General features: G+C 39.8%; 6 protein-coding genes across 7 annotated transcripts in view; 5 read left to right on the forward strand and 1 right to left on the reverse strand.

The window, feature by feature from the left end:
• Positions 1-6,004: 6,004 nt before the first annotated feature.
• On the forward strand, positions 6,005-19,378 carry LOC124257154. Its single transcript, XM_046691149.1, has 11 exons — positions 6,005-6,137; positions 7,899-8,089; positions 8,573-8,703; positions 10,312-10,375; positions 11,102-11,358; positions 12,262-12,442; positions 13,501-13,653; positions 14,006-14,241; positions 14,787-14,990; positions 15,343-15,403; positions 15,918-19,378. The coding sequence occupies exons 3-11, from the start codon at positions 8,596-8,598 to the stop codon at positions 17,960-17,962; spliced, it is 3,309 nt and encodes a 1,102-aa protein (XP_046547105.1). The 5' UTR covers positions 6,005-6,137; positions 7,899-8,089; positions 8,573-8,595; the 3' UTR covers positions 17,963-19,378.
• LOC124257113 (zinc finger protein OZF-like) lies at positions 18,128-19,261 on the forward strand. Its single transcript, XM_046691103.1, has one exon. The coding sequence runs from the start codon at positions 18,128-18,130 to the stop codon at positions 19,259-19,261; it is 1,134 nt and encodes a 377-aa protein (XP_046547059.1).
• Positions 19,379-30,087: 10,709 nt separating the features above from the next.
• On the reverse strand, positions 30,088-68,670 carry LOC124257095 (F-box protein At1g78280-like). 2 transcript variants are annotated; one of them, XM_046691082.1, is made up of 10 exons: positions 68,625-68,670; positions 64,131-64,260; positions 43,613-43,952; positions 42,380-42,488; positions 40,442-40,591; positions 38,914-39,075; positions 37,571-37,656; positions 32,734-32,857; positions 31,367-31,516; positions 30,088-30,942 (listed from the first exon to the last, which is right to left on the reverse strand). In XM_046691082.1, exons 2-10 carry the CDS (start codon positions 64,177-64,179, stop codon positions 30,841-30,843), a joined length of 1,272 nt encoding a protein of 423 aa, XP_046547038.1. In that variant the 5' UTR covers positions 64,180-64,260; positions 68,625-68,670; the 3' UTR covers positions 30,088-30,840. The 2 variants fall into 2 exon arrangements, with proteins under 2 accessions (XP_046547038.1, XP_046547039.1); XM_046691083.1 differs by lacking the exons at positions 64,131-64,260; positions 68,625-68,670 and adding an exon at positions 58,944-59,200.
• Positions 68,671-70,081: 1,411 nt separating this feature from the next.
• Positions 70,082-115,710, forward strand: LOC124257114 (GRB10-interacting GYF protein 2-like). The gene is given in 32 exon segments (XM_046691104.1): positions 70,082-70,162; positions 72,980-73,030; positions 76,037-76,259; positions 76,629-76,737; positions 78,094-78,205; positions 79,194-79,369; positions 79,978-80,133; positions 84,236-84,327; positions 84,892-85,008; positions 88,516-88,851; positions 90,717-90,831; positions 92,167-92,268; positions 92,418-92,441; positions 92,444-92,481; positions 92,789-92,946; positions 93,415-93,609; positions 94,746-94,849; positions 95,366-95,466; positions 96,396-96,575; positions 97,045-97,287; positions 97,897-97,995; positions 99,035-99,124; positions 99,480-99,590; positions 100,541-100,635; positions 103,778-103,901; positions 105,176-105,354; positions 105,671-105,803; positions 106,694-106,717; positions 106,719-106,791; positions 107,642-107,688; positions 108,638-108,760; positions 110,557-115,710. Coding segments are annotated over 31 exon segments (3,912 nt in total). The 5' UTR covers positions 70,082-70,162; positions 72,980-72,998; the 3' UTR covers positions 110,758-115,710.
• Positions 115,711-119,845: 4,135 nt separating this feature from the next.
• Positions 119,846-134,645, forward strand: LOC124257093 (cdc42 homolog). Its single transcript, XM_046691080.1, is given in 6 exon segments — positions 119,846-119,957; positions 130,496-130,620; positions 132,150-132,332; positions 133,439-133,636; positions 134,334-134,351; positions 134,353-134,645. Coding segments are annotated over 5 exon segments (585 nt in total). The 5' UTR covers positions 119,846-119,957; positions 130,496-130,509; the 3' UTR covers positions 134,428-134,645.
• Positions 134,646-139,690: 5,045 nt separating this feature from the next.
• LOC124257094 (cdc42 homolog) overlaps positions 139,691-144,179 on the forward strand; it is a 6,028-nt gene continuing 1,539 nt past the window's right edge. Inside the window, exons 1-3 of the mRNA XM_046691081.1 lie at positions 139,691-139,805; positions 141,868-141,994; positions 143,192-143,377. Of these exons, the coding sequence (XP_046547037.1) occupies positions 141,899-141,994; positions 143,192-143,377 (282 nt within the window). The 5' untranslated portion in view covers positions 139,691-139,805; positions 141,868-141,898. The remainder of the gene's footprint in view (positions 139,806-141,867; positions 141,995-143,191; positions 143,378-144,179) is intronic.

Genomic DNA, 144,179 nt, shown 5'->3' on the forward strand with positions numbered 1-144,179 from the left:
CCCTCATCTCTGGAACAATCTTCCATCTCACCTCAGAACACAACCAGATTTAGCTGTTTTTTAAATCAAAGCTAAAGACGTGTCTCTTTGCTGAAGCACTTGAACTCTATGTGATATCTAGACCATCTTAGAGCCAAAGCGCCTTTGAGCGGTTTACGGATATTGGCGCTATACAAGTATTTGTATGTATGTATGTATGTACTTAAAAGAAAAGCTCTGACATTTTCAGGAAACCAATTTTTCAAAACTAGTTATGTCAAAAGAACATAAATCTGAGTAAATCTTCGACCATTACAATTTGTAAGTTGATATTTAAAACCACATCAAAAACTAAACATTTTACTGGTTATAAATATTACCTTCACCACAAAGCAAATGGTCTGAAACGTGTATTGGAAAACATGTATATGTGCCTGTTCAAATAGACATGTAGTGTTTAAAGCTCTTAGAGCATTTCATAAGTGACTTGAAAGTGCATTATAATCAACTCTGATATGTTGTTATTAAACAATTTATGTTGTCTTAACTTGCAAAATGCTGAATTAAGTGTTCATACATGCCATATACAATGTAAACAAATACATTTATACAAACTACAACACTTTTCATCTATGTCAAAACAATTTTCCAACCCTCTGTTTAAGAAAATACAGTGGTGAAATGAATATGATGCATTATTAAATAGATATGACAACATTGACATAAATACATTTATCACACGTTTTCACAATATTTAGATGAGAAGTTGATATACACCACGAAGTATACCATTGTTTGCTTGTTTTCTTTGTATCTGATACATTATCAAATAGATATGACATAATACATTTATACCACATAACACTTTCACAATATTTAGATGAGAAGTTGATATACACCACGAATTATACCATTGTTTGCTTGTTTTCTTTTGTTTATTTTATGTGTTTTTTTCATATTAGGGTTATACTACTTATTGATATTAATTTACCTGTTACATTTCTTTTCCAATTATTTCATTATCCAATATGCAACAAAGCCCTTAAAAATAACATAAGTAGGGCAAGTTAGTACTGTGTTATTGTATATCAGCTAGTCATTTAGATACAGTTGACATTACAAGACGCCAATCCCCAAAATCAGCACACCCAGTTAGATTTGGCCTCTGCACAAGAAAACGCATAACCTCAGACTGATTCATTTCCTTATCGGTGGCGACAGACTGTCGCCAACCCGGATACACACAAGTAGTCGTACAACTACTAGTTTCACATTTGGAAAGCGACAGTATTCTAATCCCAATGTGTCTTCGAAAATAAATCTCCCCTGCTCAGGAAAACGAGAAAACAAACGTGAAAATTAAATATGTTATTTTACCTTTTTGGAACTTTGTAATATCCAAGATATTTTAGAAAATTCTGTCTTCCAAACCGATCATACCGGCGTCATTGTGAGTCACTGACTCTCCGTCCACCACTGCTTCAGGTGCGACCGTCTGTCACTGTTCAACACTAGGGGGCGCTGTGTTCAGCTAGCAAGGCACTTCCGCATTCTGCATCGAGATGCTAAATTTGCATATTTCTTGGTGGAGATAGCTGTTAATTTGGTTTCAAATTAAGCACGAAGATGTTTGTGTTCACAATATTGAAATAAAACATAAATTAGAACTAAAATGAATAAAATATATTTCTTTGCATCCGTCATTTGCAGATCTGTCTTTGCCTTATTCGTGCTTTAATACCACATATATTCAATGATTAGTCCCGTGTTATAATGTTTTCATTAATTTCATTTCATCAGATATAAAAATCACATGAAAACGAAACCTGATTTGCGAAAATATTTTTTCTTCCTTTCCTGTAATAATGAATTATGCTTAAATTTCACAATTTCAACTTGTTAAAAGAACAACGTATTTTTTGGCTACAGAATTGCCCAACGCCATCCCTGGAAGTGGACAGGTATCACATATTCTACCATGACTTCAGTAAACACTGGATTGTGATTGGTTAATTAAAGTCATTCAGAGGTATATAATCACGTTATACAGGTCTCTGTTTTCCGTGCGCAATCATACATGGTTTACGGTAATGCACTATTTTTGTCTGCCCACTAACATGGCGGACACCAAACAACCTACCGATGCATCGATAAATTACGGCGATTTTACTGTCGGAAATTACACATATGTCTTTAAAGATGGATTTAGCGATGACGGGCTCGACTCACTACTTGCGTAAATCACAGCAATAGGTGTTTATACATACAAAAGTACTTCGAAAGCATGGAAACAAATATTCAGTCGAACAAAATCAAAACATCGTCTGCTTTCCGAATAAAAATTCAGCAAAAACAAATTTGTTTACGGTGATTCTATGTTATGTCAGAATAGATCCAGCAATAGACTGCTACAAAATTTCCGTGTTAAATTTATTATCAGCTTTCGTCAACGATATCGCCACTGATCTTGATCCGGTAACAGAGGATGCATTAACATCCAACGCCGAAAAAATTTTAATGCCTTCCGTCCACATAAATAAACAGTTGGGTTATCAATCAAACAAAATGATATTTTGAAATTTGTACTGTTTCAAATTTAGCGGTTGTAAAACACAATTAGATCTACAGAATCTGCAAACCGTTCTGTTTAGCCCAACATATTTTTTTTCTAAATGTATAATATCGTTGAAAAAGTTATTTAGCTTAGTCATGATCCCTCTTATCCATTACACTGCTTGATCTAATGTAGTCTATTAAAGTATAATTAATTACCTTACCGTGTTTATGCCAGAGGCACACCCTCGTGTCCTGATCCATCCTTTCGGAAATATCACCACAAATCTGGCTCTTTGTCAACAGACTCGCGAACATGCCAGCGAATCCGATTCAATTTGAATTCACTACACTTTGAAGCCACTAGGTCACAAAACACTTTCCAAAATGTAGAAAATAATATCCGTAGAATCGAATTTGAGCACAAAGTACACACATGAGTGTGTAAGAGTCACCACAGCTGTCGCACGCAGACGTAGAGGTGCGTGAAATCGTCAAGTTGACAGGGCGCAAAATTCAACAGCTCTAAATTCGGTACAACACGGACTTCTCGTTACAGCAAAAGCGCCCCTACTCTTAAATTTTGTACCAGTACCAGTAATTAGATATCAAAGACTATCTCAGTCATACAATCAGGTTAACCTTGCACAAACTGTCAGAGGCTCTCCTGTCGCATCTTTCCAAATTTGCACGTAAATGTAAACAATGACTTCGAGAAAAGGTCAAGGCCATGAGGTTGCTACCACTTTTCTGGTGGGGAAAGGGTCTACGGTGGAATTTTCAAATGTGAACCAAGCTTTTTAAACTTATTTGATATATGTTTTCCAACTTATCAGTTAATGATTGGTGATTGATGCATTGAAAAACAAAACGTGATTTGTTATTACTGAATCTGTAGTTTGTTAGTCATTGACGGTTTGCCACCAAACACCCCGTTTCGGGCGATACCACTTGAGATTGAATGCGAGGCCGCTTCACGTATTGACTCGTTACCAAAGAAAGAGCTCCACCTGAAATTGTTCATAAAATTGTCATGGTAGAATGGAGATAAACCTACTGTGTGGGAAAATCAGAGGTATATAACGGAATTATAATAGCTCTAAATTTAATTTAAAACCGAACGCGTAGCGTGAGGTTTTAAATGAACAATTTAGAGCTATTATAATTCCGTTATATACCTCTGATTTTCCCACACACAGTAGGTTTATCTCCTAAGTAGTCCTTCGCGGGCTCAAAAAGAAAACATCTTGTATTATATTAGTATTAACTGTGTATTTGGTTGTTGATGATGACTGACTGACTGAGTTTGATTTCACGCCGCTTTTAGCAATGTTCCAGCAATATCACGGCAGGGGACACCAGAAATTGGCTTCACACATTCTACCAATGTGGGGATTCGAACCTGGGTCTCGATCGGCGTGACGAGCCAACACTTTAACCACTAGGCCTCCCCACCACCCCTTGATGATGATGATGGTGGTGGCGGTGGCGATTTCTAGGTAATCGAGTCCGGACCAGTGATTGATATGATGAACAACTACCCTCGTCATCAGGTGCCCCGCCATGCCATCAACTAGGTCACGGAAATCCGGCCACTATATGTTCAGTATATATGTATATATAAATAAAAAACTCTGCGAGTCAATCCACACATTGGTACAATGTGTGAAGCCCATTTCTGGTGTCCCCCCGCCATGATATTGCTAGACCAGCAATATTGCTAAAAGCGGCGTAAAACCATACTCACTCTGTGAGTCAATCAATTTATTTGAAATTTTAATTACGCTTTGTAGTATTTACTCATGGAATTGCATGTCACATTTACGGAGTTGGGTTTTGGGGACTGGATTATTTTTTGACAATATATAAACATCAATGGCCGCCTTCAACACTCCCACAAAACAATTCCACTTGTTCAATATATCACCCATCATTAAAACAATTAAAATGAAAAAGAGCCCTAAGAGTTTCTTCATTTTCTAGACTTGCCACATATTCTAGACTTGCATGGGCTTTCTTGGATATATTTGTTTCAGGGTCTGTATGACATAGTACAATTCCTCGTGTTTCCCCGTAAATCAGGCCACAATCACGGATCTCGTTTTTTCATATCCTGTTGTCGAACTGGAGTTGGAGATAGACCTATATCTGTGATCGTGTAGTCAATTTGACAGGTTTTAGTTTGAAATGTATTGTTTACAAGTTCCGTGTAACTGTATAACTTGATAAAATCACAATATGGGTGAAATACTGCTGACGTGACTTAAATTGAACTCACTCACCCACTCGCTGCAATGCGAAAGCCCTAAAAGAAGCTAGTCTTGATTCCTTCAGGTTCTGAATATCCCTTCACATGGGCTCCATTTCAATTAAACTGAAATTATTTGTTGCTATCAAAAGTTCATACATTAAGAGACTTTGTGTTAGTATATGTTATCACGGGTCACGGTTACTCGGTAGATGAATTATCGGAATGGAAAATACGGCTTATAGTGCACATCTACCAGCAGCAATACCCATTCAGGTTGTGCATTCTTCTCCATAAAAATCATCGTCAATTCCACCCCACCCCACCCCACTCCCTAACCATAATGTATGATCAGGTCCCTAAATTCGCACACTCAAATTAGTCAGTTTGATAAGTGTACTCTCAACAGTACGAGTCGAATCTGTTTGAATTGATGGTCCGTGATCAACGACTGCAATATAGGTCTTACGCGGTATCCCATTCATCGGAATAGACTTTATCCGACCAAACACACTTTGGCTACCGTTAATACCCGACCGACTTCGTGGGATTGACCTTGAAAGGGTTACTGTACACCTATGGCTTAGGTGAGTGTTGATTTTAGTTTTACGCCGCTTTTAGCAATGTTCCAGCAATTTGACTGCGTGACACCAGAAATGAGCTTCACATTGTATCAATGTGGATAATCGAACCCGGATCTTAGGCGTGACAAGCGAACGCTTTAACCACAAGGCTACCCCCTTTGCCCCTTAGCTATAGGGGTAGAGAGCTAATGACTAATGCCTTCAGCGTTCTACTGTAGTTGTTTTTCTCTTTCGTTTTCCGGTGTGAAAACATCTCTACTTCCACAAGTGAAAGTTCAAGTATTTACAAGTATTTATTGCTGTGCGGGGGCGGTGGGGTAGTCTAGTGGTTAAAGCGTTGGCTCGTCACGCCGAAGACCCGGGTTCGAATCCCCACATGGGTACAATGAGTGAGGCCCATTTCTGGTGTCCCCCGCCGTGATATTGCTGGAATATTGCTAAAAGCGGCGTAACACCAAACTCAGTCAGTCAGTCAGTATTGCTGTGCGGTAAAACCAACACAAAGGCAAATGAAAGCGAAGAAATATGTTTTATTAATTCTTTTACAACCGACTCGATGAATCGGACCTAAAATGACGAATTTCGCATTTATTCAATGGTAGTTATCTGCCCTTGTAAACCCGTGAAGATGGCGCTGTGATCCGCCATTTTTCGACAGACGAACATCGGCTGGAAATGCATGTGACCTAACTCGCATTGTGACACATTTCCGAGAAATAATGCCAAGAAAGAACAGCATACCTACAAATCACCCCACAGAAGTTGAATCACTGGTAGATTTGATTATGTTTTAACTTCCCATTTTTGTAAGACGCCCTCAAGGGTGATTAGGCTAACATTACACACCGACTTCTGTTGGCCTTGTTACGCCTGTGTTTGAGGGGAAAAACTCCCAAATGTGATTATATACGCTCAGGCTATTGACAATATTGTGCTACTCTATGGGAAGTTCTTTTTACCTGTCCTAAGATGACTTGCTATGTATTGTTATGGACAAACACGTGTAAAAACTGTTTTTATATCGTAATATCCTTTGAACAGCGGAATTTCAACCTTTCTTTTTTAAGACCCTAGCCTTTGCATGTAGATGTCCAGCACCGGCTTCAGACTTAGAACATGCAATATTTGTAATGAACTATGTTTTTCAGATTTGTCAAAAACATTACATCAGAGAAAGTCATGATATTGTTATATCAAAACCAATGAATATTTGTTATTGTAGTCAATAACTTGAATAAGAACCCATGAAAGTATCAGGATTTGACAAAAGTACTTCTTTTGCACACAAATAGCACAGTAAAATACTATCAAAGTTGTTGGTAGGGCTGGGATGGGTCCATATTTTCTACACGGGTACCCCACCCCAATTACCCTACCCTACCCGGATACCCATTATGTTGATATGTTCTTCAGCTCAGTTTTTCAATATCTTAACCATGTATTATATTCAAAAGAAGTGACTGTAATTATGTGTAAGTCTTCAAAGACAATACAGCCTTTTAATCATGAAAGAATAACATATTTACATTGTTTAATCTATTAGTCACATGATCATAACGGGTCCAGGTATTGAGATGGGTACCCGGGTCCAACTCATTACCCACCTGTCCCGGGTACCCGGGTTACCCGTCCCAGCCCTAGTTGTCGGTGTATAATAACTCTGTACACATTGACAAAATTTACAATATTAAATAAGTTGGTTTGTCATGTTCAGTTGTAATAAAAGAAAAAAAAATCACTGGCAAGAACTGTTTGTCGGTCAGTAACATTTGAAGACAAAAACCTTGTATGTTTTTTTGTTGAGAATGTTGTGGTTGGATAATAGTGATGTAAACACAGACTGGTTGACAGCAACAGTTTCTTGTTCAGCTGGACCTGCACAGCATGCACGATTTCACCCAGACAAATCTCAATTTGAGTTTCACAATACATATGGTATGTTGACGAGTATTGCCCTATTAATTGATACTCAGTCAAAGAGCAGCAGCATGTGATACCATTTTAGGAAACACCATGGCACTAAGAATACCCCTTAACAGTGAGTGAGTGAGTGGCTTTGGTTGAACGACGCTTATAGCAATATTCCAGCAATATCACGGAGGGGGTCACCAGAAATGGGCTTCACACATTGTACCCATGTAGGGAATTGAATCCGGGTCTTCGGCATGACGAGCAAACGCTTTAAGTTTAACCACTAGTTATCTGATTTATTCCAGAAGATATTTTTCCATAAATTACGAACCCGTGAAGGTCCAGGTTAGAATATTGATCTTCAGTAACCCATGCTTGTCGTATGAGGCGACTAACAGGATCAGGTGGTCAGGCTGGCTGACTTGGTTGACACATGTCATCGGTTCCCGATTGCGCAGATCGATGCTCATGCTGTTTATCACTGGATTGTCTGGTCCAGACTCAATTATTTACAGACCGCTGCCATATAGCTGGAATATTGCTGAGTGTGGCATAAAACTAAACTCACTCACCAATAAATTACGACTGATTTCAAACAAAACAAATTGTTTTCTTGTTTCCAGACATTCACTAACCATGTGACGTATGTGAAGTTCGGGTCGCAGCTTGAGTTGTCGCTGTGAGAACCAAAGCTGTGGCTGTTCAAGGGTCCACTGTCCCTTCTGTAGGGTCCAAAATTTCAAGCCCTCACGTCCGGCCAGGGTCAGGGATCACCTCAACCAGACTCACTTCAAGCATGCTGTGCTGTATAGAGGTTTGTTCCCACTTTACATTAAATCTGGTTATCTGATTGCTGGTGATTGGACACCATTTTATGGCTGCATCATGATTCATTCTGGTTTGGTGTCAGCACAGTACTTTCCTCCATAAGATTTCAACCAATGTACAAATATATAATGACTTCAGCAGTAGTGATGAATTCCAATCACAAGTATGAAAATTAAACAATGAAAACTTGCTTAATTAAATGTCTGTAACACATGTAATTGAATGTGTGTTATTAACTAAATGATAAAACTGATTGAATGGTCAGGCTCTGTCACAGCATAGATTGCTTGTCATCATATCCAGATGATGTAACACTTTGCTCTTGCAGTAATCACTGGATTGTATGGTCCATACTCAATCATGTTCAGGCTATCATCATACAACAAGAGTACTGATGAGTGTTGCAAGAGACAAGATACTGATAATCAAATTGTGTCGTGAGCTTGTTTTTGTTTTTTTGTGTTTGCAGGTAGAAACCTGGTCAAATGCTACATGCAGTGCGATGCCGCCCCCGGGCACTTCCACTGTCCCCACTGCCCCAAACAACTCCTCAAGAAGGCTGGCTTCCTCTACCACCTGCGCAATCACCTGCGGAAGGCGGTCGTCATAGGTTGCAGCCAGGGAACTAGATATGTAGGTGTGGGGGTGTATTCTGGTACAGCCAAAGAGGATCACAATGAGATCATAACATCATGTTCTATTCAATATGAATCAATGAAAGTATGGTTCAGATGCACATTGAAATCAGTTGTCATGCCAACACTTGTGCATGAAAGTAACACATGCTATCATCCCCCGCAACGTGTTTTGCGGGGGGGTATTAAAATGGACTCCGTCCGTGCGTGGGTGCGTCCGTCCGTCCGTTCGTCCGTGCACATTTGTCTTTTCCAGAGCAGAACTCTAAAACCGTAGATAGATTTGGTGGTGTACTGGTGCCTTTTGGTAGTTTTGGAATTCTGAATAAAATATTTTTGGCATTTCCAAGGCAACAAGTTTGACATAGACTGAAATTGGTGATAGTGCTCCTTTCTGGAGCAGAACTTTAAAAACCTTTCAATACTCTCCTTCCACACACCTAAATATTTGACATAATCATAACTCGTAGACATAATCATGAAGAGTATTTTGCCATTGAGGGGGGATATTGATGACTTTGTCTTCTTGTTTTATATCTCGGTTCCACAGTTAACCTATAAATCTGCATAAATACAACAAAATCTGCCTTAAAATAACAGTGGAAGAAATTCCAATATTCAACTCGTGATCTGTGTTCCTTTAATCATCCTTATGTACTTACTGAATACAGGCATCGCCTGTACATGTACTCTATATACGTAAGTCCCAAAACATTCAAGGTAAATTTAAACTTTCCTTTGTTTTAATCATAGAATATGTGTAATTTTAATGTATGGCTAGATGTATCTTAATTGCTGACAGCTGAAGGAATGATGTAAATCCAGCTAGGGCCCATGCAGGAAGCAAACGTACTGTAAGTCCCCATGGTCCCTAGTATGGTGATCTACCTTCAGTTGTTGGCAATCTAAAGCCGTTTTTTATATTGTATTGTCATTTATACGTAATATATTTTAGATTTAATTACTAGTCTTAAATTTATTCCTGTGATAATCTAGTTGTTTTACTGTCCTTCGTCGACAAGTGTTTTATAATGTAATTGTGTTTATTGTTAATTTATAACTTTTTAAGTCACAATATGGCTGAAATATTGCCGATGTGACTATACATTCTAACTCAGTCACTCACATGTACTCTATAATACTGTGAGGTGAGGTGAGGTGAAATTTGGTTTAACGTCGTGCTTGAGAATATTTCTCTCATATGATGACGTGCTTGCGTGTGTATGTGTATGTGCGGCTGCTTGTTCTAGCCCAGACTTAAGCTGGTTTTATAGGGCCATTGACTAAATTGACTCACTCATTCTTGTCCAAGCCCAAAGCCGAATAAAATTCTGTTGGTCAAGTTAGATCAGCTAATAAAATGCCATATACCTTGCATTGACGAGTACTAAAACTGAAGCTAAAAACCAAAGTTCAGTCTAGTGGACTCAAAATTCAAAACATTTCATCACAGACTGACATTCCAATCATAAGACACCCAAACAACATTTGAAGTTTAACTATTTGAGACAAAACATCAACACTGGTGTAAGACAGGCTGTCATTTTCATGTCGTTTTCTTCCTGTGTTGTAGGGTAAGCCAGAGTCCTTGGTCCAGGCCCCCAACTTCAAACATCCTCAGAAGGTTCTGTTTGATGGTGAGTAAAACACAATGGACACACAATGGGAGGAGTTCAGGGAAGTAGGTGTCCTGAATCACTTATTCTGTATGTATTACTGTAAGGTCAAACACCTGATTCTTTCATATTACTCAGGGTTTTACACAGACGTTTAAAAGTGGGAGTCAATGGTGACTCACAATACATCATGTATTTATTTTTGGGAGTCATTTTCAATACTTGGGAGTCATGAAATCTTTATGTTAATCATTCTCAGTATGTAAATGTATGTCACACCACCAAGTGAAACTATGGCATTGTTCAATTCACACAGCCAGGATTACTGTCTCCTCTGAGTTCTCTGGAACAATCTGACAGCTCTGTAAAACTCAAACTATCATCGAACAATATCTTTTTTTGTTTATCAAATCGATTTTATTAAACTGAATTGTAAGGGCCACCCATAAAACTTGCGTCAAGCTTGACTTGTATGATAATATTTTGAGTGTCGTTTACAAAATTGTTGCATCAAATGCACAGGAATCACGCGCTATGTAAAATCCCGATTACTATTGTAGATCTTTCATAGTAAGGAATCAGGTGTTTTGTAAATTGTTTCGGTAGTTTACTACTGAGGAACGTGAAGAATAACAATCACTTTGGGCTATTCTCCCCCATTAAGATCATACAGTCATATAAGTGGTATTTAAAACAGCATAAAATCCCACTCACTCACTCACTCACTCATTAATATGTATGATGCAGGTCATGTGATCCAGCTCTGCTCCAATCAGTGTGAAGGAACCCTTGGCAAACATTACCACTGTCCTTTGTGTGAGGAGAAGAAGTTTGAAGAGATGGGGTCCTTGTCAAGTCACTTGTGGAGATGCTGGGAGATCAGCAGCTTGAAAGAGAACACAACTGTGGACTTGCCAGAAAGGAAGAATGTGGATGAATTGTGGACGGCCAATATGGCTTTTAACACTACTGTTCCTCCTCCCATGGAGAGATTTGGGAGTAAGGTACGTCTGAGCAAAGTGAAGTTTCCGGTCTTTGAATGGCATTTAGAAGTGATACAAAAAAAAGGAAGAGAATTTTTATGGATGTCCACTTCTTTATTATGAACGTTTCATTATCATACTCTTGGCTCTGATATGATACCTCTCTGTGTGAAGATCCCTCATGTAAACTTTCTAAAGCACAAAAAAGCATGGAGACTACTCAAGTATGATATTCAGACCAGCATTTCTGGTTTTTTGAATCTCGAAAAGAAACTTAAAAGACCAGCAACAACCCATGCTTGTCACAATGTCAAAAGATGGCAGATATTTAACATTTAATCATGTGAACTTGACAACATGTTGAAATGATGCCTTCAATTCTACTCATGCTAAAGTAATTAAAGTTGTGGATGCAGTTCAAACTAAACTCACTCACTCCATCAGAATAAGGAGCTCAATTGTGTGTTACAGAATATTGACATCATAGTTGAAATGGTTCAGTGTCATGTTGTGTGATTTCAAAGTTAAATCGACCGCCTCCATAGTGTAGTGGTAAGAGCGTCCGCCCGGAGAGCGGAAGGTCGCGGGTTCGATCCCCGACCGCGTCATACCAAAAGACGTTAAAATATGGTACTTGTTGGTCCCTGTCTGGCGCTTGGCATTAATGGGTATAACCAGGACTAGTCAGCTCGGAGTATACTGTGTCTGAGTGGGGTATTCATGCTTAACTGTGGCATGGTATCTCAGTGGGCTAGCACTATAAAACCAGCTTCAGTGTGGGCTAGTACAAGCAGCCACACATACACATACACACGCGCATGCACATCATCATACGAGCGAAATATTCTCAAGCACGACGTTAAACCCAATTTCACCTCACCTCAAAGTTAAATCCTTTCTGAGTTTACATTTCCCGTGTTTCAGTGTCACGTGTCAGTAGTGAGAAACTTGGGTGACCTCCCCTTTGAGAGATGCCAAGACCAAGGCTGCTGTCGACATCGTTTTCACTGTGCTCTTTGTCCTTCAACAAAATTCAAGCCAGCGTTCGTCAGCCATCTCCAAGAACACTACCTCAGTCACTGGAACAGCCGTGCAGTTTGTGGATGTGAGAAATATATATAACTAATGTCTGTTTGAGGGGTCACAGATTTGAAAACAATTCGGTGTCATTGAATCATGGTTTTTAGTTTGAAAAGCCTTGAAAATAGAGTTTTTAAATACAATTTGAACTGAAAATGATTGATTGACCAGGATTAAGAAATTCCATGCGCAGTTATTTTCTCTCAGTAGCATTTTATAGTATGAGCATTTGATACTGTGGGATTTTTGGTCAGAATACATCCCCAAGAAGAGTTGATTAAAACAAGGATCAGGTGCTTGTTTGTGTAAAGCCTTGAGTATTTTCTTTGATTGGTTTACAATATTTTTGGCATAAAATTAAGTGAAAGGTGGTCAGTTCCTGGGTAATACTGCTTTTTGTTAAGGAAAGATACCTAAATGTATTTGATTGTATTTATTTTTATCTACATTTTCATATATACATATATCTATTATTTAACATTTCTTCGAACAGAGGTGGTTTCTTGTGGTATCTATTTTTATTCATGTCAAGTAATCATTTGAAGTCATTTTCTATTTCTAATTTTATTTATATTTTTGTCATCATTTTCACAAACCAACTGAAAATGTATATGTATATATCACCAATGACAGGAATTGTAGCTTGTACTGTAAATCACTGATCCGCCAGGCCCAGATTCAGTTACTGACAGGCTGCTATGACCAAGTTAACATGGAGATTATTCACTCGCTCTCAATGATAACACCCCTGAAGAACTACATTCATAAACTCCAAGCAAAGGGGGACTACTTGATGCTCTTGCACAAAGTATACCACCGACCCCTGCCACAGAGGCATATCTGTTTAATTACCCCAGACGACAGGGGAAGTTTCTCATATAACATGTGGTGCATTGAAGGTCAAGGTCAGTGTAAGAATGAGGCATCAAAGATTGAGCGTTCTGTATTGGAGTGGGACAAATAATCAATATAAATCATCTCTAGGAGGGGTTCTGATATCCACATCACTTTTTGCATGCGTCTGGAGGTCAAGGTCATCTGGAGATCAAGGTCACCTGTATCAGGTCACACTTTTTGCTGCAGCTTACAGCTACCTGGTGTGCTATCAGCCTTGTCTCCCTCGGTACGGTTTCTCTGTGTATCACTACCACTGTCCAGTCTGTGGGCAGTCACGCAGAAGGAAGATGCAGTTCATTAACCACCTCCGGGAATGTCTGGATCCAAGCATCAAGACAGGTATGTTTCAGATGTAAGAAGGGAACAGATATTATTAGGTGACTGTGGTTCCATATCACAAACATTATATGTAGCAGGACCGTGGGGTAGTCTAGTGGTTAAAGTGTTCACATGTCACGTCTAAGACCTGGGTTCGAGTCCCCACATGTGGAACAATGTGTAAAGTCCATTTCTGGTGTCCCCCGCCATGATATTGCTGGAATATTGCTAAAAGCGGTGTAAAACTAAATTCACTCACTCAAACATCGTTTTATGGCACATGGACCCAAGGTGATTATAAGTATATGTATATAGTGGAGATAAAACACCATGGCTAAGCAAGGATGTCTTATTACATCATGTGTTATTTCAGAATCTACTGAGACTGACATCCACGGAGCTGAGGAGGAAGATACCGAAGAACCTCACCAAGATCTGGAAGTTCCTTGTGAAACTGATTATGGGGAAGGGGAAGATAACTCTGTACTGGAGAAAACTGTTTCAAATTCAGCAGAAGAGATAGCTGTAATAGGGGATGCTGGGAATGAGGATGTTTCCATGGAAATGAGTGAGCAGAGGAGAAATGATGTTCAGAAGAAAGCCATGGAGGTATGCTTCCATTGTTCCAGATGATGTTTGATGAGGTGTTGAGGGAGTTCACACAGCATTCAAGATTATTGCTTACGAGACCTAGAATGACAATAGACACAAGACAATCGAGCACAGCCCCTCTCTAAAATACCTTGTAACCAAGGCATACCCCACATTCATGTGTGGTCCAGGGCCTAGATTTTCGAAGCTCTCTTAGAGCTAAGAGAGTCGTAACTTAATGTTAATGTATGGCACTTACGTAACATATGTTTTATTTGGGATTACACCTTCTTAGTAAAGAACAGATTTTAGTACTTTTTACGTTGAGCCCCATCCGGAATTCGAACCCACACCCTCAGAATCAGGCACCTAATCGCCAGCACACAAAGTCAGATGCCTAGACCGCTCAGCCACGGTGGCTTCCACACTTACGACTATCTTAGCGCGCTAAGAGAGCTTCGAAAATCTAGGCCCAGATCACCACGATGATAAGTGGGAATATTGCCTAAAGCAGCACAAAACCTCATTCACTCACTCACTGTCCCACTGGTTATATTTTTCAGGTCTTCAACACAGTGCTGGCCATCTTATCACCAGAGTTTATCTCCTCCCTGGCCTATGACGGGCCTGTGGAGGACTTGCTGAGGGCGGTTACTGTGGAGACTGGCGTTGAATGGCTGTCATCTCCAGGTGTCAACAGTAACCCTGTCTACTCCATCAGCGGAGAAGTAGACAGCATCGTCAGAGCCAAGCAGATGTTGAGACAGGTTTGAACACAATTTGTGTTGATCAGTCTGTGATCATATGTCTGTGATGACTTGTAGTACACAGACTAGTCTAAAATCAGATGGGATCATATGTCCGTGATGACTTGTACACAGATTAGTCTAGAATCAGACTTGATCATAAGTATGTGATGACTTGTACACAAATTAATCAACACATGGTAAATGCAGAATAACTGTAATATCTGATTTGGGGCATTAGACGCCAGAAATGTTTTCTCAAAATGTAATGAAATTAGGTAAGTTACACCCTGAAATGAAAATAATAAGATAATGATAATAAGAATTGCCATCATTTAGAAATTTGATGAATGCTGTGTGATGTTTTTTACAGAGTCTCCCAATGTCTCTGCAGAAGTCTCACCAAGAGAGCCTTACACCCAGCAATGCTAATGGTAAGAGGGGTATAGGTGGCACAGTGATTTAAGCCACTGAAGTTTTCTGTGCAGAGTTGTGTCCCTTGTCATACCAGGCTCTGCTGAATATGGACGTCTGCTCTGTGGGGATTGCAGTTTAGAACTGGTACCCAAGAAACAATGCTTGTCATGATTAGAATCCATGAATTAACAATGTTTGAAAATGAACCCAAGCCTTTGGTGTGATGCGTGAATTGTCATCCGAATTCCTTTTTCCTGAAGAAGCAGACATCTACATGAAATTATTTGATTTAAATGTCATAAATATATATATATGGTTTAACATTACAGCCTTGTGATTTGATAATGTTAAGATGTTACAGTTTTATATGGGTTGTATGTGGGGAAAACAAGTCCTAATATTCTGGCTTATACATATGTGTGTGTGTGCGTGCAGACGTGTGTGCGTGTGTGGAAATGGATGGATCTAATACCATGGAGTTAGCTGTTTCATAGGCTGATCTAAAACAAATTAAATCCTTTTCTTTTTCAGATGCGTCTGCCAACATTCCGGAAACACCTCGATGCATTTCTGATACAGTCTCACCCCCAAGTGACACAGCAAGTAAACAAGGAGCCCATCTAATGTCCAATGGTATCCAGGACACCAGATCTAACGAGCTACAATACACTGATGATGTGTGGCCGGCCTCCAGTCTTCCTGCAGAACATACATCAGCTGCTCCTACAAGTGTCACTCGAACCATCTCAAGCTTTGCTACAAATCACCATAACAGATCATCACAGAGGAACACTCAGGCTAACATTGAAGATAATATTTCAAGTAGCTTAGGGGAACAAGTCATGGTGAAGCAAGAGACACCCAGTAAGGAGATGCTGATTAATGCTTTGGAAATGTTGTCTTCAGCTGTTGAGATTGTGAAGAAGAAAGAAGAGAGTCAGTTGGCTAGAGAAGAAGATGATCAGACAGCACAAGTGGATTTTCCGATGATGAAGGCAACGTCATCAGTTAGCAGTCAGGATGTTTTTGAAACTCGGAGGACAAGGAAGAGAGGAAATGTGGATGTTTCTCCTCCAGAATCAGTGACCAGAAAAAGTAAGAGAAAACTCTCCTCTTCTGCTCGACAAAACAGGCGAAAAATGAGAAAAAAATCTTCTCCCCCTTCTGCTGAAGATCTCAACAAACCAGGCTCAGACATACAAATATGTCCTGGATCAAATCTGAAACCTTTGAGTACTGAGGAGAAATCTGGGAAATCTAGTGGAAGACCGAGGGGACGACCCAGAGGAAGTTCAGGCAAGACTGCCCAGAAACAGGATAATGTCAGCCAACCAACTGTAAAAAGATATTCTACCCGAGGAAATAAAGTAGATTTCTCCTTCCTGGCAACAGGAAAGAAAAGGAAGGAGGTGCAGGCAAAGCCTGAAAAAAAGCTGTTACACGAAAAGATTCCACCATCAGGCAGTCCTTGTTCCCAGACACCGATGATGAAAAAGAAAGGAATTCCAGAACCTCAAGAAATAGTGGATGAAGAGCAAGACTCCCACGTGAGTTCATCAAAGTCAAGAATAAAGGGGAGAGACAGAAAACAAGATCTGAATCAGTCTAGAGTGGAATATGAGACTTCTCTTTCCATGTGTTCATCAGAGACCTCGTCTACCGTTTCTTCCTCAAAATCTAGGGTCCAGGAGAAAGAGAACAGAAAGGAGAAAGATCTGAGAGAGGGTATTCAGCAGCCAAGGCTTGAACAAGAGACAGGAGACAGAGAGGAAGAAAGCGAGGATATTCTTCAGGCTAGGCTCAAACATAACACCTCCCCTTCAGTCTGTTCTTTACAGTCCTGGACACAGACAGAGATGGAAGTATCTGATGAAATGGAATCTGCCTTTGAAAATTCTGATGACGAGGAAGTGACTTCAAGTCGAGCTTCTTATAGACTAGTGTACAGCAACATGGCAGTCGTGCCAGTGGTCACCTTCAACATGCAATCCCAGAGCATGTCCAGGCAGCTCATTGGAAGCAGTGTGAAGAAGAACCCGTGTAATACAGAGCCTGGAGCCATTAGGGAGAAGAGTAAGGACTTGAAACGATTTGACTGTCCTGTGTGTCAGTTTCAGTCCGATTCCTTCCTCAATGTTGTCAGCCATTGTTCCGAAGAGCATGAGACAGATGACAGTCTTCACTGTGATAACTGCATGGTCATATGTCTGGATGAGGAGTCCAAGTCAGCTCATAGGAAGTATTGCAATAAGTGGAGGCTGGATGATTCCGAGAGCAAGCACCACACATGTCCACATTGTATTTTCACATCTGAGGACTTTGCGGAAGTCTCGGACCACTTAATTTCCGAGCATGATGTTGAGCGTCTCCGATGTGATGTCTGTGAGAGAGTGTTCAGCCAGCACAAATCAATGGACATACACCTGTCCATGAAACATGGCCCTAAGCAAAAGGCAAGTTCTCAGTTTGAAAAGCCTTCAACCAAGTGTCCTCTTTGTTCAGTTGTTGAAGATGACTTCCAGGCACTGTCTTCTCATCTGATATCGGAACATGATGTAACCAGTCCATTACGTTGAGACATCTGTGAAGGAGTCTTTGACAGCGACTCCCATCTTGAGGCTCATCTGAACAATCACCATGGGCCATTTGAAGAAGGGTTAATTTCCAACAGATGCTCTGAATGTGGGATGGTGTGTAAATCTAAGACGTCATTAATTCAACACCAAGTGTACATCCACAAAATGAAGTTCAAAAAGGACAAAAAAACAGCCAGTTTGGAGTGTAAAACTTGTTACTTCCAAGCTAAGACTGTGCATGAAATCAGAAAACACCGCTTGCAGCACAAGTTAGGTGTCCATGAGTGTAAAGACTGTAATATGACCTTCAACTCGACCCCTAACCTTCAGTTCCACATTCAGCTTCACCATAAGAAGTCACACACTGCCAAGTGTGATATTTGTGGAAAAGTGTTCAAACATAAACGATACGTCATTGGTCACCGGAAACGTCATTTTGGAACCAAGAAATTTAAGTGCAACATATGTGGGAAAGCATTTTATGAGAAATGCACCCTCAAGGCTCATGAGCAGATTCACATGGAGCCTAGTGAGAGGGAGTACAGATTTGTATGCCCATTTTGTGGCAATCGTTACACAAGCAAAAGCAATTTCAATGATCATTTAAACAAACACACTGGGGAAAGGCCTTATAAGTGCACCCATTGTGATAAATCCTTCGGGTTCCGTAGCCAGCTTGCCCAGCATAGGATCTTTGCCCATTCCACAGACCGGCCTTTCAAGTGTAAAGAATGCAACAAAGGTTTTAAGCTGGCGTCAAAGTTGCAGCAGCATATGATTGGCCACACGGGAACCAGCAAACACATGTGCGATAGATGCAATCAGGCGTACTGCTCATCTGCGTCGTTAAGGATCCATCAACAAAAATGTCGAGGAACAGTTGTGAAGAAACGGCCGTTGACTTCACAAGTTTCATTTGAGCCCAATCCCAATGTCATTGCAGTGTCGGAATCAGAAGTTCACATGGCAGTGATGAATTCGTATGTTGTGATGAACAACTCTGGCATTGACCTTGACCCTCAGTTGGACTGTAACAGCCAGGAGCAGCAGACGGAGATCTATCTGTGTAGCGTGTGTGAGGTTGGGTTTACAAGGTATGAGGATGCAAAACATCATATCAACACCGAGCACGAGGAAATGGGAGTGGAAGAAGAGAGTGTTGTCATGGTGGAGGAAGAGTGTATGCCAGAGGAATCAGATGTCGTGGTGGACCCAACGATACAACTGACGGAGATCAGCATGGCTGAAGCAGACACAATGTCGGAAACAAACACAAGACATGTTGTCTATCACACTTAGCATTGGATCAGCAGATCTGTAAAGCCTTAATTAGGCCAGACCAATTTTATTTCTTGTTTTATGGAATTTTGTCCTCTGAAAATCTAAAGGCAGGAGGGAACAAAAAAGTAATATTCCTTCTAAATACTAAAAGTATTTTACTTTTGGCAGTTTATGAAGTGTATATGGGTAAAAAAAACAATCTAAAAGAAATGTTCTTGTAAGTTTACATTTTTGGCCAATACAAACATTAGGATTTTATTTTTTGAGGGGGGGGGCGGGAAATTAATTTTAGGTTTTTTTATTTTTGTTCTTGAAAACAATACAAAATACCGGCACATCCGTAAAACAAGAAATAAAACTGGTCTGGCCTTAAATACTAACTACCGATGTTCATGGATGTGAAAGGTGATGACATGTCCAACATTCCCAATAATCTATGCACATTATATATAACAGAAAATTCTCAGGCAAGTGCATAGATCATTTTAAAAAGGAGAGGGACAAATCCTTTTTTTCTGGATTTGCCCGTTTGAGGTGAATGACTCCTGCTGATCTGAAGCCTCTCAGATCAGTGTATTCAACCTGTGGTGTATGCAGACGACTACATTTAAGAAAAGTAAGGAGGAGATAGCTAAACCAAAGCCGAAGATGGATCAAGAGGATGTGCTCAGTCCCAGGCACAGATGTTGAAAAACAGACTCCATAAGACATTGGTAAAACAAAATGGAAAACACTGGTTCGTGGGACTTGAATAATTTGTCTGTGTGTGGTCTTCCTATTTATTTATATATTGGATCTTGATACCAAGTTTGTCAAACTGGATATGCATTGCATCAATAAGACTAGCTGTTGTGTAATAAATTCCTGATTTAAGCTTTATTTTATGAGGTACGAAACCGAAACTCTCTACATCCTAGTATACTGAAGGGGTCAAACAAAATCTTTGAGTCTGCTCTTGCTGGCCTTTGATCCACAGTTACCGAAGTCCTTCATTGTGCTCCTGTATTAACAGCCAGACTGCTTGTCAGGTTGCTGACGCAACATTACTGGCCTTTCCCTGTACAGATAAAGTCACGTGAAGATGATCCTCGTACATTTCAATAGACCCAGCTGCATTGCAGTGTGAACTGCATTCACAACATTAAGTAGTTGAGCATGAAAACCTTTGATTCTATCTGAAGGCATTCTGTATTAACTGCAGGCTGTTTGATCAGATTGCTGACTCCGCAACATTATGAGCAAATCACACATCAAGCAAAGACTCGATTGAAATTGATCCCAGTGCATGAGTGTATTTCAATACAGCGTGAACAGCATCCACATGAATGAGTTCAGCATGAAAATAAATTGATTCTTTCTGATAACATCATTTCAACATGTTGGATAATTTTGTCAAGTTCACATGATATATTGTTAATATCTGCCATCTTTTGAAATTGTGAAATAATGTTCCTTGTTGATATTTATTGTTGAAAGGTTTACCTTGATATCAAGCAGATCATCTCTGGTGAAAAATGTCTGACTGCTTGTTACAGATTATATTTCTTGTTCAATAAACCTGTTACCAATGAAATTGTTAATTCTGGTTTGAGGCATCCATCCATCTTAGCCAATTAACAACTGAGTGAGTGAGTGAGTTTAGTTTTACGCTGCACTCAGCAATATTCCAGCTGTATGGCGGCGGTCTGTAAATAATCAAGTCTGGACCAGACAATCAAGTGATCAACAGCATGAGCATCAATCTACACAATTGGGATATGAATACATGTGTCAACCAAGTCACCAAGCTTGACCACCCGATCCCGTTAGTCGCCTCTTACGACAAGCATTGGTTGCCAATGACCAGTTCTAAACGGATCTTCACAGGTCCCAATCCACAAATGACACCAAAACTATGACTTGTAAATTGTCCATCACATTATTAATTATTTTTTTAAACTCCACACTCATTAATTTTGCAGGGACATGAAGGTGGCATGTTAGTGTTCTAATCTGGACCTGACAATCCAGTGATTGATGTAGTGAGCTACTACCCAAGCCATCAGAGTAGGATAACACACCATCAACCATGTCACTTGGCCTCACCGCCCGAGTGGCATGTTATGGGGCAGTGGGGTAGCCTAGTGGTTAAAGTGTTCATGCCAAAGACCCGGGTTCAATTCCCCACATGGGTACAGTGTCTGAAGCTTATTTTATGGAGTCCCCCCACCGTGATGTTGCTAAAAGCAGGGTAAAACAAAACTCCCTCACTCACTAGTAGCATGTTACAAATGGCATGGTTCCTGAGGACCAATTATAACCAGATTCAATTTGTATTTTGTGCAGTGTTTACCGAGACATTAACTTTTGGTCCATACAATGAGGGTAATCACTTGTTGCCGGATTTGACAACAAGGACATCATGAACTGGTCAAATCTAGAGATGTGAGCTGAAATAAAATGAGGTTTCATGTTTCATGCAAGATGTTAGGGGTGGGTATTGCCAAAAAAATTTATGTTGCGATATATTGCAATGCGAAAACATATATAGCGATATGTATTGCAATATATGCAAGAATTCTTTTTTTAAAAACTACTTATAATCGAGTTAATGCTTGATTTACAAAGCAAAAACACAACAGAATCACTATGCTTGATTAGGCTTTAATAAAAACTTTAAATCATGACAAATAAAAATGCAAATAATGTTTGGAACAAATGAAACAAGGAAAGGAACAAATTAAAAAAACGGAAATATCCAAAGATTTTCAAGTGTTATGAAGGTTTTCCGAATGCATGTCAAAATACCGTTTTTTGATCAGCGTATCGCAATACCTATTGTTCTCATGCCTGAACTGGTATATACCGGTAAACTGGTTATATTGCGCAGCCCTACAAGATGTGTGCTTGAGTGTGTGTAGGGGTTCTTGCAATGGCTCTGACAAATATTACAGTGATAGCCCACTGAGATACCATGCTGCAGTGTAACATTGACAACCACTAAGAGAACACTGACTGAGCAGACTAGTCCTGGCTGTATTCCTTTGATATCAAGTGAGAGGCAGGGCAACAACAAGTACCATCTTTAAATGTCTTCAGGTATGACATGCATCCAGAAACTTGCTGCTGGAGATAGGGCTGCAACGAATGCACAATGTGGTGAATATGATACGTATCATGAATATTGGGTAACGAATATGAATAATTATTCACGAATACAATATTGTAGTTAAGTGATTGATGTACAATATGGAACGCCTATGCTGACAGTGTTAATTTGTCACAGCAATAACCAGTGATCTCATGACACTCAAATGTTCGTATGTAATAGTTATAATCGACCGTACCATGTGAGATCTTGGCAAACTAGCATAACTTGCACTACTGCAATGCTAGTACATGTTCCATTCTTGCATATCTCACTTTGGAAAAGGACATACGGGTTCAAGTAAAACATGCTCCCTTAAAAAAATCGTAAATATTCGTTAATATTCGGTTCTGGTGACCACCAATAACGAATTGAATTCATGAAGGGTTACGGTTCGATTCACCGAATATGCGAGTGAATAGTTACAGCCTTACTCTCCAGGCATATGCTCTTTATTCTAGGCCATGGAGGCAATATCAAATCCTAATTGAGTTCATCACAAGTCAGCTTGGTGGAAGGAAGTTCAAAATGAATGCTAGAGATGCTACGATGAAACAAAGGATATGGTGTGGACATACCAAGGATCATAAGCATGGTTCATGTCAACCCTGTCATCGGTTCCCAATTGCGCAGATCAATGCTCATGCTGTTGATCACTGGATTGTCTGGTCCAGACTCGATTATTTACAGACCGCCGCAATATAGCTGGAATATTGCTGAGTGCGGCGTAAAACTAAAGTCACTGATGTCAACCCAGGAGGACACTGCCTGCTAAGGGACACAACTCTGCACAGTGAGCTGCAACGTCTTGAAGGTTACACAAAAACGAATGTTTTGCCATAAACTTCTATAGTAACGTTACATTTTTAAAAAATAGATAAGCTCTCAAGAGCCAGTACATGTATATGTGTACATGTATAGCAGCAAATAAACCAACACAAACGACGAGCTTGACCAGTTCCTGAGTATAGCAAGCTAAACACACTTCCTCAGTTCCGCACCAAATGTATCCTGCTTCAAAATATCTGTGATCACATATAGCAAGAATCATCATGTTAAAGAAGATAGCGCTACAAATGGTCAGTTTTAAATACTCAATGGAAGATTCATCCACCATTTCACGATAAGTCAAAACAACTGAACACAACCTTGTTTTCAAGAGTTTATTAGAAATCCCTGAAAATTAAAGGGATACATTAAGGTTTCTACAGGAATGTTGTCAAGACAGATTAAGAAAAGTAGCAAAGTTACATGTCACGTACTCATCTGACATGTCGCATAATCACTTTAATAGAAAATGACCACATACATAAGATAAATATAATTCTGAAATAACAAACACAACAATAACAATTTCAAACATCTTAATAAATCAAACATGTATTGATCATCAAATGTTCAAACTGATATCTGCATAATCATTTGCATAACAAAATAATGACTACATGATACTTGTTTTAAAATCAGTGTTCATTGCTGAAAATGGTTTTAACCAGGAAGGCAATACAGAAAAAATTTGATTAATTTTTGCTGGCTTCATTCTATGACAAACTACATCAACAACTTAAAGAATCAATTCTTGCATTAAAATTAATCACCACCCATGCCTGAACATTTACCTTGTGAAACTAAAAAAGTCTGTAGAACAGCCATAATTCATCATACACAGACTATATCTCCAAGGCTGTTCAGATAAACAGCATGGAAAACATGAAGGCACAAATAGGTGATTACAAGGGGAGATCACTGTTGTTATGAAAGTCAAATGAGTCAATGAAGAGTTGTCTCCCCTAGATAGCTGATAATATCAGAAGAAGGTACAAATATATATGCAGATTTTACCATCAACTTGATTTGTGATGTACACAAAATTTCTTATGTTATGAGTTTCTTATTAAAATATGTTCATTGTATTTATAGGATTATATTACTTTCAATGTGACTATGACTATTGGTATTATGTACTACAGTGACAGACCCGCAAACATTTTCAATCTAATCTTGGATTGGAAACCGTGATATAGTTTCTGGCATGCCTAGGGGACACAACACACAGGATTAAATCCCAGCACTCTGTGCCAACAGGATACACCATTAATGATTAGGGCAGCATTTTTGTTTCTCACTGCCCGACAGACCCTTTTAATTTTATTGCAGAACCACCACCCCACCCCCACCAAAGAAAACTTTTTTTTTTCATTCCAAAACCGCTGACTCAAACCTAAAACGTACCACCTCGTCACATAAAATGTATATCTAACCAAAATCTTTTAATCAGTTGCTGCCGCAAGTGCAAAGAACGCGATAAATTTTAATAAGAATTTCATTAATTGAGAATCAAGAACATTATTCGGATAATTTTGTCCTTATTAAAAAATTTTGTGTTTTTTTTTTCTTAATTTTTTGTCCGACCGACCAACCCATGTTCAGAATTTGGTGGCTACGTGAAACACATAAAAAATATGATGCCATTACTAATACAGACCTTTCTGCAAACTGATGGTCAGCCTAACATTCGATGTAATGGTTTATCACATAGTGACAAGTACGAGAGTGATTATCACAGATTATCACAGTATTTCAATTGTTTTATGATACAGGCAAAAACGGCCATGCCAGGAACATGACTACTCTGCTGACACACTGAGATTCACCATTGGGACAGCTTGGATTTAAAGCCATTGAATAGCAGATCCTGGCACACCTAAGGGACATGACTGCATGGCAACCCTCAAATCACCAGCTCAGTGAATCTCTCTAAAACCAATCGGCACTTGGGCATTCATTTCATTTGGTGGAAAATATACATATCAACACAAACTGCACTATTCCAAACAGTCCACAAAATATAAGTTGACACACATTTACAGCTCTCATGTGAATGTTTTCAAACACGATCCTTTACTGTGCTACAGAGGTACAATCAATTATTAATAAGATTTTTGTCCAAAGAAACGCAAGGGTCAAGGCTAATTATCTCATATCTTATTTTTAAAAATATACTGCTTATGGCATCTATGCTGATTAACAGTCAACAAGTGATTCATAATTATCTATCTGGAAATGTTCATTCAAAGTCTTAAGAAATGCAAATGCCAAGGCTTATTATTCATATGTTTATCACCATACTTTCTAAATAATCCCTTCAAGGCAGTAGGGCTGTTTAACTTTCTATACATGATTCACGATAAAATTATTCAGAATATTTAGAAACACAAGATCACCGACTCTGGCCTGTATCCAAGATATGTTTTTTAGTTGATTTCTATTACTCTTATTCATGAGTATTGGTTAACCTCAAAGTAAGAAAGCTTGTGCCATTGTATCATTGTCATTATATCATTTGGATATTTTCTTTGGCCTATTGTTTGTGAGTGCCATGCCATTTTCACACAAACAGGGGTTTTCATCAAAAGGAATAGTTGAGAATGGGGTGTTTTATATTAGCTATAAGGATATCTTTTTTCTTTTAGTTGCAATGAAGTGAAGGCAGTAAAAATATTAATCATTAATATTTTAGAACTTTAACATTGTATTGTTAACAATATTATTTATTTAGCTTTCATTTCCAAGTACCATTGGAGATCTCCCTATTGCATGTGTATTATTGCAATCTGAATTGTAACCTGTAAATTGGCCTCTGGCCTATTCAGAAATAAATTCAAATTCAAGTTAACATTGTATTGGTTCGGAAATTTTGGGTTGTTTCACCTGATGTGACCTTCATTGAAGACATCATTATATTTTAACACACAGAGGTATTGTATTATATATAATTTCTGATATTAATGAGTTTAAGTTATTGTATGGAATCAATACATGACTCCAAGACACCAAATATATCCCCAGTACATTTGTTGTTATGTGACAATAGACTATACACTGGTGAATAATGCTACTGGATCAGTGTACCATGTCATATATATTCCCACAGAAAATAGATAATAACAATTAGGGCTGCAACGATTCACCCAGACCTTGATTCGATTCGATTTTTTATATGGGGCCCTTGATTCGATCATTTTTTTTTATTTGATTCTTTATACAAGTAAAAACATCAGATTTCATTTAACTCTCAGAGTCGGTTTTTTTAGTGTGAAATCCATCGTCAACTTGGCGATGTCTACTAACAACAATTCTCACTGGACAATTAGCCCAGCATCAACCAATCACATTTCGCCTTTATTTCAGCACTCAAAACTGCTCAAGTTGGAGTCAAAATTTTGTTCTGGCTGTGTGGAAATAATTTAAATAGTTATTCAAATATCGAATCGAAATAGTGATAATGGTCATTGTAAATGTAAACTATGGTGTCAGATTCGATTTTCGATGAATCAAACTGAATCGTTGCATCCCTAACAACAATGGTAATATATGAGAAAATTGATATGTAGAACAATAGTAAAATGTGAAATGATTTGATTTCTTCCTATAACTGTAACTTTATTAGTCAGTCCACACATCACAGAGACACAAACAAATGAAGTTATCAGAAAAAGAAATATGACAATATCTATTAAGTATGTTTTCAAATCAAGTCTTGTTCTTGAACATATAAGCTATGTTATTTGAGTGAGGGAGTGAGTGGGTATGGTTTTACGCTGTTTTTAGCAATATTCAAGCAATATCACGGCGGGGGAGACCAGAAATGGGCTTCACATATTGTATCCATGTGGGTAATCGAACCCAGGTCTTCAGCATGACAAGCGAACACTTTAACCACTAGGCTACCCCACCACTCCCTGTGTGAGGGACCAACATCTACTAACTACAGTCAAGTCAACAATCACACCCTCATTGACAGTGATTCTAGTTGTCCACATATTTTACTGACCAAATCTGCTGACTACAAACACTCAGTATCCTCCAAGTCAACCTTTTTGTTTCTTTTAATAATAAAGCAGGTTAATCTTGAAATCCATTTTCTCGATACTTTTCTTTTAACTTGCTACAGTGAATTAAGGGTCTAACATTTTGCAAACAGTTTAAGAGAACTTAAAATCCCTGATATGTTCCATATATATATCAAAAGTCTGAGCACAACAAATCATCAAAGAACTGGCACTTGAAAAAGACAACCAATTCAGTTTCTTAATGATTTGATTTTCTTCATGATTTGACTAAGTTTCTTGCCAATAAATTGTTAGCATTGTTTTAAACAATAACAATCCAGTCAAATCCCGATGAGTCGAATGCCGGTGTCTCGAATATTATGCATAACTCGAAGTACCTGTCGGCCCCGACCATTCCCTGTTATAGTTGTCATCATTTGAATCCCGGTTACACGAATTCGTCTCATACATACTGTATTATGGCAGTGGGACATCTAAAATGTGATTCATTCATTGCCCCCATGTCGGAACTGAACCTGTACCCTCCACATGACGAGAGAATACAGTAACCACAAGGCTATTCCACCTTCCATTTGAAACTACTCACAGCGGACACTTTTACATCAAGTAAATTACACCTGAAAAGACACCTGACATTTTGTTTTGAAAAATATTAATATTTTTTTTAATTTGAGCAGGGTGCTGAACACATGTCATCTGGTATTCAATATTCACCTAAAATCTTCACATCAAATTGAGGGCATGGTAAAACCAGTAACAATTCAAACTACATATTAACGACTAACAAGTAATTGCCATACATAGCAACCACATATGTAACAACAGATACCCTTGTCTGCTAGGGGTATTCGATGGCCAAACAAACAAACATCACTGATGAACAATTCCAGCATAAGATTGTGTGTTCATATACATGTACAATATCAGTAAAACCGGATATTGTGAGGTTTGTATTGTACAATCATATTGCAGGATGCTATGACAGCCATGGTCACCAAGAATTGGATCCACACTATAGCTTTGTTGGGAGCGAAACCAAGTCTTTGTGGCAAAATCTCCCCCCTTAAGACCTGACACCCATGAAAAACCCTGCACACTATATATAGCCATTTTTTGATGTTCTGGTACTGGCAATGACTAGGGTCCCATTCTACAAAGATCATGAGTCTATGTTAAACAATGGGAGTTACTGTCATCTCAGCCCTGAAATAGCTTTGTGGAGTGGAGTCCAGGGCTCTGATCCATGAAGTGATAGCTTATTAAAATCACTGTAACTCTCTTTAACATTACCCTCACAATAGTCATAGTTTTAAGGCAGCTTTGTAGGAAACGACCAAGGTTCCTAGAAGCAATATTAGCACTAAGGCGTAATTCCAACACTCCAACATTAGGCTTATGGTAGTCATAGTGCTAACATAGCTTTGTAGAGCAGCTCCATTCCATGACCTAACTCCTTGTCTGTTATACAGACCTGGAAACAAATATATCCAAGAAAGCCCATGCAAGTCTAGAATGTGTGGCAAGTCTAGATTTCTGAAAATGAAGAGAGTCTCTGGGCTCCTATTTATTATATTCTATGATTACTTTTTATGAACATTTTTTTTCTGTAAAATATGTTTATTTCGGAGACTAGATGTTAGTCTACCTGACTCCAACATTAGGTTTATGAAGCATGTAGTCATAGCAGTAAGATATCTTTGTGGAACAGGACTAAGGGCACCATTCCATGACTGACTGACTGACTGAGTTTGGTTTTTACGCTGCTTTTAGCAATATTCCAGCAACATCACGGCGGGGGACACCAGAAATGGGCTTCACACATTGTGCCCATGTGGGGATTCGAACACGGGTCATTGGCATGATGAGCCAACGCTTTAACCATTAGGCTACCCCACCGTTCCATGAAGTGAATGTAGCACTGTGACTTTCATAAGCCTAAGATTAATGATTGGAGTTACGACCATTGTAGTGCCAACATAACTTTGTGATAAAGGACCCAGAACATTTTCCATGTGTGGATGGGAAGGGATGCTGGGATTTTTGTTTTAGAGAAAATATTTTTCATTCGATGCATCAAAACATGGTTTGTATTGTTAAAATAAATAACGTAACAACTTTGTTCGGACCCACAGCAAAAGATTTTTCAAGACCATCCAGCATGTACGATGACTGATTCAATTTGTTTGGAGGTTGGTGGGGGGTGTTTCAAGTTTCTAATCTGCCCATAAACCTCAACTGGTAGGATACTAAGTCAATCAATATTGAAATATTGCTCATTGGGGAATAAACATCCCTGCAGACCTCTATTCACAGTGATTGTTTACTGTAAAGATGATTGAGATGGCCAATAATCAATAACAACTGACCAATATAATACACAAAAAATACACAATTAAATCACACATAACAAATTCATACAACAAATGGAATGTCAGATTCATTCACTGGTGAGTGAGTTGGGGTTTATGTCACTTTTAGCAATATTCCGGCAATATTTACGGTGTGGAACACCAGAAATGGGCTTCACACTTTGTAACCATGTGGGAAATCGAACCCGGGCCTTCGGTGTGACAAGAGATGTTCTAGCCACTAGGCTACCCCACACCCACTGGTATCTTATCTTGTATTGCCAATAATAACTTGTGTTTGTAACAATGAAGAGGTATAGGGTAAAACAATATAACATGTCTAAATGACTATACATCACAAGTTTAAGGGAGTGATTTTGGTTGGACGTTTGTTTAAAAGAATTACAGTATGTTGTATCATGATGACTGACTGACTGACTGAGTTAAGTTTTATGCCGCTTTTAGCAATATTCCAGCAATATTACGGCTGGGGACACCAGAAATTGGCTTCACACATTGAGCCCATGTGGGGAATCGAACCCGGTCTTTGGCGTGACGAGCCAACGCTTTAATCACTAGGCTAGCCCACCCCCTGTTTCATGATGAGGCAGGTAAGCTCAAAACAACACAAGCTCAGAAATCATGTACATGGTGAAACCAGAACAAACCATGGATTATAATTGTGGCATGTCTTGGATGTAGAATCCTGGACTCGCAGATCCTGGGGTTGCTGTATTGTGACAAATTTGCATATTAGGTGAAAGATGAGCATTTTATCAAAAACACAAATATGTTATCATCCAAAATAGGCTTCCACACGAGATATTGCTTTGCTAAATCTCTCTTGAAAGTGATATCACAACAATGAAATTGCATCACAATACTTGGCAGGTCATTGTGATGTCATTGGTTACCATGGCATCATAAGCCACTGACATCATTAATCTCTCTGCTGATTAAGCTGTTCAGCTGAACTTTTCGTTCCAACACACTGAAAAAAACTGATTATTACTGGGCTGTTGGGATGGTAAAAATATTCTCACCCTCAAACTTTCCTTGATTTATGTCACAGAATATACTGATTTGTCACATACACACAATCGATCTGCAGCATTAGATCTGAACACCCAGACAACAAACTCCAGAACACAAATACAGTAACATTCAAATGTGGCAAGATGAAAAAAGGAAAGAAGATATGTCCAAACATGGATAAACAGAACAGAATGAAGGAGGCACATGTCAGGGGTAGAACAGTGCCCCTAGTGTCTACTGCTTGCGGACAGTCTCCACTTGCTTGATGACCTGTGAGGTGACCTCCCTTCCATGAGCCAGGATCTTCTGAGGCAGCAGGGACATGAACACTTTCACCTAGAGACAGATACATACAAATAAGACATACAAATAAGGCATTGTTTTCTTTATAAAACTATCTCTCGAAATTCAGTGTGTGTGTGTGTGTGTGTGTGTGTGTGTGTGTGTGTGTGTGTGTGTGTGTGTGTGTGTGTGTGTGTGTGTGTGTGTGTGTGTGTGTGTGTGTGTGTGTGTGTGTGTGTGTGTGTGTGTGTGTGTGTGTGTGTGAGGGAGTGTAGTATTTGAGAGCAGTATTTAAATCACACCTTATGGTTCAGTTACCTAGGGCTCAGTAGGGAGGGAGGGAGAGGGAATATATGCAGAGAAAGGGAGGAGAGAGAGAGAGAGGGAGGGAGGAGAGAGAGAGAGGAGAGAGAGGAAGATGAGAGGGCAAGAGGGAGAGAAAAGGGATTATAGATAAGGGGAGATAATTCCCACTGACCTGGTCAGGTGGCAGCAGGGTGTGGAAGTGGGCTGGCAGACGTGAACGCTTCAGGTTATCAGCCTTGAGGATTTCCTCCAGGATCACCAGGTAGTTGTTCCTGTTCATGAACTGACCTGACACAGCGATGGTCTCCTCTACATTGTAGGCCTGCAATACAGACAGACTGAGTGAGTGACTGACTGACTGAGTGAGTGAGTGGGTGGGTGAGTTAGGAGATAAACATCATGTGTTGGCCAATTTCCGGTTGTTATTGAGTATTTAAAGCACAGGAATTCATTTGGAACCGACGGCGTCAGCCGGAGGTTTCAAATGGAATATTCCAGTGCTTCAAATACTCAATAACACCCGGAAACTGGCCAACACATGATGTTTATCGACATTGTAAACACAAAAGTAAACCAAAAGGTCCACACACGTTTATGTGTCTGCACTCATTGACATAGAGTACGGGTACATGAGTGCAATGTAATCAGCCGGCCGTTTCGGCTGTCTCTCATGGTAGCATCTAGAACTGCTCATTTGTGACGTCATTCAGACTTTACGTCACAATATGATTTGAAAGACGTCATCTCAGCTGACGACGTAACAATACAATGGTGTGAGCGATGTTTGTATGTATTAATACGCAGCGAATTTCCAGGAATCGAATACCATTTGATCACGTTTTTCAACCAATCAGATTAAAGAAAACAGTGACTTTTGGTTTACAATTTAGTTTTACACCACACTCAACAATATTCCAGCTATATAGCGGCAGTCTGTAAATAATCGAGTCTGGACCAGACAATCCAGTGATCAACAGCATGAGCAACTGGGATACGATGACTTGTGTCAACCACGAGCCTGACCATCCGATCCCGTTAGTTGCCACTACAAGCATGGGTTACTGAAGATCAATTCTAACCCAGACCTTCACGGGTCTTGAGGGAGAGAGGGAGGTACAAATACAACAATAACCACATAAAGGAAATGGTCTCCTTGACTGACGAACATGAAGGCGAGCTAGCAGACAAAGTAGGAGACCTATAGGAACAGGCTCCAAACAGTCAAATTACAAATACACCCTCCAAAAGATATGATAATTTACACACCATACTCCAGTGTAGGAAGCTGAACTAAAACTACTCAAATTAATAAAACAATTGAAAGTACTGACTGACTGACTGAGTTTAGTTTTACGCTGCCTTTAGCAATATTCCAGCAATATCACGTCGGGGGACACCAGAAATGGGCTTAACACATTGTGCCCATGTGGGGAATCGAACCCGGGTCTTCGGCGTGACGAGCCAACGCTTTAACCACTAGGCTACCCCATCGCCCCCAATTGAAAGTAACTCAGTGTTTAAGACCTAAACGTGACGTACCTGGTGGAACCAGCCGGAGGGGATGACCAGGAACTCTCCAGGGTTCTGATCAAACTCTATATAGTGTGCCTTCTTGTACTGAGGGTACTTGGTGTATTCCTCACTGTCAAATGTGTCAATCGGGCTGAAACATGTACACATCACAATTAGAGAATGTATCAAACACACTTTATTTCAGAGCCTTAATGTTAAGTCTAGCCTGTGGCATGTACACTGAATAAATGTCTTTATGTAAGTGAGGGAGACAGTTTGGGCTTGTTCGACTTTCCAAAACACAAATATCCAGGAGGGGGTACCAGAAAGGGCTTCACACATTGGCCCCATGTTGGGAACCAAACACAGGGTTTGGGACGACACTAAACCACTGGGCTACTTACAGTCTCATTACTCCTTGAGCTTTTCACATGTTTCAGATCTCGTGTTTGTGTGATCTATTCTCTCAATATTGAGACATATCTTTTCACTGATAAATTGCAGGGTAAATTTCATATCTAAATAGTTAACAAATGAGGTTTCCAGCATGGAAAGGATTTATATTGAGGGGTGAAAATTCTCATAAAACATTTCCATTTATGATATAATACAATAATCAATAAATCACACCCCGCATCATGGTAATTCTTTCTTCCCTTCAGTTCAATCGTCTTTAACAACCGAATTCATAATTTTCATATACCGGTATAATACTCAAGAAAACCAGTTTTCTTCACATGACAAGCTTATCCTCGATGTCGCAAACATGCAAGAAAGAGACTGTTTATTGTTTATTTTATGATATTTTATGATATTACAACATCTTTTTTGTTGACACTTTTATTCTTATTTTTTGCAAAAGTTGAAAACCTCAAATTAATATAAATTAATTAATTAATTAATTTCCTTATTTCATTTTTTCATATTCCTTTCATTATAATGACCAATAAAATTTACAAAATTGAAGTAGATTGGCATGGCCTTAGTTGTAAAACATCCAGTAAATATAAATCCTGAAGATAGAAATACGAAAACATGCATTCAGCAATAGAAACAGATGAGATCACATTGTGACACGAGGAAATACAGTGTTGTGAAAGTTTCCATAGTCAGTGCTAGACGTGCCGGTGGTGTATTCATTCACTGCATGCAGAGGAGTCTGTGCAATACATGCAATTATCTCTGAAAACAACATAAACAACACAAAGAAAGCAACACTGCTTGACCAGTCGTTTCACAACAATATCTTCGCCCCCTACTTTTCTCAGTAGTGAAAACGTATGATTCATTGTATAAACTCTACCCTTGCTTTGTTTCTTGTTACCTTCAATATAGCAAAATTCAGCTATGAAAATTAAATACTGACACCATCCTCCTAAATTACAATTAATGTCAGGGTAAATAATAACTCTCATGTATTAAAATTTAGTCCTGATTGATTAATGTTTTTGTAAATTGGTATATTATTCATGTGAATAAAGAAAGGAATTATACCTTCATATTTTGTTGCAAATTCATAATAAATACAAAGAAAGATTGGGGGACATTGTATGGTTGATAACATGATAAATATCTCTGTGTGACACCACAGGGTCTGACCAATATCCCTGTGGGACACCACAGGGTCCGACCAATATCCCTGGTCTGACATATCCCTGTGGGGACACCGGGATCTGACCAATATCCCTGTGAGACACCACAGGGTCCCACAAAGAATATCCTGTGGGACACCACAGGGTCCGATCAATATCACCCCTGTGGGACACCACAGGGTCCGACCAATATCCCTGTATCCCTGTGGGACACCACAGGTCCTCACCATCCCTGTGGGACACCACAGGGTCTGACCTAATATCCCTGTGGAGACACCACAGGGTCTGACCAATATCCCTGTGGGACACCACAGGGTCTGACCAATATCCCTGTGGACACCACACACAGGCGAGACACCACAGGGTCTGACCAATATCCCTGTGGGACACCACAGGGTCCGACCAATATCCCTGTGGGACACCACAGGGTCCGACCAATATCCCTGTGGGACACCACAGGGTCCGACCAATATCCCTGTGGGACACCACAGGGTCCGACCAATATCCCTGTGGGACACCCTCCCACCTAATATCCCCCTGACACCACAGGGTCCAAACCAATATCCCTGTGGGACACCACAGGGTCCGACCAATATCCCTGTGGGACACCACAGGGTCCGACCAATATCCCTGTGGGACACCACAGGGTCCGACCAATATCCCTGTGGGACACCACAGGGTCCGACCAATATCCCTGTGGGACACCACAGGGTCTGACCACAAGATCACTCAGCTTGGGCCTACAGCTTGGGATCTACTGAGTATGGTTTTCTGCAATATTCCAGCACACGGTGGGGACACCAGAAATGTGCTTCACAAGTTGTACCCATGGGGAATCGAACCCAGGCCTTCGGAAGCTTAACGCTTTTAACCACTGAGGCTACCACACGCACTTAAATTACATTTAACAACATCACAGTATGACAGGAAGAAACATGTAGAATGTTTCATCAGCTGTATCCTTGAAGGTTCAAATGTTAATCATTCACCCAAAGTAACATTCCCATATTTCATGACAACCTTTAGACAAGCAGAAATTACTTTGGTATTCTAGACAGTTATATTATCGTCTGGGCAAGGGCAGCATAAATGAGTAAATTGTACTCACTGGGAACCAACAGTGGTTTAACATACAGTCTAACTCAAATAACAAAAATAACAAGATTGCATTTCTAAACGAAAAATATACAAACACTTATCTGATAATGCAAATGAAATGATTAAATAAAAAATGTAGATCCCATAGAGGAAATACCAAGAGAATACAAAAGATGGATGGATAATACATCGATAATATACATTCCCTTCCAAAGAAGTTGAGCAGGAAAAGAGAGAAATATATGGCCAATGCATTCACAACACCAAACACACCCTGCACAAAACGTAACCTAATATACTCACAATACTAAATGATAAACCAATGTAAATACAAAATGTTGATCTATTTGTACTAAACATCAGAGTGTTGATAGTATTGAAGTTATATGACAGTAACCTGCATGAATCCGAGTTTGGACCAGAAAAACCAACGGCCGATATTGTCAGTTTGAGAACATCAACCAGGACTGGTTCAAGAGGGCGACCTTTAAGTGTGATATAGCTAAACCCAGCAAACCCCAGTGGAATCATAGTTTATTGATTACTGGAAACTAAGAGATGTCCCTTGAAACAGCAAACATCCTGAAACAAGCACCCAGTTCCACAAAGCAAATGCAGTGTTACGGTGATCGTAAGTCAAATACTATAACAAAGATTTACAATTGTCGTAACACTATGGTTATAGTCTATTTGCAGTGAAAAAGTACCGATGAATTTCACTTTAAACAAAAAGGTAAATCAAATAAAGTGAAATTAAGCCTACTTAAGAACACTACCTTGCCAACTGAACATTAAAATATCAGAATTTTATTCAACTTAGGATAAAAGTTGTTTAAGCAACTATCATAGTTTCAAATCGCTATTATTGGTTTGTATTACAAGGGCGTATGCACATTAAATGAAACCCCGAGAAGGGTTGGTTTCTACGGTTGTCTAAGTTAACGCTGATCATGCACCACATGTGCATTTGTGTCACTGTTCCAACTACTTCGCGTACCCCCTTGTAATACAAACCAATAATAACTACTTGAAACTATGATCGTTTGTTAAACAACTTTTATCCTAAGTTGAAACAAATTCTGAAATTTAAATGTTCAATTGGCAAGGTAAAATTGTGAGGATTCGCAATCTTAATTCCACTTTGTTTGACATTTTTTTTGGTTTAAAGTGAAATTCATTGGTACGTTTTCACTGCAAACAGACTATAGTTTGTGGAATTTGGGCCTTGTTTCTTGACTAAAATGTCCAGTGCTCCTCTTTATATAAACGCTTTGACTATCATTAGAGGATCGGAAGTCATTCCAACTCGGTTATTATTGTGCAGAGTACGTACATAGGCACCAAGGAAGTGGCCCATCAGTTGCAAGTCATGTTCTTCATATACATATATATTTGTGTATATATACATACCACAACACATTCCACTCTTATCCGATTAAAAGAAACAAAATGGGGTCAGGCATCTCAAACACCTGTGACATTAATTTAGAATCTAGATGAATCATACTGTTGTCAGCTAGAGACAATTATCCACATGTCCATCCTGTTGGTCTTATCTTACATGCAAATACTTCTGAGCAAATAGCTAGATGAATCATACCTGTTGGATATTCCCAAACCAAACAAATACTTTTGCAACCCTACCCTCTAAACGTAGGCAACTCCCACTAGCCAAGTATTATATCCTGATTGGTTGATGACATAGTGGGCAGGGCATTTTGGGATTTCTTGAGCTGAACAATTTCACTGATTTCTTATTGTTGTCTACTGAATTGTTGAGTTACTGACTAAACAGCAGTCTGTAAAGTTACTGTTACCTTTTACTGATTCATGAGAATTTACTTCAATATATTTTCAGATAAACATAAAAACTGGTAAATGTATTTGCAAAAATCAGCTATACATGTACACTGGTTGGACACTGTTGACACCATCTTTTGTACATTTACCTTTACTTATATCCATAAGTGTTAAGCAACCCTAAATACAGAATAACCAATTGTACTAACATTCCAATTTTTGTACAAAAGGAAAACTAAAATAATAAAGAGAACTGTAGGTGGAAGTGTTGTGATACTTGACAAGAAAGTAGTACAACAGTCATGCCACAACACCGTGCTCACCTCTAGCCACAACACATGCACAACGCGATTCACAACACCAAGTCAAGGTACCTATTATATTTCCTACACTCTAGCGGAAACCCACACATTTTGTTGGGTTTTACCGACAAAAGATGGTCCTGTCCTGGAGGAAACAGCTTGAAAAATAGAACAAAACCAGTTTGCATTAAAAACTTGTTGTGAATTCCAGCAACCAAGTGAGATGTGTTTAATGCTGCTGTCCAAAGTATTTCAGTTATATCATGGCACGTCAGCTTCATGTTGATGTCCTATATGTGTCATCATTTGCTAAAGGCAACGATAATGGTTATGGTGCTGACAAACCTAAATACATCAGCAAATCAGATGAGTGAATGAGTTTTATGCTGCTTTTAGCAATATTCCAGCAATATCATGTTGGGGGACACCAGAAATGGGCTTCACACATTGTACCCATGTAGGAATCGAACTCAGATCTTAAGTATGATGAGCGAACGCTTTAACCAGTATGCTACCCCACCGCCCCTAACAAATCAGGGATATGAATCAACTATGGTAGGTTTCTGGTGTGTTCTAGAGACAAGAAATATGGAGTAGGGAGCTAAAACTATATTATTAAATAAATCCATGCTTATGGTACCACTATTCATCACCAAACTATCATCTATAATAGCAGTGTATGAAATAAGCCGAAAACCCAGCCAGACATCAGGGCTGGTAACTCCAAAATGTTACCAGCCCAAAATGGATTTAACCAGACCAGACACCAAGATAAAGTGAATTTTCTCAGGTGTATGGAACATGTAAAATTTCTACCAGACCATCGGGCTGGCAAGCTGTGAATTTAGACTGTCCATCAGAAATCTTGCCCGTCTCGAGCGGTCGGACGGGCCTTATTTCATACACTGATCATAGTAAGCAACACTAAATCCATGCAGATAGTACCATGATTCATCACCTAACTATCACCTGTAATAAACACTTTTACTTGAGGTGCCCTTTCAGAATATATTCCTTTCTTTTTTTAATTATTTGGTATGACCATAAGATACACCATATTTCCACCACAGGCGTCATTGCTTGAAACTATTTGGTCTCAATATGACTCAAGTATCATAACATCCTTTTATCAAGTAATAATAAAATTAATTATTCTGTATAAGTACATATAAATTGCTAAAAGAAACTAAAAAATCATCAATCTAACGCTTAACATGAAGTCGGCAGACAATATATTGGCTAAAAACGGAATTATCTGAGTTTTCAATTTCCCTCTTAACCATTGTTATCAAAAAATACGAAAATGTTTAAGAGGCAGTGAATAAAATATTCAGCATCACAATTCATAAATTTCGGATAGATACTGCTCTGACATTTAAACACTGCTGATGTTTCAACACAGCTGCTCCTCCTACCTTCCATCGTTTCTTGCCCTTGATGACTGCATTGGTTCCGGTCCAGTTGTAGGGGTCTATATGGAGGGAGGAGCGTGAGTAGGCTGTTCCCCACAACAGCATACAGTCCCATGGGCGAATCTCTTGTGGGAACAAGCTGAAAAAGTTCTCTGTTGTGTATGTCTGCAAAAACAAATTGATAAAACTAAAAACATTTGACGAAAGTGAACGAATTGTTTTGATAAAATTGAACAAAAAATTGATAAAACTGAAAAAATATATCCCTCGACCCTTGTGTTTCTTAAAACATAAGACATGCTGACTTGGACGATCTATAGTCAAAGATTTGAACACACCATGCACAACACTTGAGAAATGAGCTGCCTTCTATACCAAAGATTGCTCAGACCAAGCTTCAGATAGCTTACGTGTGCTTGGAATAGCAGAGATATGAGGAAAAAGAGCAATGGTTTTCATTTGGTGTAGACGAGAACATTCTCAACATTTGTTTACGCATTATTCAGCGATTGAATCCGAATCTTTCAACATCTTAATAATTAGTCAAATCTTAGTCCAGCAAACTAGAGGTTAACAGCAGGAGAAGTGATTCCTGTCTTTCCAAACACTATTTATTCAATATTATATATTGAATCATGTTGGTTGAGTGAGAGAGCGAGTTGTGTGAAATACCACATTGAACAGTATTTTTGCTTGATTACATCAAGTCAATTTGAGATGGAAAACAGAGGTGATTCTGGTGTTAGATGTTTATCACTTCAGTAGAACAACAACTGCCGTACGAAGTTGAGAAACTAAGAAATATAACCATAATCTGGAATTTGAACCAATGATCACAGGCGTCTGTCACTCCAAAGGGAGATAACTATGCACAGCAATCTTCTGGCACAATAGACAATGGGGCAACCCCAGCCCCTGGTTACATCATTAACTCAATTATAAGTCGGGTCTGATTTTTAGCTCCTTTTTCTGGTATCAAATTTCCGACTTATAGTCGGTCATATACGGTAATTACATATAAAAATATCATAGACTGTTTCCTCACACTTGTCTGGACTAGTTTATACAGAAGTGATTCATGTCTTTCCAAACACTATTTATTCAATATTTGGTTATATATTGAATCATGTTGGTTGAGTGAGAGAGCGAGTTGTGTGAAATACCTCATTGAACAGTATTTTTGCTTGATTACATCATGTCAGTTTGAGATGGAAAACAGAGGTGATTCTGGTGTTAGATGTTTATCACTTCAGTAGAACAACAACTGCCGTATGAAGTTGAGAAACCAAGAAATATAACCATAATCTGGACTTTGAACCAATGATCACAGGCGTCTGTCACTCCAAAGGGAGATAACTATGCACAGCAATCTTCTTGCACAATAAACAACGGAGCAAGCCCCTGGTTACATCATTAGGTCAATTATAAGTCGGGTCTGATTTTTAGCTCCTTTTTCTGGTATCAAATTTCCGACTTATAGTCGGTCATATACGGTAATTTCATATAAAAATATCATAGACTGTTTCCTCACACTTGTCTGGACTTGCTTATACAGGTCAGGTCGCAGAGGAAGGAACAGTTCGTCCTCTAAGTACGTCCAGGTGGTCGGAGAACTCTCCTCGATATGTTGTAGAAATAACTTCAGTGGCAAGGCAAGACTAGAAGCCTGGTTCAGTTTGCCCTGGAAAGAAATCATATTTATTGAGACAGTGAGACATGCAGTCAACAATACTCTCCCTGTGACATCAGGAAATTGTACTCAGGAGAAGAAATGTGGGCAAATTGAGTCATGTGCAATTATTCCCCACAGACATAAAGCAGTTTTTGGGTCAATGAAGATTCCATTGTTTAGTGTCATAGATAGTTTAACACTTAGTCTCTGAATATATATAATTTTTACAGAAACAGATAATTCCATTTAATTTGGAGCCCCAGTGATTGAGAGATTCATATCTGAACAGCTGAACTGAGAAAATCTAGACTTGTTTCATTAAAGGTTTTAGTATTGCAAAAAGGGTTGGGCAGAAGGGGTTGTGTGACTTTGAGGAAGTCATAGCCTGCATTATTACAAATGCTAAATATTAGGGGTGGGTATTGCAGAGAATTTTCATATTGCGAGATATTGCGATGCGAAAGCTTATATTGCGATATGTATTGCAATATATTGCAAGAAGTATTTTTTAACAATAAACTACTAATGATCAAGTTAACGCTTTATTTATAAAGCAAAAACACAACAAAATCACTATGCTTCATTAAGCTTTAATAAAAACTTTTAATCATGACAAAATAAGAATATAGATAATATTTAAATGTAATTTTCACCACGATCATTCCCACCACCATTACCACAATTGCCACAATCATCAAGGTTTCCAAGTTTTATGAAGTTTTCCGAATACAAGTCAAAATACTGGTTTTCTATCAGCGTATCGCAATACTGATCGTTTCACGTATCGTTTTCATGTCTGAACCGGTTATAGCGCAGCCCTACTAAATATGCTGTTAGACATCTGTACAAACAGGTAATTAACACAACAGTGTGCTCATTAAAACTCACCAGTTAAATTTGTTAAAATAGATTGTGTGATAGATAACAGTTCAAACATCCATGAAACCAGAAACTATTTGGTGATAGTTATTTTGTAGTTACATACACTTCATACATGGCTGTAATATGCAGATCGAAATTTATACTGTCACACCAATTTTAATGCCTATTAACAGGTGTTTAAACTTATTGCCAGGTTGTATAATCCACCACAGGAAACATTGGAAAGATATTGACCATATCCCATTTAAATTGATGACTATGATGCCAATCACTTGATTGTCTGGTCTAGACTATACATATAGTCACACACATATAGCATACATATTGCTGAATGTGACATTCAACAACAAACAAGAATATTGACTGAATATCATCTACATCCGATGGTCAAAGGGGGTGGTGGGTTAGCCTTGTGTTCACTTGTCATGCTGAAGGGTTTAAGTCCCCACATAGGTACAATGTGTAAAGCTCATTTCTGGTGTCCCCAGCCGTGATATTGCTAAAAGCAGAATAAAACCCAGGAACTTTAATATTGCTAGTGTACTCCGATACAGAGGCACATGTAAAATCACTTGCCCTGATAATTCTTCCACTATACCGGCCGACGTTCTTGTTTATATTTTTAAATAAACAACATAATTAACATTGGAAAGTCAACTGGACACCAGTACAGAGTGACATACAAATTTGCTAGCCCGACAGAAAAAAACACTGGACCGGGACGTCGGGCAATGGGTTATTTCCACCCCTGAAAACCATACTCACTCACTCACTCCAATGGTCAAAGAATACTTTAATACCATTGCAACTGTCTGAATAGTCTAAATAATTTCTCCATGCCCAACAAGGTAAGGCAGTACACCTGAGCATTAAGCTTGTATGTAAGGTTTCAGAAGATTCATCCTCTTTACTTACATGGACGGCTTTCATGACAACTCTTTCCTCGCCATAATTGTTCACAAAGTAGTCCCTGGTCCAGTTGACTGCCTCCCATTTCTGTATGATGTCAGTGATAAGTACTGGCCTAGAGAAACAAACAGAAGACGTGAGGATACATTTATGTTCCAGGCTTCAGTACATGTAGTCACTTTCAGCGTTTGTCTACACTATGTCCTCCATCACCCATGAACACATACCAACCCTTGTCATGTAGTCAGTCCTGTCACTAACCAAATCAAACGCCAGTCTAGTTTCAGCGAGAAGAAAACCAGGAACTTCTCAGATAATTCAGATTAGGCAAGAGAGTTTGTTCAAAATTGCCTCTGTTCACCCAGCAGAAAATGGGTACCTGGTGGGATAAGTCATGTGACTATAACTTCTTTGAGTCGCATTTTAGAAGTTGGGAAATACAATATAGAACAAACTTTATGGATAACAACTTCTTTTTATTCGTGAGTGCGACGTTTCGATACAGATTCTTGTACTGTTGTCAAGCATCTGTATCGAAATGTCGCACTCATGAATAAAAAGAAGTTGTTATCCATAAAATTTGTTCTATAACATGTGACTATAACCTTCTAGCGCCTCACAGGCAGCTTGGGTTAACCGGGGTAATAATGAACTGTCTGTTTGTATGCGCATCGAGCATGCACTTGGTGTATGGAATTTAGCGCTATAGATGTATACATTATATCATTATCATATACATACCACAAACATTCACGCAACATGTGCCCTTGCCTTGCAATCATCTTCTTCTTTATACATTGCTTCAATATCAGACATCATTTGATATCTGTGTTGGCTTAAACAATGACTTATACAAGATATCACAGAAAGCCCACAAAGTGACGGAGGAACGTAATGGATACAAAACCTGTCAATTATTGATGAATGTTGTCTGATGTAACTTACTCAGCCACTGGCTTTCACGAAAATGGAAGTCGGACAACTGGTAATCAAGATCACACACTTTGTTTACTCCTATGACTGACTGACTGAGTTTGGTTTTACGCCGCTTTTAGCAATATTCCAGCAACATCACGGCGGGGGACACAAGAAATGGGCTACGCACATTGCACCCATGTGGGGATTCGAACCCGGGTCTTCGGCGTGACGAGCCAACGCTTTAACCACTAGGCTACCCCACCGCCCCTTACCCCTATGACAAGTGTCATAGAGGTTCTATAGAACAAGACAAGAACCTACCATTTTCCATCATACACATCCCAGAATTCCTCCAACTTCAGGCCTGATCGACGGTCAATACCAGCGTCATTGTATTTAAAATCATACTTTTGCATATTTTCATCACGAGTAGCAAACGCTTCCTGGAAGTCAAACACATAGGGACTTGTGGACAGATTCACGGGTGTGTCGATCTGTTTCTCCTGAAGCAGTTCCGGCCACTGTATGTGCAGACAGATTCCCATAACGGTTGCCAGGATACCACAGAACGGGCCCCAAGTCTGAACAGAACTCTTGGTGGAACTGTTCAGTTTCCCTGGCGGCATGCCTGCTCTTTTTGTTCTACTCATTTTGTTTGAACCTGAAACATAAAGACAAAAAATTTAACATTTTTGGTCAAAGCATGCCGGTTACCATACTCACCATATTTAGCACACTGCTAAACACTTCTCGTTCAATCTCTTAGTATATTGAAAAGTGTTCCCTACAATAACAAGAAATAAACCTGACAGTATTAATACAGGTTATTAAAATATTAGGATGCTTGTGTTACAATAATTGATGGCAAAACCATACAATGTTACACTACACATGATTACCAATCTAACATTAAAATTGTATTTATTAGTTGGTTCAAAAACAAGATCAATATTAGGTGGTGGCATAAATAATCAGTGCAAAGCGCTAAATGTTCCACCCAAGTGACTTGACATAAGAGACAACATACATTTTAATCAGAACTAAAGGATGGAAGTTACCTTATTAACTATTAACACAATTTATTATTCATTCAGTGTCAAGATCCAGGTTAGCAGACGACTGCAACTACCAACCATTAAGCAGTGTGCTTAGTGAGTCAGTTGCACCAAGTGCTACCATTACTGGGCGTGATCTAAATAATGGAGGAGAAAGAGCAACAGCATTTGTTTGACAAATGCTTTACACTGAGTGAGTGAGTGAGTGAGTGAGTGAGTGAGTGAGTGAGTGAGTGAGTGAGTGAGTGAGTGAGTGAGTGAGTGAGTGAGTGAGTGAGTGAGTGAGTGAGTGAGTGAGTGAGTGAGTGAGTGAGTTTAGTTTTACGCCACACTCAGCAATATTCCTGCTATATGGCGGCGGCCTGTAAATAATCGAGTCTGGTACAGACAATCCAGTGATCCACAGCATGAGCATCAATTCTGATACAATGACATGTGTCAACCAAGTCAGCAAGCCTGACCACCCGATCCCGTTAGTTGCCTCTTACGACAAGCATGGGTTACTGAAGATCAGTTCTAACCCGGTCCTTCACGGGTCGCTTTACACTAAGTAGCAAGTGTACATGCAGTCAAGAAAGACAAGAATCGTTCAAATTGGTGTCCAGAGACTGCAGTAATTCCAATGATGCCACAGACAACTTGTGACTGCTGTGGTACACTGACACGGTATTTTGAATGTTTAGCGAAGCAGTGTAAGAGATTGGTGACATTCTGTTGCCAGATTTCTTCCCTGGTAATAATATTCAATTATTAAACAGGTTAAAAGAAACAACTTTCCCAATCGATATTTGATGAGGATGTCTTGCAAGACGGGACTGATTCCATTATGTTACCATGGCTATGTTAGATCACAGGTAAGGTAAGTAGAACATGATGCCTTGATAACACAAGAGGTATACTTCATTGCAGGGTAAAGAACAGGTGGCATCTTTAAAGGTCACATGCAACCAAAAATTCAAACATAATTAAAACACAATTATCACTTATTCATGACAGCATAGCTGTTGAAACCACTTTTCCCTCAAGAGCTGGGGGAAAATTAGTGAATCGTTTGAACTCCAATTTCGAGTGTTTTTTATCATCGTGTTATTTTTCAACTTTATTAGTTGAATTTGCATTTTTGATGATTTGTTTCGGTAAGTCCATACCGAAAGGTATCGGAATCTGCAAAGTTGTGTTTTACGTTGCATGTGACCTTTAAGCTTTTAGCAAAGCATCTTAGAATACTGTTTAGAAACTGCAAAACTGGAAAACTGATTGTAAATGATAAAAAAATCACATTCTTGTGTCTTAAAATATCAAACATATCAACAATAGTCAATCAATAATTTAAATCTACTCATCAAACCTTGAATGTCTGATGTACATGGCTGATATATTCGAAATAATAACTATAACAATCACAGGAGTGAGTCCATGACACTCATGCACCCTCCACAAGTGTGAGTGAGTTTAGGTTTACGCCACACTCAACAATATTCCAGCTATATGGCAGTGGTCTGTAAATATTCGTGTCTGGACCAGACAATCTAGTGATCAACAGCATGAGCATCGATCTGTGCACTTGCGATACGATGACGTGTCAACCAATTCAGCGAGCCTGACCACCCGATCCTGTTAGTCGCCTCTTACAACAAGCATGGGTAACTGAAGGCTCATTCTAACCCGCATCTTCACGGGTCTCAACAAGTGTAAGATCTTCACGGGTCTCAACAAGTGTAAGATCTTCACGGGTCTCAACAAGTGTAAGATCTTCACGGGTCTCAACAAGTGTAAGATCTTCACGGGTCTCAACAAGTGTAAGATCTTCACGGGTCTCAACAAGTGTAAGATCTTCACGGGTCACAACAAGTGTAAGATCTTCACGGGTCTCAGCAAGTGTAAGATCTTCACGGGTCACAACAAGTGTAAGATCACCTCTGTTAAATATATGATAAAGGACAGGCAAACAGTTTCAGTTACATCAGAAACTGACAAAAACTAAAGGATCTTGACAACATACGTTTCTTTTCTTTCTTTGCCATATTCCAGCCAAGGGATCAGATATTCACAATATGTCCTGCTCACCAACACGTGATTTGCGACTTCTCGAGGTTGTAACTTGTATTCAGACTGACACAATTAAACTGTCTGCACTGTGAGGGACAAAGAGTTGCCTCCCCTGGTGACAGCAGCCTGTCACAGGTGTCATAGACAGAAACCAGGATTCCCACAGTTCTCTATGATTAACTCTGGTCAGTGTGATTACCATCTGTTACGAATCTAATTTTGGATCGTCAGCTTCTGATTTAGGGATCAGGTTTGTCCTAACACTGCCTTGAACATTACTTCGGTCATATCATCGGACAGCTTCATGTGGGAGGTAAACCTAATGTTGAGCTGACTATCGAGTGAGTGAGTGAGTTTAGTTTTACGCTGCTTTTACCAATACATATTCCAGCAATATCACGGCTGGGGACACCTGAAATGGGCTTCACACATTGTACCCATGTAGGGAATCGAATTTGGGTCTTCGGCATGACGAGCGATCACTTTAACCACTAGGCCACCCACCGCCCCTGATTATCGATACAGATCATAACGATCGATCAACGTTAACAATATATCGATCGATCATCGATAAATATCAGAGACGTAACTTAGAGCAAAAATGCCAAAGATGTCTGAAAGAAAGGAATATATTTCACATCACTGAAGAGTGGCGACATGTTTTATATGGGTTATTAACAAAACAGCATCCTTAACATAATTTAGTAGCAGATCATAAATAAAATTTTATGTTTGTATATTGTGTGAGAAAGATTTTATCAGAAAAGTTATTGTACAATATTATCAGTAACATAATTTTCATATCGATAATTGTTAATAATATTTCCTATCGGCGATATTATACAATTACAGACTGGTGATGAGGTCAATACCTGTTTTTATGACCGAATTCATCTGTCCATAATTGTTTTATTGTGTAATGACCAAAACAAAATAAAGCTTGTAAAATCCAAAACATGTCCATTTAGTCAAGAAAAGTAATTTTATTTTCGCTACATTAATCAATTATGTCAACAATACTGTGACATGTAAACAATAGAATGACGTCATAGCTTGACGTCAAAATCTAATTTTAGTAACTCATGTCAATATGACTTTTGGTCGGACCTGGGTTGGAGTCAATATGCTTTTCTGTCGACGGTCACGTGACCGCCTCTAGACCAATCAGGTAGCCGGAAAAATATGCTAACATAATAATCGACATTTTAGACAGCCCTCAAGAGATGCAGGTCTTGGATGCATATTTCATTGAACGACTCTCAAAGCATGAGTTTGGTGATGAAAAACCTAGCTTGGGATTCAAACCCAAAAAGGAATGACACTACATAATGACTGACTGACTGAGTGTGGTTTTACACCATTTTTAGCAATTATAATTCCAGCAATATCACGGCGGGGACACCAGAAATGGGCTTGACACATTGTTCCCTTGTGGGGATTTGAAACCGGGCCTTCGGCGTGACAAGCGAACACTTTAACCACTTGGCTACCCCACTGCTTGAAAACCATGGCCCTGCTTTTGATGTTGGATAAGTTTTGCTTGAGATGTTTTGCCATTAACTGCTTAGTGACTGATTGAACTATAGATGCAGGCCTAGATGCACAGCATTATGCCTGGCCTGATGTCTAAAAACAGGGAAGGATCTAAAATTCCACTGTATGTTCCCTTTGATTTTTATGAAAAAATTCTACATTCATAAATGTTTATTTGTCATCAGGAACTAGGGAGTCGGGCCATGAATATGGGTGTCCCAAGTTAGTGGCAGATAGCATGTTTCACCTAATCTGAAATATTAGTGAAAAAGTTAAGACTATGATTTATCGGATTTAAGCTGAAGTTTATGAATCAACGACTAACACCCTGAAACTTAAATGTAGTTCAGGCTTGAATTAAAATATATGAAATATTGATTTCGATAAAGTTATTGAAACACACCTTTTGGCCTCCCCAGGTTTTGTTATGTGAATCACTGCATAGATCTAGTCCCCCTTGCCTGCCCATTACGAGAGATGTTTCATGAAGTAAAGCACTGCATACAGTCTAGAATGAGAGATCAATTATCAGGCATTAACAAGAATAGATAAATCATGACAAACAGCGTTTTTTCGCAGTATTTTTGCCAATAATAGTTAAAATGGTAATTTACTATACACTGATGCACAAACACTTTGGAAACTAACACCGTAGAAATTGATTGCCTGGAGTTAGACTACAATACGTGAAGCGACAGATCTGCCTGAAATCAATGTGTACATACTCAAAGTAATGTGTATCACACCCGGCTCTTACATAAGCTGTTATTCGTAATAACGATTAATCTATTTCAGAATGTTAAGTTCTCATATGTAACTGCAAACGTCCTCAACCTGTACATGCTTTAGATCATTATATATTACCATTTGTACAGACGCATGTTGATCCCCCGCAAAACTCACTTGTGTTTACATTGCTATCGTTTCCTGAGTCCCCTGGAAGTATTTCCAAAGTACTGCATCTACCCACGTTATTTACATAACATCTTCACAGCAACATTAACAACATTGTTATACAATATTGCAACAACATTGAGTGAGTGAGTTACAATTTAAAGTCCTTTTGGCAATATTTCAGCCATATCGTGACTATTTTGCAACAAGAAGGATGATGGTAATTTTTCAGAGTCATGCATTTTCTCGATTAGAAACAGCAACATTAAAATAACACCATCAATATCATCTGTGTGCCTACTGACCAATACATAGAGACTGTTTTACGAGCATGTGCGTCATACTGAATTTAGAGAATGAGTCAGAATTCTTGTATTTCCAAAGCATAAATTCTTCAACAGCTGCATGAAGTCAGTACAGCACACATACGAATGTCATCATTTTTTTTCACCCATTATTTCTTAATCCTATCGAGTTTCGTCTTCAGAAGAATGCACTCAACAACACTGTTTAGAAAACTGAAACTGTCGAGTAACGTCAACAATCTTCGGCTATGTGGTTGTTCCTCGTGTGACGTTATTCTGACAATAAGACTTCGTAAGATTAAGATTAGGACAACAAGGAAGTCAGAGACAATACAGACCGCCTCCGTGGTGTAGTGGTTAGAGCGTCCGCCCGGAGTGTGCGGAAGGTCGCGGGTTCGATCCCCGACCGCGTCATACCAAAAGACGTTAAAATATGGTACTTGTTGGTCCCTGCCTGGCGCTCGGCATTAATGGGTACATCAAGGACTGGTCGGCTCGGAGTTAGTATAATGTGTCTGAGTGGGGTATTCATGCTTCACTGCGGCATGGTATCACAGTGGGCTAGCACTATCAAACCAGCTTCAGTCTGGGCTAGTACAAGCAGCCGCACATACACATACACATGCATGCACGTCGTCATATGAGCGAAATATTCTCAAGCACGACGTTAAACCCAATTTCACCACCACCAGAGACAATACACTGGAACACATGGAGAGAAATGCACATACGTTTTTTTAAGAACTTGGTTAGATCTAACACTTTGGGTAATAAACTACAGACCATATTACCATATTCTATACTATAAAATAACCTCTTCAGGCAAAAAAAACCCATTTATTTCATGTCTGCTGCCTCGCCCCACACTACCCACCTTATGTAATATCATGTTGTATTGGTTACCTTAAAGGAAAGATAATTTATGGATGATAACATCTTTACTATATTATATGATGCAATGTTTTGGTATAGATTTCTTTTCCGTCGTCAAGCAAGACTTCAAGGCAAGATACTTTATGTAAGACAACTTCTTTATTATAGTATGATGCGATATTTCTGTATAGATTCTTATACCATTGTCAAGCAAGACAAATCCATACCAAAACGTCTCATCATGATATCATATAGAAGTTGTAATCCATAAAATATCTTGTTGATTGTTACTCACCAACTTCTTCACTGCCAATCAAACAGGTCTAGGTTACAATAGAACTTGAGCGCCATAGATGAACGTACGTTATCGATCAGTAGAAACACCTTTGTAACATGAGCCCATCTTATCTACCAAGATAGGGACTGGACCTGTTTCATTCCATCATCAGTCCGGGTGCGATTTCGCTATTTACAACCTGCACCGGTTCAAAATGGCTAGTGCAGGTTGCCATTGGTAACAGGTTGCACCTGGTGAGGTAAAAATAAATCCAACATCTTACAGCTGTCATCGTGTGTTTTAATTGGGAAGTAAGTGGCTTGAGTGAGTGAGTGAGTGAGTTTAGTTTTACGCCGTACTCAGCAATATTCCAGCTATATGGCGGCAGTCTGTAAATAATCAAGTCTGGACCAGACAATCCAGTGATCAACAGCATGAGCATGGACCTGCGCAATTGGGAACCGATGACATGTGTCAACCAAGCCAGCGAGCCTGACCACCCGCTCCCGTTAGTCACCTCTTGCGACAAGCATTGGTTACTGAAGGTTCATTCTAACCCGGACCTCCACGGGTAAGTGGCTGGAAGTAACGAGTTTATAAGTGAGTTTAGGTTTTACGCTGTTCTAGGCAATATTCCAGCAATATCACGGCGGGGGACACCAGGAATGGGCTTCACATATTGTACCCATGTGGGGAATTAAACTCGTGTCTTTGCCACGACGAGTGAATGCTTTAAGCACTAGGCTACCCCACCGCCCCCGGAAGTAACAAGACTTATTACAAGCATAAACATTTGTGTATTCATTAATCAGTTATGTAGCAGTAATCATATAACTGACATTTATAAATACAAGTAATGCAAAATTAAAACCGAATCATTCATCATTCTCATCAAGGGATCTGGTTCTGTTGAATGTATCTTATACTGAGTACTTGTTATAAAAATTGCTAAAAAAGTACATGTATTTATGCTACGTTTTAGAATCAGAGATTTTATTTTGTGCTGCAAACAAACTTTTGATGGTGCGGCCAAACCTATAAGCCAGATTGCACTCAGTGCAGGTACTGAACAAAAACGAAATGGCAGCCTGTCAGAGTGTCAGTCAGTGTGATTAATTCCCACACGAATCCTGACTGAGGACACTTACTTTGGGCATTGTTAGTTAATGTCTCTCATGGGTGGATTCAACCTTGCACAAGTCTCTAAGGCGATACTTATAAACTAATAATTCATAACTCCTAGATTAAATAAATAATAAGTTGTTGACTTATCTCATCTGTACTCATCTAGATTTCATACAAGATTTCATATTTATCAAAGATGGTACTACAGCATTTTAGAAGTTGGAAGTACAATGACATTATTAATGCCATTAACTATTCAGTATGTGTTCTTAAATTACTATCAGGCAATAGTGTCAGATATCTAAAATCTATATACACAAGACCTGTACATTTTAAAAATCAATAACTGCTGAACCGCAACAGCCATGGATGTTTAGTGTCGACCTAATTCATGAGACCCGTGAAGATAACAGTTTGTTAAAATCAGTGTTCACGAACAGCATCTGACCCTCTGACAAATCCGGCAGATTTGCCAACGGTCTGATAGAAGTCTACATCCCGCCGGCCCCAGTGTCTGGCTGTATATTTCACAGTGACTTTGACTGAAGTTGTTATATGTGACATATAAATCATATGTTTGTTAATAATTTCAATGCCACTTATGAGAAATATTAAATCTGAAATGTTTATTTAATTTTATTCTATGGGTCCTGTGAATTTTCAATGGGTCAGACAGACATCTGAAACTTACAGGACCCAATGTCTTGTTACTTTGAAACACCATTCGTGAACACTGTAAAATAGGTCTTCAGCAACCCAGGCTTGCTGCAAAAGGTGACTAACAGGATCGGGTGGTCAGGTTCATTGACTTGGTTGACTCGTCATCGTATCCAAATTGCGTAGATCGATGCTTATGATGTTGATCACTGGATTGTCTAGTTCAGACTCTATGATTTCTATACCCCTGCCATATAGCTGGAATATTGCTGAGTGCGGTGTTAAACAACAACAACATAAAAACTATACATGTTTTTTTACAGTTCTATTTATAAGTTACTGGATACTAACAGGAACACGGTAGGCCACATTTGTTGACTGTTGACACATGTCATTGTATCCAACAAAATTTTGATGGTGAGGGCGAAACCTATAAGTCAGGTTGCACTCAGTGCAGGTACTGAACAAGATCAATGCTCACTCAGGATGTCAATCACTGGATTGTCTGGTCTAGACTCGATTATTTACAGACCACCATCACAGAGGTAGAATATTGCTGTGTGCAGCTTTAAACAACAAACAAACAGGCTTGTATCTGATGACAAGATGTAATAGTGAACTATGATAGTGAACTATGATAGGATACTTCCTGTGCCCAATTGCATCATGGGAATCTGCTGCTGTTTAGTTTCACTGTTAGGCGTAGACAGCTAGATACATTTACTGACAACTTGCAACATGTCCACAAAGACTATTCAACTTTTGATAGGGATAATAAGATTTAAGCTGTTTAAATATACCTATGAAGTAGTGTGAAAATTAGTTTTGCTCATCATGGATAGAAAATATTCTTGTCTTGAGATTGATAGAAGTTATCTTTTTAAAGCTTGCTTCCACTTCCATAAAGCAATGCTAATAATAGAAGCAAGAATAGTAGTAAGAATACTTGTAATGATAGTGGTAGTAGTAGTAGTAGAAGTAGTAGTAGTAGTAGTAGTAGTAGTAGTAGTGGTGGTGGAATTGGGTTTAACGTCGTGCTTGAGAATATTTCGCTCATATGACAACCAGTAGTAGTAGTAGTAGTAGTAGTAGTAGTAGTAGTAGTACAAGTAGTAGTGGTGGTGGTAGTGGTAGTAGAAGCAGCAGTAGTAGTAGTAGTAGTAGTAATGGAATCATCGACAACTATCATTCTACTACTTCAGTCTAACAGGGTTTCACCGTGACTTACAAAAGTGCCTCTGACTATGCTTTCAGATACCCATATCTTGTCAACCTTCAACTTAAATTATTGATGGTGCTTCTCTTATTGAAGTCAACATACAAGTTGACAAACATGATAATTTGCTGACTTGTCACCATTTTGCTGATGGAATCTGTATACCCAGAATACACCAAGTATGATCTCTCCTGAATCTGCACGTCCAACTTTCATCCAGGATTTCACGCGATGGAGAAATACACTTCCAGTACGCACAAACACAATGGATGCATTAAAAATATATACTGCGTCCCCGAGGGATTCACAATAATATTCTCCATAACAAATCCTTGGCAAGAAATATAAGGTTCCTGTAATTAAATAATTACTAAACTTAAGACTTCAGGGCATTGAACCATTTCATTAATTAAAGGACCTGCATGTTTCTTGTAAGGTCCTTTGAAATTGGTAACTGGGGGACGTCTGGCCCCCTAGTTTTGAAGGTCAAGGTCAGCCCATGTTTCATCTGATCTTCAGTGGGTTCAACACGGATATACAGTTATTCAACCAACACCAAGACAAATAAAATCTCTCCGCTCATCTTGAATGTCAGTTACAGCACATTTAACATGCCCTTTGATAGACAATGTGAATAATTTATTGGCACAATTGAATTCTTCAGTGAAATCACAAGATGGTGCACTGGTCTGAAGCGAGTTCAAACAGTACTGACAACCTACTGACATTTACTGGTATGTGTGGCACCTGGACAGGTTTCCTCTACAGGCATGAAGTCTTTTGACAACATTTTAAGCAACTACATGCCCTACATGCCATCATATTTACTAAAGCTGCAACAAATTGACTTTGAGGCAAATGAGTGAGTGAGTTTAGTTTTACGTCGCACTCAGCAATATTCCAGCTATATGGCGGCGGTTTGGAAATAATCGAGTCTGGACCAGACAATCCAGTGAGCAACAGCATGAGCATCGATCTGCACAATTGGGAGCCGATGACACGTGTCAACCAAGCCAGCGAGCCTGACCACCCGATCCCGTTAGTTGCCTCTTACGACAAGCATGGATTACTGAAGGCCAATATTCTAACCCGGACCTTCACGGGTATGAGGCAAATGTGATACATGACATGATTATAGGTTGCTGAACATGAACACTTTTCACCATAACATATCACCAGTTGAAGGTTCATTGTTCATATTCATTAATATAATGTTTTGATCATTTGACAGTGTAATTTTTTTACAATCAGTGACAATATTACTGCCAAATGAAATATATGGGAGTTTTGACCATTATCCCGCCTAGACTCGATATATTCCATTTTGCATTTCTCACTTTGAACAATAAGCGAGTGAGTGAGTTTGGTTCTACGCCGCTTTTAGCAATATCACGGTAGAGGAAACCATAATTGGACTTCACGTGTTGTGCCCCCATGTGGAATCAAACCCGGGTCTTCAGCGTGACGAGCAAAGCAAACGCCTTAACCAAAAGGCTACCAAACCGCCCCGTTCGATCAATAAGAAACAAATTAAGGTTACAAATACTATTTTTAACAATTCCTAAATATTCTATTCTGGTGATTGCGAATAAAAATTGAATTCATGAAGGATTCCTAAAACACACCAAATGAATCACACCAGCCCTAGTATTTATCATTTCATATTTACCATTTTAATAATTTATCCTTTCATATTCACCATATTAGTATTTATCATTTCATATTCACAATTTTAAGAATTTATCATTTCATATTACCATATTAGGTATTAATCATTTCATATTACCATATTAGGTATTTATCATTTTATATTAAATGTATTCATTATTTATCATTTCTTATTTACCATATTAAGTATGTATCATTATATATTTACCATATAAAGTATTTATCATTTCATATCTACAATATTAAGCATGGCATTCTGCAATAAGCACCCCTGAGCAACTTCAAAACTAATCTGTAAGAAATCTTTAAGCACAGATCGTACAAAGAAGCCAAGATTACATGACATTCATATTTCCTTGTTCAAATAGCAGGAAACATAACTCCAGAATCAATACAGCCAAGCAACTAATATTGAAAATATTTCAATTTCCTGCAAATGAAATCCTTTGTAAGACTGTGTAACATGGGATTCAGTAAGGTGGTGAGGTTAAAATCTCATAATTGGAGATTGGTTCATTACAACCAATCAATCATCGAAAATAAGTGGTTATGAAATTTTCCTGGCTATTTTTGTTTGCACAAAAACATAAAGAAAGACAACAGGTAGTTCTTTGGGGTTTTTTTCTTCAAATTGAACATCTTTAAAGGATGACTAGTATGTTAGGAACATAAATTTCATGGGTCTTGAAGATAAATTCAATCATGAATTGGAACGAGCTTGTAATATTCATGAAATGTAATAAGAGACAAAACCAACCTTGTGAAAAATATTGTTAATTAAAAAAGTTCCAGAATTGTTTATGTTCGATTATGAGAAAACATGATCGATTGCTTGGTCGTTTAGTCACTGTGACCAATCTTCGATTATTTCAATTAATCAGACCACCACAAGTTGTAACCTCTGCAGTAGCCTTGCTCCAAGGGTGTGTGAAGTCTAAGCGCATGGATGTACAGTAATTCTATCCTTAAAGAGGCAGGTCAAGATAAGCGGACTCTGAGGATGCCAGTCTGTTAGAGTGATATCTATATTTTTAGAAATAAACATTTAAACTATTAATTATTACCATGGAGATTGTGCAAGTCTACCTCTGCAGCAGTATAAAACAGAATAGATGCCAGGTCAATGTCTTACATTAAGTTAATCAAGTCCTAGAGAAGTTGTATCATCTGCTTAAACTAGTTATCTTACATGTGTACAGATGAAAATTTATTACCAAGACCTGCAGTTTATCAACTTAATTACAAAAATGAACTTTTTATAAGACTGACCCACTGAATGTTTAAAACTGAATTTTAACAATCTAAACAAATGTAAATAATTCTGTGGCAGAAAAATAATTTAATATTAATAGTTATATATTTTTGGCAATACAACATGGAGTCTTAACACAGTTACCCTGGCAGGTATCCACGGAATGTTACTATTTTGTTCAAAATTGGGATTTGGGGAAACTTAAAAAAATCAGAGGAATTTTTTTGTATTTGTATTTTGTATTTGTATTACTGTAAAACTGAAGCATTTTCCTATACATTCATCCTGTTATCACCGAAATACAGGTAATGTCAACACGACTGACTGACTGAGTTTGGTTTTATGCCGCTTTTAGCAATATTCCAGCAACATCACGGCAGGGGACACCAGAAATGGGCTTCACACATTGTACCCATGTGGGGATTCGAATCCGGGTCTTCGGTGTGACGAGCCAACGCTTTAACCATTAGGTTACCCCACCGCCCGGTAATGTCAACAAAACCATGATAATATTTAACAGTTATATATATCAACATGAAGTAGGAATTTTTAAATTCTGATTTTGGGATTTTTGTGACACTTGCTGCAGACTTTTGGGCAAATATCTGTCTCTGCGCAAGGTTGGACAAACATTCCCTGATAAATCAATGTCGTAAAATACAAAGTCATCCTTGCTAAGATTTCATCTTATCACTGATACTCAAGACAAGCAGAGGTAGCATAGTGGTTAAAATATTTAAATTTAACTTTGTCTTTGTCTATTTTGGGCGGTGGGGTAGTCTAGTTGTTAAAGTGTTCGCTCATCATGCCGAAGACCTGGGTTCGATTTCCCACATGGGTACAATGTGTGAAGCCCATTTCTGGTGTCTCCCGCCGTGATGTTGCTGGAATATTGCTAAAAGCGGCGTAAAACCAAACTCAGTCAGTCAGTCGTGCTATATGGCGGCAGTCTGGAAATAATCGAGTCTGGACCAGACAATCTAGTGATAAGCAGCATGAGCATCAATCTGCGTAATTGGGAACCGATGAATGTGTCAACCAAGTCAGCGAGTCTGACTACGCGATCCCGATAGCTGCCTCTTATGACAAGCATAGTCGCCTTTTGTGGCAAGCATGGGTTGCTGAAGACCAATTCTACCCCGGATCTTCATGGGTCCATGAACCATACTGAACATGTGAAGTACTGGCATAACAGTCAAACGGAAATTTTCTACCGAACAAAGGCATCATGAACGTCCAAATTTACTGGTTTCAGTAACAATAGTCAATATCTGAAGAATGGAAACTCTCTATGAGAGTTTGGTCATAAGATACCATACAAATTTGTATGGACAGTCATGACAAGGGCATTTTGCAACAAGATAAAAGAGATTTTGTATTTTATTATTTCAGGGAAGGTCAAGAAAAACATGTCCAAGGACACGTGGAGGGTCAGCCAAAAATATGATCCATGTATGCAAAAAGGGAGGAAATTATTTTCAATACATTAGAGCATCAAAAACCAGTTAACGACATAATGGCAGGTGGCTAAGTGGTCAAAGTATTCACTCACTACAATGAAGCACCTGGTTCAATTCACATATGGGTGCAGTGACTAAAACCAACTTCTGGCGTATCCCTGATGCGATATTGGTGAATACTGTCAGTGAATAAGGTACTGCACTGCTTTTAGTCATTTTCCAGTAATATGATGGCAGGGTACACAAGACATGGGCTTTATGAATACTGCCAGAAGCAAGGTTAAACCAAACTCACTCTCTCAACACGGGCAACTTGTTCTAAAACATCCTGTAATAAAGAATGTAATGGATACCTCAGTCCCACCAAATGAGTGAGTGAGTGAGTTTAGTTTTACGCCCCACTCAGCAATATTCCAGCTATATGGCGGCGGTCTGTAAATAATCGAGTCTGGACCAGACAATCCAGTGATCAACAACATGAGCATCGATCTTCGCAATTGGGAACCGATTAGGAGATAAACATCATGTGTTGGCCAATTTCCGGGTGTTATTGAGTATTTGAAGCCCGGGAATTCATTTAGAACCGACAGCGTCAGCCGGAGGTTTCAAATGAAACATTCCCGTGCTTCCGGGAATCAAATACCATTTGATCACGTTTTTCAACCAATCAGATTAAAGAACACAGTGACTTTTGGTTTACAATGACATATATCAACCAAGTCAGCGAGCCTGACCACCCGATCCCGTTAGTCGCCTCTTAAGACTAGCATAGTCGCCTTTTGTGGCAAGCATGGGTTGATGAAGACCTATTCTACCCCTGATCTTCACGGGTCCAGTCCCACCAAGACAAAAAAAAAAGTGTCTTTGTCAACAAATGATTTTTAAAAAATTCCAAACACGTTCATGAAAAGTAATCTATTTTTTTAAATTCAAATAGCTGATACAGATAGCGTACCATTATTCATATCCAAAAAGTCCATAACTATTCTTGGACAAGATAGTTACCTTAAATAACTAGATTTCAGGATAATTTAGATTTTCAAAAATCACATATTAACAGACTGGTGCCGGTATCAGGGGAAGAGTGATAATATTTAAAGATACCTATAAAAAAAATCAGAATTATTAACTAGCACTGAGGATACCTTTGTCATAAAACTGACTAGAAAAAAGTGCTAATTTAATTCCAGTTCCCTGACCACCAAAAGAAAACATGACGCTGTCAAGCTGATAAACAGGCACGTATAATAGGACGGAACAGCACTAAGCAATAACATGCATCATCTACCTGTACTGAAGCAGTGTTACTAATCCAGGAAAGAAGGGAGCAGACGGTCAAGTTCAGCCAGCTGCACAGCTACACACACACAAGGGCACTTACACCCATGCTGACACTGACAGCACTGTGGTTGTTCTGTGTGATCTCTCTCACTGCTCTTTCAACAATACATCCAAACAAGAACGCCGACGTGTCGCGTCATGGCTGGGACAGAGATCTATAAAGATGTCTCAATAATAGATGAGCAGTAGCTAGGCACGGGACATGCTGCAGAGGAGACTCTTGACAAACTCTTCATCCTCGCGTGGAACCCGCTCACCGTTGAAACAACTGAAGTGTGACTGGCCATAGCAACAAGAAACTTTAGCACTGAATGCATCCAGTAACCAAGCCCTAGAGTTCTTCTTATACATATGTTTTTTCAATCAATAATAGAAATAGCTAGAAGGATTGGGGGATTTTCACGTCTAATTTTGCAGAAGTACACTGGAAAACACAGACAAACTGGACAAAATAATTGTTGCCGTATATTTCATCCCTGGGTTTCAGAAACTGAAAAGTGTCTAACATTTCAATGAAATCAAAATCTGTCAACTTTTTAAGTTACTGCGGCTCAAATCCAATTCATTGCGAAATGACCTTTACTGAGTTTCAAGATCATTCCCTGCAGGCAGCATGAAGAAAATGTCAGGTGTGAGGTTGACACAGCCTGGGTTTTGGTAGAATATGCCTTGAGTCATTTTCAAAATGGGCAAAAACATGGATTGTGTGTCATTATTTTGTCGCAAATCATCAATAGTACCACTCACTTGACAAGAACCTCCAGTTAATAACATAATTTTTCACTTTTAAAAGGATGAGCACAGTCGTTAATGTCTGTTGCTGGTTTACAGTTTAGGTTTAGACAAATACCTTGGTGTCATGCATGTAAACGGGATATTGCCTTTGAAATTAGAATAGTCATTATAAGGTATATACACACCATGAAACTTGTGCAAGCAAACAAAGTGATATTTAAGCAACTTGAACAAATGTATAAATGGCCAAACATTATCCTTTTATGGTGACTACATACATGAGCTGGATTTATTATATATAATTAATCAGAAATTATAATAAATGACTTCAAAGGGGGGGAGGGGGGAAGGGGGAGTGAGTGGGTTAAGAAGATGAGAGAGAGTAATATTTGCAAGCAGTTAATCATGCTTAATGGTGATTGCATTTACCCGTCCTTGTAATGAAACCTTTATAATGACAACGATTATAGTCTTGCAAAGTTGACATGCATTTCACAGGTGTTCCAGGATCAATAAAGAGAAATTATATGGTGAGGTGAGTTGAAATGGGGTTTAACATCGCACTTAAGAATATTTCACTCATATGAAAATGTGCATGTGTGTGTGTGTGGCTACTTGTACTAATTGAGACTTAAGCTGGTTTGCTAGTGCTAGCGCCACGTAGACACGTATACTGACTCTGAGCCGACCAGTTGTTGTTTTACCCATTAATGGGGGGCATGGTGGGGGAGCTCTCTAAGGAGCCAGGTTTGTAATCCAGCTTGAGGTGCCAGGATTAAGCCCACCTGTGACTGGGTTTAAAAACCTTGGAGTCAACTTTGTGTGCAGACTCTTTCAGTGTTATTACAACCCCTAGTGTACAGTACACAACCCTGTACACTTAACAGGATTGGGGGGGTCAGGCTCGCTGACTTGGTTGACACATGTCATCGGTTCCCAATTGGGTAGATCGATGTTCATGCTGTTGATCACTGGACTGTCTGGTCCACACTCGATTATTTCCAGACTGCCGCCATAAAGCTGGAATATTACTGAGTGCGGCATAAAACTAAACTCACTCACTCACTGTGCACTTAAAAGAACCCACGAATCCATTGGTAAATGACCAGATGGTGGCCACAAGAATACGTGCAAACACCCAGTTGCGGGTACAGGAACATGCAGTAAACTTGGACAAAGTACTGTGACTATGTATCCCAGTCCACCCAGCTGTGAATTGGTACCTTGTAAGGAAGGGAAAGCCACATTAACTCGGTGCGCCTAGTGGCTGCAAGAGCTGTATACTCCCCAGGGAGTTGAGATTGATAATACACTGAGCCGCTGATATTAACATGCAATGATCAAGGGAAAAACAAAGCGCGCCTTTGAGCAGCCAAGCTGGAACTCAGTGCTATATAAATATTGCTAAGTGCGATGTAAAACTAAACTCACTCACTCACTCACTCACTCACGTGTTTTGGTATGACTCGACTGGAGATCAACCCCGTGACCTTCCTCTCTCCGGTCGGACGCTCCACGGAGGTGGCCAGATTAAATGTCTGCAACTGGTGCTTAGTTTCAAAACCAAGAAACACTCATGTAGGGTATGCTCCCATCAGGGAGTCAGGTAGTCATGACAGTTGTTGAATTAATTTTTCATTGGACTTGAGTATCAGATCCATCTTCAAATTGCTTCCAACATTCCTTACATAGTTGTACTGTGAGAATATATACACCAATTCTTCATCGCTTGACTATGCCTAGTGTTTATTGATAAGTACCAGAGGTGTTACAAGGGTTCTGTTTTTTCTTTGGTGGTGGGGGTGGTATACAAAGAATGGGTGTTGCTGACCACAAACTAAATGAGATAGAGGGAACAGTCCGACAGAAGCTACCAGGGGAAGGGGGCAAAGTCAGACTAACACTTGGGCAACAGAAAATAATAATATAGCCGCCACTTATATAGCGCTGAACTCTAGCGCTGGGACATGCTCTTTGCGCATATAACATGATGGACATTATTTCCTGGATAACCCAAGCTGCCTGTGAGGCGCTAGGTTAATAGTCATATGACATATCCTACCGGGTACCCATTTTCATTGCTAAAATGTAAAATTAAACATTAAGAAAAATGCCACTTAAAGAAATAAAATCTCTGCCACCATTTTGGAAATGCATGTAACCTATGATAAGATATTCCATGAGATACAAATTAAATAATATGAACAAAGTTGAACTGGAAACATGTTACATTCAGATTGGGAATCCTAAGTTTAGTGTTACGCCACTTTTAGCAATATTTCTGCAATATCACGGCAGGAGACACCAGAAATGGGCTTCAAACATTGTACCCATCGAACCCTGGCATTTGGCGTGACAAGCAAACACTTTAACCACTAGGCTACCAGACCGTCCTATTGGCCATTAAGACCAAACAAAAAAAATGTTGTGATTCCAATTACACCTCTTTAAATTTTAGGGTAGGTAGGTAGGAATTCTTTTTTTTAACATTTTGTTTAGAAGTAAAGTATGAACTAATAACACATTTATCAATGTATAATTGTTTTTTCAATCAAGCTTGCGGCCATCATGTTGACTTTCTCTGTCAGAATAACCGATGTTCATTGGTGCCGGGCAAAAACAATGGTATCTGAAAGCTTATTTTATCCATACCTCTTAAAAAAACTAGGGTCGGTACCAGAATTCAAGGGTTGGTCGGGTAATCGGAAACAACAACATTTTTTGTTTTAGCCCTACGCAGGTCCACACAAAATAACAGCTGTGCAAGAACTGTGTGTTTCCATTCAGCTTATTACCTCAGTTCATGCCACTGATGCTATTAAATCAACCCAGACACAAATCACTGAGTATTATTACAGGATTAGGATAAGTATCAACTTACATCAGCACATGCCATATCATTAAAAATTGAAAGCCAATATAATGCTTAGGCAACATGAAAATTCAATATCAGATTCCTATAAAAAGTATTTTTAAAATGTACGTCCGAAAACATTATATTGATTTTAACACTGTCAGTGGATATGATTCACATGAATCATGAGTGTCTGGTAACACTGTGTACATGTTTAATAAAGTAAACAAAAAGACAATGCTTGCATGGATTTTAATCATCTAAAGGAACTTAAAAAAACAATGATTAATGAAAGAGAGTTGGGCTGAAGGGGTTGTCGTCGGAACAGGTACTACAGATATGTACCTTTGCCTTAAACATTGGACACGCATATATTCCGCAACCTCACCCCGAAACTGTATGTAGTTGTTCCCGTTCAACTGATTGTGATTGGAGTTGTGAACTGTGAAATATTCGTTACTGCTTTGCGCGTTTCTTATATAACGCAAACAAAATGCATCTTATACAACAGTGTTACAGTTCCGATCAAGACAAAAGGCACCATGCAGAATGGACTCGTCCTGGGTACGTTTCTGTATTCTGATTTTGGCTAGGGTATGTTTCTGTTTATAAAAATGTATCTGGGATACAAATCTGCGGTACCTGTGCCAACTACGACCCCTTCAGCAACAGTCGGGGTGACTCTTCTGAGGCTGTATTTTCACTATAACGACTGTATTTCAATACTAGCCTACACTATTTCAATAGAACTGTGATAGTAGCAAACCAACTTGATAATCATATTAATCCATGGAGATGAAATGAATAAAGTCTTGCTGACAATATCAGAATTGGTCATTTTCAATCCTGTAGGAAACTCACTCCAAAGGGAGATAACTCTAATCGGAAGTAGTCAACCCTCGCAAACCAACTCACTGGTAGGTTTGAGAAAGGCATCAGTATGTTTTATGTACAGTGAAGCCCCGTTAGTCCGGACCCCGATAATCCGGATGTCTCGCCTCCCAGACGATTTCAGCTTGTTACCAATCTATGCCTATATAATTTGCCTCCATAATCCGGAAATTCGGTTTCCGGAACCGGACGGTAAGTAGCTGTCACCAATCAGTAAAATAAACAGTAAATTGCTTCACAGTCCGGACGCTGTAAGTCGTGTTCACGAACCGTAACAACACCTCCCGGCGATGTTTACTTAACTGGCCTCAAACAATAAACACTCGGTGTCATTGAGTTGACAAGATGAACTCTTGTTAACTTTTGAGAAATGTCAGTTAAGGGTTGTTGTTTTAATTACACATAAAAGCTCCCGACTGAAGCTGTACATTTACAGTTTGATTGACACCTGTCAGCAAACATGGTGAGTCAGCCTGCTAAAAGAAAACGAAATGAGACTACCGCATTCGAACAGAGAGAGATTGCAAGATACAAGGAAGAACATCCAAAAGCAAGTTTAGATTTCCTAAGTAAACACGTTGGTGAATTATTTGGACACTCAGTGCGAAAATCTACAATCGGTGACATCTTGCAGTCCAAGGAAAAATGGCTTACCATTCCTGAAGATTCTGCGGCCCTGTCTCGAGCAAGCGAAGCCAAACATCAGAAAATGGAGGAGGCGCTCTTTTTATGGATCAATGACATGACCAGTAAGAATGCAGCTGTTAATGACGAGATGTTGATTCTGAAAGCGAAAGACTTCGGTGACAAGTTGTCACTTGAAGTGGACTTAAAGTGATTTTGCTTCTCGACAACGCTGCAAGTCACAAGTGTGCTTCGCTAACTTTGCGAAATTTGACCTTGCATTTTTTTGCCACCAAACACCACGTCACATACTCCACCGATGGATGCAGGAATAATACGGACATTTAAAGCATACTACAAGAGATCGCTTGTTAGACATTACCTCACCTCATTCAGTAGTCCGGACGATTCGAAATCCGGACGAATTTGCTGAGAAACGCAACCGTCCGGATTAACGGATTTCACTGTATACTTAGTTGTAACCACTGAAAGTATTCATTGTCGCATACATAAAATAGACATGCTATTGGCATTTTTTAAATTCCTTTTGATAAAGGCAGTAATGAATACAATATGAGGCAGATATGATACATATATCGAAATTTGGGTTATGAATAATTTTCATTTATACTTTATGTTTAGTATCAAGGAATTAGAATAACAAACACATCATGCCATTGCTTAGGTTGAAACATTTTAGTAATAACTGTTGTACAGCAAACCACTCATACATTGTGACAATGTTGCTCATAGCCTTATGACTGTTCCATATAAGGTTCCTTGGTAAAATTGGCTCGTCACGCCGAAAACCAGGGTTCGAATCCCCACATGGGTACAATGTGTGAAGCCCATTTCTGGTGTCCCCCGCCATGATGTTGCTGGAATATTGCTAAAAGCGGCGTAAAACCAAACTCAGTCAGTCAGTCCTTGGTAAAAAGACACAGGTTACACTACTGCATGGCTTCTATTTATTTTGTATTCCATTTTGAATAATGCATGGATAAATAACGAACAAATTCTTCGTAAAATTCTACCTAAAAAAATATTCCTCAACATTCAACTCCAGTAACCAAATATGTAAATACATATTCTATGTACATCTTTAATACGAATAACAAACTGAATTTATGAAGGGGTATGGTTCCAGTGAATCTTATCAACCCTACTATTGATATAGTACTATCATAGACTAAACAGTAGCAACAGTTGGACAGTTCTATTATGTACTGTATACGGTACTGTGTGGTTCCGATTGTTAAACTGACCTCCTAACTGGTGTGATGGTTGTTGGGGGTATATTCAGCAAAGGGTCTGAAGTCACAAGAAGCTACTTACAATTGTATTTACAAGCACAGAATAACAGAGTCTTAGATATGGCAGGGGTGGCCACTGAGAGTTCGTACAAGCCCCTGGGCTGAGGGTTAGAGCTCACTTTCTTTGGGGAGTCTAACACTTTCATTTTCTATTTAGGCGAGACCAATTTTATTTCTTGTTTTACGGATCCGCCGGTCGTATTTATTCAATAATAAGAAAAAAAAATAAAAAATGATTTTCCCCACTCAAAAAACGAAATCCTAATGTTATTATTGGCCAAAAATGTAAACTTACAAGAAAAAATTGTTTGATTGTTTTTTGCCCCATATACGTTTAAGATTCAGAAGGAATATTACTTTGAATGATGATTTTCTTTCTTGCCTTTAGGTTTTCTGAGGACAAAAATCTGTAAAACAATAAATAAAATTGGTCTGGCCATATTTAACATTGAAACAATAAACAGATAAAAGTTAGTTGAAGACACAATCTCATTACTGGGTGTACAGTACAATACCCAATAATAAATGAAATGATAAGACAGACAGGATCAGAGTATTCAATCTTGCTAATTGAACTGACACTAATCTTGTTTGTACACTCACTTGACGCTTGGAAGATTATGGTATTACAACAGATGAGCTCACAGTGGTCTAAATCTTAATGAGCCTAAATTGAACTACTAGCCTAACTGTTACCATCGGAGGTGATGACAGGTGTACTTCTGTAAACAGATTAATAAGGCAATATGTTAAACTATTACATTGTCTTATCAAAAAGTTTGTCTCTGAGATGAGGTTTTGTTACCTTATGTGAGGATTTATCTAAACACATATAGATGTGGTATTTAACTAAATTCCAGATGACAGGTTTTCTTTATAAAATAGATTAAGGCCTAATTTCTAAATCTTAGTATATCGCTTGTTGTGGTAATAATAATAATGACATTTTTATGAATATTTTATAAACTATTTTACGAGTAAGGTTAAAAATCTAATAATCAATTTTTTGTACCATGACATGGACCATAAACATACAAAAAACAAATAATATTCTAATTTTTTTTAAATATCTCTTTTGAATGGTAAACAAATCATATCTGAGAAGTACACAATGTTAGCAAGATAAATGCATGAAAAAACTTTTTTTAAATTATTTGGTTCAACAATCCCCCACTCCAATATTTCACATTTTGAGAATCCTAGTAAGAGTAAAAGTACCGATAACCACTGAGGTTGTTAAATTCTTTTTAATTAAGAAAAGATGAAATCATGACAAACTTGCTTAAGTTTCACCAAAGTTTAAACTAAGTCTGTTCTCTACCACTCAAGCTCTGACAATAGATTTAAAATGTGTATGCTGTTAAATGAGCCCCTTTGTTTCAGCCCCTTATCACAGCAAATATGGTACATTAGTTTGGTGTATATATCGCATACACAGCATAACAAGACTCAGGCAGAAATTGAATTTAAAGGTCACATGCAACGTAAAACACAACTTTGCAGATTCTGATACCTTTCGGTATGGACTTACCGAAACAAATCATCAAAAATGCAAATTCAACTTATAAAGTTGAAAAAACCCGCGATGAAAAAAACCCGCGTGAAATCGGAGTTCAAACGATTCACTAATTTTCCCCCAGCACCTGGGGGAAAGTGGTTTCAACAGCTAGGCTGCGCTGCGCTCATAGCACATGCGCAGTGAAAAAGGTTCGCGCAGCTAGGAAGTGGGTTGTCCGGTGAAAAATAAAGTTGGTTTTGCAGCTTCAGCTAAAAAAAATACTTTATCTCCACACAAAATCATGGGCCCCAACCTCAGAATAAGAAGTTCTCAGTCCCCAAAGACTATCAGCTGGGGATTTACAGGCGCTTCAGGCAATAACCGAGTTTGCACCTGGGCGACCAATGACAGCTTGGAACAGGTCCAGAACAGCTCAGGTCACATGACTAGGATTATGTAACACTTAAACAATGTCCCAGTTGACATTACTGCTTTGGATTGCTGACAGTTAAAACATACAACATGAATACAGGATTACTGGCTGCACGTTACAGGTAAGAAGATTACCTGTAGCAACTGGTTCGTTGTAACTTTGGGAACAGTATATTTTCAAAATGTTTTAACAGGTGAAACTGAACAATCAGTTCTTCACACAAGTAAAGCTGTAAAATTATTTTAACAACTGTCAAATATGGCTGTGTTTTGCTACAACTAACATTGCTCAAGCCATTATTACCATGGTTACTTCTTAGTCAGTACCCTGTCAGTGCGTGTGTGCAGATGTAGACCTGTGTGAATTATCAGGGCCCAAAGAAGATCAAAGTTATCTAGAGGTTATACTTTCATCATGGAAATCAGGTACTAGTGTGTAAACATTTGAAATACATGAAACTTGCACATGACCACTTAAATTAATAATTGTCTTAAACTGATTTAGGCAGATGGACCATGACTGCACCATGATTATTCAGAAGTATTGACGAATACAATGCAGTTGCTCACACTTGAAATATTTGGGTTTGAAACCAGTGGTTGTCATTATAAGTGGTGACAAGTCACGTTGCTCATTATGTCCCTGTCTGACCATGTTTTTTTCATGGGTAATTGTATTTGCGTCAAAGAATTTTGGATTTCAAATTGGTTTCTGGTTAAAGATTGTTTGGATGTCAACTATTAGATCAGTAAGAAGAAACTCCTAAACAAAACTCCTATTATTGACAAAACAAAGAAGTTGATATCCAAAGGGTAATTGACTGATGTTCATCACTTCGAAGGGACCGTTCATAATTTGTGTGGGTGCGATATGATGTTTTTTTGTTTCGGGGAGGTAGGCGGGTCATCCATTTTGATATGTACATTTTGGCTATGTAATTTAGGAGGTTCCTTCAAAATGGGAATCAAAAAACCAAAATGTCGTAAGTCAAAAATTATACGAGCAACTGAAATAACACCGATTTCGCAGTGAAACTAAAGACAACCAGTAACCTGACCTGACTAAGTCTAGAGCGGGCGACAGCCGAGTTAGTGACTGTCACAGGCTGCATTTGACAGAACATCCTAATCTGGAGTCCGCCAAATGATATAAGCTATTGTCACCACATGCAGCTCAACAATTGCGTTCATGCGTATTAATCTCCATTTCACCATGTATGGAAGATTCACAGAATGTAAAGGACAAGCTGTATATCTCGCACTGAGTATTAGGTTACCTACCCTTTCGACATACAACTCCGCTGTCAGAGCCGGTGCCCGATTCACAAACCCTTTGAAATGTACATGTGCTATATTCCAAAAGGCTGTCTTTTACACGATATATGAGGAACAACCGTCTGTTGATCATGATCGAGGACATGTTGGAGAACGCGATGACTACGCGTTAATTGCTTATGGTAATTCATCACATAATTTCCTATTTATATTATATTTCCAAATTAACATTTGCAATGCTGGTAGTGGCATAGTTTTTTGGTTATTTCTCTTTTCAATTATTTTGTGCATTCACACGTTCCGATCTAGAGACACAATGTGTCAAATGTGTATCTTTATTCCAGATTGCTATTTGTGTTCAGTAGTCTGTGCGAAAGATGTTTTCTCCAAACTGCAAAATATATATTGAATGGAAACAGTCACACGTGCAATATGTCATAAATTCGTTATAGTTTTCCCGAGTTTTCCAGACTCGATTATTTACAGACCGCCGCCATATAGCTGGAATATTGCTGAGTGCGTGAGTGCGGCGTAAAACAAAACTCATTCACTCCAGATCGATGCTCATTGTATCAATCACGGGATTGTCAGTTACAGACACGATTATTAACAGGTGAATTATTGCTGAGTGCCGCATGAGACAAACACCAATGAAACATATTAGTAACGTGAAAACTAATTTAATACCAGTGGCATGTATTGTAGTGAACTATATCACATGGACAGGTTTAACAAGTAAGTTATTTCTTCTGCCACAGTATTTGATCACACTTATTTACGGGGTAAATCTTAAAGAGGATCCGTGAAAAGATTAATCTTTTTTAAATGTATTACATTTCCAAGATTATTTGGTCAGTACAGAATAATATGTATTGAGAATGTACTCAGAACGCCCACAAAGTTGAAACAGGCAGAAACAAGTTAAAAATTAATTTAAAATTTAACAGCTCAAATTTAGCAGCATTCAGAAAACTATTTAAGTGTGTTAAAACATGATAATGTTTTAACCTGAAATAAAATCCTTGAAAAGTGTGGTGTACCTTACACAATCTGCTCGGAAAAGATGCTGATGACACTGTAACATTGTGTTCAGTCGGAACTACTTCACACTGACTGAACATTAAAAGTTATATGTAATTTGATTTTATGTTAAGATGTATTAATTAACTTAGGGAGCGCCCAATTCCGTGTCAATGAACTGTAACTGAGCCCCAAGTGGTTTCGCCACGATGGATGTTCAACCTAAATATCAAATGTCACGTTCCCGGGCCGACACCAATAGAAACTTGACACCCATTGACTGCCATGCCATCGAACTAATTGTCTATTCCGAGTAGGTAGTTTGATGCATTGTATAACTTTATAACCATCGGTGACAGATTGTTAGATGAACACCGCATGATGCGTCTTCACGCATTAATGACCTTAGTTGATTGAAGCAGTGCTTAGGAAGCTACAACCCCTGTTATCAAGTCACGTGACCTTATTGCTCTACGGCCATCTTGGTTGTGTGCTTTCGTGTGCAAGCTGGTAAAATTGGCAAGGTAACTTTGCTGGCACAATCTTAGGGTCTAATAATCATTGTTTCTATGTCTGACAATATCAATTTATTAATTAAACACTGTATAACCCTATCCCATCATAGTTTTATGCCCATTTGTCGCTTGACATCTGGTACCGTTACAAACCACGACGATTTGCATACTTACCATCTGTAAGTGTAAATATTTTACTTATTGCACATACCTAGCGATTGACAGTTATTTTTCTTCATTAATGTCAAATTATGTTTGTATTTCCACCTTATGCACCGTTGCCCTGAGACACACGAATCGGATATAGATGGAGTAGTAATGAATATTTTTGCGCATCATGTGTCTTCTGTCTCACAATTTCACTCCCTAAGAATTTGCCATGCTTGCAAAACAATATTTTCACAAGGTTGCGTGGTGACATATCGTTGTTTTTATGTCACATCCCGTGTAAAGTAAGTTACATCATCGTGTAATGTTAAGTAGCCTGACAAAGCATAAATACGGAACTTGAAAGTTAATCATTATGCATTTCAATGACAAAGTGTCACAATGATTATAAACAAAACATTTTTCCTTTAATCTTACTGCAATAGAGACTGCAGTAGGATAATAGATGGCATAGTTAACGCACATGATATCTCCACGCAAAATCTGCACAGATTTCAGGAAAGTTCCATATATCCTTGAATGTTTCCTTATTATTAGCAGCTGTTGTCAACTGTGTTTAAGTAACTGACCACGGTAAGACTTCCACCCATATCCCCCCTAAATTTTAACGATGAGGACAAATCTCTTTGAGTGGCATTTTTAGAAGTTGGATATGTCTTTCAGTATGTTCAGATATAATTAAAGAACCATGTTAAAACTCATCCTTATCAGATGAGGAATTACCGGTATATACTCAGGTGATATTATTTGACTAGAATGAAATTTAAGGGGGGATACGGGTGGAAAAGCAAAGAAATTATTTACTTAAACATGTCAATGGGTTTAATTGCATATATGGCATTATTTAACCCAAAACTGTTTACACATAGTTACAGTAGAGGTACAGAGTACTTCATACTTCAAGCCCACAGTTATGTAAATAAAGATAAATATCTTCTCATTAATGTGGATACAGATAGTGGAGCTAACCAAGTCTCTGCATAATAAGGACGCTAGAGTCATTGAAAAGTTATAAACCTATGTTTACTGGAAGAAAATATGAAAGATTTTCTAATCTGGAGCATATGTCATGCATGTGTTCACTGTTATATGGCTTTTTAAACCAACAAATTATTTATAAAATATGAAGAAAGCAGAAGTGTGAAACATTCATAACAAGCCAATGTCACTGATGTCAAGTGTGATATAATCATGTAGTATCGTTAGGTAAAATATTGATTAATAATAATATTGTGTTGTCTGTCTAATCATGCTAAACTGTTTTAAATCAGTTTATGCATACTATAAGGTCATGATTACTGGGTGCAAGATGGCCCTGTCCTTTTGTTTTAGTCATAGTTTTCCAACACAGATGTCATAGTTGTTTCATCCAGATTCAGATACAACAATGCAGCTTATTTCGATGTATAAATTTGACTTCCTTGAATTGTCTTGTTATGGGTTCTGTAACGTTCAAAATAAGGTGAAATGGCAAACAATATGGTTATCGTTGTCAGCCAAGACATACGTTAGTAGAAGAATTGTGTTGACTTTACTGTCTATTATCATGATAATGTGACTTATCTCTGACTGGGCTTCAAGAGCTATAATAAAAACACAGGTTTTTTCCCAGTTCACATTTCCCTCTAGGTCAATACAAACAGCGCTTAGTGTGGAATTCAGTTTGAGGTTCTAGGTTCATGGCAGGGGTGGAAATAACTGGTCCGAAATAACCCATTGCTCGACGTCCCAGTCCAGTGACGGTGTACCAATGTCCAGTTGACTTTCCAATGTTAGTTATGTTGCTTATTTAAAAAATCATGAAAATCTGCCGGTATAGTGGAAAAATTATCAGGGTAAGTGATTTTACATGTGCCACTGTACCGGAGTACAGTAGCAATTTTAAAGTTATTTCCACCCATGCATGGAGACAGTATTACATGGAAGGTAAACCCTGTGATTTATCCTTATAAGGCTGACAGGTCCATGCTGTCAAGTTTGTTTCAGTATCATTTTCCTCTTTTGAATGGGAAGGAGGGACTTTAAAACACATACACATACACACGCATGCACGTCGTCATATGAGCGAAATATTCTCAAGCACGACATTAAACCCAATTTCACCTCACCTCACCTCATGGGATGCATAAGTATGCCTGTTTGAATCACGAAATTAGCTGTATTTGTGGTGGCATCTCAAAAATTGTACTTTCTAATTCCATTTAACATTTCTCACACACTATGTGTATATGTTTCAAAACAAGGAATGCTGGTTCATATTTGGTTTATCATGTTACACCGGTAGGGCAGCCAAATGATTAAAGCGTTTGCTAGTCATTCCAAAGTCCCAGGTTCGATTCCCCACATAGTTTCATTGTGTGATGCCTATTTTTGGTGTCCCCTGCTGTGATATTGCTGGAATATTGCTAAAAGTGGTGTAAAACCCAACTCGCTCACTGTCACAGGTATCACTTGTCATCATATTGAGATCACTGAAGTCCTCATCTTGTTTCAAATTGTATGCACAGTGTGTCGTCAGTGTTGGATTGATGCTTATCAGTAGCATTTTAATGTAATCAAGTCGTACTGATGTGTACATGGTGCATATACGTGATGATGGATGCTAACAGAGGTATTTCTGTATCAGATTAATTATAATGAATGCTTTTTATTTTTCAGCTATTCAACAAACATTAAAATGGCAGATACTCTCAAATTTGGCCCTGAATGGTAAGTGCATGCAAATAGTTTATATCTGTAACTATGGTAACCTATGTCCTCATTGAATGCAGACATTTTTACATGTGTTTCATAAAGATAGTATTAAATAATGTCAAAGCTACCATGAAATGTTTAAACATGTTGTAAAAGGACATTTTCTGGGACAGTAGTCATTATTTGCATAAATGATTAATGAAGAATGTGATTGGACATTGTGGATAATATAGACATGGTGCATAAATAAGGGGCAAGTATGCTAACTTTGAATGAGTACTTCCCTATAACATTTAATGATCAGCCACACAATATTGGTAAACCAGAGTAAAAAACTGAAAGTCAATTCACTGGAGTTGTCATCTGCTGTAGAAGCTGCATACCACAATGTGCAAAACTAAGCAAGGAGTCCAGGTGTCCTTTTCAGAACCCTACTGCCAGTCTGTGGTTGATTGGTAGACCTTTCCAGTTTCATTGTAGACGTTCTAACACCATTTTGGGGCTTTGAGGGGTTGGGATTAAACTTGAATTTTAATATCAATTCTAAGATGGTTCGGTGAAAGATCAAAGGCGCCGACAGTACCTTATCAGACCATAATGTGCACTTTTTGCATTACGTCACAATGCAATGCCATTCTAGTCTGCCCCCTCGTAATCGAACAATTTTGCATTACGTCACAATGTAACCGACGTCACGATGCATGTCAGTTGTCATCGCCTCGTACAGCCTCCTACAGTAAACTACTCCGTTGCATCCCGTTTCCTGGTTTGCAATTGCTTCACGCAGCTAACGTCACTGGTGGAAACATTACGTTTATGTTTTGCGAAGTTTAAAATGTCTCAATTCGACTCAGAAGTTTTCAGCGACACGGTAACGTTTGCAATGTTTACATTCCCACAATGCAATCGTAGAATGTCGCTTGACTATTCAGCTTCATCTGGACGTAATGATCTAAACTTACGTTGATAGTAGAAATGCGACGTTCATATTGCCCCACATGGTTTTCGTTGATCACAGATGTAATAAAAATAATTTAGAGAAGATATTTAATCCACGTAAACCGTCATTAAACTGTTTATCTTTTTTTTTCTGGTAACGTTCGTCTAAACGTAGGGGGGCAGACACATCAATAGAACAGCGCGCCAGTTAGTCCTGTGCGAGGATTCTTAATTTAGGTCACCGACACTGTTGTTTGTTTTCTGCCTTAGAATAATCGTAATTATCCTTAGAAAGTATTAAATTTGGCATCTTAGAAAAGAAATACAGTTCACTCTACCACCATGTATAGTGTAATAAGCACACTTTCGTTTGCGTCTGAGTTCTTTAACATTATAATAGTTCAGGGCGAAAGTGTGTTTTATTACACTATACATGGTAGTAGAGTGAACTGTATTTCTTAATCCAGCAGTTGATGAAGTTCTGGAGACAATGTTTCAGTTTGAGACATGTTATATTCAGTGGTTTCACATTAATTTTCAACTTGCTGTGCACATGCGTAGAGTGTGTGTGTAAAAGAAATCCACTGGCCTAGTTACGGTTTGGTCGTATGTTTACAGATAGTGTAAACACACGCTAAAGAAAGCAAAATTCAAAACAAATATATAGTTTTATGTCGAATGCATCTGATCTCAATTCATTTATGAAGCAAAGGCGGGGATTAGTTAAATAAATAGCTTAATTTATGTTAACATTCTCTTGTCCCCTGTAGCAACAGCCGTCCTTGTGTACGTACGTATGTCCCAATTCTTGTTCACGCGATATCTCATGAACTGTACCCAATATCTTCAAATTTGTTGACAGCCTACATTGGGGGGGTTATGCAGACACCAGTCGATAAGGTGACCTTGACCTTATTTCAAGGTCACCATGACACTTTGACCACTTTTCAAACTCTTTTTAACGCGACTTCTCATGGACTGTTGTACCCAATGTCTTCAAATTTGGAGACAGCCTACATTAGGGGATTATGCAGACACCAGTTGATTTGGGTGACCTTGACCTTAAGGTCGCCACGACACTTTGACCGCTTTTCAAACTTGTTTAAACGCGATATCTCATAAAACATTGCACCCAATGTTTTCAATTATGTTGACAGCCTACATTGGGTGATTATGCAGACACCAGTCATTTCAGGCATCTTGTATGTGACCCAAAAATAAAAAGTTGTAAATAGTTGTAAATATCAGTGGATTTTAGCCATTCATTTAGCTGACAAACCGGGTTAAATGCAACTCATTGACTCATGGTGGGATAATCTTGAAGGAAAAGTGCTCTTCAAATCACATGTTCCTTGATGTATGATTTATTTGCGTCACTGTCATCATGATTATACTTAACTTTGACATTGACATATCAGTGACAAACACATCTCACCAGCACCGTCTTTCCCACACATCCCCTTCTCACAACTAAAAAACCCCACATCTCTAAGGCAATTGCAACCAAAATAGGACATCATTTATTGAAAACCGTAGACAAATGGAAGTATGTACTCAGCTATTAGCTGTTGTCACATGGAAATAATCTTAGTAAGAGCTTTTCTTTAGAATGTGTTTCCACTATAGGTATACATACGACCAAACCGGAAATATGTCAGTGGATATTTTTACACGCTCTGCGCATGCGCACATGGACTCTAGTCCTATTTAAAGGCACCTCAATGAGTGCATACGTTGCAATGATCTTAAGGCAGAGTTATCTGTACGAGTTACATCCCTTTACATGCTGAGGCCAGCCAGTAAATTTTGGTCATTGGTTCAAATCCCAGATTCTGGAAGGTAACGATTCCATGTTTTTTGTCTATGTTGTACATGTGCGCCTGGGTTACACAAAAGTGGCGTAAAACCAAACTTAAACCCAAGTGATTCACTTTCTCAAGACCCCTAAACCCCATGTAAATGATGTATTTGCAGTATTTGGCAAAAGTGTATAACTATTATACACTAACTTGAACCTTGATCTAACTTGATCCTTTCATGATGATCTTGTAGCATGTTGGTAAACTGCTTTCTGCTCTGCAGGCTCCGACAGCTGTCAGGCGGGAACAGTGTTGCATCTCCCCCGCCCACACCTGGGTTAGGGGGCAAATTCAAGTTAGCAGAATACAGATATGGGCGAGAGGAGATGCTCGCCCTCTTCCACAGTAATTACAAAGCCCCTGAAGACCTTGTTAACTTTCCGCCAGTATACGTTGAAGAGGCGCAGAAACCACTGGCTCTAATTTCTCTAACTGAGGAAGAACAGGTAAGAGATTAAAAGATCTGTTTAGAATAATTTATTCGAAGTACAACACCCCAGGTTGGACCCTGAATAATAGAAATGTTCTCAACAAACTGTGTTTGTTATCACATGGCATGTAGGATCAAGGAAGAATGTGCTTGAATTTTTGTGTGAAGCTTTTGACATGTTTACATGATTTTTATAATTGTACATAGATAATTACTGTGACTTTAGCTGCTTGTCAGGACTAAATCTGGTAACCCCATGTGTGGTCCAGGACATTCAGCTTGTAATTGTTCATATGTTGTATTTTTAATCCTGACTATTATGTGAGATCCCAGGGTCACCCTGTACTGGAATGAACATCAAACAAGGTTATGCTTCCTTTTACAGAGGTTGATGTCTCAGTCTGTGAACAGTACAACAGTGCTCCGGTCTATGGGTCGAGGGGGGCAGCCAGTCAGAGGGGGCAGAGGAAGTGGAGACCGGGGCAGAGGCAGAGGTAGGCACTTGACCATCACTTAGTGACCACAAGGGTTGAAACAATGCACCAAAGGCAGAGTTTTTGTTTGGGAAGTAACACAGTACAGATGCATCATGACTCTTCACTTGACAGTATGATACATGTTCTTGTTTCTGTATCTGTACAAGACATTGCACTTGGTAAAATAAACTACACTCTACTCTTTCAGTGACCATCCTATGTTTTGTCTGATATTGAAAAATGTGTTGTAATTAGTATTTCGGTTCACTACTATATAGCCTCCATGAACATGTTTCTTCAGCTAGCTTTTCCTTTTGAACCTGCTCTGAAAGATTAATAGTCAGTTATTCCCCACATGGGCACAATGTGTGAAGCTCATTTATGGTATCCCTTGCCGTAATATTGCTGGAACATTGTTAAAAGCGGCGTAAAACCATACTCACTCACTCAAGTCAGTAAGTTTCCTTGTGATTTTACTTAATCTGCACGTTGTGATATGTTGTATCCAGTTTCGTGTACCCCGCTAACAAGCAAGTAACATTTTCTATGTACCCCGCTAACAAGCAAGTAACATTTTCTATGTACCCCACTAACAAGCAAGTAACATTTTCTATGTACCCCGCTAACAAGCAAGTAACATTTTCTATGTACCCCGCTAACAAGCAAGTAACATTTTCTATGTACCCCGCTAACAAGCAAGTAACATTTTCGATGTACCCCTCTTACAAGCAAGTAACATTTTCTATCTACCCCACTGGGAATCCCGAGATATTTGGTACTTAGTAGTAGTAATTCTTTATCTCAAATAACATTGAATCACATATGATGTACGGAAATTACCGATGTTTTTCGAATGCAAATTGATAGAGGGGAGATAACTTTGTTTTTCTTGTGGTCTGGTACAACATACTATGATCCGATGCCCGTGCTTCAAACAGTTCAAAATTACCATTGAGGTGTTCGGTAAGATAAATACGTTGTTCGCTGGTCCCTCTGGGCCCATGGGTTGATGTACCCATTGATGTTACTTTAACATAAACAAACATCAGGGGTACATCAGCCCTTGTCCCCTTCGAGACCAGTGAACAACATATAATATCTACCCTGAATGAAAGATATCCTAAACCCAGTGCATTGGTGACTTGTTTCAGCCTTTGTGAGCATTTTTGGTTTCCGTCCGTGGAAGTGCCCCTTTTTGAATTTCAAATTCAAGGCTGGATTTTAGACCTTATTCCCAGATTTTGTACAATGTATTTATAGTACATCAGAAATTCATCTACATATATTGTCTTCAGCTATTTGTCCCCAGAAACTGTAAGTTCTAAAATAATTCATGATGGTTGTGTCATTCTTACTAAGATGGCACTTTTTCAGGGAGGGGACGAGGCGATGGCTTCCCCCCGAGAACTCAACCCTACGACCAAGCAGAGAACGGCGGTGGGTTCGGGAGATCGCGGGGGCAGAACAAAGATGGATGGGAAGAAGTGTAAGCCTGATACAGACAACTTTTTTCTCTTTGTGTTTTCAATCTTGAGATCAGGCCCCGATTTCTCGAAACGAACTTAAGTCTGAGTTTTTACTCAAATTTGAGAAAACGCAGGAAAATGCATTTCCCAGAATAAACTGAAATCAATATTAAACTCAAACTTAGTAGACAATTAGAGTTTGGTGGATAGATGACTTAAGTTGTTTGGGCTTTTTTTATTTAAAAAATGCAGTTGAGTTAAATATTCAGCTGTTTCAAATTGTCAAACTCAGTTTGAAATTTGAGTAAAAACTTAAGTTTGTTTCGAGAAATCAGGGCCAGATTGTTAGCGATATCGTTGTTATGGCAGCCATTTTGGTATTGCCAACATGTTCTATTTCTTGTGTACAAGTGGTTGAAACTGTTGCAGGTTTGACTTGATCAAAGTTACTGAATTTGTGTAGAGTGAGGTCAATTTAAATACTTCTTGGGTATGTTTGTGAAGGATGCTATTGATCACAGTATGAAACATGTTGTGAACATAAGAATACTTCAGAACATGAAGCAGCAAGGTTGAGAACACCTAGCCCAAGGTTATGGTCAGTAATTAAAGACATCTACAGAACTCGACAACTGTCAGCTTCTCTGAGACTAGTAACATTCAGGAAGGAATAGTAAATAACGAAGAAGTTTGTTATGGTACAGGTGATTGTACCTCTATGACCCAAGTTATAACAGCACTAGCATGTGTACAGCTTGGAAAGAATTAGGAAGTAAAATTTCATGATTCAGCCAAGTCATCACAAGACAAATAGTTAAACACATCCCTGCTGCCTTCGTCGCACAAATAAAAGTGATACTTCACTGCCTTCTCTGGTTTAACAATGAAAAAAGGTTATCTTCTGGTTAAGTTGTCACGTAAAGTTGTCATACAAAGCCCATGTAATGCTATCTCCGAATTTAGCAACAGCAGCTGTAAAAAGTTTTTCATGGTCTTTGTTATTTCTAGTGGTAAAAAGTATGACAGAAGCTTCTCCGCTCGTACTGTTGATGATGTCCAAGTAGGGGGGAGACACCCTCAGTTCTCTCGATCGCTGAGCAGTGAAAATTGGCGAGAGAAAGAAGAGCCCCATGAAGATGATGGAGGAGACTGGCGAAGGGCAGGGCCACAGAAAGAAAGATGGAGTAAGTTTGTCAACAGATGAATATGCTCTTATGTTAGTCCTTCCTCTCACTAGTTAATCTGTTTACCACCTATCTAATTATTTTGAAAGCGTTGTTGCTTGTCGTAAGAGGCGACTAACAGGATTGGGTGGTCAGGCTCGCTGGCTTGGTTGACATAACATTACACGTTGTAAAAGGAGATCGGATGGTCAAGCTTGGTGACCATGGTAACTGGATGTATGCATGTCATCATTCCAATTCGCGTAACCCGTGAAGGTCCGGGTTAGAATATTGATCTTCAGTAACCTATGCTTGTCGTAAGGGGCGACTAACGGGATCGGGTGGTCAGAATCCCTGACTTGGTTGACACGTCATCGGCTCCCCATTGCGCAGATCGATGCTCATGCAGTCGATCACTGGATTGTCTGGTCCAGACTCGATTATGTATAGACTGCCGCCATACAGCAGGAATATTGCTGAGTGCGGCGTTTAACAAACAAATATTGTCTTGAAAAGGTCAGGTGTTTTCTTTAACTCCTTTTGATGAAATACTCTGGATAATCAAGGATGTTTTTACTTAATGGAAATCATTCTGACATTTCTTTTGAGTTTGTTGTGTCTATTTTCAGGCACACGGACCAACTGGAGAGAACCTATTGGTAGAGGTGGATTTGATGGTGAGCGGAGACAAAATGGTCCTATTAAAGACCGAACACTTTCGGATGCCGATGTTAAGCACCAGCTGTACAGACGCAGTAGGAGTAGTGAATCATGGGACACGGATGGTACAGTCAGCACTAAGCCAACCAATCATGGTCATGCCCAAACTTATACATGTTCAGATTACACGTTCTATCATGTTCTTCTGTCATTAATGTAAGGAAAACTAATTGAATTTTCATTATCACATAAAAGAAGTTTAACACATGATTCTTTCATATCTGGAGTGTAATTTACTTTAGAAAATCTGTGTAATCTAAGAGACATTTACAATTTTAGGCAATGCACCAGGAAAGTGTCTGTTTCACTGTGTGTTTGTTATCCCCCGTAACGCGTTTTGAGGGGGGTATTAAAATGGACTCCGTGCGTCCGTCCGTCCGTGCACTTTGGTCTTTTCCGGAGCAGAACTCTAAAACCGTTCACTATTTCTTCACCAAACCTGGCACATAGATTGATCTGGTGGTGTACTGGTGCCTTTTGGTAGTTTTGGAATTCTGAATAAAATATTTTTGGCGTTTCCATGGCAACAATTTTGACTTAGACTGAAATTGGTGGTAGTGCTCTTTTCCGGAGCAGAACTCTAAAACCGTTCACCATTTCTTCACCAAACTTGGCACATAGATAGATCTGGTGGTGTACTGGTGCCTTTTGGTAGTTTTGGATTTCTGAATAAACTATTTTTGGCATTTCCATGGCAACAAGCTTGACTAAAACTAAAATTGGTGGTAGTGCTCTTTTCCGGAGCAGAACTTTAAAAACCTTTCAATACTCTCCTTCCACTTTTCTATATACACACCTAAATATTTGACATAATCATAACTCGTAGACATAATCATGAAGAGTATTTTGCCATTGCGGGGGATATTGATGACTTTGTCTTCTTGTTTGAGTTACCCTGTTGCTCATCATCATGTTCTGAAGGTTCTGCTACTGGCCTGGGTCCCAATCCACAAAGTGTTTGTAGTGTTACCACATTTGTAAGGCTGTGATAAACATTTGAGTTGCGACAGGTCATAACATTACAAACCATGGTTGATCAGGACCCTGGTACTCAAGGTGATTATGATCCCTCCCATACTCTATCATAGACACATGACTCGTGTAGCTCTGACATTGCTCTCTGGACTCGAGCCATGGAGCCAACTACGTTAATGTTAGTACCTGTTATTGATAGTTGGTCATTTGTCCATTTGCAAAAAGTTTCCTTTTTATCCCCCCGACATGTAATGCAGGTGGATATAGTCGACGCCTTGTCCATCCGTACGTCTGTAATCATTTTGTTTCCAGAGCATAACTCAAAAACTGTTCAATATTTTTCAACAAAAAATGGTAGATATATCAAACAGAACCTAAGGTGGTGCCTTTTGCTATTTACAGATTTTTATTTTTTGAAACGTTTTGGAGGGGTGGGTGGGCTTCGTTTCCGGAGCATAACTAAAAAAACGTTCAATATTTTTCAACCAAACTTGGTAGATATATCAAACAGATCCTTAAGTGGTGCCTTTTGCTATTTGCATATTTTTGGCATATTTTTGTAGTTCCCGGTTTCCATGGAAACAATTCGGACTTAGTCCCAAAAGGGAGGGGTGGGTTTCGTTTCGGGTGCACAACTCGAAAAGCGTTCAGTATCTTTCAACAGAACTTGGCAGATATATTAGGCAAATTTTGAAATGGTGCCTTTTGCTATTTACAGATTTTTGGCATTTATATTTCTCATGATTTCCATGGAAACGATTTGGTAACTGTCAGATGATTTGGTCTTTCAAGTATGTGGGGGCCGGGGGGGATATGTCATCTTTTGATGACTCTTGTTTTATTTGTTTCCAGATTTGTTTTTAAAACATTTTGTCTCTAAGTAAAAAATGGTACATGATAATGCATTCTAAAGGATTAGTTAAGTTATAAATATTGTAGATCTGGAATGTGAACCTGTTATTTCAGTTTTATAGATTGGTTGGCTTGATGGTTGATAAAAGTTTAATTTTAGCTTGATATTATATGCACCGTGGCAACAATTTTGACTTAGCTTGAAATTGGTGGTAGTGCACTTTTCCGGAGCTGAACTCTAAAACCGTTCAATATTTCTTCACCAAACTTGGCACATAGATGGATCTGGTGGTGCACTGGTGCCTTTTGGTAGTTTTGGAATTCTGAATAAAACATTTTTGGCGTTTCCATGGCAACAAGTTCGACTTAGAACGAACTTAGTGGTAGTGCTCTTTTCCAGAGCAGAACTCTAAAACCGTTCACTATTTCTTCACCAAACTTGGCACATAGATGGATCTGGTGGTGCACTGGTGCCTTTTGGTAGTTTTGGATTTCTGAATAAAATATTTTTGGCATTTCCATGGCAACAAGTTCGACATAGACTGAAATTGGTGATAGTGCTCCTTTCAGGAGCAGATCTTTAAAAACCTTTCAATACTCTCCTTCCACTTTTCTATATACACACCTAAATATTTGACATAATCATAACTCGTAGACATAATCATGAAGAGTATTTTGCCATTGCGGGGGATATTGACGACTTTGTCTTCTTGTTAACATTCCACTGTAGTTGTATAAATATTGCCAATGTTGCCAATGCAATCGTTTCCATCAGCGGTATGAAAAAACCTTGTTATTCTGAGTTTGCATCTGTGTTGGTTGAAAGATCTATAAACAAAAAATATTACCGAGTCTAGTGTAAAACTAAACTCACTCACTATAAACAAAAGTGAACAGTAATATAAATGTGTTGGTTGCTTGATGTAATGTTCAGTTTTTTCAGCTGAAGAATCAGTTAGGGATTCAAGATAATCTTACATTGACTCTCCATTAGATTTATATTAAGTTTTCAAGTGCTCTCTTCCTGTGGTATTTTGGGGCGGTGGGGTAGCCTAGTGGTCAAAGCGTTGGCTCATCACGCCGAAGACCCGGGTTCGAATCCCGACATGGGTACAATGTGTGAAGCCCATTTCTGGTGTCCCCCACCGTGATATTGCTGGAATATTGCTAAAAGCGGCGTAAAACCAAACTCAGTCAGTCAGGCCTGTGGTATTTCCTATAAACCCTTTCTGTACATGCATCAAGAGCATGTCAGTTGTGTTGGTCATGGCTTGCCGAACCTCCTGAACATACTCCTGTTTTATCATTTGTCATTATCCCAACATGCATGTGTTAGTTACGCATTGTAGACCATGTCAGGTAATGCTTCTAGATACCCTGAATATTTTCACTTCTGTCAATCATGGTAACAAATTACTCATGAAGAGTAAGGTTCGTAATCATAGTGCTTCAGTGCTTCAAATAGATCATTGGAATAAAGATTATAATATAGTACGGTCATGTTATGGACATGATTCCCCCATGCAACATCTTACCAAAGTTTGTTACAAGATGGTACTTGTTGTCACCCTGGCGGTTGTTCTGGGCCCCGTTCCTCAAAGCGATCGTAGCGCTACGACAGTCGTAAGTCTGTGTTAAAGTATGGGAGTTACAATCACCTAAGCGCTACGATCGCTTTGAGGAACGGGGCCCAGGAACAGGAATTGTCTGCTTGTAGTCAGTATATTATGAGTAAGTATGATATATGTGGGATGGTCTCTCTGTGTCCTAGCCCTCACAATCTGGCATTAGTCTGGACCAGTACAAAAGGAGACTCATACAAGCACATTTCTGTATTGGAGAAATAATCTTGGTACATGTTCAACTCCATTCACCTATTTTAATGAAAAGGGATGGTATTTCACAGAAGTGTGTTTTGTCAGATGAGGCTGACTAACTGCAGGGTTTATTCCTAGTGCTGGCTATTTACCGTCCCCAAAACATCTATGTATATCCTCGGGGATACATGGTACTCTGTGTCATTGTAACATTCAGGTAACCTTGTATGTTTCGAAGATGTATACTGAATATTTAAAGGATATCCTGTATTTATTTTGTAGTGATTACTGAACACGGAATATCATGTCAAAAAAGCATCATGATCCTGAAATATTTTGACCAGTATACATGGTATAAATTGAAGATCTGCAACACTTGCGGTATTGGCAAACTGAAACACTTATTGTGTTTAATCGCCTCACTCATTCCCCAGTCAGGTATCCCCACATGTATATCACCATGACGTGTGTGCTTCACTGCATAGTTCTACACCAGTGTATTTATGTGGACATGTTTGTGTAGATTTGCCAGAGTGGAGCGTTCCTGGTGATGACGACATGGAAGAGCTGGGAACATTTGATGCTAGTGGGGCATTTGTTACTTCTCATCCAAAGGTAGGATATGTCAGTTCAGTTTCATTTTCACCATGTTGTAAGCATGTTGTTTTAACCATGCTTCTTTTCTTGTCAAGCAACTGTGACCAGCCCCTCTTTCAATTGCTGTTTTGTTAGCTTTACTTTAAATATGTAAAACTTTGTTCTTCAAGATTTGGCAATGTTTAACGAGTCATTTATTTCAAAACAATGGAAGTGCTGAGATCACCAGAGCACCCTTAAGTATCGGGCCTTATTGATGTTTGTGTATATCAGGATGTCAATTTTATGGACCCGTGAAGATCCGGGGCTAGAATAGGTCTTCAGCAACCCATGCTTGCCATAAAAGGCGACTTTGCTTGTCGTAAGAGGCAACTAACGGGATCAGGTGGTCAGGCTCGCTGACTTGGTTGAGACATGTCATCGGTTCCCAATTGTGCAGATCGATGCTCATGCTGTTGCTCACTGGATTGTCTGGTCCAGACTCGATTATTTACAGACCGCCGCCATATAGCTGGAATATTGCTGAGTGCGGCGTAAAACTAAACTCACTCACTGACTCATTTTTTATGGTTGTGTTTGCAGGGCTTTAGGAATGGAGAGAGTCCACACCCTGATGTACCACACACCAGTCAGTCACCATCACAGCCTAACACAGACTTGCCTCCGCAGGGCAAGGAACCACCCCGAGAACAGAGAAGGGTAAGACTTTGTATTATTATCACGTGCTTGATAACAGCGTAAGTACCTATGGGGGCGGTGGGGTAGCCTAATGGTTAAAGCGTTGACTCGTCACGCCGAAGACCCGAGTTTGATTCCCCACATGGGCACAATGTGTGAAGCCCATTTCTGGTGTCCCCAGCCGTGATGTTGCTGGAATATTGCTAAAAAACGGCGTAAAACCAAACTCAGTCAGTTAGTACCTATGCCGAAACGTCATACTCATTGCAATAAAGAAGTTGACTATCCATAGAACTTGGTTTTCCTTCAAGGGTAAGACTTGTCTGACATTCCAGGCTATTTAGTCTCCATTTTGTTATCCCACCGGCATATAATGCGGTGGGATATAGTCGTCGCCTCGTCCGTCTGTCCGTCCGTCCGTCCGTCCGTCCGTAATCATTTTGTTTCCGGACCATAACTCAAAGACCGTTTGATATTTTTTAACCAAAATTGGTAGATATGTCAAAAATAACCTAAGGTGGTGCCTTTTGCTATTTACAGATAATTGTCATTTTTATTTTTCTCGGTTTCCATGGAAACGTTTTGGACTTAGTCTTAAAGAAGGGTGGGCTTCGTTTCCGGAGCATAACTCAAGAACCATTCAATATTTTTCAACAAAACTTGATAGATATATCAAACAGAACCTTAAGTGGTGCCTTTTGCTACTTACAGATTTTTGGCATTTTTATTTTTCCCGGTTTCCATGGAAACGATTCGGACTTAGTCCCAAAAGTGAGGGGTGGGCTTCGTTTCCGGAGCATAACTCAAGAACCGTTCAATATTTTTCAACAAAACTTGGTAGATATATCAAACAGATCCTAAAGTGGTGCCTTTTGCATTTCACAGATTTTTGGCATTTTATTTTTCCCGGTTTCCATGGAAACGATTCGACTTAGTCCCAAAAGTGAGGGGTGGGCTTCGTTTCGAGCATAACTCAAGAACCGTTCAATATTTTTCAACAAAACTTGGTAGATGTATGAAACAGAACCTTAAGTGGTGCCTTTTGCTATTTGCCGATTTTGGCATTTTTATTTTTCCCGGTTTCCATGGAAACATTTTGAACTTAGTCTCAAAAAGTAAGGATTGCTTTCGTTTCCGGAGCATAACTCAAGAACCATTCAATATTTTTCAACAAAACTTAATAGATATATCAAACAGATCCTAAAGTGGTGCCTTTTGCTATTTGCAGATTTTTGGCATTTTTATTTTTCCCGGTTTCCATGGAAACGATTCGGACTTAGTCCCAAAAGTGAGGGGTTGGGCTTCGTTTCCAGAGCATAACTCAAGAACCGTTCAATATTTTTCAACAAGACTTGGTAGATGTATGAAACAGAACCTTAAGTGGTGCCTTTTGCTATTTGCCGATTTTTGGCATTTTTATTTTTCCCGGTTTCCATGGAAACATTTTGAACTTAGTCTCAAAAAGTAAGGATTGCTTTCGTTTCCGGAGCATAACTCAAGAACCATTCAATATTTTTCAACAAAACTTGATAGATATATCAAACAGATCCTAAAGTTGTGCCTTTTGCTATTTGCAGATTTTTGGCATTTTTATTTTTCCCGGTTTCCATGGAAACGATTCGGACTTAATCCCAAAAGTGAGGGGTGGGCTTCGTTTCCGGAGCACAACTCAAAAACCTCTCTATATCTTTCAGCAAAACTTGGCAGATATGTGAGGCAGATATTGAAGTGATGCCTTTTGCTATTTGCAGATATTTGTGATTTATTATTTTCTCGGTTTCCATGGAAATGATTCGAACTTAGTCTCAAAAAGGAAGGGATGGGTTTTGTTTCCGGAGCACAACGCTAAAACTTCTTAATATCTTTCAGCAAAACTTGGCAGATATGTGAGGTAGATCCCAAAGTGGTGCCTTTTGCTATTTGCAGATTTTTGTCATTTACTTTTTTCATGATTTCCATGGAAACGATTTGCACTTAGTCTAAAATCAAGCTGGACTTTAAGTAACTGTCAGATGATTTGTTCTTTCAAAGATGTGGGGGCCGGGGGGATATGTCATCTTCTGATGACTCTTGTTATAATACAAACCATTGACCAAGTTGCCTCCATACTTTAAGTCTGGGTGGAATGACAGTACGCTCTAAGTACACATCCAATCAAATTATTCTGTTCTTATGTGGTTAAAAGAGGAGGTGATATCACCAATACTGCAGTCACACATTTAGTGCTAACACAGACATAGCAAAGAATATGTTGTAGTTAGTGGACTTTCTCCACTTTCTGTCGTAACCTGGTGGTTAAAGCGTTCGCTCATCACACGGAAGACCTATGTTCGAATCCCCACATGGGTACAATTTGTGGATCCCTTTTCTGCTGTCCCCGGCCATGATATTGTGGAAATATTTCTCAAAGCGGCATAGAACGGAACTCCCTCCTCCCTATCCCTGTCTTGGGGGCACAGGTGGCTCAGCTTTGCGGATTTGCAGACGAGATATCGCCTTAACGCGGAACAGGGGACTGTATTTAGCGGCATCCGTACTTACGCCCCGATTCTTGTTACGCGATATCTCATGAACTGTTGTACCCAATGTCTTCAAATTTAGTGACAGCCTACATTGGGGGATTACGCAGATACCAGATTATTTGTGTGAACCTGATGTTATCTCCAAGGTCACCACGACACTTTGACCACTTTTCTAACTCTTATTAATGCGATATTACATGGACTGTTGTACCCAGTGTCTTCAAATTTGGTGACAGCCTACACTGGGGGGATTATGCAGACACCAGTCGATTGGGGTGACCTTGACCTGATATTCAAGGTCACCATGACACACTTTTCAAACTCCTTTTAACGTAACATCTCATGGACTGTTGTACTCAATGTCTTCAAATTTGGTGACAGCCTACATTGGGGATTACGCAGACACCAGTTGATTTGGGTGACCTTGACCTTATTCTGAAGGTCACCACAACACTTTGCACACTTTTAACTCTTAACGCGATATCTCATGGACTGTTTGTTGTACCCAATGTCTTCAAAATTGGTGACTGCCTACATTGGGGGATTACGCAGACACCAGTTTATTTGGGTGACCTTGACCTTATCTTCAAGGTCACCACGACACTTTTGACTGCTTTTCAAACTTATTTAAACGCGATATCTCATAAAACATTGCACCCAATGTTTTCAATTATGTTTACAGCCTACATTGGGTGATTAGGCAGGCACCAGTTATTTCAGGCATCTTGTATGTGACCAAAAAATTAAAAGTAAATATAGATATTCCATTCTTTAGCAGCGGGGGACATTGCCATATCAGTGGCAAACACTTGTTTTTTAGCTTTCCATTCATGTGAAGCTGACAAACCATGATGTAACTAGAATATGGTTCAAAGCCGTGTTAGATGCAACTCACTTACTCATGGTGGGATAATACTTGAAGGAAAAGATTGGCTCTTCAAATCACATGTTCCTTGATGTATGATTTATTTGCGTCACTGTCATCATGATTATACTTAACTTTCAGGATAAGAAGAGTCCGCGCTCAACAAGTGCTCCAGAGGTCAAGCAAGAAAGTGCTAGTAACCATGGCAATAGCCAGTCTCAGTCTCCAAAGCCAACTGTGAAACCAAGTCAGGAACCCAAGAGAATAGATCCCAAATCTGTGCAGTTTGGAGATGTGTCACAAAATATTAATGACTCGAACAGTGCTCCTATTGAACAGAAATTAAACACTATGAGTGTGCACCCAGAGAGAGTACCTGGCAAGAAAGTTAAGGGTGGACTGCACACAGCGGACAATGATCCCTTGGATAGATTAAAGGAAGCTGCCGAGAACATGGTTGCTGAAATGACAGCTGAGGTACATGATGTGTGGGGAGAGGTGTGTGAGAATCTTCAAGACATCTTGCCCTTGTGTCAGTCTTTTTGTGCCCTTGAGGAGAAAAGGGGATGTATATTGGCCTGTTGATGTGTGTGATGCCATGTGGGCATTGGTGCCAATGTGATGTCGTCACAGAGTTGCTACCAGTATGATATGGGTGTTATGTCATGCTGGGGTGCCCAAGTGATGTGGGTAGAATGTCACGTGATAGTTGCTACCAGTATGATATGGATGTTATGTCATGCTGGCCCTATTGATGTCTGTAGAATGTCACGTGAGAGTTGCTACCAGCATGATATGGGTGTTATGTCATGCTGGGGTGCCCAAGTAATGTCTGTAGAATGTCACGTGAGAGTTGCTACCAGTATGATATGGGTGTTATGTCATGTTGGGGTGCCCAAGTAATGTCTGTAGAATGTCACATGAGATTTGTTACCAGTATGATATGGGTGTTGTGTCATACTAGGGGGCCTTAGTGATGTGGATAGAATGTCATGTGAGATTTGCTACCAGTATGATATGGGTGTTGTGTCATGCTGGGGTGCCTTAGTGATGTGGATAGAATGTCATGTGAGATTTGCTACCAGTATGATATGGGTGTTGTGTCATGCTGGGGTGCCTTAGTGATGTGGGTAGAATGTCATGTGTGTTGCTTCCAGTGTGATATGGGTGTTATGTCATACTTGGGGGCCTTAGTGAAGTGGGTAGAATGTCATGTGTGTTGCTTCCAGTATGATACGGGTGTTATGTCATACTAGGGGGCCTTAGTGAAGTGGGTAGAATGTCATGTGTGTTGCTTCCAGTATGATATGGGTGTTATGTCATACTAGGGGGCCTTAGTGATGTGGGTAGAATGTCATGTGTGTTGCTTCCAGTGTGATATGGGTGTTATGTCATACTTGGGGGCCTTAGTGATGTGGGTAGAATGTCATGTGTGTTGCTTCCAGTATGATATGGGTGTTATGTCATACTAGGGGGCCTTAGTGATGTGGGTAGAATGTCATGTGTGTTGCTTCCAGTATGATATGGGTGTTATGTCATACTAGGGGGCCTTAGTGATGTGGGTAGAATGTCATGTGTGTTGCTTCCAGTGTGATATGGGTGTTATGTCATACTAGGGGGCCTTAGTGATGTGGGTAGAATGTCATGTGTGTTGCTTCCAGTATGATATGGGTGTTATGTCATGCTGGGGTGCCTTAATGATGCGGGTAGAATGTCATGTGAGAGTTGCTTCCAGTGTGATATGGGTGTTATGTCAGGCTGGGGAGCCTTAGTGATGTGGGTAGAATGTCACATGAGAGTTGCTACCAGTATGATATGGGTGTGAGGTCATGGTCTGGGGTGCCTTTGTGATAGATGTTGGTGCTAATGTGATGATGTTAAGGTGGCATGTGGGTGTTTGTGCCAATGTGATGTGACTATAATATCATGTGACCATTGGTAGTATGATGTGGGTGTTATATCATGTTGGGGTTGGCACCAAGGTGCTTTGGGTAGAATGACACATGGGCTTTGATGCCAGTGTGTGAATTGAAGGGTGCCAGTATATGGGAACAGTTGCATAATAAACACCCACATCAGTTTAACTGAAGGCCAAGCTGATTGTAAAATACTGCAGGAAGGGAAGGAAAGGTTTGAGATGGGAGATCTAGTATTTGGAATTAGAATCTTAGAATATCATTAGGTTAGATTGTTTCGGGTTTTTTTTCATTCTACAGCTCTTTCAACCTTGGGCCAATAAATCTCACCTAAGCACTAGTCGGTGCACAGATGTACTTTCAGAGGTTAATGATGCTTGTGGGAATAATGGTTTTCATGAGATTATAATGCTGTTTTCTAATCAGGATGAAGAGAACAGGTTACAGAGAGGGCCAATGGACCCTCGGACTCAAGGTGTTCCCCTGAGTCATGAAGAGTCCCTCAAGTGGTTTTACAGGGACCCCCAAGGAGATGTCCAAGGTATATACCTATACCCACGAGGACATTACAAATCAAACATATTTATGTCCCTATAAACTATTATCCTTCCAGCATATTTTGTGAATATTTTGTGGGGTTATATAGTCGACACCTCATCCGTCTGTCTGTAATGATTTTGTTTCCGGAGCATAAATAAAAATATAGTTCAATATTTTTCAACAAGAATTGGTAGATATAGCAAACAGAACCTAAAGTGGTGCCTTTTGCTATTTACAGATTTTTGCCATTTTTATTTTTCACGATTTCCAGGAAACAATTTAAACACTTAATCTCAAGAAGGGATGGATCTTGTTTTCGAACATAACACAAAAAAACCGCTCCATATCTATCAACAGAACTTGGCAGATATAGGAGACAGATCCCAAAGTGGTGCCTTTTGCTAATCACAGATTTTTGGCATTTTAATTTTTTCTGGATTTCCATGGAAACAATTTTGACTTAGTCTCAAAAGGAAGGAGTACATTTCCAAAGCACAACTCAAAAACCATTCAATATCTTTCAACAAAACTTGGCATATGTATCAAACAGATCCCGAAGTGGTGCCTTTTGCTATTTGCGGATCTTTGTCATTTTTAATTTAATTTTTCATTTTCCATAGAAATGATTTGGTCTCAAAACAGAGGGGTGGGCTTTGTTTCCAAAACTTGGCAGATATATGAAACAGATGTTGAAGTGGTGCCTTGGTCTTAGTCTAAAACAAATCAAGTGGGATTTAAAGTAACTGTCAGATGAATTGTTTCAAAATTATTTTATTTATTTATTTATTATTTTTATTTTTTTTTTTTTTTTTTTTTTTTGGGGGGGGGATTTGTCATCTTCTGACTCTTGTTTTCTGAGGGAAATTCACACAAAAATTTTTTTATCCTCACCTATCTGCAAATGTCATTTTGTATATGCAAGGTCTGCACTGGAGTACTCCCCACATAGATAAAGTGTGTGAAGCACATTTCTGGTTGCCTCCTCTCTGGATTTTTGCTGGAGTTTTGCTGAAACCGATGTAAAACTAAAATAACTCACTCACTGCAGTCCCCAGTACAAATTGCCTGAAACAGTCTGCCAACTCTATGTGTAACAAAAGTAACCACTCCAGGCTTTGTCAAAGGTATCTAAGCACTGATGACTAATGTATGGGAGTCCCTTTCAAGAGTTTGCCTGCTTGCTTGCAGCTGTAGTATCACCTTAAAGGAGCTGACCTCGGCATAAAGACTTACCCTCTCAGCATCCTCACGAACACTGGAGAAGACTACGTATATGTATTAGGATCCTGGAATCAGATTTAAACCAAAGTCATCCCCTCACTCACTCACTTTTCAGGTCCTTTTAATCCAGAGGAGATGGCCCAATGGTTCAGTGCTGGTTACTTTACAATGAGTCTTCTGGTTAAAAGGGGATGTGATGAACGATTCCAGCAGTTAGGTAAGTACGAATTTTGTCTCCATACAAATTCTGTCAACATTTTGTTGATCACAAGCCCGTGAAGATCCTGGTTACAATTGATCTTCAGTAACCCATGCTTGTCGCATAGACATGTACAATCAATTAGATAACATTGATTATGGTTCCAGGAGAACTGATAAAGAGGTGGGGCCGGTTCCATTCCTAGCTGGCCCAACACCGCCTCCATTACTGGTAAGATGGACTTTCACATTACTCATCTTTTTATTATACCTGTAAAAGTTGATTTTTACTTATATGAACAATGTAGAATTGAAGCCAATAGAAAAATATTTGACCCTTTAAAGTTCAGTATGTTGAAAATATATCAATTTCCTCTGTATGTTCAAAATTTCTATGAATACACAATGCCATTTAGAAAGTGGTTACTAAGAAAGTGTAATCCCCAAAATAGCATGTTACATCAATTTCCTGTTTTTACAATTTGAGATACATCCATTTCCTCTTCAACCTTCACCGTTACTCTTTGTTCCAATGTCAGAACATCCCAGTCTCAGTGTCCAATACTGAAGCCCCTGTAAAACAGACTCCACCCCCCCAGCAGCCAACGCCCACTCCTCCACCCCCTCAGGACCTGCTTGGAATCATACCTCAACAGTTTCTCCTTCAACAGCTCATGCAGCAGCAGATGCTCATGAGGTAAGTGGACAGAACAAAATCACATGTACCAGGAATATTTGTACGACATTGTTTGTTCCAGAGACGGGGCCGTGTGGGTAGCCTAGTGGTTAATGTGTTCTCTCATCATGTCGAAGACAAGGGTTCGATTCCCACATGGGTACAATATGAAGCCCAATTGTGGTGTCCCCCTGCCGTGTTATTGCAGGAATAATTCTGAAAGCCTGAAGAGTCCTGGAATGTTACCATCAGCCTATTAACCATTGCCACTCTGAAAATGGTGTTTATTTCAGAGTAGAAACGTTATGTTTTACATGTCAAAAATGATTTAGAATATTTTAATGATTTAGACAGCCAACTCAGGACTTCCAGCATAGATTATTGATGTCCACAGGACTGAATTTTGAATTAGGGCAGAGTATTTTGCATCTAGTAGGAGCCTGAAGTCTTACAGTCCAAGGTGAAAGGTGAAAGTGTTGGTTATTGCAGGCAGATGCAGGTACAGATGATGACTCAGATGCGAGATCAGGATTCGTTCAAGACGATGTCTCCACCGCAGCAGCAACAGATGGTGATGCAGATGTTGATGCAGACACAACCAATGTTTATGCAGCAACTTCAGCAGCTACAACAACTACAGCAACAACAACAACAGCAACAACAACAGAACAGGCTGTCCCCACAGTGAGTTGAATTACTGTTTGAAATTAATGCCGAAATCAGGAGTCCTATAGAAATTAGTGCTATGTCGGCAGGGATTTAGTTGTGTATGTTTAGTCCATAGTTCTTTGAAATACACCAACTAACTATTGACATTCTGAAATTTGAATGGGGCGGTGTGGTAGCCTAGTTGTTAAAGCGTTTGCTTGTCATGCCGAAGACCTGGGTTCGATTCCCCACATGGGTACTATGTGTGAAGCCCATTTCTGGTGTTCCCGCCGTGATATTGCTGCAATATTGCTAAAGCGGCGTAAAACCAAACTCACTCACTGAAATTTTAACGTATTTATGCAAGAATGGCAATGTCAGTTGTATGTAACATGGAATTGATAATTTGATTCAGGTGAATCAAACATTGTCTCAACCATGTCCCATATATCCTATCGCAAAATTCGAAGGTGTTGCTAATTTGACCATGCTACACATTTTGATTTTTTGGTTTGAAGAGGAGCCCAATAAGAATTCACCAATTAGATTGGGTGCTCTGACATGATGACTTGGTTCTATTGTGTTATTCGATTTTGGGGGAGTTACTCCGATTTTTAACTGCAAAATCTGCTCTCCGATTTCCCTTTTAAAAACTCAGATTTTTTAGAAAAAATTCTGAATTCATTTTTACGGTATACAATTTCAAAAGTCACCAGTGATTTATTTGAGTGAACACTGGTAAAAGCATTCAGAAGATTAGCGTGTGATCCTTTGGGTGTCGATTGTGTATATTGCGTGTTATTGACAATGAAGTTTCACAAATATTTCCGAATGCATGTCATAGTCTGTATTAAAGTGAAACAAAATGGCAAAGCTGACCACGCGCTCACCCCCAACTTGCACCTTTGGTGCTCAGGCCTGGCTTTCAGCCAGTCATGACTCCATTTTCCTTAGATTCAGGGTTGGCATCTCTGTTATTGTACCTTGGCATGGATCATATTATTGATCACTTGATTGTCTGGTCCTGACAACATTATTTACAGACTGTCATCTATCTCAGTTAATGTTGCTTGTGTCATTGAACACACACAAAGCATGCCCCTCCAAGTGAGGTGATAGTGCTGTGAAACTATGGAAAGCTATATTATGTGGACACTCCCACTGTGTTCCAGGCCGCAGGCAGCAGAGGGCACCCCTACTACCTCCCTCCCAGCATATCACATGCCCCAGTCTGGCCCTGCCGTAGAAGGGGAGGGGCATCCTCCAGGAGGACAAGGTAATACCACTACACCATGTACCTGCCCACGATCAGAGATCAAGAACTATGTGACATGGACCTTGTCATAATCACAGAATATAAGATTAATGGGATTGAATTGCTTTGATATTCATCAAACTATGAATTGCCCATTATTTCTAAGACAACTCAGTGTTCATTGTTTCAATGTTTCAGTGTGATCAAGTTATTGTTAAGAACTATGAAACAGCACTGGGTCATGAAATTTAACAACCAGACAAGCTTCTTTCATATTACTATATCCTTTCAACAGCAGTTCTACTTCGCCAGAGACCTGTAGAAACTGCATGCCACAGTGGCAGAAATGTGTAATGTTGGTGTGTATGTTACAGTTGCTTGGTGTGTATGTTACAGTTGCTTGGTGTGTATGTTACAGTTGCTTGGTGTGTATGTTACAGTTGCTTGGTGTGTATGTTACAGTTGCTTGGTCTCCCATTTTTCAAAATCTGTGTAAAACTCTGATATTATCAATCAAGCCAAGTGTGTATGTTACAGTTGCTTGGTCTCAGCCCAGCAGTGTGTGGGACCTGGAAACTCCACCTAGTGACATGTCACCTAACACTATAAACCAGCAGCAACTGGAAAAACTGCAAGCTGTGAGTACTCTCAGTATTAGAATGGTCATGCTAGATGTATGTTATAGCTTTCTAAAGTTGTCCATCACTTGCTCACAGTTGTAGTTATAACTGGGACCTGTTGCAATGATGCTATGGTTTTTGCTTGTGAAATGTTTCTTCTTTGTATGGCTTAAAAAGTTGTTGCAGTACCCTGTGTATATCCCCCAACCTTAATTTAAGTTTTTCACTGATTTCACGGTAAACCAATGGGTTTAACTATATTGGCTGGACAAATATCTCCAAAATGTAGAGTGTGTGGCTACTTGCCAGTCTAGACAGTCAGCTATATATATTTACATGAGTCAGGTGTAATGTTTTCTTATGGCCGAGACCCGTGAAGATCTGGGGTAGAATAGGTCTTCAGCAACCCATGCTTGCCTCAAAAGGCGACTAACGAGATCGGGTGGTCATGCTCGCTGACTTGGTTGACACATGTCATCGGTTCCCAATTGTGCAGATCGATGTTCATGATGTTGATCACTGGATTGTCTGGTCCAGACTAGATTATTTACAGACCGCCGTCATATAGCTGGAATATTGCTGAGTGTGGCGTAAAACCAATTTCACTCACTCTTATGGCAGTGTGGGCATAGGTGGTTCAGTAGATGAGGCTTTGCAGTTCACTGTGGGGCAGAGTTGTGTCCCTTAGGTGTGCCAGAATGTCATGATGCACCCTGATTTATGATCTTAGGTGATAATCACCATACTCTTGCACATGAGCTTCAATCATCCAATGGCTTAAGTTGTGAACATCAAAGATTCCTTCCTTATTACACTGACTTCTTTGCTGTAAAAGAAATGCTATTCAAAGTATGTTAAACTAATCTCATTCAGACACTCTTATGGCAGTTATGATACTCTTATTTGCCCTCAAGTGCTCGCTTACAATCTGTTTCTGTCTAATCCAGCAACAGAAAGCAGAAGAAATACGCAGGAAACAAGAGGAGGAAGAAGAGAGACGTCGTCAGATAGAGATGCAGAGAACTCAGGAAGAGCTGAAGAGACAGCAGGAAGAAATTGCAATGGAGAGAGAGAAGATGATACGCGAGAAGAAGGAGCTGGAGAGACAGAGGCAGGCTGAACTAAAGGTACGGTCCTTGCTTCAACAGCTGGTATCTGCTGAAATGATTACAGGAGTACTTGGCACATTCAATTAGTTGCTGAGAAGTTTATGGGTTCCTTGTGTTTTAATATGGCCCCCTTATTACTGAGGGGCAGTGGGGTAGCCTAGTGGTGAAAGCGTTCGCTTGTCACGCCGAAGACCCAGGTTTGATTCCCCACATGTACAATATGTGAAGCCCATTTCTGGTGTCCCCTGCCGTGATATTGCTGGAATATTGCTGAAATGGACGTAAAGCTCACTCACTCAACTATTACTGATGTGTTCTGAAAGAACTAACTCACCTTGTGAAGATGTCAAGAAACATTTTGTTTGAAATGAGATATATTTGCTGACTTTGATGTTTAACTAAATCAAACTACCGATTGTGTGAAATTCTGAATTAATATGTCTAAACTGTAAAGATGACTTGACAAGATTGTTTACTTTCAATATAGCGTATGGAAGAAATTCGTCGTCGAGAGGAAGAGGAAATAAGAAGACAAATGGAGGATGAACGTAAACGAGAAGAAGAAAGAATGAGAGAAGAGCAGCGTCGCCGAGAAGAAGAGCTTGCTCTCCAGAGAGAAGAGGAAGCCCTTAGGAAGCAGGAAGAAGAAAGGAAAAGAATTATAGAGGAAGAGAGGAGGCGACAGGAGGAGATGCACAGACAACAGATGGAGGAGGAACACAAGAAACAGGTGTGTAGCTTTTTTGAAGCACAGGATTTAACAACACTCACTGATGTCCCTTCTTATTGTGTACGCTATCCACATTGATTGGAATATTTTTAAACTATCCGCATTAAAAAATCTGATTCTCAAAATATGTAAAGCGTACATTTAAATATTTCTTTCAATATTTGAGTAATACATATCATGACAAGAATCCAGATTTTCAACAGTTTGAGAAGAGTTGAATTGGCTTGAATTCCTATTTACTATTCTCTTTTCAATTACATGTGTTTCCATTAGTGTATAAGGTAGCGCCACTAAGGTATTAAACATTGAATAATGATTTGAGATGACACTGGTGGAGCGCCTGTGGTCTTTAGTATAGGTGGAATTTTCTAAATAGAACAATAAATCTTTGATATTTCTTGAAAATACTTAAGAGAGTTGCTGTCCTGTTTAGAATAAGACCACCCATATTGATAGGATGATTAGGGTCAGAAACTTGCATGCCATCAATTTCAGGTCGCTGCTATGTATCTGGAACATTGTTGAGTGGAATTAAAATTTAAAAAATTTAAGAGTGTTAAGAAGGATTAATGTCAAGTGTGTAGTACACGTTGCAACTATTGTGTGTAGGAGATGTTGCGGCAGCAGGAGCTGCAGAGACAGCAAGAGGAGATGCTGCAAGAGCAACAGCGGGAGGAGGAGAGGCAGAGGGAGATACTCCGACAACAGGTACAGCTCAGTTTCGATCGCGTCTTGCTTTAGGTTAGAACTGGTGGCCTGCACTCTTGTGCTTGTTGAAGGCAAAAACTGGACCTTGTGGTGGCTCAGGGAGAGACCTGGCTCCGATTTCTCGAAACTAACTGAAGTCTGAGTTTTGACTTAAGTAAGAGTTTTTACTCAAATCTGAGAAAATGCATTTCCCAGAATGAACTGAATTCGATACCAAACTCAAACTTAGTAGACAATTTGAGTTTGGAGGATAGATTACTGAAGTTAATTGGGATTTTTTATTTATAAAATGCAGTTGAGTTAAAATTCAGCTCTTTCAAATTGTCAAACTCAGTTTGAAATTTGAGTAAAAACTTAAGTTTGTTTCGAGAAATCGGGGCCAGATTGCATGTCATTGACCCTGATGCTGTGGGTCGACATTCATACAATCAATCACTTGTTTGAGTTATGGGGAGTGTAATGATGTATTGAACTATCATAGAATTGCAATTGTTTTTCTTACAATTTAACTAAATCGATAGGCAATTCTTCTATGATTGTACCATATCGATGTAGAACACATTAGACTTGTACTGTCGTGAAAATGGCCCCAAACTCACTCTTAGTCCCTGCCATTGTCCGACGTGAAGCCATGTTTAGTGTTGGCAGACACAATGACAGTTGTTCAACTGGAAGTATTGCCAATGTGTAATCTAAGCTGCCTCCCTAATGTCGTATCTTGAACTGTTCCTTGAAAAGAGTGATAAGACAATGAATGTATTCCTGGTTGAACACAGTGCATAGAAAATCTGAACTATTCACAGTCTGTGAAGTTTTAGCAGTGTCTTTAAACCTAGGGGCGGGTGGGTAGTCTAGTGGTTAAAGTGTTGGCTCGTCACGCCGAAGACCCGGTTCGAATTCCCACATGGGTACAATGAGTGAAGCCCATTTCTGGTGTCCCTCGCCATGATAACGCTGGAATATTGCTAAAAGCGGCGTAAAACCCAACTCAGTCAGTCAGTCTTTAAACCTAACTTTATTTGTTTCCTTTTTGTTGAAGGAGCTGCAGCGTCAGGAACAACAGAAACTTCAGCAAGATGCACTAAGACGTCTACAGCAGCAACAACAAGAACAGTTGGCTCGAATGCAGGTAAACAAAATGATACATATTTTATACATTGGAGTGATCAAATGTGCTTTCAATTCTCAGGAAATTTGATTACAAGTAATACTTGATAATCCTGTGCAGATTCTGTGGAACCTGTATGGATTCCCACTTCCACATGCTTGTTTACAATGACAAGGGTGTCATGTTCTGTCCTTCGCATATCACCATACCCTAATAGTATGGATGGTTGCTCTTGCATTCATTCAGTAATTTCACGGGTCCTGAATGTTTATAAACGGGTTGGCATGGTATGGTCAAAATATTGCTGACTGTGTTATGAAATGACAACAAACAGTGGAATGGTTTACTTGATTTTGGTTTGTCTGTTTTATGTTAGCTTCCTCCAACTGCACAATGGGCGAGTCAACTGCAACAGCGGGAGACTAACGAGGGGAAATCGCTGGCTGAGATACAGCAGGAAGAGGAGAGGCAGATGCAGGAGAGAGAAGTGAGTTGGGGGGTACACAGGGCTTTACACTGAAAGTGAGAAGTGAGTTGAGGGATACCAGGGTTTTACTTTGACTAACGAAAGTGTGGGTCCAGGGTTACCCCCATCATTACATTTTGCAGGTCCTTGTCGGTAATCTGAGGGTCCTGGAACGTATACAAATGGTGTTCTGTACTTTATGTTCAGACTTTATGTTCAGACTTCAGGGCCTGGAATGAATCGGTGGTCAGGACTTATGGGTAAAATAACAGACCCAGATAACTACTCCTGATGTGCTGTAGCTATTTTTGCGCATCTCTCCGGATGCGGTATTCTGCCTCCATTCTCGAATTTTGTGTGTTCTGGACGCATGTTTGTGCGTCATGTAAAACCTTGGGCATACAAAGGGCTTTGGTATGCACTGAAAACGATGAAGTGTTGTGGGATACACAGGGCTTTGGCATGCACCGAAAGTGACAAGTGATTTTGGGATGTTCAAGGAGGGGTATACAGGCCATCTCCTCTCCAGGAGAGAGAAATGAGTTGGGGTGTTGAAGGACGGGTATTGAAGGAGGGGTATACAGGCCATCTCCTCTCAAGGAGAGAGAAATGAGTTGGGGTGTTGAAGGACGGGTATTGAAGGAGGGGTATACAGGTCATCTCTAGCCTACACCTGGAGACAGAAGTGAGTTTCGGAGTGGGTTGACAGAGAGTAGCAGTGTATTTCTCTGAAAGTTATGAAAGATTGGAATTGATAGGTTGTCAGTAAGTATGAATGACAGTGTGAAGTAAGGCCTGTAAGCATAAGCCAGTATCTTTGAGGTTAACTGGTAATGTACTGATGCACTGAAATGACAGTCTTAGTGTGACTTTATATTGTCTCAAACAACAGAGATCTAGGTTGGTTGTCTTAGCGGAATATCAATGATGAAATTATGGCATTTACTAAACATAATTTGGTTTTGTTTCAGCGCCAACTTGAGATTCAGAGGCAGCAAATGTTTGCAATCCAACAACAACAGCAACAACAGCAGCAACAACAACAGAAGTCATGGGGAGGACAAATGTAAGTAGTTCTCCATCTGATCAGAGTATACCTGTAGAATTGTGCAGCACCACAAGCTTTATAGTCAGACATTAATTACATTCTGTCTGAACAGCAATGTTTTGATGCTCATCCATATAATGTTCTGGTTGACTTAACACAGACCTAATTAGTAACAAGCTGTTGCAATATTGTGCTGGTTATTGTTCACAATATGCAGATCAGTAATTGGAGCTCAGTAATTGATCAGTAATTGATTGTAATCGTAAACCACTCATCAAAACTCATGCATGCAATAACAGAACACAATCATAACATTGTGCATATGAAACCGGAACAATTTACACGATCAAGACAATTGAGGAAATTTTCTGTTCAGGTACAGACATGAGTATGTTGTTTACATTGCTGTCAGGAAACTGCATCAGTTTAAAATGGTCGTCCGTGCACATTTGTCTTTTCCGGAGCAGAACTCTAAAACCGTTCAATGTTTCTTCACCAAACTTGGCACATAGATAGATCTGGTGGTGAACTGGTGCCTTTTGGTATTTTTGGATTTCTGAATAAAATAGTTTTTGGTACTGATAGATATTAGGACATCTCAGGTATCCACCAATATTGTGCTGGTTATTGTTCACAATGTGCAGATCAGTAATTGGAGCTCAGTAATTGATCAGTAATTGATTGTAATCGTAAACCACTCATCAAAACTCATGCATGCAATAACAGAACACAATCATAACATTGTGCATATGAAACCGGAACAATTTATACGATCAAGACAATTGAGGAAATTTTCTGTTCAGGTACAGACATGAGTATGTTGTTTACATTGCTGTCAGGAAACTGCATCAGTTTAAAATAATTGGTCGTCCGTGCACATTTGTCTTTTCCGGAGCAGAACTCTAAAACCGTTCAATGTTTCTTCACCAAACTTGGCACATAGATAGATCTGGTGGTGAACTGGTGCCTTTTGGTATTTTTGGATTTCTGAATAAAATAGTTTTTGCGTTTCCATGGCAACAAGTTTGACTTAGACTGAAATTGGTGGTAGTGCTCCTTTCTGGAGCAGAAGTTTGAAACCTTTCAGTACTCTCCTTCCACTTCCAGCTATATACACGCAGGTCGCAGGTACATTCATTATAATTTCTGCCAGTTTGTTGGATCCTTGAGGGTGATCAAAATGGCAATTTGTTTGTGGAAGATCAGTTGATTGCACACTTCCCACATGTCAAGAATTAACTGAGGAAGTCGTGATAAGCAGAGATAATAAAGGCACTTTTCTTATTGTATTTCGTAAAGATCTGGGTTAGAATTGATCTGAAGTAACCCATACGTGTCATAAGAGGCGATTAATGGGATCAGGTGGTCAGGCTCGCTGACTTGGTTGACACATGTCATTGTATCCCAATTGTGTAGATCGATGCCCATGCTGTTGATTACTGGATTGTCTGGTCCAGACTCGATTATTAATAGACTGCCGCCATATAGCGGGAATGTTGCTGAGTGCGGTGTAAAACTAAACTCACTCGCTCACACTCTTTTTGTATTTTGTCAAAGCACCTGTGAAGATCTGGGTTAGAATTGTTCTTCAGTAACCCATGCTTGCCATAAGAGGCGACTAACGGGACTCGATTATTTACAGACCGCCGCCATTTAGCTGGAATATTGCTGACTGCAAACTAAACTCACTCATTCACTCACTGTGCATGGACATGCCAAGGTCTGCTGTTTGTGGATTTGAATTGTATACTTAGAACCATAACAATATTCATAAGTCCATGTATAATGTACAAGATTGAATTCACCAAGTGAAAGCTTATTGACCCCGGCGGAACGTGGGACTATGTATTCAGCGGCTTCCGTACATCCGTATGTACGTCCCGATTCTTGTTAACGCGATATCTCATGAACTGTTGTACCCAATGTCTTCAAATTTGCTGACAGCCTACATTGGGGGATTTCGCAGACATCAGTTTATTTGGGTGACCTTGACCTTACCTTCAAGGTCACCACGACACTTTGAACACTTTTCAAACTCTTCTAACGTGGCATCTCATGAACTGTTGTACCCAGTGTCTTCAAATTTGGTGACAGCATACATTGGGCGATTACGCAGACACCAGTTGATTTGGGGGGACCTTGACCTTGTCTTCAAGGTCACCACAACACTTTTCACTCTTTTAACTCTTGTTAACGCAATATCTCATGGACTGTTGTACCCAATGGCTTCAAATTTGTTGACAGTTTACATTGGGTTTACATTACACAGACACCAGATTATTTGGGTGACCTTGACCTTATCTTCAAGGTCACCACGACACTTTGACTGCTTTTTAAAGGTGATATCTCATAAAACATTGCATCCAATGTTTTCAAGTATGTTGACAGTCTACATCGGGTGATTATGCAGACACCAGTCATTTCAGGCACCTTGTATGTGACCCAAAAATAAAAAGTAGTAAATATAGATATTCCATTCTTTAGTGGCGGGGGACATTGCCATATCAGTGGCAAACACTTGTTGTATTTATTAAAAAACGAACCAATCGGCATGTCGCTCCCAAAAGCGCTGTTTCGGCACGTTTTTCCTACAGGTTTTGGGGGTGAGCGTTAAGAGCTGTCGGGCCGGATACCGTCGTGTTGATGGTCAATGGATCAGTGTGCACTGGATTTTCATTCTTAGTTCTTTAGGAGTATGCAGCTTACATGTGAGATAGTGTTACCACCTCACCACCACCTAACTGCCCTGGGTCCTGTTGTTCAAAACAACCTTAGTGCTAAGGCTACCTTAAGTCAGTGTTTAAGTATGGGAGTTACGGTCACCTTAGCGCTAAGATTGCTTTGTGCGACGGCACCCTGGGGTTGTCAGCACCATACCCATTTTGGAGGGCGGCGGAGTAGTCTAGTGGTGAAAGCGTTAGCCGAAGACCGCGAGTGTGATTCCCCACATGGGTACAATGTGTAAAGTCCATTTCTGGTGTCCCCCGCATTGATATTGCTGGAAGTTATTAAAAGCGGTGTAAAACCATACTCACTCACTCACATACTCCGTACCCATTTTTGTGTGTTGAACCATACTTCCTCCTCGATCTGTCTGTTATTTCTTGACATGAGTATATGAGAGATTCTTCACACTGTTCTGCAACGCTCTGTGTTACAGGACTGTAAACCAGGCTGCTACAAACACACTGAAGTCACTGCTGGACATACAGGAGGAACAAAAAGCCAAACAGTTAGACCAAAACAAGAAGAAAGCCAAACAAGTTCAACCCACTCCGCCCAAGGTATGCAACAATACAACCCTTATGGTTCTTTGTTATCTTTGGGAGACAGATCTGAATACGTTACCATCGTCCTTATTCACAAAACATTTGTAACATTACCATCTGTCTTATTTTGATAGTTTACCATAGGCCTACGATTGTCGTAGCACTACGAAAGCTTTGTGGATCGAGCCCCAACACCAGATGCTTGACCTAAGAGACAGCTTTAATTATAATCGGCAGTGTTACCCTATGACGGTATCATGCCTTTACTGTTGACCACTTGTTTTCTGCTCAAGACTTCTTCATTTACATGTCTGTATATTACTGAGGTGAAAGAGTATTCTCTCAACCCTTTTATGTATATGCCGATATCCTTAATATACTGCTTGACTTATATCTAAGCCAAAAGTCGATCAGGATATCTGATGTTCTATTGAAATATAAACGTGACATATCATGAGAATCAGTTTTGTGTATAATGGAAAGATAAAGATATTCCTGTCAAAATTGGATGGGTATCTAACTCTTAAATTCAGATCTTCGGATAAGCTGTTCATTTAATTCAAAAGATGCTGTATAAATCACTATGACAAATTAATTTTGTCTTGCTTTCATTTAAATATATGAAAAGATAAAGTTGTACGCAACAATGTGTTGTTACAAGGTAGCCTTTACAGCTTTTGCCATTACATATCTCTACTTACTGATTTAATGCAGACTTATGAAAGAAATGTCACATCTGGCTGTTGAAAAGTAGACATGAATCTGTTTTGAACTTACGTCATGTGACCGCCTCCGTGGTGTAGTGGTTAGAGCGTCCGCCTGGAGAGCGGAAGGTCGCAGGTTCGATCACCGACCGCGTCATACCAAAAGACGTTAAAATATGGTACTTGTTGGTCCCTGTCTGGCGCTCGGCATTAATGGGTACAACAAGGACTGGTCGGCTCGGAGTCAGTATAATGTGTCTGAGTGGGGTATTCATGCTTCACTGCGGCATGGTATCTCAGTGGGCTAGCACTATAAAACCAGCTTCAGTCTGGGCTAGTACAAGCAGCCGCACATACACATACACATACACATACACATACACATGCATGCACGTCGTCATATGAGCGAAATATTCTCAAGCACGACGTTAAACCCAATTTCACCTCACCTCACCTCACTTATGTCATGTGTGTAAATAGAGTAAATATCTAAAGGAATTCCGGAGCCATGAATAATATGTTCATTACTGAAGAGAAGTTAAAAATTGTAATGAGGTCAGATTATATAGTCTCCTCTCCCCACAGAATACAGCTGCCACCATGTCTACACCCAGCATGTGGAGCAATGTGGCCAGCAACGGTGCTCAGCCCTCAGGGTGGGGAGGAAACGCTGTGTGGAAGACAGACAAGTCGGGAGGGGGACTGGGGTTCTGGGATGAAGCTGTGATATCTTCAGGAAGGCCTGCAACCAAAGAGAAAGAAAGGTTTGTTAGGAGTATCAGCAACTTCTAATGCTGAAAGAATGATACTGAATGCATTTCCCCCCACCTATTTGTTAATCCACAAATAGACCACTACATGTAATGTGAGCAAGTGTAACCTTTTATTTTTATCTGAGTCGGACATCCCATCACCAAATTTAAACTACATGTAATTAAACCTGATGAAGTTTTTAACATAACAGCACTATAAATCATGAGCAGCTTTGACAAAAATTCATGCAGGTTATTTTTGTGTGTATGTTTTAGACATGTGTATTCATTGTCAATGTTGAGTCTGACTCAAACCACTCTTTTTCAGCGGGGAGTTTCCTGCATTGGGAGGCAAGAAACGAAACCAACAGAATAATAATGCAACAACCAATGCTTCTGCAGCAGCAGTTGCTGCTGCTGCTGCAAACCGCAACAGACAGACAAAACCAAAGAAAGAGGAGGTAAGCAAAGTGTTCTCACATTATATAAGTCATGATGTCTTGAAGTGATAGAAACAGTTTTAATCTGCTTGGCCTTTAACCGAGAACATACAGCTAACCTTTAAAGAAGGAAATTTAGGTTTGTCTTTATGATAACTTAACTGTAGAGCAGTTTGGCAAGAACAGTAAGGCTAGTGCCAATTTCTGTTGCTGCACTGACTGATGGAACTTCATGCAGCAAGGCTCCAGATAATTTTTCAACATCAGGAGTACGTACTCCTTTATTTTTCAATATAGGAGTACTTACAGTTCTGAATGGAGGGGCGGTGGGGTAGCCTAGTGGTTAAAGCGTTGGCTCGTCACGCCGAAGACCCCGGTTCGATTCCCCACATGGGCACAATGTGTTAAGCCCATTTCTGGTGTCCCCCGCCGTGATATTGCTGGAATATTGCTAAAAGCGGCGCGTAAAACTAAACTCACTCAGTCAGTCAGTCAGTCTGAATGGAACTTCATGGAGTATCAGTGATCTTGTGTTTCATTTCATATATGCACCACAACATTGCTACTCTTGTGTAAAGTGTTAGAAAAACAATAAAACAAAACTTTTTCAGATAAATGCGTCTGTAAATGATTCTAAGACCGTACACCATTGCTTTGGTGTGTATCTGCTACACTTTCTAAATTATTTCCCGCCGTATCGTGCATATTTTTTATCCGTACATACGCCGATACAGATCTGGAGCCCTGGTGCAGGCTACAACCAAGTTCAACCATTATTAGCTAAAGTATAGTTCCCATATTTAGGGTTGATATCACAGAAATTTAATATATTTTGTTTGTTATATATCCATTCTGATATGACTGCCAGTATATGTATTTGTATTTGCTATGAGTAATAATTTGTGTTACAGGATACTGTACAAAAGTTGTTTCAGTCAGCACGGGCCTGTTGACGATTTCACTCAGTGGTGTGAGAAGGCACTAGCAGGACTTGCATCTTCCGTGGATGGTAAGTCGTGTAGAAACTTGCCAGTATTCACTGGGGAATGTGTGACCCAGAGTTACCTCCCTTTGTCAGACCAAGCCCCACTTATTGCAGGTCCACCTTGATCCACCATCATCCATGCTGATAATGGCTTTTACCAAGGTGGTACACATCAACTATGACTGTCCCTTGGTTCTTTTCCTCCATTTTTAAGCTGACATAACACAATTTAACTGAAATGCTGATCAAAGCGAAAAATAAGATCACACCTCACTCAGAATTTAACATGTTGACAAAAGAATTACATGTTTGTCTTTTGTTCATTTGAGGCACAGCAGACAAGACACATTCACTAGACTGTTTGTCTGACACAAGTTAAACTGGATGGGCTTGTTTATTTTCTGCCAGAGTCCAGTTACTTTACATAATCCATGCTTGTATCTCCTTAATGTGAAGGGCGGTGGGGTAGCCTACTGGTTAAAGCGTCCGCTCGACATGCTGAAGACCCGGGTTCGATTCCCCACATGGGTGCAATGTGTGAAGCCCATTTCTGGTGTCCCCTGCCGTGATATTGCTAGAATATTGCTAAAAGCGGCGTAAAACCATACTCGCTCACTCACTTACTTAATGTGAAAAGGTCTAGTGCCTGTGTATCTTGTTCCAACCCTTACTCATTTGGTTATGACTAACATCATGTTCAGAATCTGAGGTTTGAATTTTGAGAAGTGTCAATTGAACCAGACAAGAATCTCATCAGAGGTTCGTGCATTGACCAAGTTCATACAAACCTGTTGTCTTCAATAGAGGATGTGTATTATCTCATTCCCTTGTGACTCGTTTTGTTTTTAAGAACTTTTTCTTTTTCTTTTTCCAGTTCCAACATTCATTGCCTTTCTTCAAGAAGTTGATTCTCCATATGAGGTATGAATTGTGGTCCATTATCAAAAACATTGTAAAAGTAATATGTATTACGTACTGGTGTCATGGTTGGATCTGCTGATTGGATCCATCAGGCCCTGAGGGGGCGGTGAGATACCCCAAGTGGCTAAAGTGTTCCCTCGTCACCCGAAGCCTGGGTTCGATTCCCCACGTGTTCAATGTGTGAAGCCCATTTCTGGTGTCCCCTGCCATGATGTTGCTGGAATATTGCTAAAAGCGTAAAAATAAACTCGCCCATCAGGCCCTGCAGATTTCTGTATTGTGAGGAGATGATTACATGTCATCCTACCCTGATGGTGTGGATCGTTGATTTCATTAACAGTGACCAGTTTGTCCCGACTCAATTATTTACAAGTGGATTGATGCAACCGGTGTATTGAGTGTGTTAGTTAAGCAACCGAAAACAGTTAATCAGTTTAATTCTGTCCTGTTTATAACCGAAATATTATTTCGAGCAAATCAGTAATAGTTTCCAAATAGCTCCCAAAAAGAAATAAGAGCAGTTTCTCATTTAGGTAGTATTATATGATACACCCTTATATTGGTAATGTTTCTGTTTTTCAAAGAGCATTCCGGCGGTGGGGTAGCCTAGTGGTTAAAGCGTTGGCTCGTCACGCCGAAGACCTGGGTTCGAATCCCCACATGGGCACAATGTGTGAAGCCCATTTCTGGTGTCTCCTGCTGTGATATTGCTGGAATATTTCTAAAAGCGGCGTAAAACCAAACTCAGTCAGTTAGTCAAAGAGCATTCAGTTCATGAGACCCATGGTGAAGACAAGAGACTTCATTTCTTCTTTTTGGTTTTACACTCAATGCAATCTAAATAAACCAGAGTTCACTTCACACACCCTTTGAAATTTATTACCCGTGTCGCTTCCTTGAAAATGTTTAAAAATCTCTTGTACATGCTATTGTATATTTTGTATTAAAGGTACATGATTATGTGAGGTCCTACCTTGGGGAGTCTGGTGCTGCAAAGGAGTTTGGTCGGCAGTTCCTGGAGAAGCGGAGCCAGTATAAGCAGAAAGCCAGACTTGAGAGACAGCAGGAGGAGGTGGGTACCCTGCTTTTTGTTCTGACATGAGTGATCAGGGATGTATCTGATAACAGGGTGTTGTGGGTGCCCAGACTTGTAGTACTGACATCAGGGATGTATCTGATAACAGGGTGTTGTGGGTGCCCAGACTTGTAGTACTGACATCAGGGATATGTCTGATAACAGGGCGTTGTGGGTACCCAGGCTTGTAGTACTGACATCAGGGATGTGTCTGATAACAGGGTGGTGTGGGTACCCAGACTTGTAGTACTGACATCAGGGATGTGTCTGATAACAGGCTGGTGTGGGTACCCAGGCTTGTAGTACTGACATCAGGGATGTATATGATAACAGGGTGGTGTGGGTACCCAGACTTGTAGTACTGACATCAGGGATATGTCTGATAACAGAATGGTGTGGGTACCCAGACTTGTAGTACTGACATCAGGGATGTGTCTGATAACAGGGTGGTGTGGGTACCCAGACTTGTAGTACTGACATCAGGGATGTATATGATAACAGGGTGGTGTGGGTACCCAGGTTTGTAGTACTGACATCAGGGATATATGTCTGATAACAGGGTGGTGTGGGTACCCAGGCTTGTAGTACTGACATCAGGGATATATGTCTGATAACAGGGTGGTGTGGGTACCCAGGTTTGTAGTACTGACATCAGGGATATATGTCTGATAACAGGATGGTGTGGGTACCCAGACTTGTAGTACTGACATCAGGGATGTGTCTGATAACAGGGTGGTGTGGGTACCCAGACTTGTAGTACTGACATCAGGGATGTATATGATAACAGGGTGGTGTGGGTACCCAGGTTTGTAGTACTGACATCAGGGATATATGTCTGATAACAGGGTGGTGTGGGTACCCAGGCTTGTAGTACTGACATCAGGGATATGTCTGATAACAGGATGGTGTGGGTACCCAGGCTTGTAGTACTGACATCAGGGATATATGTCTGATAACAGGGTGGTGTGGGTACCCAGACTTGTAGTACTGACATCAGGGATATATGTCTGATAACAGGATGGTGTGGGTACCCAGGCTTGTAGTACTGACATCAGGGATATATGTCTGATAACAGGGTGGTGTGGGTACCCAGGTTTGTAGTACTGACATCAGGGATATATGTCTGATAACAGGATGGTGTGGGTACCCAGGCTTGTAGTACTGACATCAGGGATTATCTGATAACAGGATGGTGTGGGTACCCAGACTTGTAGTACTGATAACAGGGATGTGTCTGTAAGAGATAGGAGCTTTATCATTGTCCCCCACCCCAACGCGAAATGGGGGACAATGTATTCAGCAGCGGTCATTTGTACATCTTAATTCTTGTTAACGCGATAACTCATGAACTGTTTTACCGAAATGTCTTCAAATTTGGTGACAGCCTACATTGGGGGATTACACAGACATTAGTCGATTTGGGTGACTTTGACCTTATTTTCAAGGTCACCATGACTCTTTGACCACTGTTCAAACTTACGTAAATGCAATATCTCATAAATCGTTGAGCCCAATGTCTTCAATTATGTCGACAGCCTAGATTGGGTGATTACGCAGACACCTGTCTTTTGTGGGTGACCTTGACCTTATTTGCGGTTGGGGACATTGCCATGTTAGTGGCAAACACTTTTTTTTAGTTTTACATGACTGCTTTTGTATGTATGAATGGATGGATATCTTCAAAATAAGAACTTTCTGCTCACAAATGATATTTGGGACTTAATCTCTGTAAGAAAAAGATGTATCAGCTGTCATTGTTATGTGAAGGACAATATTTTGTCTGTAATTTACAGGACAGTATTTGGGGCCCAGCACCTGCAGTGAACCCAAAAGAAGCTCGGTCCAGCAACAACAATGACGCCGAGTCTGCAGCCCGCAACAAGAACAAGAAGAAGAAGGGCAAGATGCAGAAGATTGACAAGAGCATCCTCGGCTTCACGGTCCATGCCGACCCCACACGAGTCAACGCTGGCGAGATCGAGAACGTGGACTGAACATTGGTGCTATGAAATGTGGTCTTTCCTTTACTTCTGTTGCCAAGATTGTTGCAATGTTGGACCTGCTGTTTGCAAAGCTGGACACAGCCCAGTCAAGACTGGAGATCATATCCTCATTGCTTGTTACTTGCAAAATTGTCCTCCAGATTTCAGTCTTGGCACAGATATTGAACGAGAATGGTGACTATCTGGTGTGCTAGTATGTAGTAAATTGATTCAGATTCGTACTCCAATGCTGGTGCCTCAACAACTGATTGGCTGATGTGACTGTTCAGCAACAGACTTCTGTACCCAATGAAAGGAAATGAGGCGGACACCACTTACTATCTGCCTGTTGGTGATGGAATATGATTGGTGAATGATGGACTCAGTCAGGTTTCCTCCATCAGTGATCGGGCCATCCCAGCCAACACATAGTCCAAACCTGAAGCTAATATCTGTGATACTAGATACTATTTTCCATCGTCAGAGGGTGCTGCACTACAGGGAAAGTAACAAGGAGGAAAGAAATCTGAAGAAAGTTAATACTTGATAATATTAAAACCTCATGCACCGCTTCAGTTGCTTGATAAAATACAACATCATGCAACGATGCAGCTCGGGCCTCTTTGCCGTCATGTCACAGAGCTGGTCGGTGTCCCAAGTCAATACATTCTTTCTTCAATCTATATTGAGAAGGTGCATGTGCCTTTGTTATTTTAATGCATGTTGGTATTCTTTAGTGAAAATATTGTTCCAGAGAAAACAAGTACTTAAACAGGGTGAATTTTAAATGAATTTGCCAGAGATCACAATGTTAAGTCTCTATGGAGCCCAGGATAACCTGAATATTTTCTGTATTTCTTACCATACTTTTATTGTTATTGCATAATTATCCAAAATGGATACTTGGCTTTTATACACTCTCTCTGCTTCGGATAAGTTGACCTAAGTGAGATTTGTTGGTTTTTAATTATTATATATAATGTTACCAGTTAAACAAAATTTAGGCTTTGCTATTCAGTGAAGAATTTGTTTCGTTCAATCAAGCTGCTGTAATAGCAATAACCCGACTTAATTCAATCCCAAATATTGACTCACTTTAATGATCTAGATATTAATGTAAGAATGTTACACTCGGTCCTTGTTCAGGTGGACCTTTGTCTGCTGAATGAAATTTGGTGTTACATGAATGAAGTCCCACCAGTAGAAACTAATCACCAAAATGTGAACCTATGAATTCTGCTGCATGTTCTTATCCATTGACTCGAGCAAATTATTGTTCATAACGAAGTGGCTCTGAACGTGATGTTTAGATTTTAAAATCAGTATGAAAAGTTGCAATTTTTGTGGATGATAATGTTCATGAAAGATAAGTGAAAGCAAAGTCAATATGGAATCTGTTTAAATGAATTCTTGCTCTTTGGGCTTATAATCCATCTTGCGACCATTCTTAGTTAAATCAGTGTTCAACAGATACAATCGTCCACTTGCATGTGACAGGTAACATTGTTCAGCTCCAGTAATACAAAATACAATCATGGTTATCTCCCAGGGCAGTGGGGAATCGTAGTGCTGAAAGTGTTCGCTCATCACGCGGAAGTCCTGGGTTCGATTCCCCACATAGGTACAATGGTGTCCCTTGCTGTTATTTTTCTGGGATATTGCTAAAAGCGGCTTAAAACTAAACTTGCTCAATTATACCTTGTTTGCCATCTTCAAGGTGGAATGCCAAACTTTACTGTCAACAAGCATAACAGTGTTAAAAGCTTTATCAAATTATTGCTCTATTTGTATTACTGTGGTTTATCAGTGACACTAGACTACTCAACTTTTGGTAGGGATTATCAGGTGTGTCAGGTGTATTTATATATGTGACATGCTATGAGAATTATTTTTGTGTATCATAGAAATATGAAAATATTCCCATCAAAAGTGTAATGTCATCAGTCTGAATGCCACTCAACGATCAAAACCCAGATTATCAGGGAATTGAAAAAGCCATGAATTGTGAGCAGCTGTGGCAATTGTTGATAAAGGTTTTTCTCCAGTCAATTTGATTTTTCCAGTCAACTAATTTTGTTGGCTGTTTGGGAAAATGAAATTTGTCGAGCTCTGAAACTGGTTTAGTGCACCTGCAGTAGCAATACCAGGTAGTTGTTGAAAATAAGCAGGAAAACCAAGGCATAGGGAAGGAAAAGATTTAGGGGTCCCTTGATGTACAAGAGAAAAGTGCAAGGATCCCATAATTTCTAATACTGCTAAATATACGACTCTGTATCACCTGAAATATTTATTCACTTTGAGCTAAAATTGACATTTTCAAAACATTTATATAGAAGACTTCATATCTTAAATATTATCTTGTTGATTAATCCTAAATCATTTCATTCTACAAGCTTGGAAGTATTTGGAGCTAGTTCCTGTGCTGCCAAGTGTATAAACATGTACCATGCAGATTCCACCTCATCCATTAGCTAGAAGCAGAACCTCTGCTTTCACAACACTCCTATCTCCAACAAGGACGTTTCCAATTAAACTATGCATAATGTTCAGCATATCTTGCCTGAATTATGTCAGGATTGTATTATACTGGAGTTTAATGATATACACAATGTACATATGTCATGTTATGAACCATTAATATTGCAAGGGTTAAAAAATGTCTCTTAGTAATTTCATACAGGTTCTGTTATACAGACATGGTTGTTTCATACACAGATAGTACAAAAGCAGTTGAGGAACACCCTATTTTTGTCATTTGACGTGACTGATTAACAAACTTTGTCATTTCAATAGAAAACTGTTTTAATTAGTGAAGTTAGGGGTAACCTTTTTTAGAGGTGCGTGAAATCAGTCCAGTGACTCATCCATTGTAGTCGGCCCCACTTCTGACCCAATTTTTTTTTCCTCAGGGGCATTCCCCCTAACCTTTGGACTTCATGATTTATGTGCACACCCACTTCTCCAAAATCCTGAATCCGCCCCTGTGTTACATTAATACGATTCAGATGCTTTTGCTTTTGGTCTCAATTATAATGCATAAAACAGTTTAAACTTGGTGAACAATTAAGATCAGAAACTATATATGAGCTTCAAACTTGATGTGACTCATGCTGGCTTATCTGTGTTTGTTCTTGTGGGTCAATAACTTGCAGAGCATCAAATATTTTTTAATCCTTGCTTTGTAAACATGGTTAATGCATTGTCACACATTGTGATTTTATTTGCTAAAAGCTGGGTCTGTTTCACTGAAGTCTTAATTAAATTGGTTTCAGCTGTACCTTAGAAGTGCATAATATGTGTAAGATCACAGGTTTGGGCTATGCTAAATCAGCCCTAATGAATGTATCGACATCCTTTGTATGAGTAATGTCGGTAATGCTTTTTGCATATTTAGAGTCATGTTTTCACAGTAGAGTTGAAATACAGATGAAAGCAAGCTTTAAACAATAAGACATACATGCACTTTAACCTTCATAGGTATCGTCACCGAGTCTGGGGAACCCTCCAGCTTGATGTATACAGCAACTTGTATGGGTATTCGGTGGTCACAGTGTCAGTATGGCATTATGTAGAATCATAATTAGTGGTTTGTCACATGAGATTCTGCTGTAATACAGCTGTCATTTTGCTGGTGTGGCCTAAATCCACATTCATTGCTCTATAGCAGAAATGCCAATTGCATTTACCAGACATCAGCACGTTTCGGTTCACCAGTAACATGTCAAGTGTAAATGTCAGATTAAATAACTGTGAACATGTTGATTCTTATTTAAGGTGTAATGCTCCAAGCTGTTAATCTACATTCTTCTTCATTATTTTATGAGTTGATTGATTTCTTTCTATTTCAAAATAGCTAAGTATCCTTTTTCTGTCCATTTATATCTATGTCTGAAGATGATGTTGCTCATATTATGTAACCTTTGAAAGGCCTGCTGTAATCTTGAATTACAAATTTAATAGCTTTAGTTTAGTTCTTTAAAAGCCAGGTAACTTTTGTTATCTGTGTGAAAAAGGTTTCATTGCCCTAAACGAACAATCCAACATTAGTTGTGGCACTATGCCAAATAATCGGCACCAGTTACTTCCCCTGTTTTGCTAGTTGTCTCCCTTGCTCCATGCTGAGCTTTGTATGTTTCAATCAGTCACACATCATTTTCACTTGTCATAGACAGAGATTATGGGTTGTCTCATATTTGATGTTTGTGTTGAAACAGTGTTTCTTATGGAGTACCAATGCCTTGGATTACAGAATTCTTCCTGATCATCATTTAAAGTATCGAGTTGGTAAATGTTATCATGGTTATAAATTGCTACATTTGAACATTAGAATGGGTTGGGGTATTTTTAGGGGAAGGGGTGTTTAAGGTCATCAGATTCATATTCTGTTAGTTGCTTGAATATTTAACATCTTAAAACATTACTTGGATGATAATATTGTGTTGCAGAAAAGTGGTACAAGTCTTTGACCTGCATTGCTTTCAGCTGACATTCAGTTGACAAGTGAGCTACCACTATGAACAACATAACATCAAACTTTCTCAATTCCAATGAAGGATTTTGCTAAGGAAGAGCTTCAAGGTGTTGGTACTTCCAGGAATGTATTGAGAAAGTGTGACAAACAGATGAAAGTTACGTTAACTAACTACAGCAAGTACTTTGACTCAACCCAGAGATCAGATGTGGTTTGGTCAGCCATGCCTGTGTTTGACAATGTTATAAAACTGACCACAATTCTATATTTGTATGGATGTCATCTATTTTAGATTATTTTGTCCGAATGTGACAGAGTTTGCAGTTTGCTGTTGATATTCTGAACTTTGCATGTGTGCCTGTGTGTGAGTTAGTGAGGATGCTGAAGAAAGAGAGGCTTATGGATGCATGTTATTAGAGAGGATGGTGTATTGTCAGAATTATTGAATGTGTTGCCATGATGATTGAGCAATAAAGTGCCAATTTTTCAAATTACTTTGTTTTTGTTACTTTGTATCAATAATCAAACCAATGCCAACAGCCTGTAAACAACAGACCTCACCAGGCAGTTCAGTGCTGCTATCGTGAAAAACATGCCACACCTTCCTTTGGATGACATCAAGTCACCAAGCTTTGATTACCTGATCTGCTTTGTTGCAACTAGCGTGGTTTGCTGGAACCTATTTAAAACCAGAATCACAAGGCTAGTTCACATGGGAAGGCAGATACAGATAACAGTTTGTCTGGTGTAAACTGGATGTAGTCTCCCTCCATGGTGTATACTGGTTATATCCGCTACATCACAGTTCGTGGGGTAGTGAACAGAGCCTCAACCTACAGAGCAAAATGTCCCCGGCTCTATCACGCAAAGAGGTTTAAAGATGGTCTAGTTATTACCCAACCTGGTGTTCGACATTGGGGAATTAGTGGGCTCGATGTCAGTAACAAGTGTCGGAGTAGGGTACCTGTTTTAACCTTTGACATAGTATCTAGGTACGACATGGTAGAACTAGGACTATAATTCTCATTTAAATTGCATTATGGCGTCTTCAAGGATGTCACGACTTGAAGTTACGTTAACGAGGTATCCCAGCACACACACATGTATACGTCCTTAACGTATTTAGACTAAACCACCTTGGACATTCAGGGATATGGTGTGTGTTAGAAGTACGACCGTAGAGAATTATCCCCCACTTCAGTACAACGTCCTCGGGTACACTGCAGTCGTGGAATAGAGGAGGGGCGGATACCAAATACCGTCTCGCGGACAAGTGTATTCAACATACAAGTAGTGAAGCATGCCATTTGTTATGTAATACGTGTATCGATATGAATGTTGAGAAATCGATCATGCTGTGACAGTGAACCAGGAAGGTCTAAAGTCTGATCCGATCCCATGTCTATCCTCATTGGAGAGCATTCATTGTGCAGTACGCCCACGTGTTATCCATGCACTTTATGCATGTGCGTCTTAAGGCAACAAATACCAATGGGTGCAGTTAGGTGTGTCTTACGTCAGGACTACAATGGATACACAGACATGCTGCTCTTTCTCCAGTGGATACGTAACTGATGCAGTTGATCCTTGTATGGACATGTTAAGCATTGCACCAACGTTAATGCTTCACAAGGGACGGTGGGTTAGCGTTCGCTCATCACGCGGAAGACCCGGGTTCGATTCCCCACATGGGTATAATGTGTGAAGCCAATTTCTGGTTTCTCCCGCCGTGATATTGCTGGAATATATGGCGTAAAACTATACTCGCTCAATAATACTTCACAATTTTGGAAGTTCCACTGTTGCAGTGTGGAAGCATTTACATAAGCCAGTTTTTTGTTTGTTGCTGTTTAACGATGCACTCAGCAATATTCCAGCAATATGGCGGCGGTCTGTAAATAATCTAGTCTGGACCAGACAATCAAGTGATCAGCAACATACGGATCGATCTACGAAAATAGGATACGATGACATGTGCCAACCAAGTCAACGAGCCTGACCATTCGATCCTCTTAACGACAGGCATGGGTTACTGAAGACCAATTCTAACCCGGATCTTCACGATCACTGAAGACTATGCCTCTTGTTGTGATACCAACATCCCAGTAACTCCCCAAGTACATCTGCTGTATATAACTTTGCAGCCGTCCCCTAATGTGAGAAATAGTCGACTAGAATGCAGCCAGTTCCTATTCCCGAGGAGGCTCAACTTTGGATGAAACGAAATGAGATAAATAGCGAAAAGTCAAATAGAACAAAACCAATACTTATTCCCTTAATATAGTGGTTATTATATTTTTATATACTCTTCAAACAAAAGAAACTTAACATTGGACAATTTTGAATTTTAGAAAATTATTTGACACAAACCAATCCATGCTGAATCCCAGCATGTGGGGGGAATGGTTGCCGACGACAAAACGTTTGAAAAAAAGAAACGTTACAGTCACGTCTGTAGTGAATCGCTAAAACGCATCCTATTTGAAATGCACAAGCATCATGAAATCGTGTATCACCCTGAGCTGAAACCTATGACTGTAGGCTTTAAAAAGCTACATCAATGATACCCCACACGCATTGCTTTAAGCCACAATAGACAATAAGAGAATGACAAGACTGACAGAAGCTCAACGACACAACGCCATCGGCCGTTTACAAGAACGGACATCGCAGCATGATGTGGCAAGGCATTTCAACGTGTCCAGACAGACCATCTCAAACCTTTGGACCGGATACAAAAATACTGGTGGTGTTAATGACAGACCCAGGTCAGGTAGACTTGGAGTTACCACCGCCTCCCAGGATCGCCACATCCGGTTGAGACATTTTCGTTCAAACACCACGGCCTCATCATCCACAACAATCCAAATCCCTGGACTGCTCCGAATCCTCGACCAGGCAGTGCGCAATTGGCTAGGGGAAGTCGGACTTTTTGACAGAACACCATTTCAACGTCACGTCGTTCCCTACATCAACTTCAACGGTTGATCTTTGGAGCATGACAATGCTCGACCTCACGTTGCACGTGTGTGACAGGTCTTCCTCCAGCAGCAATGTTCAGTTGTTACCTTGGCCTCCTCTATCACCGGATTTGTACGCCATTGAACATCTATGCAATACTCTTGATCGACGCTTGCGCCAGCGTAATCCGCCACCTCAGACACTAGAAGAACTGCACACAGCACCTCGGCAAGAGTATCCAAACATTCCTCAAGACAGCATTCGGCATCTCCTTTCGTCTATGGGTCACCGCTGCTAAACTTTATCGATGCTCATGGTGGTCACACCAGATACTGACATTTTACTCTGAACAAGTGACTTTAATAGCCCTCTGTGGTTTTACCAAACACTTTCTGGATAATCAAGTTTTGGAAATTTGTAAAGTGATGATTATACTGTAACTGAGCAATGATGTCATGTTTGAATCAGTTAGATTCACTCAGTAAGTAAACTCCAAAACACCAAGTTTCTTTTTTTTTGAAGAGTATATTTTGTCTCATACTTAGTTCAGCATTTAGTTTGGTTTTCCAGTGAAGTGTATTCTTTTTCATCTTTATTTCTATCTGTTCCCACATTTAATAAAGTTATTTTCGAACAATTCAGGAAAATATAATTGTTGTGGCCATTTAGATACAAATTCTTTCCTTCGGCGGTTTGGTCAGGGTGTTGAATCAGTTTATTTTTGCATGAATTGTAATATTTCTATTCTTTCATGTTATGTTCACATTTGAAGTTTAAGTTTTATTTTAACGTATTTTAAATATTCCACATATGTTTTAACATCCGTCTACACGATGCAATGCTATTGGGTTAAGTAAATCATGCTGGAAGGAAAGGTAAATTGTCATGTCAGAGTTATCGCCCCTTTCATTCGCGTAGCCATTGAAAAAAGACAAAGTACCCCAAGGTGTCCAGCCAGGAATCATAACAAAACGTCAGGGCATGATGCAGCGGGCACTACTACGGTTAACGAAACGGGCGAGATTGTTTTCGCTGAGATACTGGTGACAGTTAATCAGCAATATACATTAACAATGAGGAGTTCCATGGTATGAGGGGCGGTGGGGTAGCCTAGTGGTTAAAGCGTTGGCTCGTCACGCCATAGACCTGGGTTCGAATCCCACATGGGTACAATGTGTGAAGCCCATTTCTGGGGTCCCCCGCCGTGATGTTGCTGGAATATTGCTAAAAGCGGCGTAAAACCAAACTCTGTCAGTCAGTCCATGGTATGCAGATCACGCACGCACGCACGCACGCACGCACGCACGCACGCACAAACATAATTTCGTTTTGGACCTGGGGATTAAATTTTCAATATCCTCATAACCACCGTACCTGATCTGAATATTTATTACATTCTTGTCTTGCATATATTTCCCTGCTATAAATATTGAAATAAACATAACCGAGTGTTGCTCAATTTCTGTGTAGTATACCTGTTCTATTTTCGTCACCTTACGACATTTAACCCAACTTCCTTTATAAGACGCCATAACAATTACGCGTAATACCCATAGATCTACGCAGTTTATCAATTCAATAGACCGTCTTATAAGTCTGTGTATGGGTTGTCTCCCTTAGATGCAGCTGCGACTAAAAATAGTTTTTCTAAATATAGACAACCAGAGGTCTGGTATATATTGTGTTATTGGCGACTCGTTCAGGACACTTGACAACATTGACGGGGATAGAGTCACGTTGCTTGAACATTGACAGGATTACATTGAACATAGCAGGAAAGGTAAGAGGTGTTATAAAACTTATAATGTATGAATACGATATATAGATTTATAATCCACCCAAACCTAAACTAAAAAGCGAGTGAATCACTTTGAAACGAAAGAAGATAGCAAATGTAGAAAAGTCCCCCAGTTAATGAAATATTAAGTTTTGAAATTTTAATTTTTGTCTCTCATGTCTGTCTTGGAAGTGATAAACGTTAGTCAAGGAACACGCGTTTAAAGTATTGAATTTCTTGATAAAGGCATTTGAAAGGAGTTTGGATCTTATGAATAATGATATTCAGTGTATTCATATCGAACCCGTTTTTGAATACAGGGATACACGACGACATTGACTTGTGACAATTGAGGTTATGTGGTTCGAACACATGGGTAGAATGGATGACATTTACCCCCCGAAATATCACTGTGCCCTTTCGTGATATAGCCTCACTGTCTGTCGAACACACGCACGGCAGATTAGCTGGAACATGTGAAGACGGCTTCCACTGCACATCTACGTAATCTTAGCATTGCAGCTGTAAATATTTTGTTAACTGGCTGAGCGAGGGAGTGATTTAACGTCAAATTGACAATAGCTGACATTTCAGACAGACCTCGTGTCTGTCACAGAACTCCCTTAGAAGCTGCGTATGTGTCATGGATAAAAGCATGAATTAAAAGTAATCAAGATACAATTATAATCCTAGTTTGTATATACATTAACGATACTATTATTATTGTTTTATGTATAATATCCTTAAAACAACGACAATAAATACATGACGCGTTGTATCATGGATAAAAACCTCTTTTTAACTGATGAAGGAGCAAATATTAGCTTTGAAACGTCGTATATATATATATATATATGTACACACACACACACACATATATATATATATATATATATGCATATATAATGGTTTATTTTAATGAGTTAAGTTTTACGCCGCACTCAAAGTCGTATAAAGAATAAAAAGACGTTATCCATAAAACGTGTCATGTATACATGTTCGTCCAACTTCTAAATGCCTTACAGCAACTTCAAATGACAATAAACATCCACAGTATTGAGATGTTAGTAAGTAAAACACATGGTACAAGCAAGCTGCAGTACAAATCACGCTTAAACAAGTTTATTACTTCTACAATATAGTATAAACAAAATACATATGTTTAACCGCCGGCTGTAACTTGTGTTTTTGTACTTTAATCAGCTATGCAATAATACGGGTGATGTGATCTAATGTTATCTCATAAACGAGGCGGGGCGGTGGGGTAGCCTAGTGGTTAAAGCGTCCGCTCGTCACGCGGAAGACCCGGGTTCGAATCCCCACATGGGCACCATGTGTGAAGCCCATTTCCTGTGTCCCCCGTCGTGATATTGCTGGAATATTGCTAAAAGCGGCGGAAAGCTGTACTCATACACACGCTCATAAACGAGGCAGGTAAGTTACACATGATTCATACAAATCGTTAATTCTATTTTGTACATTACTGTAATACAGATGACAAGTGACAAATCATTAAAATGTGGCAGTATACGGGGGCACTATCTAGACGCCCATTTCTGGTGACCCCCGCCGTGATATTGGCGGAATATGGCTAAAACTAAACTCACTCAATTTCTAGACATCCTGTTTTGCAGGAACGCAGATTCAGCCTCCGAAAAGACGAAGGAACCTTTGTAGTGAGTGAGAGAATGAGTGTGTTTAAAACGTTCAGCAAAGGTCAGCAGCCTTTTATGTTAACTTAAAAAATGCATTTGTCCAGCAAATTATACAAAGAGTTAATAGCTGAAAACGTTGTATTTGACGAAACCCAGCAAAATTCAGCTCAAAAGGCCCAAAACTCAACTACACCACCAAAGGTGCAGTGGGATAGCGTTCTCTCGTCATGTTGAAGACCCAGGTTCAATTCCCTACACACATGGGTGATATTGCTGGGATATTGCTAAAAGCAGCGTAAAAGCATACTCACTCACTCACTTGTCACCATCAAACATGGACTGTGTACCTTTTTAGTCGGGTACTATATATGAAGGACTTATGATAATGGTGTCTGTACAAGACAAGAAGCATTCCTGCTATCAAGCCTCCACAGCAACGTAAGGACTGACTGACTGAGTTTGGTTTTACGCCGCTTTTAGCAATATTCCAGCAACATCACAGCGTGGAACACCAGAAATTGGCTTCACACATTGTATCCATGTAGGGATTCGAACCCGGGTCTTCGGCGTGACGAGCCAACGCTTTAATTTAGGCTACCCACCGCCCTCAACGTAAGGAAGAGTGAGAACAATAGAAGCGATATTAATTGTAAGGATGTGTACATCAAACAGATGTTTCCACGGTAATGTCGGTTAAGACTTTGCAGGGTTTTTGGGGGTTTTTTATGGGTTTTTTCTTTTGTTTTTGTTTTTTATTTGTTTAACACCATCCTCAGTAACGCTTCTTCCTAGATGACGTCGGTCTGTAAACAGTCGAGTCTCCAACTGGGCCCATTTGCACAAAGCGATCTTAGCTCTACGACTAGTAAAGGAGTGATGATCACCGTAGCACTAAGATCCCTTTGTGCAAGTTGGCCCAGACATAAAAGTAACATGTGTTCGTATGTGATTAGCATAATATTTTTGTGATGAATCACCTTTAACCCTAAAGAATATTTGACTAGTTGGGAGTTTTTATTTCAGCCTGGGCATGGGGCGGTGGGGTAGCCTAGTGGTTAAAGCGTTCGCTCGTCACGCCATTGGGTACAATGTGTGAAGCCCATTTCTGGCGTCCCCCGCTGTGATATTGCAGGAATATTGCTAAAAGCGGCGTAAAACCATACTCACTCACACACAACTTCAGCCTGGTTCCCTTGGTATGCTGCGCCAGCGCTACCCTGTGTACAGCTATCGCAGTAAACCGAGAACCGGTCTATTCTTCACTAAGCTCGCATTGATAATAGCATAGGCTATTTTTTGTTTTTAAGTTTTGTTTCGCTGGTCTCTGGCACCGACTAAATACAAATTAGAGTGAAAATTTCAGTAAAAACAACAAAATAAACCCACCCACCCCAAAGTAGTGAGTAGTGTATATTTACTGACTAACGACAACGCATAGGCAAACCTGGAACCGTACGATGCGCAAACAAAAAAGAAACCCTCCACCCCATTCCACCCCACCAACACCAAAACAATATGTAAGTAAGTTTTGTATTGTTTGCGGCTGTTGGTATGACACGTGTCCCTCATTAGCACTTCATTCAGTGTGTGACAAACCAGGTATGTGTTACCTTAACAAGAAGAGGAAATGTACACATTACCATGGTAACAAGGTGCAGTTTTTGAGTTAATCGAAAGTTCTGCTTGGTATTTAATTTCCTTTCCATTACGTATTTCACAGTTGTCACTGCACGACATTGACACTTGAGGGAAACTGTGACTTATAGTTCGCTTGTACCAAGAATCACGACCACCACATTCTTGCTCTTCACAGTCTTTGTGCCTTTCGTGTCGGAGTTTTCCTTTATCACGTAAGTAATAGTCATATTCAGGTTTCTATTTGGGTGAAATGTCAGCTGCTTATTGTCGTAAATTTCCTACACAGAATTCTATTGGGGTGAAATATCAGCTGCTTATTGTCGTAAATTTCCTACACAAAATTCTATTGGGGTGAAATATCAGCTGCTTATTGTCGTAAATTTCCTACACAAAATTCTATTGGGGTGAAATATCAGCTGCTTATTGTCGTAAATTTCCTACACAGAATTCTATTGGGGTGAAATATCAGCTGCTTATTGTCGTAAATTTCCTACACAGAATTCTATTGGGGTGAAATATCAGCTGCTTATTGTCGTAAATTTCCTACACAGAATTCTATTGGGGTGAAATATCAGCTGCTTATTGTCGTAAATTTCCTACACAGAATTCTATTGGGGTGAAATATTAGCTGCTTATTGTCGTAAATTTCCTACACAGAATTCTATTGGGGTGAAATATCAGCTGCTTATTGTCGTAAATTTCCTACACAGAATTCTATTGGGGTGAAATATCAGCTGCTTATTGTCGTAAATTTCCTAAACAGAATTCTTAACTCGTGTCGTTTTGTCTGATGACATACGGCACTACTGACTTGATGATACTACTTTATAACTCCGCTGTGGTAGGTACTGGTTTGTTTCTAGTCGACTTTACAGTATTTATCTCGTTCGTTATATCCGACGTTCAGGGCAACTCGGGAATAACTATTGGTCTTTGTTCTTTGCGACTATTCCTCATCCATCTCAGTTCGTTATAACCGACATGCATCGCAGTTCGTTACAACCGAAGTTCAGCCCAACTCGGTAATAAATATCGTTTTTTGTTCTTGGCGACTATTCCTCATTCATCTCAGTTCGTTACAACCGAAGTTCAGCCCAACTCGGGAATAAATATCGGCCTTAGCGATTATTCCCCAGTTAATGTCATGCAGTTAAGCAACACTTTGTCAACACGTCACTGGCTTGTTAATGTATATAATGTACTTCATCGCGATGGCGTTTTAACGACAGATCAATGTTCAACTTACACCCTTTCTGATTAACTAAACCAGGGCCCCGTTTCACAAAGCTATCGTAGCGCTACGACTGTCGTAAGTCTATGGTGCGGTTTAGGAGGTACGACAGTCGTAGCGCTATGATAACTTTGTGAAACGGGGCCTATTTAAAAAAAGCAGTGCCTTTTTTGTGCACCCATCGTAGTCCTGGCGATAGACACGCCTTACAGCCATTAGCGTAGACAGGTGATTTCACGGATGTGTTAAGTGGTATGTGAGTCTGTGTGAGGTAAAGTGGCTATTTTCAGTGTGTTACATTTGACCTATTGAAGTTGGTCAAGTTAAAAGAAAGGTTATTGCCTATACAACGTTAAGCCTATTCCCGTTTGTGTGAGTAGACCTGTTTTTCAGCAACACCCCATGCTTATGCTTCGGGTTTCATAATGGACGGGGCGTTTGTTCTACTAAACTATAATCGCCTTCAGCTGGGGATGGCATCGACTGATCATTAAATTTGGATGGCGCAGTATTATCGGTTATCACCGTTTGCTGTGTGTGAAGCCCATTTCTGGTGTCCGTAGTCGTGATATTGCTGGAATATTGTTAAAGGCGGCGTAAAACCATACTCACTCACTCACTATTCCTGCTGTAGTGCTGTTACTTCCATCTCTCACAAAATATATTCAGTACGATAACATGCATAATTCGTTTCATCACTAATGTTATTATTAACTGCTGATATATTTTTAAGTGTTATGTTGTATTGACCGTGGCCTGAAAGATTTTGTCTTGTTTGTGTATTCTTTGACGCCGCACTCAGCAATAATCCAGCATATGACGGCAATCTGTAAATAATCTAATCTGTACCAGAAAATCCAGTGATTGAAGTCATGAGCATCGATCTTCGTAACTGGGGTAGGATGACATATGTCAAAAAGGTCAGCGTGTCTGACCACCCGATCCCGTTAGTCGCTTCTCACGACAGGCATGGCTTGCTGAAGACCAATTCTACGTTCGGTTTTTAAATTACATTTAGCGGTCTTAAATCAACGATAAAGGACCGCAAAATTGAAAACAGAGTAGCTTTATCTTCTAATTAACACTCGACTAGGAAATATCACCTTGCAACTGGACCTTTCGACACTGGTTCAATGCATGTGTTACGTAACATTATTCTTTTTACCATAAACATTTATATAGTTGTACCAAGATAAAGGACCGCAAAATTGAAAACAGAGTAGCTTTATCTTCTAATTCTAGCACGACTGATAAGCGTTTTAAAACCGAACTGTTTGGCGCGCAAGAACACAAGGCGCAAAGGGGCCTTTTTCCAGGAAATCGCTTGGAATCGTCCGGTTGAGGGACAGGTTGTGTAATGAACAAAATAAGACATTTTCAACAACATAAATGCTATATTTCAGGAAACAATATGCTTGTATTTGTAACAAGTAGCATACGTAAATAAAAAAAATGTACAATTTATACTGTGAGCAAGTACAATTATTTGATTTTTCTCAAGCGAATTATTGATCTCACCTCCTGTATGACAATCGACTCGCCCAAATGCAAGCCGTGAACTCGCTAAGTTTAGTCGCCGCTAACTTTATTCACGGAAATAATTGTTGATAACCACCCTACTATTCCCAATTTGGAAAAGACCTGACATGCCACGTTTTATGTGGGATACATGGACAGTGGAAGTGGAAGTCTGGGCATTGCGGCCGGGACGGAAGCGGTCAGGTAAGGATGTGTGGGCCGACGTGTGTTGTCGACGTCAACACACGTAGATCTGGACCCGCTTTGAATATACTGCCGTTTTTGCGCTGCTGACGGATTTTCCAGTTTCGTAGTTTCTTCACTGGGATTAGGGTAAAAAAATTCTTCTTCAAACCATTCGCTTTTTACTTCAAAAACGCCAAAGATGCTGCCGAGATAGAAATTGCCGATGTCCGACATGTTTGTTTACAAACAATAGGGTCAACGAGTTCGTTGTATTCATACGCGGTGAATCGGTCACTTTAATTAGCGGTCCTTAAACTGTCATTTAAGTACGGTTTTGATGAGCTCTCAGCCAATCAGAATCGAGTAGCACACATTGTCGTGCTAGAATGTATATTAATACTTTCTGAATATTCATAATACTAACACATGTTAAATGTTTCTACATACACGATGACATTGTTAACTGGTTGCATGTTGTGAACGCCCTTATCTGGTATTTCGGATACGCCTCTCCGCGCCTCTATTCAAAGGGTACAATTTACCCTGCACAGCTGCACAAAAGTGGAACCTAATTTATTGCTGGCGTGCCTTGTAAACACACACAACGACGTCTCTTTCAAATGGCTTTTAAAGATATTTATTATGAGTAGAAATCCTGCACGTCCTAGGAAATTATTTGAACGTGTTTGCTTGGTGTGAGGTTCTTGCCACCTCAAAACTAAGTGTATCTGCAGTGACATGTTGTAAACTTGAACTGTAGCTCGAAACATCGTTGAAAACGCTGTAATGTTATTTCCTAACGGACATAGATATTGTATATATGACAATACTGACATCCTGCTTTTTTCGAACTATGGATAAATAGTAAATTACTAATCCCCAGGGTACCGAAATAGAATTTTGTTATCCACAAACCTAATGTTTTGTTTAGTTGACATTTTTGTTCAAAAACTGCTTGAATGGAGTTATAATGTTGAGTTAAAATATGGCGGCAACAAAACGTTCGCCATTATGACGTCACTAACGTTGAATAACCTAGTTTGGTTACACATCACTTGTTGGATAACTTTCAACGGGTTACACAACACGTGTTTCAAACAACCAAAATTATCTCATGAAGATATTCAGAACACGTGTGTAATAAGTAGATATATTTTCTTGGTTACCACGCCATGATGTAGGTCTTGCGAGGAGAGTTTCATGTCGCGGTCAAGATTAATGCGTTATGATTGTACGTGTGTGTGCATGCATGCGCGTGTGCGCTTGCGTGCTTTGTGCGGGCGCGAGGCTGTCTGTGCATGTCCGTCCCAAGATGACGGTTTTATAGGACTATCAAACTACGATATGCCGCGGTTTTACATTGATACACCACTCTGACACACTACTGACTTCGAGCAGGTAATTATTTTATCCCCGTTATGCCGAACACCAGGCGGAGTAACAACAAGTACCACCTTTAAATGCCTTTTGGTACGACACGACCGGGGATCGAACTACCGACCTTTTACTTTATGGGCAGAGGCTCTATCTACTATACCACGGCTGGGGGATAAATACAGTATACACCACGGCGGGTGGCTATAAAGAACGCGATATAACGGACTAGGGGTCGTAATTGAAATACCGTCAGAGCGGCGATAAACCTGGCCTGGTCGATGCCTCACTAAATCACCCATCCACGGCCCCACTTCGCGCATGGTCTAACTTCGAGTGTACAGTTTCACTACATAGACATATGAAGTTTACAACATAAGTTTTTAAAACATATTGATATACATCGTGTAACAGAGCCACTTAGTCACAGCGCAAACACAACTCGGGGTTCGGCCAGCACATGACTTGCACAATACTCAATACGGATATGTGTTTTAATGACTCACTACCTTGCCGTGTCGAGAGAGGGGGGTATTGCACACCGTGGAAGGTCTCACACTCTGGCGACACGGGACAACACAGTGACACGGTATTGTTGGGCTTTGCTTGTCACATATCTTGATAAAGTGCGAATAATGTACAGCTTTTTGCTTGTGAATATCCGAATATGAACTTACCCTACATTGCACAACCTATTCTCATGTGTTTCACCATAAAAGAGGTGTGAGAAAGGAAGGCGAGATATGTCGATGGGTTTGTGAGAGGTCGGAGCTGTGTTTTGAAATCAAGGTGGACTGTGTAGGCTTGGCTTAGGCTCTCAATGTAGTCAGGTTCCTTAGCGCCAGCGCAGCATACCTAGGGAACCAGGCTGGTTCTCACTCTCAGTAGGGTTTCGTTAACACAGATGATGATCAGCTCAAAGTAACAGAAGAATACCTGGATGTTGTAGCAGGGATAATCTACAACAACGTTATAAAGTCTCCCTGGTTGTAGCAACCTTACGGCCTGTATACAGTATAGGAATTAGGGCTGTAACGATGCTTTGAACTATCGAGGGATTGCATTTGTTGAGTCTCCGATAGCAATTAATCGATGGTAGAAACGGTAGACTATCGATAGTTTAGTAATTGACTTCCGTTGATATATGACCAGCTCAAAATACAGGAAGTACCAGATTCGTTCACTTTGATTTAGAGTTATACGCCCCTGTTACCTATTTAACACACTTGATTTGGGTTTCAAGTTTCTTGTCAGTTATTAAAAGAGACTGAAACTACTTCAGCTTGGTTATTTATTTGAATTCATATAACTATATATTTAAATGAGACAATTCAAGGAGAAAAAACTATTGCAATAGTATTTCAATAGTTGGTCGCAATAGACTATCGCTATCACAATAGTATGTTGCAATAGACTATCGCCATCGCAATAGTATGTTGCAATAGACTATAGCTATCGCAATAGTTGTTTGCCCCTCAATAGTCACCCCTATTATTAGGAATGTCAAAATGGGAGTGAGTGAGTGAATATTGCTTTACGCCGCTTTTAGCGATATTCCAGCAATATCACGGCGGGGGACACCAGAAATCGGCTTCACACATTGTACCCATGTGGGGGATCGAACCCGGGTCTTCGGCGTGACGAGCGAACGCTTTAACCACTAGGCTACCCACTGCCCTATGTTTAAATGGAGTGAGTGAGTATGTTGGGTTTTACGCAGCTTTTAGCAGTATTGGACAGCAATATCACGGTAGAGGACACCAGAAATGGGTTTCACACATTGTACTAATTTGGGGAATCCAACCTGGGTCTTTGGCATGACGGGCGGACGCTTTAACCACTAGGCTACCCCACTGCCCCATGTCTAAATGGACCGTTCGCACTATTGGAATTAAGAATTGACTTCAGAATTGTTTGCGTTAATGAACACACTGCGCAGCGTGCGTAGAGGGCACACGTTGTGTTTTCCCCCGTTTAGAACTCCACGAACACATATTCAAAACAAATACGCCAATAATTATAATCATAATAATAATAATATGATGATGATTAAATCATTTAATCCTAATGATATCGCCCAGTACAATAATCAGCCATAATCCCATACCTTTCTGTTATTTACCAATCAGGAAACAAATGTTCTTTAGTGTGGTCTAATCGTTTTCGGTTTATGTAATCAAAAAGAAATCAAAATAGCTTAGTTAGCCAAGAGAGACACACGGATTCGCTAGCGATTTACTTGTAAGGAAATAAAAGATTAAACCCACCCGTTTATTCATAAACACGACCACGGTATATTTTACCTGGTCGTACCTTCTTTGTTCCTCCAGTCTAAGTAAACTGAGGGTCAGTGTCATTCGTTACTAGGGTTGGGTATTGCCATAATTTTCGTATTGCGAGATATTCTGATATGTGTTGGCGTATTGCAATATATATTGCAATATATTGTGAAAGTGTAACACATGGTTTAAGGTAATGAAATTACTGTTTCCTTTCTTTCGCAACAATGCCACTGGCCACGGCCAGGACTGTCAGGATTTATATGGTTTATAAGTCACGCAAATGCAATTATATGACCTATAAACATTCTCAAAACTATTAATGTATCATAATATAAAGGATATAGAAATTGTATTAGTATTTTTGACTACATCACGAAAATTACCCATCACGGTCACGGAAATTGCCGATCGTATCGGGTGAACCGGTTCGCGAAAAGTATACCGCAATATATCGTATTGTGAAGTTCGAATTGCAACATACCGGTTAACCGGTATTATCGCCCACCCCTATTCGTTACACTAATATAACAGTGTAACGGATAATACTGAGCCTAAAATTGTAGCCAGACTGTTCCTCGGAGATCTATACTTTAATTTATGTAACAGCTCTTGTTTGAACTAGTAGGGATATCATTAAAGTAAACTGTTTTGTTTCAGAGTGAAAACTAAAAATGGCGATGCCCACCCTGAAGTGCGTTGTGATCGGCGACGGAGCCGTGGGGAAGACCTGCATGCTGTATTCCTATACGACAAATACCTTCCCCCAGGAATACGTGCCCACGGTGAGTGGGGTGGGTGTGTTGGTGTGGGGAAGCCTTAATATGATGTCCTAAAATATATAAGTCAGGATAACTTGCTCATGGTGGTGGTGGTGGTGGTGGTGGTGGTGTGGGGTCTTGGGGTGGTTACTGGTTGGGTCTGTTAGGGTGGGAAGCCTTAATATGATGTGTGTGATTTGTGTGTGGGGGTGGGTGGGTGGGTGGGGGTGGTTTAGTCTGTTAGGGTGGGAAGCGTGTATATGATGTCCTAAAATATTTGCCTCAGGAGAACTTACTCATGGTGGCTGGGGTGTAGGTAGTGGGTTAATCTGTTAGGGTGGGGAAGATTTTTTACGATGTCCTATTAGTATATCCCTAACGATGACTCGCTCATTGTGGGTAGGGTTATTGGGCGGGTCTGATAGGGTGGGAAGTGTTTATATGATGCCCTATAAATATATCCCCCGATGATACGTGTCCGAGGTGAGAGAGGATGGGGATGGGTCTGACTGAGTGGGAAACACCTGTATGCCGCATTTCTATATATAAGCGAGGCTTACTTATTCACATGGAATAAATACACAGACTTGATAATGAAATGTATTGATAATTGTGTATCTACGTCATCGTAAAATTTAAAGTTCAAGATTGAGTGGGAAACACCTGTATGCCGCATTTCTATATATAAGCGAGGCTTACTTATTCACATGGAATAAATACACAGACTTGATAATTAAATGTATTGATAATTGTGTATCTGCGTCATCGTAAAATTTAAAGTTCAAGTTTGTCATTGTCTTCGCACAACGTTCCATTTAGCATTGCACTTTGTCTTTATCCATGTTCATGGGGATAGGCGGCGGTAGGGTAGCCTCGTGGTTCAAGCGTTCGTCGTCACGCCATTGACACCTGTTCGATTTCCCACGTGGGTACTATGTGTGAAGCCCATTCCTAGTGTTCCTGAGTGAGTGAGTATAGTTTTACGCCGCACTCAGCAATATTTTAGCTATATGGCGGCGGTCTGTAAAAAATCGAGTCTGGACCAGACAATCCAGTGATCAACAGCATGAGCATCGATCTGCGCAATTGGGAACCGATGACATGTGTCAACCAAGTAAGCGAGCCTGACCACCCGATCCCGTTAGTCGCCTCTTACGACAATCATGGGTTACTGAAGATTAATATTCTAACCCGGACCTTCACGGGTCCCTAGTGTTCTGTCTTGATATTGCTGAAATATTGCTGAAATATTGCTGAAAACGGATTAAAACCATACTCACTCATGGAAATCCGTGGTTAGAATAGGTTCCCAACAACCTAAGCTTGTAGGAGGACATAGATGGATTACGTGGAAAGGTTGCCCACAGTAATAATCACTGGATTGTCTGTCCCAGATTCGACTATTCACAGTCCAGTATCCGACACCTTGAATCTTGAGTTTGACGTTAAAAACAAAAAACAAACAAATGCATCGTTGTTGTTGGTTAATGTTACAATTATGAACAATGCAACACGTATACAGGTTTAATGTTTACCTGTGTTTGCTGTTCCAGGTGTTTGACAACTACGCCGTGACAGTGATTATCGGGGGCGAGCCCTACACGCTGGGTCTGTTCGACACAGCGGGACAGGAGGATTACGACCGACTCCGCCCACTCAGTTACACGAACACAGATGTGTTTCTACTCTGCTTCTCAGTTGTCTCCCCTTCGTCATACGCAAACATCAAAGAAAAGGTGAGCTGCCACTATTGGCTGTCGTCCCGGGCAAAGACATTGCGGGAGATATTCTTCACCGGGCTGTCTCCAAACAAAAACACGATTGTTTGCCGCAATGATAATTTTACACTCGTCAGAGAAGATTACTCGATTCCAATAATTATTCACTGTACGATATCGTTGCCCGCTTTCACAGGCAAAACGATTTCTGAAATTATATACCGAATTCGGATTTTCTTTCTAACAACACGTCTATGAAAGTTATTTTAATACAATCGTCTCCTTACAGTCCTCGCCGATACACGTGTAGCCCTATTGTTGTTCAAATTCTCAGTTATATCACCCAAAGGTGAAATCCTATTGTCTCTGACCAACCTCAAAAGTTGTCGATTGTCCCGAGGAGTCAGTTTTCTCATACGGCCTGTTCTGGGAACATTCTCGACTGATCCACGTCGATTAAACCGCTTTACCACCGAATATCACAGGCCCTCGTGTCTTTGCGAGGATTAAAGATGTTAAAAACACATAAAACATTTGAGATGACCCCCGACTCGAAATTCTCCACAGTACAATACATTATGACGTCATAATGTATTGTACTGTGGAGAATTTCGAGTCGGGGGGTCATCTCAAATTTTTAATATTTTGTAATCTTTTTATCTTCGCAAAGACACGAGGGCCTGTGCCGAATATACGCTGCTTCGAGGCATTCCAAAGAACCTTGCAATGTTAGAACATTTTTCGCCACTTTGAAACTTTTTTTACAATTAATTTCTAAAGTGGCTCCGACAAATCAGCCGATTTCCCCATTGTTGCCGGAAATAGCCAGAATTTGTAGCAGACGACAAATAGATTAAAAATAGAGTCACGTGACAGACACGTGACATCATGGTCGATCATGTGACAAAATATTACGACGAAACGCGTTGTCGTTTTTGAGTAGCAGTATTTTGAAAACGAACATCGCTAAACTCGATATCAACGCCGCTACAACTGTACGTAATAACATGGCCACGCGCTGTACATCAAAAGACGATATTAATGTAGCTTTTGCTCTTAACATCACATTTAATTTACTGCTTCAGATGTGATTATGATATTTACTTTTCGTCTTCATGTTTCAGTGGATCCCCGATATAATGCACCATTCTAGGAACACACCGTTTCTTATCGTTGGGACAAAGGTAGATCTCCGAGATGACCTGGAGACCATTAACAAACTTGCTAAGAGGAAGGAACGGCCCATCACCGCGGAACAAGGGAAACAACTCGCAAAGAACGTGAAGGCTGCCCAATACGTCGAGTGCTCTGCCCTTACACAGGTGAAGTATCGCTATGAATTTATTTATAACGTGGTTTGGGCAACGAAATAGTTGCTTGTCTTCATTAAATTTGGTATGCATGATAAGCATATTCATGGTGACGCAACAAGTTGTAAAGTAATGCATTTCATTTAAACTGGTTTCACTGGTGATATGCACAGGTAGCTGTGCTCTTGATGAAGTTATCACTTGTTTGCTGTTTAACGCCGCACTCGACAGTTTCCCAGTTAATACTATTTAACTGGGAAACTGTCGAGTGCGGCGTTAAAATAGTCGAGTCTGGACCAGACAATCCAGTGACTGACATCATGTCGATCGATCCACTCAATTGGAATGCGGTGACATGCATCAGCCAAGTCCGCGAGCATGGCCACCCGATCACGTTAGTCGCCCCTTCCGACACGCATGTTTGGCTGAAGATTTTTTAAACCCTGTTCTTCACGTGTTCCACCAATAAATAAATAGGCTTCGCCTAAAGGCGCACCTCAACACACTGCATTCCGACGCCAAAGACGATTGGTACTCCCCGTTTGACGGTATATGGGAATGCATATGAAACGAATCGGTCCGCTGCAAAATCGTATTTGTTGTGTTAGAAAAGTATAATTTGTAATAATTATTTTCTTTTAAAATCCACACTGTTCTTCTTTCTGTATAGTGTAAAACTTATATTTACTGGGTTTTTTTATGTTTGTAGCGTGGACTGAAGAATGTTTTTTGACGAGGCCATCCTGACAGCCTTGGACCCACCTAAACTCAAACCTTCCGGCAGAAAATGTGTCATTCTGTGAATATTCTACACATGGATAGGTTTTGCTGTACGGAGTTCTCATGGATGAATGGTAGACGCTGAGAAACACTCGGATCTCATAGCACATGGATCAGTACTCATGACCTTTGTGGACAGCAACAGTTGAACGGTGAAACTTATCGTCATACTGTTATCTTCTTGTTATATATCAAGTTCAACAACACAAGCTGTACAAGAGCATCACGAACTTCAATTGTCACAGTTGCATATTATGTACAATAACGTGCCATAAGTAAACGGACAGTTGTGTGACGTCACAAACCCGGAAGTGACATATTTATTTGCTCACCAAAGACATAATATACAACTGAGCTTCCTGATATTTGGTAATGTAGCCATTTGACGTATAAACCTTCAAAATCCTGCGAGGAATGCTTCTGAATAAGTTTATGATGTAGTCAACAGTCAAAGATCCCGTATGTCACGTACGTCGCCTTGCAGATCTGTACATAGATGGTGTTGTGACCTAAGAATGAACTTGAAACAAACTCAGCAGGCAAGTCTTTCTCCCTTAGCAGTGCAATTATGTGTTAAATTTGCCATACTGCTTCTGTGTCTGCTGAAATGAAATCATTAGTAGACATTTCTCTCTGTGGGACATATGGTGGTCCATGCTATTTATCGGCATGGTTGGTCTATTTCCGAACCGATGTAACTGAACCTGCTGCATGCTACGTAAACAAAGAGAAGTCATCGTGGTTTAATAGGAAATACTGATCTCAATATCCGACATACTGTTAACAAGGAGATAAAACAGGAATATGACCTCATCTTTGGCCTTGTCGCCCATTATGCTATATCACCATGTAGCACTACCTCCGCCATTAACAACAGCAGCAGCACAACAGCCACCACCGCACCACCGCCACACCTACCACCAACAACACAAGAAGGATCGGACAACACACTGCTGTTTACCTCCAGAGACTCTTTTTGCTAATTCTCTATTGTGATGGGATTTTTCTCGTGCAAACCGAAACATGAGTCTCATTAACCTGTTCAGACAATGACCTACTTTTCAGCCGATCCGAATTTTCTCGTGTGAAAGTGAAAATAGACATCACAAACAACTATGGTTACACTGAATTTCAATTCCTTGTTTCATAAGAAAATGGTATTTACAAATTAATTTCAATTCTAAATTTTAATAACATCGTATTTCTATATTTTATGGCGAGGTGTAGGCAGCATGACATTAACTAAGACGTCACAGACTGCCCCAGTTTGAGGAGGTCGTAAAATGATTAACAATGCATCTGGCTCCTTCACAGAACACCTGTTCTGTGTTTTTTGCGCTTATTCAATGTAGCTCTGTAACGCACAATGTGACTGATATAATATCAAGTCCGTACCAGACCGCCAAACTTTTCTAGCGGCAGAGCCTCGTTTTGAGCTCGCTATACGACAGAGCACGCTGCACGACATGTTTGCAAGGATTATAAGGAGCGTAGTGTTGCAATATACAAGTGCTTAGATGTCAAATAATACTGATGAATATTTATGTATCCAGTTAAATGAATTTGTCTCAGAATTCAGGACTGTTATTGTACTAAGTTGCGCAATAGGACGGAACCCAGTCAACAGGAAACGAGACTGTTGTGGAATCAATGTTTTGACTTGTAACAAAGTGTTAACTGAACAATCTGAAAATCTTCATAACGTCCGTGATTGTTAATCGTTTTCCTTACAGAACAGGACCCAGGCGAATATAAAGCTAACAGAACGATGATCGTGTGCCGTGTTAAAAAGTGTGGGAGTAACGATCACCTTAGCGCTAAGATTTGTAAAAATGGTCCGTGTACAAGCAGAAAGGTTTATACGTACAGTGAAGGAATAATGTGTTACATGGCAGAGATCACTGGATTGTCTGGTCCAGACCTCGGCCATATAGCTGGAATATAACTGAGTGCGGCGTAAAATCAAACTCAGTCATTCACCTACATGACAGACAAAATGGTGATATTTTCTTGCGTATAATATTTTCATGGTGCTTCATTAGAGCCTCATTAGGGCGTCATCAGATCCACGTGGTTGTCTCATTGTCATATTGGATATTGCCTTTGTCATCGTTCATAATGTCTTGTTACACATGTAAGTTTCTTAATTGTTGTTTGAAAACAAACTGTATATGTATTACGCACGCACGCATGCACACACGCACACATTCACATATAACTTCACTATTTTTGTTTCATTCATGTGCATATGTTCAGATTTATGTGTATTAAAATCATGTGTTCACATGTCCACGCCATCACGATCACTTATACGGATTTGCTTAGTGAAGAGACACCTTCCTCAGAAAAATATAACATGAAAATCAAGTAGGATATTAAGAGGACATAATTAACATTTAAGTGTGTTGGTGAGAATTCGGGGGCGTTTTCTTTACAATCGTTCGTAATGCTATGTACAAATGAAGATATGTGTACACAACTCCACAAAACAAAATAATCAATTTGGTTTTGTCATTACTGTTTTTTGACATAGTGTATATATTATTTTAAATATACGACGGTCACATTGGCAACACTTAACGAATCATGTGCATGAGAATTTTGAAGAGATGTTCACATAAAGTTTCTAAATGAGATAGATACATTTATACAATGGATGTGTTGAGATGGACGTTGTAAATAGAATTATTTATCTTGCATATATGTAAACACTGAAATAAACGAAACTATTTTTTTCTCCCTTCGTCTGTGTCTTTTGTCATATATTCTGCTAACCACATTATCAACATTGAATTCTGGTGACTTTAATTCAACTCTCATTTGAACGTGTTTTGTTCAGGAGGATCGTTGGTCGACGGAGTTCATGACATGACGCTGCCCACAGAAGCCTTTCACGTAACGCTGGCACGATATGATGTTCTCAGACATGAACTAATGTTTTAAATTTTAAATGAATTAAAAGAAAGTTTGGGTAAGACTCTTTAAGATTCGTTCAAACCAGTAATTGTACACTTTAAAGTAAGATCAACCTTTCTAAGAGGTAAACATCTGTTTGATGAAATTTTCTGTATAAAGTTTAAGGGCTACTGTGTATATGACAATCTATATAGGAGGTGGAGACAGAAAGATTATTTAATTAAATCTCACCTCACATGTAAAAATACGGGATATACAAGCTAGCTATAGTACAGAATAAAGGTGAGCCACTCGTTCAGGGTTGTGAGAGACTATCGTAAACGTTAAGAACAAACATAAATATACACCATGTGCGTCTTCTGGTCAACCTTTACTTCTTTCGCACTGTACATCCAACAGCTGCTAGAATATAACACTTAAGAGTCGTCTCCCTTGGGTGTTCGCTCGTAACCAGGGCCCTTATTCTCGAAACGTTCGTAGCCCTACGCACATCTTAAGTCCATTCTTAACACATTGGCTACGATCAAAGTTAAGAATTCTTAAGGCTACAAACGTTTCGAGCATAAGGGCCCAGGATAGACAACCCTTGCTGTAGTACCTACGTCACGCCGACAATGGTACACTAGCACTACAGTACGCTTTAATTGACAAGTGTACATAACAAATATATATTTAACATAAGTATAGTGTTGAAAAGAGATTTAACATCACATCGGCAATATTTCAGCCATAACGTGTATCGCTGATAATGTGTTTTGGGACGTGAGAGCATAGTTTCCACAGCCTATATTCGATTATATATATATTTCAAGGGCAGTTTGATTACGTTTAAATATTGCTGACCCCTCGTAATGTTGTAGTTATGTTTAGTTCAACCACAAACCAAAAGGGTACAATGTATGAAACCCATTTCTGGTGTCCCCAGCCGTGATATTGCTGTAATATTGCTAAAAGCGGCGAAAACAAAACTTACTCACTCACTCAGTTTAATCTTCAACAAGGGTAGTCTTATGATTATAGGAGATTTTAACCATGGTCGTGGTAGATATATGTGTAATGTTAGACAGCATGTACGGAACTCTAATCACGGAAGTCTGGTAACTCGAAATGCAGAAGAAATGATTAAGTACTTGGATCTATAGCTAGTTGATCTCCAGAGATCAGATCATTTCTGAAGCAGCGTTTATATATTTTTTGAAAACATCGCCTCTTTTAGACACAATTTATAATACAAAACCCATTTAAACATTTGCGTTTGTACAAACAATTGAATAGTATGATAAATTTTGAAATTTTATAAATTGATGAATACGATTGTTAACTTATTGACAGCGGCTATACCCAGAAACGGGGTTGTAGTAATGTAAGATTATTGTCCCCCCTCAACCGAATCCCTTAAAGAATTACATAAGAGTGAGTGAGTGAGTTTGGTTTTACGCCGCTTTTGGCAATATTCCAGCAATATCAATGCGGGGGACACCAGGAATGGGACACCACACATAGTGCCCGTGTGGGGAATCGAACCCGGCTCTTCAGCGTGATGAGCGTACGCCTTCATCACTAGGCTACCAGCCACCCCAGTTACATAAGACTATCATACTATATCATAAGACTAGTAACGTTTTATGTCGTCCTGTTTTAATCGTTGAATATCTGTGTATATGAATTTTCAGCTTAGCTTGCAAACGATTCCAAGCATCTAGATGGATGGTGTGAACCCTGCAGCGGTACAGTACATTGAAGATACACACCGTATATCCCTGTCCTGATTTTAATCATAAATAATAATAATAGGCCATTTATATAGCGCCTTTCCACGTCACAGGGATATGCTCAAAGCGCTTCCTGAGCTCAAGTTAAAACTATATACAGTTGGCAGGTACGGATGATTGGAAGTCACTTGTAGCGGAGAAATAGATGAGTCTTTAGTCGTGTTTTGAATGTACTTAGGGAAGGAGATGATTTTACTCGATAGGGAGAGAGTTCCACAGAGAAGCTGATACATATGAAAAGGTCCTTGAGCCAAATGATTTGATTGTAATCATACAGATTGAACATGCACAAGCCTATGTCACCTCGATCTGGATACGGATTTAATCCTATTAGCATTCTGCTGCAGTCATTGTCGTCCAACTGCCAAGATAGCCACGACAGGTCAACACTGAGAAAGGCCACTCTCGTCATTTGTATTCGGATTTCTAAAGCGGCTCTGACAGTTGTTCTCAAATTCAATAGCCTCGTTATCGTTTCCTTGGCGCACTGTGCAGGGGGTATTCCCCAAAGGTAGGTCTTGTCTCGTGTCTGGCAATGTTATTAACTACAATGTAGTTTTTTGCCTATAAGAAATAAGCTGACGGGATCGTGGTAAACAGCGTGTTTTGACAGTGGACGCATGGTACAGTCATAACGTCCACAGTTAAGACGACATAGGACCATCACGTCTTCACGCAGTCAAGATGTCATTGGATCATCATGTCTTAAAGTGGTAAGTGGTTTATTCAGTCATTTGTACATACTCCGAAAACATGTAATAAATATTATTTTTTGTAACACATGGAAGAGTCTGACCTATGCATTCCAGGTTGGAGTGAGTGAGTGAGTTTTAGCAATATCGCAGCGGCGGACACCAGAAATGGGCTTCACACATAATGCCCATGTGGGGAATCAAACCCGGGCCTTCGGCGTGACGAGCGAACGCTTTAACCCCTAGGCTATCCCACCGCCCATTCCAGAAAACGTCATCACTTGGCCCTAATGGATAGGAGTGGACACGGTCACTCAAGTGTTGTTTCTTGCACCTTGTCATTGGACTGTGTTGACAGCGGCGTTAGAATCTAAATACATACACACTGTTCTCATGTTGGTTCAGTGACTAATTCTTGATAAAGTTAGTTCCTATAATATAAGGCTTCATGGCTGAGACATTGTCTGTGCAACGTTAAATTTTAACCGTCCCAAATGTGACTTTTGATTCGGAAGTTTTTGTTCAATAATGGTGTTATGCCTACAAATCCTGCAGACATCTGACAGAACCCACCAGATCTCTAGGCTTCCTCATTTATGGGGGCGGTGGGGTAGCCTAATGGTTAAAGCGTTGGTTCGTCACGCCGAAGACCCGGGTTCGAATCCCCACATGGGCACAATGTGTGAAGCCCATTTCTGGTGTCCCCCGCCGTGATGTTGCTGGAATATTGCTCAAAGCGGCATAAAACCAAACTAAGTCATTCAGTCAGTCTTCATTTATGAAGCTCATTATCGTATAACTTCACATCACCATTTTGCAATGCATGGAGACCCAATGATGACATCACGCCGCACTTGGCAATATTCCAGTTATATGGCGGGACTCTGTAAATAATCGAAGCTGGTCCAGACAATCCAGTGATTGACGTCATAAACATCGATCCAACGGGGGTATGATGACATGTGTCAACCATGTCAACGAGCCTGACCACCCGATCCCGTTAGTCGCCTCTTAATGCAAGCTTGGGTTCTTGGAGACCTTTAGATCTAGACAGACAAAAATATATCACCAGGAGTGTGTGACATTCTGAAATGATTACCCTTCGCGTTCGCACCGGCTGTTATCACTGATCCATTCATTCAATATTCATTGCTGTTTTGCATTTGACGACCAAAGGAATCTGTTTCAGCAGACGGTCGAGACTGACTATTCTCTGGCGTTTAGTAATACTATTTATTCATCCCTTGAATCAGAAAAGCTCCACCCTCTGGTCTCTATATCAAACAACTTACGAGGTACAATTGAGCATGCACTTTCTGCGAAGATTTCAAAGAGCGCCATACGACCTATGCTCAAAAGCTGCCATGTCGGATTCACAGCTTGTACAGATTTCACAACGTTTTATTGTAGGTGTGTGACCAATATTTCTACATTTGACGCATCATTGAAAAACATGTTCAATGAAATTCCATAGATTGACTTGTGCCGCATGTACCCGTGTTGTTCAGATATATACTTGACCTGTCGCTGCGTGTGTTTATGACGAGTGAAGAATATGCTCACCCTTTCGCGAACACCCGGTATCAACGCTGTTAGATGGTGGGGGCGGTGGGGTAGCCTAGTGGTTAAAGCGTTGGCTCGTCACGCCGAAGACCCGGGTTCGAATCCCCACATGGGCACAATGTGTGAAGCCCATTTCTGGTGTCCCCCGCCGTGATGTTGCTGGAATATTGCTAAAAGCGGCGTAAAACAAAACTCAGTCAGTCAGTCAGTTAGATTGTTATTCAAAAACACATGCTCATGATATGGTCCTTGTCCTTCGAAAGAGCCTTTTTTCGGCAGATAGTTCTCATGGTTGAGGGTGGTGGGATAGTCTAGTGCAGTTAAAGCGTTTGTTCGTCACACGGAAGACCCGGGTTCGATTCCCCACATGGGTACAATGTGTGAAGCCCATTTCTGGTGTCCCCCGCCGTGATATTGCTTGAATATTGCGAAAAGCGGCGTTTAATTTAAATCCACTGATTCACTGACCGTACGGTTAAGGAAAGACCTGATCGCTTCTATATATCATTGTGTATTTCAGATATATGGCCATTCCCAGCGTGTAATTAGCCATGTCCAGTTTTAAGTGTGTGGTTCTGGGAGACGCGGAGGTGGGGAAGACTACCATGCTGACTGCCTACTCTCTGGGGCAGGAGAGCAAGTTGAAGGTGATGCTGTTTTCCTCGAGTTAAGTGCCATTGAGTGTAGGCTATCTTCACGTGGAGGTATCGCAAGAAAATGTAACATTTTTTACTTCCGCCGTGACATTGCTGGAAAGTTGCTAAAATTGTCGTAAATTCCTACTCACTCACTCACTCATTTATTCACGGGCGGTGGGGTAGCCCAGTGGTTAAAGCGTTGGCTCGTCACGCCGAAAACCCGGGTTCGATTCCCCACATGGGTACAATGTGTGATGCCCATTTCTGGTGTCCCCCGCCGTGATATTGCTGGAATATTGCTAAAAGCGACGTAAAACCAAACTCACTCACTCACTCATTTACTTACACACTCACTCACTCAAGTGAGTTTTCATCCTGCAGTTCTACTTGCCGATTAATCACATATTATTTACCCACTTAACTCACCCCCAGGATTATTTAGCTATTCTTCAAGCTAATAATGACTCCACAAAATTGTTTTTTAAAATTGTCTTTTAAACAAGCTCATTAACTTTGACTTGTTTGAGTGGCATTTAAACGAGGAGGGTTCTATGGATATACAACTTCTTAATTCTTACGTCGCTCGTATTCTATTAAGAAGTTGTATATCCATAGAACTCTCCTCGTTGCTCATTAACTTTGCATGACATTCATCTCTGGAGGTACAGGGTTGGACAACATTTTGTTTTCGCTGTGATTCATAGTTCAGTATTTTCATGTTCAGACACGGAAGGCGCCAATGGCCGTAGTATCTCTCAACCTTATCACATACCTTTAAATGGCCTTATGAGACTTATATATCAGCTTCCGGTTTTCTCACCTCAAACAAAATGAGTTCTTTCGACCATGGCATTCTGTGATACAAAGGTCGGGAATGTTTAGCAGAAAAATGTCAGCTCACATTTTGTGCAGAATTTCTGCCGAATGTTTCACTATTCTATCGCAAAATGCACTGCAGTTTCCTACCATTAAAGTTACCATAAAAGTATGACAAGTATATATATGTAGATTTACTGAAACAAAACGTCGTTTCGTATTAACTGAATATTTCGCCAATAAATTAGATATCGCCGAAAATATCTTCTTGTCATAAGTAGGTGACGTACTGGTTCAACGAGATCATAGAGATTTATGAATACTGAATATACATGTATCATTAAAATTTATGATTATTGATTGTATACTGACTAGACTTCTTTGTCCCAGGTATCTGAAAACAACTTCCAAGTAACGGTTACTGTGAAAGACAAGCCATACACCTTGTCCCTTCTAGACACTACCGGGGACGTCGACTTCAAGACAAGGAAACGTCCCAACTACGCCGACGTTGACGCCTTTCTACTCCTTTTCTCGGTTGTGTCTCCTGCGTCCTTCGTGAATATCCGAGAAAAGGTGAGACTACGAATCAACAACCACGTGTGGTCTGGTCCCCATTGACATAAACTGGTCATAGTGGCAAAATGATGGCTTGTCATCGTACCCCGATGACATTGATCGTTGCAGATACTATCAGTCAACCCGTGAAGATCCGGGTTAGAATTGATCTTCAACAACCTATGCTTGTCATAATAGGCGACTAACGGGATCGGGTGCTCAGGCTCGCTGACTTGGTTGACACATGTCATCCGTTCCCATTTGCGCAGATCGATGCCCATGCTGTTGATCACTGGATTGTTTGGTTCAGACTGGATTATTTACAGACCGCCGTCATATAGCTTGAATATTGCTGAGTGCGGCGTACAACTAAACTCACTCACTCACTTACTTACTCTTGTCTAGATCACCAAATCACCGTTATGTACCTGCATCCACTTGCATAAAAGCGACCTTAGCGTTAAGACTACAACTATCTTAAGTCTGTGTTAGAGTATGGGAGTTACGATCATTGTAAAACTATAATCGCTTTGTGCGAGTGGGTCATGGCCCCATTTAAAAACACTATCTTAGCGCTGAGGTGATCGTAACTCTTATATTCTAACATAGGCTTGCGACAATCCTTACGCTAAGATCACTTTGTGCAGCGGGGTGCTTGAATACTGTTGAGTGGGGGGTTAAACAATATATAACAACACATAATTACCAGTGCTGGCTGTACCAATACAAATAGATACCCTGAACTTTTTCATGTCTCATCTATTCTGGTCCAGCTATTGACTGCCAAGGGCTCGATAGTTGTTTGGGGTTTCCATGGCAA

Source organism: Haliotis rubra, unplaced genomic scaffold (genome assembly GCF_003918875.1).
Source record: "Haliotis rubra isolate DU_JTF1 unplaced genomic scaffold, ASM391887v1 Scf65, whole genome shotgun sequence".
Classification (NCBI taxonomy): Eukaryota; Metazoa; Mollusca; class Gastropoda; order Lepetellida; family Haliotidae; genus Haliotis; species Haliotis rubra.

What these genes read in the sequence shown, in the direction of transcription:
- LOC124257154 (XM_046691149.1), top strand. Translation starts at nt 8,596, where the DNA reads ATGCAGTGCGATGCCGCCCCCGGGCACTTCCACTGTCCCCACTGCCCC. An exon ending in TTCAGAAGAAAGCCATGGAG is followed by an intron (nt 14,242 to 14,786) that starts GTATGCTTCCAT and finishes TATATTTTTCAG; the next exon opens with GTCTTCAACACAGTGCTGGC. An exon ending in CCAAGCAGATGTTGAGACAG is followed by an intron (nt 14,991 to 15,342) that starts GTTTGAACACAA and finishes TGTTTTTTACAG; the next exon opens with AGTCTCCCAATGTCTCTGCA.
- LOC124257113 (XM_046691103.1), top strand. Translation starts at nt 18,128, where the DNA reads ATGAAGTTCAAAAAGGACAAAAAAACAGCCAGTTTGGAGTGTAAAACT.
- LOC124257095 (XM_046691082.1), bottom strand. Translation starts at nt 64,179, where the DNA reads ATGTTTGGCTTCGCTTGCTCGAGACAGGGCCGCAGAATCTTCAGGAAT. An exon ending in CCGCAGAATCTTCAGGAATG is followed by an intron (nt 43,953 to 64,130) that starts GTAAGCCATTTT and finishes TTTATGTTTCAG; the next exon opens with GTTCAAACAAAATGAGTAGA. An exon ending in GAGTGTAGGAAATATAATAG is followed by an intron (nt 32,858 to 37,570) that starts GTACCTTGACTT and finishes TACATGTTTCAG; the next exon opens with CCCGATTGACACATTTGACA.